The sequence below is a fragment of the Mobula hypostoma genome, chromosome 19 (assembly GCF_963921235.1).
Source record: "Mobula hypostoma chromosome 19, sMobHyp1.1, whole genome shotgun sequence".
In the NCBI taxonomy this organism is placed as follows: Eukaryota; Metazoa; Chordata; class Chondrichthyes; order Myliobatiformes; family Myliobatidae; genus Mobula; species Mobula hypostoma.
Window position 1 is genome coordinate 25,320,044 of NC_086115.1, and position 134,349 is coordinate 25,454,392.

Consider the following 134,349-nt stretch of genomic DNA (forward strand, 5'->3'; position numbering starts at 1 on the left):
CTAGAATCCATTCCTCTGACTTCAGTTTCTGCACCAGACAATTCATTCGTCGTCATTATTGTTATGTTTGTTTTTCAGTTTATAAGAAATATGTTTATAAGAAACTGTGTTTTCGAAATCCTTCGGGTTTTAGAAATAGTTTGTAATTTGGAGTTACTATGTAAGATGGTTTTAAGAATATTGTTTGCATTTAAACAAGTATCACTGAAAATAAATGAACTGTGTTTAAACTACTTCGTTAGCTGGAAGTATCTTCTCCTTGAGTGGGTATTGGCAGCTAAAACTGCTCACGGAGAATGAACCAGTCTTTGAAAATTGGATAGTTACAGTATAACCTTGTTTCAGTTAGACTATCTGTGGTTATCTATATGCGATAGGGCTTCGAAGTTAGCAAACCTAATACCATCACAATAGGTTTAGGTTGAGAGGGTAAAGATCTGGAAGATACCTGAGGGTGTCATGTTTTCTTGTTTCTCACAAACGACAAGGAGATGCAGAAAACTCGTCAAGATGTTTTAAATTTTAATTTGCAAATCAAAGCTGAGACAATCAGAAAGCTAGTAGCTGACTGCCCATCGAGGCTTGTCCACAGCATTTTTTATAGCAATTTCCTATCTTAGCTACATTATCATATCCAGTCGGCCTGTGATTACATATCATCAATATATCCGCTCTCGACTTTCCACTATTGTTTTACTCCCTAACTTAATTATGTCCTAGTTTACATTTTAGACCATATGTCCTCTCATCCCTAACCAGTTATTTCTTAATTAGTCTTGTGTTGACATACTGCCACATATTTTATCACCTTACTCGCCACCGTTGCCTTTCTACTTGGTTTCATTCTAGTTCTCTTCATGAATTAATAGTGATCAGGTCAAAAATCATGGCTACATAGTAAATACCTTCTATTGAGCTAGCAGCGGTTACATAGTAAATATAGAAAATACAATGTGTACATTTGAGTAAATACTGTTGAGTAAATACTGTATACATAGAAAATACAATGCATTTTCCAATAAGGGGCAACATTTTCTTGCAGAGGGTGGGGAGAAAATGGAACAAGCTGCAGAAAAAGTGTTTGAGACAGGTATAATAGTTTCATTTCCACAATCAACGCTGCTCTCACCCACACCTCTTACATTTAGCACACCCTATCCTCCCACTGCCACACCAGGAGTAGTGTACATTTTGTCTTCACCTACCACCCCATTAGTCTCCGTGTCCAGCACATAACTCCCCATAATTTCTGCATCTACAACAGGATCCCATGACCAAGCACATCTTTCCCTCCCCCCACCCCACTTTCTGCAGGGATCTCTCCCCACGCAACTCCCTTGTTCACTCGTCCCTTCCCTCTGATCTCCCTTCTGGTACTTATCCTTGCAAGTGGAACAAGTGCCGTACCTATCCCTACACCTCTTCTCTCACTACCATTCAGGGCCCAAATCGGTCCTTTCATGTGAGGTGACACTTCACCTGCAAGTCTGTTGGCGTCATCTACTATATCCGGTGCTCCTGATGTGATCTTCTGTATATCGGTGAGACCCAATGTAGATTGGGAGACTGCATCACCGAGCACCCACACTCTGTCTGCCAGGGAAAACTGGATCTCCTGGTAGCCACCAATTTCAATTCTATTTCCTATTCCCATTCCAACATGTCAGACTTTGGCCTCCTCTACTGTCGCGACGAGGCCACCTTATATTTCATCTGGGTATCCTCCAACCTGATGGCATGAACATCAATTTCTCGAACTTCTGGTAATTGCCCACCCCGCTTCACCATTCCCCATCCTTGTTCCCCTCTCTGACCTAATCTCCTTACCTTCCCATCATCTCTCTCTGGTTCTCCTCCTCCTTCCTTTTCCTCCATGGTCTTCTATCCTCTCCTATCAGATTCTCCCTTCTCCAGCTCTTTATCTCTTTCACGTATCAAATTCTTTACTTCACCCCCACCCCTGTCTCACCTATCACCAGCACCTTGTACTTCTTCCTCCTCCCCTCCACCTCCTTGCTCTGACTTCTCCTCGTTCTTTCCAGTCTTGATGAAGGCTCTCAGACCGAACATCAACTGCCTACTCTTTTCCATAGATGCTGCCTGGCCTGCTGAGTTTCTCCAGCATTTTGAGAGTGTAGCTTATCATTTAAGAAGCACTGTGGTAGATACATGGAGGGGCGCGGCTTTAAAGGATAATGATCAACTCAGAAACTTGGGGCTACCTGGGTAGGCATTGGGGCTGGCATGGACTGGTTGGGCCAAAGGGCCTGTACCCACACTGCAGTGCTCAATGACTCTATTTAATTAGATTTTCCACATCCATGTCCAGCTCAAGCCACAAGTGTTCTTGTTTACTATCACCACAAGGGAGCAATGATCACTTCATGTACTGTTGCATTTTGCTACCTTCCAGGAGTTGCCACTTGATATCTGGTCACAGGAGATGGAAGAGAAGGGCACAAAGAACAATACCAAGTGCTGGAAATACTAAGCTCATCAGGCAGCAACTCTGGACGAGGAACAGTTAACGCTGCTGGTCACTGACCCTTCATCAGATCTCTCTTCTCCTCTCCGGGGAGGAGATGAGAACACCAGACAGAGATGTTGAAATTACAGACCGATAGGTCTAGCTAGCTGGAGGGAGGAAGGAAAATGAGGAGTGGATGATGCATTGTGAGAGGGAAGATCAATGGCTTGGGATGTATTCCATTGGTGAAGAAGAGTGGAACTGTAATCGGTAGTCAGGAGTAGAGTGATTAGAAGAGACTGATATGTGTTTAGAGGAGAGAGGTATTTGGTCAGGTGAAGAGTGATCTGTAGTTGGTGGATGTAGTGAGTGGACGGTGTTCAGGGTCTGGGGGGTGATATTCAATGATGAGGGCAATATCCAGTGACTGAGAGTAATATTCAGGGGCTGGGAGTAAAATTCACTGACTGCGAGTAATATTAATTGATGGAGTAATATTCACTGTGGGAGTAATATTCAGGGGTAGGAAGCAATATTCAGTGACTGGGAGTAACATTCAAAGACTGGGATTGATTTTCACAGGCTGGGAGTAAGACACGGTAACTAGCATTACTATTCAGTGCCCATGCATAATATTCAGTAAATGAGAAGAATATTTAGGGACCAGGAGTAATATTCAGGGTCTGAGAGTAATATTCAGTGACTGAGAGTAATATGCAGTGGTCAGGAGTAATATTCAGTGACTACAAGCAATATTCTTGGACTGAGAGTTATACTCAGAGACTGTGAGCAAAATTCTGTGACTGGAAGCAGATTTCAGGGACCAAGAGTAAAATTCAGTAATTGGGAGTAATATTCCAGTCCGGGAGTAATATTCAGGTGCTCATTGACTGGAAGTTAAATTCAGTGACTAGGAATAATATTCAGGAGCTGGGAGTAAAATTCTAGGACTGGGAGTAATATTCAGAGGCTGGAGTGATAGTCAGAGGTTGGGAGTAAGATACAGTGACTAGGATTGACATTCAGTGTCCTTGAGTAATATTCTGTAACTGGGAGTAATATTCAGGGACCAGGCATTATATTCAGTGACTGGGAGTAATATTCATCTACTTTCAGTAATATTCAGGGACTAAGAGTAAGATTCAGTAGCTGGCAGTAATATTTAGGAGCTAGGAGTAATATTCAGTGACTAGAAGTAATATTCAGGGGCTGGGAGTAATATGAGGTGATTGGCAGTAATATTCTGACACTGGGAGCAATATTCAGTGACATAGAACAGTACAGCATAGTACAGACCCCTTGGCCCACAATGTTGTGCTGATCCTTAAACCCCGCCTTCCATATAACACCCCTCCTTAAATTCCTCCATATACCTGTCTAGTAGTCTCTTAAATTTCACTAGTGTATTTGCCTCCACCACTGACTCAGGCAGTGCATTCCACGCACCAACCACTCTCTGAGTAAAAAACCTTCCTCTAATATCCCCCTTGAACTTCCCACCCCTTACCTTAAAGCCATGTCCTCTTGTATTGAGCAGTGGTGCCTTGGGGAAGAGGCGCTGGCTATCCACTCTATCTATTCCTCTTAATATCTTGTATACCTCTATCATGTCTCCTCTCATCCTCCTTCTCTCCAGAGAGTAAAGCCCTATCTCCCTTAATCTCTGATCATAATGCATACTCTCTAAACCAGGTAGCATTCTGGTAAATCTCCTCTGTACCCTTTCCAATGCTTCCACATTCTTCCTGTAGTGAGACAACCAGAACTGGACACAGTACTACAAGTGTGGCCTAAGCAGAGTTTTATAGAGCTGTATCATTACCTCGTGAATCTTAAACTCTATCCCTCAACTTAAGAAAGCTAACACTCCATAAGCTACCCTATCCACCTGTGAGGCAATTTTCAGGGATCTGTGGACATGTGCCCCCAGATCCCTCTGCTCCTCCACACTACCAAGCATCCTGCCACTTACTTTGTACACTACCTTGGAATTTGTCCTTCCAAAGTGTACCACCTCACACTTCTCTGGGTTGAACTCCATCTGCCACTTCTCAGCCCACTTCTGCATCCTATCAATGTCTCTCTGCAATCTTCGACAATCCTCTTCACTATCTACAACACCACCAACCTTTGTGTCGTCTGCAAACTTGCCAACCCACCCTTCTACCCTCATATCCAGGTTGTTCATAAAAATCATGAAAAGTGGAGGTCCCAGAACCGATCCTTGTGGAACACCACTAGTCACAATCCTCCAATCCGAATGTACTCCATCCACCATGACCCTCTGCTTTCTGCAGGCAAGCCAATTATAAATCCACCTGGCCAGACTTCCCTGGATCCCATGCCTTCTGACTTTCTGAATAAGCCTACCGTGTGGATCCTTGTCTAATGCCTTACTAAAATCCACGTAGATCACATCCACTGCACTACCCTCATCTATATGCCTGGTCACTTCCTCAAAGAACTCTATCAGTCTTGTTAGACACGATCTGCTCTTCACAAAGCCAAGTTGACTGTCCCAGATCAGACCATGATTCTCTAAATGCCAGAGATCCTATCTCTAAGATTCTTTTCCAACAGCTTTCCCACCACAGACCTAAGGCTCACTGGTCTATAATTACCCGGACTATCCCAAACCCTTTTTTGAACAAGGGGACAACATTCTCCTCCCTCCAATCCTCTGGTACCATTCCCATGGACAACGAGGACAATAAAGATCCTAACCAGAGGCTCAGCAATCTCTTCCCTTGCCTTGCAGAGCAGCCTGGGAAATATTCCATCAGGCCCCGAGAATTTATCTGTCCTAATGTATTTTAACAACTCCAACACCTCCTCTCCCTTAATATCAACATGCTCCAGAACATCAACCTCATTCATATTGTCGTCACCATCATCAAGTTCCCTCTCATTGGTGAATACCGAAGAGAAGTATTCATTGAGGACCTCACTGACTTCCACAGCCTCCAGGCACATCTTCCCACCTTTATCTCTAATCGGTCCTACCTTCACTCCTGTCATCCTTTTTTTCTTCACATAATTGAAGAATGCCTTGGGGTTTTCCTTTACCCTACTTGCCAAGGCCTTCTCATGCCCCCTTCTTGCTCTTCTCAGCCCCTTCTTAAGCTCCTTTCTTGCTTCCCTATATTCCTCAATAGACCCATCTGATTCTTGCTTCCTAAACCTCATGTATACTGCCTTCTTCCACCTGACGAGATTCTCCACCTCACATGTCACCCATGGTTCCTTCACCCTACCATTCTTTATCTTCCTCACCAACACAAATTTTTCCCTCACATCCTGCAAGAGATCCCTAAACATCGACCACATGTCCATAGTATATTTCCCTGCTAAAACATTATCCCAATTCACACCCGCAAGTTCTAGCCTTATAGCCTCATAATTTGCCCTTCCCCAATTAAAAAATTTCCTGTCCTCTCTGATTCTATCCTTTTCCATGATAATGCTAAAGGCCAGGGAGCGGTGGTCACTGTCCCCAGATGCTCACCCACTGAGAGATCTGTGACCTGACCCAGTTCGTTACCTAATACTAGATCTAGTATGGCATTGCCCCTAGTCGGCCTGTCAACATACTGTGACAGAAATCGGTGACTACAAGTAATATTCTATGACAGGGTTACATTCAGTGACTACAAGTAATATTCTAGGACTGAGAGTTATATTCAGAGACTGTGAGTAATATTCTGTGACTGGGAGTATTATTCAGGGACCAGGAGTAATATTCAGAGGCTGGGAGTGATATTCAGTAATTGAGTGTAAAATGCACTGACAGGGAGTACTATTTAGTGGTTGGGAGTAACATTCAGTGATCAGGAGTAATATTCACTGAGAGTAATATTCAGTGATTGGGAGTAATACTCATTAACAGAATAATATTTGGGGATTTGGGAGTAATATTCAGGGACTGGGAGTAAAATTCAGAGACTAGGAGTAAAATTCAGGGGCCGGGGGATAACTGATTTCACACAGAGGTTGTGTGAATAAATTAGCCTGATTTTGAATTGTATTGAACTGCTTCATGACAGCAGCAACTTTGACTGAACCATTGGGTGCTGCCCACCATATTGAGATATATAAGCTGTCACATCTCTTTGCCATGATCCTGACAGGCCTAAAAAGACTTAAATTTCTCACTGTGTGGGTTTCAGAGCAGGGATGCAAAGGAATTAGGAAGAATAGAAGAGATTCAGCAACAAAAGTAGTTTAAATTTGTGACATGCTGCTCTGTTTTTATGATCCATCTTTGATCTCAGCAAAGACAGAGTACCGCATATAAAAAAAGATCTTTTATCAAATAACAACCACTCAATTTAAAAATACACCTGTGATGTCATAAAATGAGGTGATTATAATAACTATTTATCTTTTTGCATTTGAATAGCACTCTGGCGTATTTGAGTACGTGTTCATTGGCTGATCTCATCTTTCAATGAGAGTGACATGGATAATTAAATCATGCTGCTTACCAAAATGGTTATTGTAAAGGTTACATAGACTGATAGCACTGTTAAAGCATGTGCCACACACATCCTCAAACAACATACCGCATTTTACAAATTAAAGAGAGACTAAAATTTGGGATTATTGAATATTTTTTCATTTAGAAAAAAATGTGGTCAGTTTGGGAAATTTTGGGGAGTTTGGGAAGCGGTTGCTCTCTAAGTCGTTCCCTATTGCTTCTCAAACAGCTAATGTGCGGAGATCTCCAGCGCACTGGAACATGCTTGATCCAATGGGATGTGTGAGACAGATCACTGCCAAATCCACGACACTACTGTTTGCAGTCGGACTCTGCGTGGACCTGTAATTAGTGGAACAGACAAATAAACAAGCTAGAAAGGGCCAGCAGGGCGAGTCAAGGAAAGTGATACGGCAAAATCCGACACGCCTTGGCGAGTCCAGGGGTTGATACTGAAGTCGGTGAGCCCGGGAGTATTTTTGACCAATGTCAGTGAGCCTGGAGTTTGGACGCTTGGAGGCAGTCTGTCCTGGAGTTGAAGGCCTGTCTGGGTGTGTGAGTGGGTGGCTGGGTGGCCGGGAGGGGGGAAACATGTTTGTTTTAGTTTGTTGCTGCTGTTGAGTCGTTCTGCCGAATACTGTGTGTACACGCTATGTGAGCGTCAGAATGTGCGGCCGTGCTTGTGGCCTGCCCCCAGCACATCCTTAGGTCATGTTGATTGTTCATGCAAACAATGTGCTTCACTCTTTGTTTCAATGTCCACGTGAATCTGACCTGAGACTTTGTTGATGCCCTCACGGACTCTTGACTATAATTCTTGATGCCTCAGTAAAGCAGCCAGCATAATCAAAGACCCCACCCACCCTAGACATTCTCTCTTCTCCCCTCTTTCATTGGGCAGAAGATACAAAACCGGAAAGCAAATACCAGCAGTAAAAGTAAACACAATCAATTTCAGTAAAAGGAAGGCCAGCACTCTGCTGCCTCACAGACCACATGACTGCGCGATCAGCCTCCTCCTGGGTAACACCCCTCCCTGAGGTCATTTGTTCTCCCTCTCCCCTCCTGAGCCCCAAGCCATGAAAGACTACATTTCTGAAATGCTAAAGCACAGCTTCATTCAACCGTCCCAGTGTGTTGTTTGTATTATTTAAGCGGGCACCTGGTTAGCACTTATGGCAGGGTCCTAGTTTTGAGAATTTTCTGTCTCGTAGTGTTGCTTGGCCAAGCCACCAATGCTCTGTTGGAATTCTTATAAGTAAACTTCGATCACCATCCGTATAACAGAGTCTGTCTTTCCTCTGCACTTGGGTCCCAATATTGCCAGTGCACTTTGTGACAGGTGCCCAGCCAGACAACTCTGGCCTGGAGACTGTGTCTGCTATCTACCCAGGATCTGCCCCCACACACAAACTCCTGCAAGTCTCAGCCCAGTTCATTGGTCCCTTCAAGATCACCCATCGCATTAAACCAGTAACTTGCTATCTCCAGCTGCCGCCACCCCTCAGAATCACACGTACACTTCACGTATCCTGCCTCAAGGCCACAGTCCATGAACCACCCAACCCACCAAGCCTGCTCAATCTGGAACCTAGGATGGTGGAAGGTGACCCAGTGCACACCATTTACCGGTTGATGGATTCACGTCAGTGTGAACAGGGTGTGCTATACCTGGTCTAGTGGAAAGGGTCAGGCCTAGAGGAAAGGTCTTGAGTGTCGCCCAATCACATTTTGGATCTATCGCTCAAAGAGGCATTCCACCAAACCCATCCAGATCATTCTAGGCCAGTAGTCCCCAACAACCGGGCCAAGAGCATGTGCTACCAGGCCGTGTGGAAACGATATGATTTGGCCATATGAAACAATGTGAGTCAGCTGCACCTTTCCTCATTCTCTGTCACGCCTACTGTTGAACTTGAACACTTCCCCCCCCCACCCGGGCGGCCAGTCAACAAGAATATCGTCAATATTAAATCGGTCCGCGGTGCACAAAAGGTTGGGGACCCCTGTTCCAGGCCTTCAAGGGCTGGCCGAAGTGGTGGGGAGATCCTGTCAGGCCTGCACATGTAGGCTCCTCACGGTCTCCACACGGGTAACAGGAGTCTCCTGGCACTCATTTCCAACTCATCACCTGCAACCCATTTAAACCTCACTCACACTCCTTGTCCACTCATACTAACCAGCCAACCTCAACCATTTGCTCTTAGTCTTCAGTTACCTTGTGTTAAGTGTCGGTTCTCTCTTGGTTTGTGACCCTCGTGGCTTGTTATTTTGCAGTTTATTGTTAAAGTTATCACTCACTGCTAAGTTGTCTCCACTACTCTGACAACACACATCAAAGTTGCTGGTGAACGCAGCAGTGATCCGTGGCCTTTTATATATTGGCAAGACCCGACGCAGACTGGGAGACCGCTTTGCTGAACACCTACGCTCTGTCCGCCAGAGAAAGCAGGATCTCCCAGTGGCCACACATTTTAATTCCACATCCCATTCCCATTCTGACGTGTCTATCCACAGCCTCCTCTACTGTAAAGATGAAGCCACACTCAGGTTGAAGGAACAACACCTTATATTCTGTCTGGGTAGCCTCCAACCTGATGGCATGAACATCAACTTCTCTAACTTCCGCTAATGCCCCACCTCCCCCTTGTACCCCATCTGTTACTTATTTTTATGCACACATTCTTTCTCTCACTCTCCTTTTTCTCCCTCTGTCCCTCTGAATATACCTCTTGCCCATCCTCTGGGTTCACCCCCGCCCTCCTTGTCTTTCTTCCTGGACCTCCTGTCCCATGATCCTCTCGTATCCCTTTTGCCAATCACCTGTCCAGCTCTTGGCTCCATCCCTCCCCCTCCTGTCTTCTCCTATCATTTTGGATCTCCCCCTCCCCCTCCCACTTTCAAATCCCTTACTCACTCTTCCTTCAGTTAGTCCTGACGAAGGGTCTCAGCCTGAAACGTCGACTGCACCTCTTCCTAGAGATGCTGCCTGGCCTGCTGTGTTCACTAGCAACTTTGATGTGTGTTGCTTGAATTTCCAGCATCTGCAGAATTCCTGTTGTTCTCCGCTACTCTGATATGGGTTAAGCCTCCATCACATTCCCTGGCATTTTCATTGTGAGTTTTCACACAACACAACCAAGAACATGCTGCGGCCAGCCTACAAGTGTTGTCACACATTCCAATGCTGATCAACACAGTGTTGGGGTATATTCTGGAGTTCTGGTATACAGCAAATATCAATTTCAACAGCAACCAGTCTTCAGATCTGAATGTGGACTGTAGATTGAATTTAAAATGCAGCTCCAAACAATGGTCTTCCTGGAGCTGCAGACTGGGGTTGTTTGCAAACCAGGAAACACCCAATCACAAGACATATCTGCATATGCATGAATGCAGATAGAAAGAAAATGGTGGTTAACATTCAGTCTAGGGTGTTTGGAGTGTTGGTGTGAAGATTCAGGTGTTCAACATATACAACTTAAATGAAGCACTGTCTACCCAAAGTATTGAAGGAAATGATGTCATTGTAACTATTGAAACTGAATTGAGTTACCATTCACGTAAAGGGTATAAAAATGTGATGTGCTTTGACTTTAGAAGGCCTCTTCTTCCAAGAGTGTTCCCGGAGTGATGCCTGCTTGTTCTGTTCAATAAAGACTTTTATATCCACCAGCCTCAGTGTCTCTCCAGTGGTTTTGTTCACAGTCACAACACAGAGAACAGACCAAAAGCAACAACAGAAAAGCAAGCCCCATTCCTCCCTAACACCCACCCACACACATACTCAGTGGCTAAGGTAGGACCTTGACGATGTGACAGGTAAAAATCCAGGCAAGCAAAGAACAGGGACTATGACAATGAATGTATGGTGATTGATGCTGGGAAGCCTGTCTTCTGTGCCACAGCCCATGTCAGTCAGTAAGACACATCTATAGTGGGCTAAATAAGCTGCTGAATGGAGGTTGCAATGGGTTAACTGCACTTCTTGATCAGCTTTTGACGATGCTCATTGTTGAATTAAAGTTAAGCTTGGGTAAATTTGGTGTATGCTGAAAGACTCCACACTGGAGCAGTCTGCCGCATTTGAAACTGAAATGGCAAGGGTTGGAATCCTAATGGTAGCAGCTGATCAGGTCATAGAGCAATATGCACAGGAAGAAACTCACCAACTCCTTCTGTGTGGCATTTACGACTGCATTGATACTGCTTCATGCACCCATGCTGAGCTCATTAATTTCATCAACTTTATTTCCAACATCCACCCTGACGGTAAATTCACTTGGTCTATTTCTGACACCTCTCTGCCCTTTCTCGATCTTTCTGTCTCCATCTCTGGAGGCAAACTCTCTACCAACATCTTTTACAAACCTACTGACTCCCAAGGCTATGTTAACTATACCTCTTCTCAGCCTGTCTCCTGCAAAAAATGCTATACCCTTTTCTCAGTTCCTTTGTTTCTGCCACATCTGTTCCCAGGATGAGGCTTTCCTTTCCAGGACATCTAAGAATGGGTTTTCACTTCCTCCATCATTGATGCTACCTCACCCACATCTCCTCCATTTCTCAGACATCTATGGTCACCCCTTTTCCCTGCCACCTTAACAGAGATAGAGTTCCTCTTGTCCTTACCTCCACAACCTCTGCCATCTTCAATAGGATCCTACCACCAAGCACATCTTTACACCCCCCTATTCTCTGCTTTTCACAGAGATCACTCCCTCCATCATTCCCTTGTCCATTCATCCCTCTAAACTAATCTCTCACCTGGCACATATCCCTGCAAGTGGGAGAAATGCTATCCCTGACCATTCATCTCCTCCTGCACCTCCATTCAGGGCCCTAAAAATTCACTTCAGGTGAAGCAACACTTCACCTGCAGATCTGTTGGGGTTGTCTATCATCTCCAGTGCTCCCAGTGCATCCTCCATTGGTGAGATCCATGGTACATCTGTAGAAATTTACTAGACTCTTTGGTGATATATTAAATCTCAAACTCCTCATGTAATACAGCCACTGGTGTGTCTCCTACATAGTTGCATCGATACGTTGGGCCCAGGATAGATCTTCAGAGATGTTGACACTCAGGAACTTAAAGCTTCTCACACATTTCACTGCTGATCCCTCGATGACTGGTGTGTGTTCCCTCGATTTCCCCTTCCTGAAGTCAACAATCAATTCCTTGGTCTTACTGACGTTCAGTATGAAACTGTTGTTACGACGCCACTCAACCACCTGACCTCTCTCACTCCTGTGCGCCTCCTCCTCTCCCCCTGAGATTCTGCCAACAAACAGTTGTGTCATCAGCGAATTTAGAGATGGTGTCTCAGCTGTACCTTGTCACACAGGGATGAGTGTAGAGAGTAGAGCAGTAAACTGTACATATCTCCTTCAGGTATGCCTGTCAGCGTGATGGTTGTTGGCCCTCATGTAAATAGCTGAGGAAGGAATGGGTGTGAAAACCTGTCTGGCCCTCCCAATACTTTCGGTGCCGGTCTGAAAGCCCTGGCCTTGACAATATCCTACAGATATCTAATGGGCTGGTTCTACTTGGGTACGCCTAGGCACTTAAACACAAAGTCAAATGTGTTGTGTTTGTAATGGCCAACTCTCTGAAGCAACTGTTCTGCATGCAAATCAAATTGAGGGCATATTGAGGAGCAAGCCATTTGGCCCATTGAGTCAATGCCAGCCCTCAGAACATTCCCATCACCCCACTTCCCCATTTACTGTAATTGATTTGTGCCCATTCACTGCTGCTCGGTTGACTATGAACCTATAGCATTATGCAGAAATTGCTGAGCTGGTTTTTAAAGGAGGGGAGGTGTTTTGCTGGGAGACCGGGGTGGTAAGATTGAGAAATAGAGTGGAACTGTTATGGAAGACGAGTAGAAGCCTAGGGAAGATCAACCAATGATAATCTAGTGTGAACACAAAATACTCTGCAGATGCTGGGGTCAAAGCAACACTCACAACACGCTGGAGGAACTCAGCAGGTCAGGCAGCATCTGTGGAAAAGATCGGTCGACGTTTCAGGCCGGAACCCTTCGTCAGGACTGTAGAGGGAAGCAGCAGAGGCCCTAAAAAGAAGGTGGGGGGAGGGTGGGAAGGAGAAGGCTGGTAGGTTCCAGGTGAAAAATCAGTAAGGGGAAAGATAAAGGGGTGGGGGAGGGAAGGCAGGGAGGTGATAGGCAGGAAAGGTGAAGAAAGAGTAGGGGAAAACACAATGGGTAGTAGAAGGAGGCAGTTTTCTAGCATTCTCCTTCCCATCCTCCCCCCATCTTCTTTACAGGGCCTCTGCCGTTTCCCTCTACAGTCCTGATGAAGGGTTCCAGCCCGAAACGTCGACAGATCTTTTCTACGGATGCTGCCCGACCTGCTGAGTTCCTCCAGCGTGTTGTGAGTGATAATCTAGTGTGGCAAGCAGGCTTGAAGAGCAGAGTGTTTCACTCCTCCTCCTATTTTCTGATATTATTGTGTGATGACATCTCCAGTTTCATGATAAGCCTTGAGTTAAGTTGATGTTATGACAAAACCAGGTACAACTTGGCTTCTCTGACAGGTTTAAGCTTTCATCCTGCTGACGAGGATAAAGCCAGCCAAAAATATGTTTTGCAGTGATGCAAATACATCAGAACAAAGCTCATTTTAAAATGATTCCCTCACTGATAAATTAGCTTGACTGCATTATTCAGGACTTACAAGTATTACATGTAAAACAATTTTCAAGGATGTTACCAGGACTTGAGGACCTGTGTTATAGGGAAAGGTTGAAGAGGTTAGGTCATTATTCCCTGGAGTGTAGGAGAATGAGAGATTTTATAGAGGTACACAAAATTATGAGTGGCTTAGATAGAATAAATGCAAGCAGGCTTTTTCCACTGAAATTGGGTGAGACTAGAACTGGAGGTCATGGGTTAAGGGTGAAAGGTGAAATATTTAAGGGGAACCTGAGGGGAACTTCTTCTCTCGGAGGGTGGTAAGACTGTGGAATGAGCTGATGGCAGAAATGATGGATGGATATGGGTTTGATTTCAACATTTAAGAGAAGTTTGGATAAACACATGGATGGGAGCAGTGTGGAGGGCTATGGTCCAGGTGCAGGTTGATGGGACTAGATAGCACCATAGTTTGGCTTTGGGTTGATGGGCCAAATGGCCTGTGTGTGTTGTAGGGCTCTATCATTCTATGAAACTGAGCTGTTTGGCAATGGAAACACGATTGTAAAGTCCATTCTACAGGAAAGATCCCGCCAATGTATAGTTATTTAATTCGTTCTGCACACAGCCAGCGTGAGACCAAGATCTGACAGAAAGTTTTGGCAGAGTTTTGCTGCATGTATTTGGATTGGCCACATATGGAAATATTTTCCACACTAATACACTACAAGACCTTGATTAATTTTATTGATCACTTTCAAGTTCAAGTAAATTTACTTTGAATTTTGAAGCCACACATTAGTTTTAACTTTGTAAAAGAGTCCTAGTCATTCATTAGAGATACAAGGCAATTGCATTCATCTCTAGACTCTAAGCTTACTTTTCATTAATAATTACTACAAATTTATTATATTATTATAAATTACTGATGTATTTTGTGGTACAACAACTTCCCTGCTCTGTGCTGTACTCTCTTGGGCTATCTAAATCAGAGAGAAATAGTTACACTTATCTTTACATCTTCCATTTTTAATTAACTATTGGCTCAAACGTTGGGAAACAAATATGTAATTAAATAGAAGGATAAAAGGGGCCTGTTAATGCTGTGAAATGCAGGTCAGAACTGTGCTAAAAGCTGAAACTGGAAGGAGTAGGCCAGAATACTCAACAGCTCAGATCATGGATATGGGGGCTGAGGTGGGGAATTGGGGAGCTGCTGTTACAGGAGACAGATCTTACAGCAGAGCTGGCCAGTTTTGGTACAGATAGGAAAAGCGGGTTACTTGAAATTATTGAATTTGATATTGAATCCAGAAAGAAGGTGGGCTTATTCCTCAAGCCTTATTGTAACAGGGAGGAAGGGCACAGACCAATACGTCAAAGTAGGAGTGAGACGGAAAGTTGAAGCAACTGGCAACAGTAAGCTCAGGGTGGTCCCTACGGACAAAACACTGGTGCTCCAAAATGACAGCAGCCATGCAACTAGACCATTGCAATACAAGGATAAGGAATGCCTACCATTCCATGCCCAGACCGTATTTCAGTAAATCAGATCATTTGGCTGTCCTTCTCCTACCTGCATACAGGTAGAGGCTAAAGAGCAAGGCTCCAGAGATGAGGACATCAAAGAGATGGACATGGGAGGCAGAGGAGCAGCTAAAGGATTGCTTTGAGTTGGTGGTCTGCACGTTCAAGGACTCTTCCGTGGATCTGAGTGAACTTACCATGGTTGTCATAGACTTTATAAAAATAGTTGTAGATTAATCTTTCCCCACAAAATCGCTCATAGTCTTCTGCAACCAGAAGACCTGGATGAACCATGAGATCCACAAACTGCTGAGGGCCAGATCAGAAGATTCAAGTCTGGCAACCAAGAAGTTACAACAGATCCAGGTACGATCTCCAGAAAGCCATCTCACAGGCAAAGTGGCAATTCCAGACTAAACTTGAATCAACAAAGGATGCTCAACGGCTGTGACAGGGCTTGAATGCTTTCAGCTCATAGAAAGTGCAGTACTATGCAAAAGTTGTAGGCACATGTAAAATATATCCTGTAAAGTGAAGGTGCTGTCAAAAATAATGAAATGAAAAGTTTCTGAATATCAAAAAATACTATAAAGAGCAGTAAACAATAAAAAAAAAATTAAATCAAATCAATATTTGGTGTGGCCACTCTTTGTCTTTAAAACTGCATCAATTCTCTTAGGCAACTCACAAAAAAAATTGCTGGTGAACGCAGCAGGCCAGGCAGCATCTATAGGAAGAGGGACAGTTGACGTTTTGGGCTGAGACCCTTCGAAGGGTCTTGGCCCGAAGTGGCGACTGTACCTCTTCCTAGTGATGCTGCCTGGCCTGCTGCGTTCACCAGCAATTTTTATGTGTGTTGCTTGAAATTCCAGCATTTGCAGATTTCCTCGTGTTTCAATTCTCTTAGGTACACTTAGCAGTTTTATAAGAAAATCAGCTGGTAGGTTGTTCATAGCTTCTTGGAGAACTTACCACAGTTCTTCTGCAGTGTTCGGTTCTTTAACTTGTTTCTGTCTCTCCGGAAATCCCAAGCAGCCTCGATGATATTGCGATCAGGACTCTCTGGAGGCAGAACTCCTTAATTCTGACCAGATCATCAATTCCATGTGTAGAAATACAGCCTCAAACCTGCAGAGAACCTCCACCATGCTTCACTATTGGCTGCAGACACTCATCCATGTAGCGCTCTCCGGCTTTTCTACGGACAAGCTATCTCCTGCTTGAGCCAAAAATTTCAAACTTTTGACTCATCGGTCCAGAAGACTTACTACCATTGTTCAGCACCTCTGTCCTTGTGTTTCTGTGCGTAGGTGACTCTCTCAGCTTTGCTTCCACTTCAGAGGAATGGAGACCACTTCTGACAAGACCTCTCTAGACTACAGAGGGGTGTACTTGGGTTCCAACGGTTTTTGTGAATTCAGAGTTAATATTAATGCTGGACTTCTTCTGATTTAGAAGCGATATCAGTGTGATGTATCGTTCATCTTCTGCACTCAGTTCCTGTGGATGACAAGGTTTAGGACCACTCTAGTCCTCAGCCTTGCCATTTCTTTGTGCTTCTTCAGAAGAGCTTGGAAAGCACATCTTGAAACTCCACTCCACCGAGAAATTTGTGATTAGAAGAGACCTTGTTGATACAGGATGACCACCTTGTGTCTTGTTGCTATGCTCACTCTTGCCATGGCGTAAGAATTGATGATCTGAAGGTTAAATTGTCACATCTGCCACACCCTCACCTTTTATTTTGGTTGTCCTTCACACAGTTTGATTCCTTCTACACCTGTTTCTGTTTCAGTTATCAGTTTAGTTCATTCAATTCACTATGTCATTGATCATTAGCATCTTGTTTGTTATCTTTGTTTAATCATGCACTGGGCACTGTACCTACAAAGTAATCAAGTCTTTGTTTGGAAAGTGGCCTGTTACGTAATACGTTACTTTATTTAACAAAATACAAAAACTTCTCTGTAACACTTAATTTTTTGGAAAATGAATGCCTGAAAATCTAAAATTTGCTCCTTTCTACTGACACACTAAAGCAAGACTAAAAATAAACACCTAAAACAAAATTTATATAAAAATCTAGGAAGCCATCACAAACGCTCACAGCCACCGATGATCCTGTGACTTCAGTCTCTGAGCTCAGTGTAAGAGCATCTTTCAGGATTGTGAACCCACTATGAACATCCGGCCCAGATGGCGTATCTGGCCGAGTACTAGTGACCTGTGCTGATCAACTGGCTGGAGTGAGCATTGAGATCTTTAACCTCTCGCTTCAGCAGTCTGAGGCACCCACCTGCTTCACTTCGGCTTTAATTATACCTGTGCCTAAGGAGAATGTGGTAACCGGCCTCAGTATCGACCAGTAACATTTACGTCCGTTGTGATGAAGTTTTTTGAGAGGTTGTTGATGAAACATGTCAACTCCTGCCTGAGAAATGACTTGGATCTGCTTCAGTTTGCCTCCCATCACAATATCACTTCTTTGGATTTTCATTCAATCCTGGAACTTCTGGAGGCAAAGATGCATACACCAAGATACAGTTTATCAACTGCAGCTCGGCATTCAATGCTATCATCCTTTCAAAACTAATCAATAAGCTTCAAGCCCTTGGCCTCAATACCTCGATGTGCAGTTGGATCCTCTATTTCCTCACTTGCAGACCCCGTCATTTCAGATTGGCAACGACATCTCCTCCACAATCTCCATCAGCACAGATGAGCCACAAGGCTGCAAGCTTAGCCCCCTGCGCTACTCGCTTTACACATCTGACTGTGTGGCTAAGCACAGCTCAGTTTGCTGACGACAACAACTGGTGCAGGCTGAATCAAAGGTGATAATGAATCAGCATGTAGGAGGGAGATTGAAAATATGGCTGAGTGGTGCCACAACAACAGCCATAATATGTCAACAATGTCAACAAGACCAAGGAGCTGATTATTGACTTCAGGAGGAGTAAACCGAAGGTTCATGAGCCAGTCCTCATCAGGGGATCAGAGGTGGAGAGGTTCAGCAACATTAAATTCCTCGGTGTTATCATTTCAGAGAATCTGTCCTGGGCCTAGCATGTAAATGCAATTGCAAAGAAAGCAGAGCAATGTCTCTCTTTCCTTAGGAGTTTTTGAAGTTTCAGTATGACATATAAAACCTTGAAAAACTTGTCTATATATATGGTAGGGAGTACACTGCATCACAGCCTGGTATGGAAACACCAATGCCCTTGAATGGAAATCCTACAAAAAGTAGTGGATGCGTCCAAGTCCATCGCGGGTAAAGCCCTCCCCACCCTTCAGCACATCTACATGAAGCACTGTTGCAGAGAAGCAGCATCCACCATCAGGAACTCCCACCACCAAGGACGTGCTCTTTTCTCACTGCCACCATCAGGAAGAAGGTACAGAAGCTTCAGGACTCACACCACCAGGTTCAGGAACAGTTATTACCCCTCAACCATCAGGGTCCTGAACCAGAGCAGGGATGACAGTGGAACAACAATGGCAGGTATTTCTGGGAATACTGCAGAAGGTGCAGGATCAGTTCATTCCAAAGAGGAAGAACGATTCTTAGGGGAGTAAGGAGTGACCATGGCTGATAAGGGAAGTGATGGACAGTATAAAAATAAAAGAGAAGAAGTATAACATAGCAAAGATGAGTGGGAAGCCAGAGGATTGGGAAACTTTTAAAGAGCAACAGAAGATAACTAAAAAGGCAATACGGGGAGAAAAGATGAGGTACGAAGGTAAGCAAGCCAAGAATATAAAGGAGGATAGTAAAAGCTTCTTTAGGTATGTGAAGAGGAAAAAATTAATTAAGACCAAAGTTGGGCCCTTAAAGACAGAAACGGGTGGAATTATTATTGGGAACAAGGAAATGGCAGATGAGTTGAATGGGTACTTTGCATCTGTCTTCACTAGGGAAGACACAAACAATCTCCCAGATGTAATAGAGGCCAGAGGACCTAGGGTAACGGAGGAACTGAAGGAAATTCACATTAGGCAGAAAATGGTGTTGGATAGACTGATGGGACTGAAGGCTAATAAATCCCCAGGGCCTGATGGTCTGCGTCCCAGGGTACTTAAGGAGGTGGCTCCAGAAATTGTGGACGCATTGGTAATCATTTTCCAATGTTCTACTGATTCAGGATCAGTTGCTGTGGATTGGAGGGTAGCTAATGTTATCGAACTTTTTTAGAAAGGAGGGATAGAGAAAGCAAAGAATTATAGACCAGTTAGCCTGACATCAGTGGTGGGGAAGATGCTGGAGTCAATTATAAAAGGTGAAATAGCGGCACATTTGGATAGCAGTAATAGGATCGGTTCGAGTCAGCATGGATTTACGAAGGGGAAATCATGCTTGACTAATCTTCTGGAATTTTTTGAGGATGTAACTATGAAAATGGACAAGGGAGAGCCAGTGGATGTAGTGTACCTGGACTTTCAGAAAGCCTTTGATAAGGTTCCACATAGAAGATTAGTGGGAAAAATTAGAGCACATGGTATTGGGGGTAGGGTACTGACATGGATAGAAAATTGGTTGGTAGACCGGAAGCAAAGAGTAGGGATTAACGGGTCCCTTTCAGAATGGCAGGCAGTGACTAGTGGGGTACCACAAGGCTTGGTGCTGGGACTGCAGCTATTTACAATATACATTAATGATTTAGTTGAAGGGATTAAAAGTAACATTAGCAAATTTACAGTTAACACAAAGCTGGGTGGCAGTGTGAAATGTGAGGAGGATGTTATGAGAATGCAGGGTGACTTGGACAGGTTGGGTGAGTGGGCAGATGCATGGCAGATACAGTTTAATGTGGATAAATGTGAGGTTATCCACTTTGATGGCAAGAACAGGAAGACAGATTACTATCTGAATGGTGTCAAGTTAGGAAAAGGGGAAGTACAACGAGACCTTGGTGTCCTTGTTCATCAGTCGCTGAAAGTAAGCATGCAGGTACAGCAGGCAGTGAAGAAAGGTAATGGCATGTTGGCCTTCATAACAAGGGGAGTTGAGTATAGGAGCAAAGAGGTCCTTCTGCAGTTGTACAGAGCCCTGGTGAGACCACACCTGGAGTATTGTGTACAGTTTTGGTCTCCAATTTTGAGGAAGGACATTCTTGCTATTGAGGGAGTGCAGCGTAGGTTCACGAGGTTAATTCCCGGGATGGCGGGACTATCATATGTTGAAAGATTGGAGTGACTGGGCTTGGATACACTGGAATTTAGAAGGATGAGAGGGGATCTGATTGAAACATATAAGATTATTAAAGGGTTGGACATGCTAGAGGCAGGAAACACGTTCCTGATGTTGGGGGAGTCCAGAACCAGAGGCCACAGTTTAAGAATAAGGGGTAGGCCATTTAGAACGGAGTTGAGGAAAAACTTTTTCATCCGGAGAGTGGTGGATATATGGAATGCTCTGCCTCAGAAGGCAGTGGAGGCCAATTCTCTGGATGCTTTCAAGAAAGAGTTAGATAGAGCTCTTAAAGATAATGGAGTCAAGGGATATGGGGAGAAAGCAGGAATGGGGTACTGATTGTGGATAATCAGCCATGATCACAGTGAATGGCAGTGCTGGCTCAAAGGGCCGAATGGTCTACTCCTGCACCTATTGTCTATTGTCTATTGTCAGAGCAGATAACTTCACTCAGTTTCACTTGTCCCGTCACTAAACTGTTCCCACTATCTATGGACTCACTTTCAAAGACTCTTCATCTCATTTCAACACTTATTGCTTATTTATTTATTTACTTGCTTACTTGTTTGTTTGTTTGTTTGTTTACTATTTCTTGTTTTTTTTTGTATTTCCACAGTTTGTTGTCTTTTTCCACACTGGATCTCTGCCCTGTTGGTGTGATCTTTCATTGAATCTATTATGGTTATTGAATTTATTATGCTTGCAAGAAAATGAATCTCAGGGTTGTATAAGGTGACACAAATGCACTTTGATAATAAAATTTACTTTGAACTTTGAACTCTCTCCTTTATTTCAGAGTTATTCCACACTTCTGACCTGTATTTCTTGACTTTCATATCTAACCATCTGTTTACTCTCTCTCTCTCCCCTTTCTCTTCCATTCCCTCCTCGTTCCCCCACTCTCTCCCTCCCTCTCTCTTCCTCTCTCTCTCCCTCTGATCTTCCTCTCTTGTCCTCCCTCCCTCCCTCCCTCTCTCCCTCTCTCTCTAACTGTTCTCATTATCCTGTAACTCAGATGACTCTGTAAACAACACCTTGGTTACCCTGGCCTCATTCTACTACGCTTCTCATTCTATCAGAGATTTTCTATACGTCTGATCTATCCCTTCCCCACCCTCCTTGCAACTTAAAACTGATTTATGTTCACACTTTAATGTTCTGATGAAGGGTCTTTAACTGAAACATTCACTCCCTTTTGCTTCCACCAATGCTTCCTTTCCTGCTGAGTAGTCACATCCATTGCTATCATTATTTTAGATGCCCAGCATCTGCAGAGTTTTCATTTTTCATTACAGGGAAATGTTACAATGAGTACCTTGGTGCCACTGTGGTCCAGGTACCAAACTTTCCAGAAGCTGGCTTTAATAATCAGACACTGAGTTCGAATCCTACCGTATTACCTGAAGAATTTAAATTTAATCAATAAACTGGAATTTTAATATGTGAAACAGAAAATGCCAGAAGCACTCAGAATAAGGAGCTATAAATTGGTTTATGACTGTCAGATGTAACGAGGTACAGTGAAAAACTTTGTTTTGCTTGCCATCCATACAGATCATTTCATCATAAAGGAAAAAATGATAAAATGCTGAATAATGTGTTAAGGTTACAGAGAATATGCAGTAGACAAGCCAGGCAAGTACAATATGGAGACCAAGGTGTTGCCCGTGCAACAAACTCACCCTCTTTAAAAACACAAACACGAGGCAATCTGCAGATGCTGGAAATTCAAGCAACACACATAAAAAGTGCTGGTGAACGCAGCAGGCCAGGGCCAGGCAGCATCTATAGGAAGAGGTACAGTCGACGTTTCAGGCCGAGACCCTTCATTAGAGTTGCCAGTCAGCTTTGAAGTCAAAGTATGACAGCCTTAGGGACTCCAGCACCAGATTTTCCCTCAGGGTTTACTCCCAAAGCCTTCCCTGTGACTGGGTATAGCCACAAGGCAGCAGAAGTTTGAGATCAGAGTTTTCCTTCCCCTAGATGAGCTGCCAACCATGGCTGATGAGCCCCATCTGCCCAAAGTGACTAGTTTTAAGGTGCCAGTAACTCGTCTTTGCCCCTTCTCCTGTCAGTAGAGTCGGTTCCACCAGGCTTTGAAGCTAAACCACACGTGAGGTTGTCAGAGGCCAGCTGAGACAAACGCCATTGTGAGCATTTATTAGGTAGGGGAAGCTTATCCCCACTACCCCCTCCAAGGTGCAAGGCCATGCTGAGGTAGATTGTGAGGTCAAGAGAGCATCTTATTGCGCAAGGAAAAGTAAGGATCATAAGGAGTTACCGCTCAATAAAAGGTATTTTAACCTTCTTTCACATCAACCATCAAGCACCCATTCTTACACTAATCCTACCTAACCCACCGTATTCTCTCCCCATTCCTATCTATCCCACCTGCACCCAACCCCCATGCCAATTTCCACACACGAGAGGCAACTTAAAGAGTCCAATTAACCTCCAAACCTCATGGTTTTAGACCATGGGAGGAAAACAAATGCACCCAGAGGAAACTCACATGATCATGGGGAGAACGTGTAAACTCCACACAGACAGTGCCAGGGTCAGGACTGAAGCGGAGCAAGTGGAGCTGCGAGGCAACAACTGTACTAGATGCACCAACGTGCACCAGCGTGCAACAGCTGTACTAGATGCACCAGCGTGTACCAACGTCCACCAGCGTGCAACAGTTGTACTAGATGCACCAACGTGCACCAGCGTGCAACAGCGTGCAACAGCTGTACTAGATGCACCAGCGTGTACCAGCGTGCAACAGCTGTACGAGATGCACCAGCGTGTACCAGCGTGCAACAGCTGTACTAGATGCACCAACGTGCACCAGCGTGCAACAGCTGTACTAGATGCACCAGCGTGCACCAGCGTGCAACAGCTGTACTAGATGCACCAACGTGCACCAGCGTGCAACAGCTGTACTAGATTCACCAACGTGCACCAACGTGCACCAGCGTGCAACAGCTGTACTAGATGCATCAACGTGCACCAGCGTGCAACAGTTGTACTAGATGCACCAACGTGCACCAGCGTGCAACAGCGTGCAACAGCTGTACTAGATGCACCAGCGTGCAGCCCACATCAGCCTGTGTCAGGTTGGAAACAGATCATCAGAACAGTTCAGCAAGAAGGTCTCTGATTTCGAGTACTAACTCTGTTTCCCTTTCCAAGGGTGCTGCCTCACCAGAGCTTCTAACATTCCTGCTTTGTATAGGCTGACATTTCCAGCACTTGAACTTCTTATATTCATTTGAAATTATAATACAAACTATTCGTTCATAATAATGACCACAAAAACTACTGGTTTGTTGTAAAAGCCCTTGCAGTAATGTCTGGCACATGAACAGCATTCGTTACTTTGTTATCTAGTCTGGCCTGTGTAAGACTTCAGACACACCACTACGTCTTATTCCTTAACATCCTCTGAAATGGTCCAGCAAGCCTTTCCTTCAAGTGGAAGTAACTGTTAGCCTGTGAAGTGATATCCAAGTCTCTGCGAGTCTGCTGGGGAAACGGAAGACCCAATGTTTGCAGATCTGAATTGGAGGCTGGAAGCCAAAAGATGGCCTTCCTTAGGTCAGACGACTGTGTATGGGTGTGGGTGGATGAGAGGGAGGAACAGGCTTCGTTTTGCTGTTTGTTGCCTTGTCGCTTGTTATGTTCTGTGCTGTTCTGCCAAGCATGGTAGGAGTGCTATGTGGGCGCCCAGAATGTCTGGTGATGCTTGCCGGCTGCCCCCAGCACAAGCTAGGGTGGGCTGGTATTTCACTGTGTGTTTCGATATACACGCGATACATAAATCTGAATCTAAATCAGAACCTGATTAATAAATACGTAAATAATCAAACAATTAGGCATGAAAAGATGAAGGAATGTGGAACAGTCACGGTAAACATATGGAGCAGAAAACAGGGAAAGAAAAGTCTTACAGGCAGGTTAATATACCAGGGTGGAATGTCCACCTGCAAGTACAGTGGATTGCAGTGAATTGGGATTCATAGGGACCAGTACAATTTGGGCCAATTAAGCAGCTGCCCCAATTAGCCGGTTACATGGAAGTAGTTATAAAAAAGGCAAACTACCATTTAGCTGAGGACCAAATCATATATATTTAAATAAAAATACAGAACAAATAGGACTTCCGCCTACAGTCCCAGATGCCCAATGTTGCTTTCAGGTGCGTTATTCTCTGCTCACACTGCTGTCACAATTGAGATCTTTTTTCATTGTAAGGTGAACTCCAGACCCACAGATTATAGAAGTATGTTTACTGCTATACAGAACCCTGTGGTGAGCCTTCACATTGAGACTGCCTGGGTGGCTAGTAGCAGAGGCCATTACCAATACGAGGACCTGGGATCTCCCTGGGGTATTGGAGTCCATGAAGACCTTAGTGCTATGGTGGAGGCCTTACTGAATTGATAGCATGAGTGACCTGTCGAACGTTACACCCATCCAATTCCTTTTCCATTATTTTCAGTGTCTTTGCAACAACAAATGGTTTTCCACAAATCATGGAGACTATTGCCTCTTTTCAGGAAAGACAAATATGTGAAACACTGAATCTGGGTAGAGAGTGATGAAATGGAACTACTGTTCCAATGGTTTAACACAGAGTTGAATGGTAATTCCTATATTGTAATCATTTATGCTTCTAAGGTTTTCCGCCCAGACAGCAGTAATGAGAGATAAATGGAAATTGATTAGAGCACGGATGTAAATTTAATGTCTATCCTGTTGTTCGATGCTGCTCATCTGTATGTCAAAACAAATTACTTTACACTTCTGTTACTGGTCATTGACTGGCTAGGCTGAGAGAGAATGAAAATGGATTAGACTAGAAGAAAAAGAAGGAAAAATTACTTGCTTCCACAAAAAAAATCTTCTCCATTAGACTTACCATTTCATCCAAAAAATATTAATGCCCAAAGATTGAAGGCAAAATCAAAGGGAAATAAGTAAGTTGATATAAGGTCTTTTCCTCGACTCAAATGATAGCGGGCTTTGGTCCCACTACAATACTTCAGCATGAAATCCATTGGATATTCACGTATTGGTGAGGGAGTGTTGCAGTCTTAGAGGTTCCTCTTTCTAGGTGGAATGATTAATCCATCTGCTGCATCCGAATTATGGAAAAACCTCTCACAATTCTATATAAAAAATCTTCAAGATCTTTCAGATCTGGCCAATATTCAGAATCAGGCTTATTATCACTGACATATGTCTTGAAATTTGGTGTTTTGTGGCAGCGCTACAGATCAATACATAAAAAAGATTATGAATTACTATGATATATACTATATATTCAGTGGCCACTTTATTAGGTACACACATACACCTGCTCGTTAATACAAATATCTAATCAACCAATCATGTAGCAGAATGAAAGCATGGTCAAGAGTTTCAGTTGTTGTTCAGACCACACATCAGAATGGAGAAGAAATGTGATCTATGTGACCTTGACTGTGGAATGATTGTTTGTGCTGGATGGGGTGCTATGAATATCTCAGAAACTCTTGATCCCCTGGGCTTTTCAAACACATCCATTAGTCTTGTGAGACCATGGATCTGCGCCTGGAAAGTCTTCACTCTCCAGGGCACAGGCCTGGGCAAGGTTGTATGGAAGACCAGCAGTTGCCCATGCTGCAAGTCTCCCCTCTCCATGACACCAATGTTGTCCAAGGGAAGGGCATTAGGACCCATACAGCTTGGCACCAGTGTCGTCGCAGAACAATGTGTGATTAAGTGCCTTGCTCAAGGACACAACACGTCACCTCAGCTGGGGCTCGAATTCACGACCTTCAGGTCACTAGTCCAATGCCTTAACCACTTGGCCACATGCCCACTTCAAGCACAATAGTCTCTAGAATTTACAGAGAATTACTCAAAAAACAAAAAAATCATCCAGTGAGCAGCAATTCTGGAGAGAAAAAAATGCCTTGTTAATGAGAGAGGTCAGAGGAGAATGGGCAGTCTGTTTCAAGCTGACAGGAAGGAGACAGCAACTCAAGTAACCACACGTTACAACAGTGAAGTGCAGAATAGCATCACTGAATGCACAACACATCAAACTTTAAAGTGGATGGACGACAGCAGCAGAAGATCACATCGGTTTTCACTCCTGTACCTCATAAATTGGCCACTGAGTGTATGTCGTAAAGTTTGTTGTGTTGTGGCAGCAGTACATTGCAATACATTAAAAATACTATAAGCCACAATAAGAAATATATATATATGTAAGAGAACAAAACATAGTGAGGTATTGTTTGTGGGTTCATGGAGCATTCAGAAATCAGATGGCGGTGGCGGTGGGGGTGGGGGGGGAGAAGCTGTTCCAAAAGCATTGACTGTGTGTCTTCTGGCTCCTGCCTTTTCCCTGACGGTAGTAATGAGAAGAGGGCATTTTCTCGGTGATGGGGTTCCCTAATGATGAGTGCCTGATTTTTGAGACATCGCCTTTAGAAGAAGTCGTTGATGATGGGGAGGCTGGACCTCCTGATGGAGCTGATGAGTTTGCAACCGTCTGCCTCACTCAATCAACATCACAAAGGGATGATTTGGTTATTATCGCACTGCCATCTGTGGAACCTCTAGTGCTAAAATGGGCTGCTGGCTATTATAGATTTTAACTGCTTTTCAAATGTACAGAAAATTCATTGACTATAAAGTGACTTGGACACTGGGAAAGGAGCTATAAAGACTTTTGTTGCCTCACCATCTTTACAGGCTGAACAATTCTGAGTATTATGTTAAGTTCTATCAAAACTAAGAAAACACAAGAAAATTGTTGGAGAGCAAGCCACAACTTTTCTTATTAAGTTGAATCTTTTGCTTTCCTTAGTGTTGCAGAAACAATTTGGCATTTTAAATGAAGACAGATAATGTTTTTGTGAGGGAGCAATCTTTTAACTATTATGTGAAAAAGAATCATGCTTCTCCAATGAAAACCAAATCTTGCATTTCCCCCCGAGGCAATGCAGGTTGTCATTAGAATCCATTAATCAAACCATAGAGGGGGCCATTTATCACCTAAACACTAGTACAGCAATAATCAACATGAATGCACAAAACTTCAACTTCTTATTTGTTGACTTTAAAAATAATACTGTGTCATGACACTATAGTTAATAACAGAAGTGAAAATAACATTCTCTCCACAAGATATAAATATTCAGGCTCTTGTATGTCATCTTTTAAAAAGTTAGGCTCCGAGCTTTTTATTCCTGGTGGATTGTGATTACTTTTATTCCCAGCTGATTGTACTGGTTTTGTTTTTGCAATGTATGACAATGGCCAAATTGCAACTTTATTAAACTTATCAAGGATTAGAACTTTCAACAGATTTTTAAATCTACTCCATATTTGTATTTGTTTCCAAATACAATCATTTAACATATAAACTAAAACAACCCAACATCTTGCCATCATGCATCACTTCTGAAATAGGAGCAGTGCAGGTGATTGGAGATAGTGGCCTCACCACTTGTGATAGGAAAACTCTTCCAACTTTCCTCCCAGAGCCATCAAGATTCAAGTTTATTTATCACATGTACAGTACATCGAAACATACAGTGAAATACATCATTTGCATTAATAACCTAAACACCCGAGGGTGTGCTGGGGAAGCCCGCAAATGTCGCTACACATTCTGGCGCCAATCAAGGAGGCCACACTTGCCGGTCTGTGAGACCTTCAGGGTTAAATGTCCGGCATCTGGTTCTAGAACTGGTGAATCCAGATGTACACTTCTCATGAACAGAAATTGAAATGGGGTTCTGGTGTGTAATACAACTCACTATTAATCAAAACAGATACCATGCTATTATGGATGCTTGTTGGAGACCCTCCTTGGGCATTGGTAGGAGTCACAGCTGAGCTAGCAGATGAAACATCCTCCAGCCATCAGCGTTACTCTTCACAGGGAAAAGGTTGTGGCATATCAAGTTAGCATGAACCATGGGTTTAACATTAAACAATGTCCTCGTCACTTTAGTTTCTACCCTCCGAGTTTACAACCATCAGACATCAGCCCTCTACTCAAGTGTTCAACCTATAATCAATACCAAAGATTGAAGCCCAAAGGTCAATCAGAATTCTGGAGGTCAAGGCCTGATGGCCAAAGTTCTGCACACAGTATCTGCAAATCTCCAAGTCCGCTGGAGGCCAGAGGCTGGAGGCAACCTGTCCTGGAGTTGAAGGACTATGTGTGTATGCATGGAGGGTGGGAGGGAGGACTGGTGCTTGTTTTGCTGCTGTTGTGTTTTGTGTTGTTCAGCTAAACATTGTGGGCTTGCTGTGTTGGTGCCAGAATATGTGGCAACACTTGCAGGCTGCCCAGCAAAATCCTTGCTGTTCAGACTTGACACAAATGACACATTTCACTGCAAATCTCAATGTACCTGTGACAAATGAAACAAATCTGTATCTTTATAATGGCCTGGTAATCATCAATTTATCTATATTAAACTGTTAATTGGGTTTTGTGCTTATAGACCAGATGTTGTTCTAAAACCAAACCATCATTTTCTGATGCCCGTGAAAGGGAAGAGAGTCCGTGTGATGGAATTGGCTTTGCTAACTACAAAGTTCTGAATTCAAACAGAAACTTTAAGCCCTATCAGATATAAATAGTCACAAGAACTCTCACTAAAGGAAGATTATGCTGTAACCAGCCAATCTTCAAATAGTTCATTCTTCATGGCAGATTTCACTGCTAATACCCACTGTTTGAGTGGTGGGTCCCCTTTCCTACCAAGGAGAAGATACTTCCAGCTTACAAACTAGTTTAAGATACTGTTCATTTATTTACAGTGATAAGTTTAAATCCACACGTTCTTGAAACACATTTAAAACTCACAGGATTTCTGGCTTAACCATTTCCCAATTACAAACCATTCCTAAAACACAAAGCAGAAAGGATTTCACAAACATAAAGGATTAAGGATTTCCAAAACTTAGTTACTATTCCTATAAACTAAAACCTCATACCAAAGATCCAGGCAAACCATTTGCCCATCATAGAAAACAAAGCTGGAGAAATGGATTCTAGTTCTTCCATGTTTCCTGATGCTCCTTATCCCATTCCTAATAAGCCTGAACTCTTCTCTTCATTTATACCCTTTCCAGCCACTTGGGCAACTCCGCAAGCATGTGATATTTCTTCGGATATCCTTTTAACTCAAACGGCCTAAAAGCATTTTCTGGAGATATAGTTACCATTAATGCTGTAAAGCTAACTTTTAAGTACATAAATCTCTTCCAACTATAAATATATTAGTTATTGATATGCTAAATGATATGATCCATCTGGTTCTGCAAGCTACCTTGAGCTAAGCAACTTAAGAGTCAGCTTGTCTGTTTGAAACAATTAATTAAACAACCCATTGTCTTATACAATTGTCTTGAGCAATAATAAAGCAGGTGCAGTGACTCTTTACAGGCAGAGTGTCTTCAAAGTACAAAGCCTATTGGCAAAGTTAATCTATAAAGAATGCTTTTTAACTTCATGCTGTTTTCCATTTACATTTTAAGAATTGAAGACTGGCTTCCACTTATGACCAGAAGTTAAATAAGCTGTTAGTTGGAAGTTTACTTACATTTATTTTTAATCTTATAAGTGGCAGCTGCTTGTTTTTAAAAAGCAAGCTTAGCAAACATGAGATCTCCTGCCCAGGATAGTGACTATCGATCATATCCCTTCAGCAACTTCCAATTCTGTTGCACAGCTAGTATGTGGTAATGCATGCATATCAGCCTAATAACACCCAATCTCATCTGATCTTAGAAGCTAAGCAAGCTCTGGTCTGGTTACTACTTGGATGGGAGACTGTGTGGGAATAGCAGGTGCCATAGGGAGCAGTCTCCAGTGGAAGTCTCTTTAAGCAGGTGTCCTTCCCCTGTACATTGAGGATCTGGGGTGGAACATGTTGCATAGGGCAGTACATGCAACAGATTTCTGAGCCAGTTCACTGATTCCCTATCCACCTGTCCTTTATGGGGCCGAGATGAGTTAGTGTATTATGTTTATATGGAGTGTGAGAGGTTGCAGCTCCTGTTTGAGTATCTGAAGGGGCTGCTCCTCAGGTTTTTGCTGGCACTTCAGCCCCGCACTCCTAACATATGGTCACCAAGTGTGGGGCGTGGGGGGGGAGGAGCGGAGGGTGAGGGGAGGTTACACAGGGGATCTATTGATAGACTTACTCCTAGGCTGGGCCAAGATGGCCACTCATGAGTGCAAGCAATGAGCAGTAGAGGAGAATCCTAGCCAACTGCCTACCCCTCTTCCAGTGTTACGTTTGTGCCCAAGTGTCCTTAGAGAGGGTGCATGCAGTCACTATAGATACAGTGGGGGATTTCCAGGAATGGTAAGCCCTTTAGGAATTGAGTGTTTTGCAGACAGTGGTAACCAGTGGTATTTCAATTTTAAATTGTTAAGTCATTTAAATCACTGATGTTTGTATTTTGTATATTTTGTGAGTGAATAAACTTCTGTAGCTTTGTCAAAAAAAGCAGTTAGACTGCTGATAAAAGTGGGGCTCTGTGCAGGTCCTGACTCACAAATGTGGATCAGTTTAATACAAATTACTTTCTACGTATTGTAATTTTATGCATTTTATATATTTTATGTATAGTAATTGTTTTATGTATTGTATTGGACTGTACTGCTGCCACAAAAAAAAAACACATTTCATGACATATGTCAGTGATAAACCTGATTCTGATTCTGATGATAAGCACAATCCAGCGCTCCTGGTAAGTCCCACAGTGAGCTAAACTAAATAATCTTCAGCAACACACACAAATGCTGAAGGAACTCAGCAAGCCAGGCAGCACCTATGGAAATGAATAAACAGTTGACTTTTCAAGCTGAAACTCTTCTTCAGGACCCTCTTCCTCTTCCTCATGCTTGCACAAAATCAAAATCTGACTTGCAGTAAAAGAAGATGAGGACATTAAGCAACAGAAAAATAAAGCAACCAAATCAAATGCTCCTTCTAATACAAATAGCATCATAAATATGGATCCCAGAGGGACAATTCCTGTCCAATCCTATCCACTTGTAGCACCACAATGCTGACTGAATATCATGTGATGCTCAAAAGCTCATTTTGCAACACTTCTCAATCCTGAGTCAAGAGAAAATGACTAAATAGACAATTCAAAAAAACACAAGGCATAGAGTCATAGCTTTCCACAACATAGAAGCACTAGATACAAGCATGGACAGAAAATTGGCTGAATGTCAGAATACACAGAATGGGAATAAAAGGGGCCATTTCTGGTTGGCTACTGGTGGCCAAAGGTGTTCCCCAGGTTCACTGCTGGGACTGCTTCTTCTTACATTATATGTCAGTGATTTGGATAACAGAATTAATGGTTTTGTGGCCAAGTTTACAATGACACAAAGATAAGTGGAGGAACAGGTAGAGTTGAGGAAGTATAAAGTCTACAGAAGGACTGAGATGGATCAGAAGAATGGGCAAAGAAATGGCAGATAGAACACAGTGTAGTGAAGTATATGCTCATGCTCTTTGGTAGAAGGAATAAAGGCATAGACCATTTTCTAAATGAGGAGAAGGTTCAGATGCAAAAGGTCTTGGGAGTCCTCGTGCAGGATTTCCTAAAGGTTGACTTGTAGGTTGCATCAGCAGTAAGGAACGCAAAAGCAATGTCAGTATTCATTTCCAAAGGACCAGAACATAAAATCAAGGATGTATTGCCAGGGCTTTACCACCTTCAGGGTATCATCAGCAATTTTGGGTCCCATGTCAAAGAAAGGAAAGGCATTTGAGAGGCTCTGGAAAGGGCTTACAAAAATTATCAAGGAATGAAAGGAATATAAGGAGCATTTCATAAACATGAGAAAGTCTGAAGATGCTGGAAATCCAAAGCAACACACACAAAATGCTGGAGGAACTCATCAGTTCAGGTGGTATCTATGGAAGTGAATAAACAGTTGACATTTCAGGCCGACACCCTTCTTCAGGACTTCTTCTTAAGGAGCATTTGATGACTCTGAGCCTGTACTCACTGGAGTTGAGAAGATTGAGGGGTGTTCTCATTGGAACATACCAAACATTGAAAGGCCTAGATAGAGTGGAGGTGGAAAGGATGTTTCCAATTCATGGAATTCATTGCCACAAATGACTGTGGGGGCCAAGGTTGTCATGTTCTTATCTGCAAGGGCATCAAAGGTTACAGGGAGAAGGCAGAAGAATGGGGTTGAGGGGTAAAATAAATAAGCCATGAACGAATGACAGAACAGACGCAATGGGCAAAATGGCCTAATTCTGCTTCTCTGTCAAATGGTCTTATGGAACGCACTGCCAGGGGCAATGATGGAGGCAGGTGCACTGGGGATATTTAGAAACTCTTAGATATGTACATGGATGAACAAAAAATAGAGGGCTGTATGGGAGGCAAGGATTAGATTCATCTTGAAATAGCTCAGAAGATCATAGATCATCATAGGCTGAAAGGCCTATAATATGCTGAAGAGTTCTGTGTTCCAAGGTTGGTTATCCCAAACAAGAATTGCATCATGCTCCACCTACAAGCTGCTGGGCTGGTTTTCATAATATGGAATGGTATAGCACCAGTAAGGTTAGCAGGACACTCTGCTACAAAGGACGTACTGTAAATATTGCAACAGAGCATCATTGCATCACCTTGGATAACAATGGAAAGGAGCATGGGCATCATTTGCGCTGGCATATTACCTGAATTAAATGTGGGAAAGTGGTCATATTCAGTAACAGTGGCTGGACTGTATTGAGATTCACTTCCTACAAGGCAAAACCTGACATCATAAATGGCTGTGATGGTTCACTCCTCGATGAGCTGAATGGCTTCTATGCATGCTTTGAAAAAGCGAATAATCTACACTGTGTGTTTTCCTGCAGCATATGGTGACCCTGTGATCTCCATATCAGAGGCGGATTATCAGATTATCTTTCAAGAGGGAGAAGCCTCACAAGGCGTCAGACACCAACGGTAGGCCTGACACCAATGGTAGGGCACTGAAAACCTGTGCCGACCAACTGGTGGGAGTGTTAACGGACATGTTCAATCTCTCAGTGCTGCAGACGGAGGTTCCCACCTGCTTCAAGAGGGCAGCAAACATCAGGAAGAGCAGGGTGAGCTGCCTCAATGACTATCTCACAGTTTCACTCACATCTACTGTGATGAAGTGCTTTGGGAGCTTGATCGTGGTTGGAACTAACTCCTGCATTAGCAAGGACCTGGACCCACTGCAATATGCTTACCATCACAATACGTCAAAGCAGGTGCAATCATACTGGTTCTCTATTGGGCCTTGGACCACCTTGGCGACAGCAATAACTAAGTCAAGTTGATGTTTATTGATTACAGTTCAGTAACACCATTATCAACAGGCTTCAAAACTTGGTCCTCTGAACCTCCCTCTGCAGTTGAATCTTTGACATCCTCATTGAGAAACTACAGACAGTGTGAACTTAAAATAACTTCTCCTCACTGACAATCGGCACCAGCATGCCTTAAACATGCATGCTTAGCCTGCTGATCTACTCTTTCTGCAACCATGACTGTGTGGCTAGATACCATCTATAAATTCGTTGATGAGACAGCTGTTGGCAGAAGAATCTCCCATGGTGACAAGGAAGCATACAAGAGTGAGACAGATCAGCTGGTTGAGTGGTGTCACAATAACAAACTTGCATTCAATGTCAGTAAGACCAAAGAATTGACTGTAGACTTCAGAAATGGGAAGTCAAGGAAACAGATACCAGTCCTCATGGAGGGATGACCAGTGGATGAGCTGTGAGCAGCTTCAAGTTCCTGGGTGTCAATATCTCTGAAGATCTATCCTGGGCCTAATATTTTGATACAATTATGAAGAAGGCACATCAGTGGCCATATTTCATTTGGAGTTTGAGGTGATTTGGTATGTCACCAAAGACTTGAGCAAATCGCTACAGATGTACTGTGGAGAGAATTCTGACTGGTTGTTTCACTGACAGGTATAGAGGTGCTGATGCACAGGACTGGAGAAAGCTGCAGGTGGCTGTACACTCACTTACCTTCATCCTGGCACTAGCCTCCCCACCATCGAGGACATCTTCCGTGGGTGATGCCTCGAGAGGGCAGTACCATTAGAGACCTGCGACACCCAGGACATGCCCTCTTCTCATTACTACCATCAACGAAGAAGTGAAGGAGCCTGCTGATACACACTCAATGCTTCAAGGACAACTTCTTCCCTTCCGCCATCAGATTTCTGAATGGTCAATGAACCAAGAGCACCACCTCATTATTTTTGCTGTCTTTTTGCACTGCTTATTGAATTTTTTATATATATTTCTTATTGTAATTTATAGTTTATTCACGTATTACACTGATAATAAATCTGATTCTGACTCTGAGCATTTCAAAACTAAATTATCATAACAGGTTATTTAAGAAACAGAATATAAGATTCATATTAAAGGAGAAGGAAGTTGAGAATATGAGGGGTTTACAGAGGGAATGCCAGTGCTTAGGGTATAAGGCAGTGCACAGTCAGGGATGTGTAAAAAATCAGAAGTGAAGGGCAGATCTCAAAGAGTTTTGGGCTGGTCAAGGGGTAGTTAAGGGTAACAAAACCAGCATGGAAAGTGCCGAATAGGAGGATGAAATTTTTAAAACAATGAACTTTGTTCAAATTTATTTAATTTGATATTATTTTCCAAGTGCGTGTTCTATGAAACCAATAGAGACAAACACTTTGCTTTCATGTTATGCAAAATTCAGAAGAATAATCAAACCAAATGCTGAGGCAAATTGTGAAAGTGGCCACTCAACAGCTTCCTGCCTGAAAGCGTCTTCTCTTCTGTTGAAACCTCATCCTTTGCACCTGGAACCAAAATAATACACTCCATCCACTTGTGACGGGCTCTACAGACAAATCAGAGATGGCTGATGCAGAACTGAATGACAGCAAGTGCTTCGTGAGACAAAGTGGAATAACAAGAGGATGATCCTGTAATAAGAGAGTGGGATTAAAGGAGATCTTTCTCACCAGGCCAATGGGAATAAAGAACCACAGGTCTTTGTGGACTGAGTGGTCACATTTAGAAGAAAACACAATCAAACTTTTAGCTTTGAATTTTGTTCGCTGGTTTTCATCAATTAGTCCTTAATTTGTGTCAGAAAATATTTCACCTTCTATTCAATTTCCTAAACCAAGGGAAGGATTTCAAAGGTAGTGATTTTCAAATACTTTCTCACTAAAGGTAACAAGAGAGATTTTAATTTTACTATTAGTAAAATACGCAAGTTAATTTTGTTCCATAATGGTTTAAGGAAATTATCCTGCCATTTTCCTGCAAACTATGAGATGATCAAAATCAGATTTATTATCATGGACATGTCATGAAATTTGTCAATTCGGGGCAACAGTGCCATGCAAAATATGCAATAAATTACAATAAGAAATACATACTAAAATACTTAAATAAGTAATGCAAAAAGAAAGCAAAAATAGTGAGGTACTGTTCATGGGTTCTTTGTCTATTCAGAAATCAGATGGCAGAGGGGAAGAAGCTGTTCCTAAAACACTGAGTGTGTCTTTAGGTTCCCTGTACCAAGGTAAAACAATAACACTGCGCAGAATGAAGTGTTACCGTTATAGAAAAAAGTACTGTGCAGATAGACAATAAGGTGCAAGGTAGATTGTGGGGTCAAGAGTCCATATTTTGTACTAGGAAACCATTAAGTAGTCTTATAACAGAGAAGTAGAAGCTGTCGTTCAGTGTGAAGGGACATGCTTTCATGCTTTTGTATCTTCTTCCTGATGGGAGGGGAGAAAAGCATCTCATTTATGGGGAATTCTTTACTAAGGCAGAAAGAAATATAGACTGAGTCTGTAGAAGGGAGGCTGGTTTCCGTAACGTGCTGAACTGTATCCAAATCCCTTTGCAGTTTCTTACAGTCATGTGCAGAGCAGTTGTCATACCCAAGCTGTATTGCATCCAGACAGGATATATTTTATGCTGCATGGATATAAATTGGTAAGGATCAAAGGGAACATGGCAAATTTTTTTAGCTTCCTGAGGAAGTAGGGGCACTGGTGAATTTTCTTGGCTGTGGTGTCAATGTGATTGGGCCAGGACAGACTACTGGCGATGCTCACTCCTAGGAACTAGAAGCTCTCAACTCTCCCAACCTCAGTAAAGAAGCATCTTTCCCCGCCCTTAACCCCAATTTCCTGAAGTCAATAATCAGTTCTTTTGTGTTGGGCACATGGCCAAGTGGTTAAGGCATTCGTCTAGTGATCTAAAGGTCGCTAGTTCGAGCTTCAGCTGTGGCAGTGTGCTTGTGTTCTTGAGCAAGGCACTTAACCACACATTGCTGTAGTGTCTGTGTGAGGAGTGGCGCCCCACACAGACTTCCAATCTGCGCCTTGTAAGGCATGAAAATGCCCAACGCAGGCCTCTCGTGGTCTGAGTCAACATTCCCTCCCTCCCTTTGTTTTGCTGGCATTGAGGGAAAGATTGTTGTCAAGATGCCATGTCACTAAGCTCTCTATCTCTCTCCTTCCTGTCTTCTGGCTTATCAATATTTGAGATATGGCCCACTATGGTAGCATCATCTGCAAACCTGTAGATGATTTTTGAGTAGAATCTGGCCACACAGTCATGACTGCATAGGAAGTACGGTGGGAGGGGAGAGAGGAGGGACTGAGGACTCAGGCTTGTTGAGAATAATTATGGCAGAGGTGTAACTAACTGTCCTTACTGATTGGATCTGTAGATCAGGAAGTCAAGAATCCAGTTGCATAGGGAGGTGTTGAGTCCCAGGACCAAGGAGTTTGGCAACTCCTTGGTCTGCTTAGGATTATCGTTCTGGAGATGGAGCTGTAGGCACTCAACAAGTCTAACATCGTCTAGATGTTCTAGGGTTTAAGGCTAGGGAGATAGTAGCCATTGTGGACCTGATTTGATGGTAAGCAAATTGCAGTGGGTTGAGATTGGAGCTGATTTGTGCCATGACCAGCTTCTCAAAGCACTTCACGATGGTGGGTGTCAAAGTCACTGGGCACAGTCATTAAGGTGCATTACCTTGTTTTTGTTAGGTACTGAGATAACAGCTGTCTTCATAAAGCAGGTGGGACCCTCAGTTTGAAGCAAAGACAGGTTAAAATATCTGCTAGTAACTCCACCAGCTGAACTGTGCAGGATCAAAATACATGGCCGGGGACACATTCCAGGCCCAGGAATTTCCATGGGTTCACTCTCCAGAAGACTGTCCTTGCGTCCGTAACAGTGACTACTGTATGGGCTCTCATGCATTGGAGGCTGGCAGGGTGGGTGGTGACATTCCAACCCATTTCTGTTCAAAACCTGCACAGAATTTATTACGTTCAAAGTTCAAAGTAAATTTCTTATCAAGGTACATACTACCCTGAGATTCATTTTCAAACAGGCATTCACAGTAGAACAAAGAAAAATAAAATCAATGAAAATGAGAGGCATTGATTGTGTGGTTAGTCAGAGGCTTCTTCCCAGGGCTGAAATGGCTAGCACGAAAGGGCACAGTTTTAAGGTGCTTGGAAGAAGGTACAGAGGAGATCAGGGGTAAGTTTTTTACACAGAGAGGGTGAGTGCCTGGAATGAGCTGCCGGCGACAGGGGTGGAAGTGGAAACGATAGGATCTTTTAAGGGACTCCTGGATAGGTACATGGAGCTTAGAAAAATAGAGGGCTATGGGTAAGCCTAGGTAGTTCTAAGGTAAGGACATGTTCAGCACAGCTTTGTGGGCCGAAGGGCCTGAATTGTGCTGTAGATTTTCTATGTTTCTAAAATCTACAGAGAAAGGCTGACTAATAATCAATGTGCAAAATAGGAAAGATTTTGCAAATACGAAAAATAAACAAACAAACAAACACATGGAGAAATAAATAAATAATACTGAGAACATGAGCCATAGGGTCCTTGAAAGAGAGCCTGTAGGTTGTGGAATCAGTTCAGTGTTAAGGTGAGTGAACACTGGTCCTGCTTTTGAGCTTTCTACCTAGCTCCCTGAATCCTCACTTCAGGACCTCCTCGCTTTTCCTACCTATTCAATGGTGCCAATATGTACCAAGACTTCTGGCTGCTCACACTCTCCCTTTAGAACGTCGTGGGCCTGATCCGAGATGTCCCTGATTCTGGCATCAGGGAGGCATCATACCATCTGGGTGTCTCTATTGCATCCTCAGAACCACATGTCTACATCTCTAGCTCTAGAACCCCCATCACTATTGCAGTCCTCCTCTACCCATTTTCCTTCCAAGCCATAGCGCCAGACAGTGCCAGAGACCTGGTCACTGCGGCTCCATTCCCACCCCCAGAAGGTCATTTCCCCCTCAACAGTATCCAAAACAGTGTACTTATTATTGAGGGGAACGACCACAAGATCATCAGGGGCTGTGGGAGTTTGTGAAAGTGTTTCATGTTCTGTCAGTCAAAGTACGCATAAAAGGCATTGAGCTCATCTGGGAGTGAAACGTCGTTGTTATAGGTGTCACTCAGTTTTGCTTGACGTCCACCTTTGGCGGCATGTAAACTGCGGTTAGAATCATGACAAAGAACTCTCTTGGTAAGTAGAATGGGTTGGGGGCTGGAGTCGGCACATAATCATTAGATGTTCTAGTTCAGGAGAATAAGAGTGAGATAAGACCGCTATATCTAAGCACCACAATGAGTTTATCATGAAGAATCCCCACCACCTTATCTCTTGCCTCTTCCAAATGGATTTAGAACCCCTTGGGCTGGAACGCCATGTCTGGAGTGTCAGGAATGAACCATGTCTCAGTGAAACATAGTATGTGTCAATCCCTCATTTCCCTCAGATACAGCAATTTTACTCTTAGATCCTCTGTCATGGACAAGCACAGATGTAGGGTTCCAGTAAGTTTTTTTTCTGTTTGTACCTATCTAGGGTGCTGAGAATGGGTCCAGAGTTGGTGGCATGTTCCTTCTGTGAGACGTGGGAACTTTGGTAAACCTCCATACTCCATGACATCCACACCTACATGACGTTCATTGAGCTGCAGCTCCTTAGAGACTGTGCTGGAGCTGCAATTCGATGACTATCGGCTCATTTGGGAGAATATAGTCATACGGGGTGGAGTTAAGATGGTACCAACTGATCTCCTATTCAGTTTAAATTCCTCTAGTTAAGATCTCTTTTTCTCCTTTTGCAGGTGGTCGAGGTTCTATCGAATTCTTGATTTGCAAATGACACTCAAACTGCGACGTTTTTATGGCAGATGAGTTCACGCTCCTGGAGCTCGCTGGCCGAGCGTTTTCTGACATTCTCCAGGCGCAGTTTGGAAGATGGCACCTCTGGGGTGCAGCCCTGTGGATGACCGATTCCAGGCCAGTGTTGTCGACCGAGGCATTGCGGGAGATGGAACATCAGGATTTCGATGCAGTGGATGTATGGACGGAGGTCTCTGTAGTCGGGCAGCCACACTCACTCTCTCTATCTCTCGATGGAGGTAGAGTTTGCTGCTATTTCTCATCAGGAATCTCAGAATAAAAAGTGATGCAACGTAACAGACTCCCCTTTCGCTGTGAAATTGGGTGATATCTCTCTGTGCCTTGTTAGTGAGAGAGACTATGGTATGCTGAACTGTCGAGTAAACGATAGTTTTTGTTGATTACAGATCATGGTCTCCCTTTGGATGTTTTGCTCTTGCTTGGTGGGTGGAAGGCATTGAGGCTTTATGCTGAAATGGACAGGGGAGGGGGAAGGTTGATGTTTTGCTGTGGCTTGTGCAGGGGAGGGTGGAGAGGGGGCTTTGGGGTTCTAACATCTTTTCTGACGTTCATTCTTTTGGAGTTCTTCTGTTTTTTGTGGATGTCTGCGAAGACAAGTATTTCAGGCTGCATACTGTACACATTCTCTGATAATAACTGGAACACTTTGATAGACAGGAGCTACAGAAAAGCAGTCACCTCCAAGTTGCAGGAGGCAGGGACCTGGGTGACTGTCAGGAGAGGGAAAGGGCATGGGCAGCCGGTGCAGAGTACTGTGTAGCTGTTCCCCTCAAAAATAAGTGTACATACCAGTTCAGATAATGTTGGGAAGAATGACCTGGCAGGGAGATTCCACAGCAAGCAGGTCTCTGGCACTGGGTCTGGCTCTGTGGCTCATAAGGGAAGAGAGGAGAAGAAGCAGTCTGTAGTAATAAGAGATTCTTTGATTAGGGGCACAGAAAGGAGGATCTGTGGATGAGAATGAGGTTCCCAGATGTTTTGTTGCCATCCAGGTGCCAGGGTCCGGGATATCTCAGAGTGAGTACACAACGTTCTTAAGCCAGAAGGTCATGGTCCATGTTGGTACTAATAACATGGGTTGGATGGGTGATGAGGTCCTGCACAGTGAGGTGTTAAGCTGAAGGACAGGACCTTCAAGGTTGTGATCTCAGGGTTGCTACCGCCTGCTATGTGCCCGTAAGGTCAGAACTAGGAAGATCACACAGTTTAACATGTGGCTAAGGAGTTGGTGCAGGAGGGAAGGCTTCGGATATTTGGATCACTGGGCTCTTCCAGAGAAGGTGGAACCTGTACAGAGGGAACAGTAAACTGGAGGGGATTGATATTCGAGCAGGAAGGTTTGCTAGTGCGAGCGGGGAGTGGGGGGGGGGTGGGGGAAGGTTTAAACTAGAGTTGCAGAGTGCCGGAACACAAGCAAACACTTAAGAAGGAAATCAAGAGGGCTAAAGAAAGACACAAGGTTGCTCTAGCAGACAAGATGAAGGAGAATCCTAAAGGCTTCTACAGATTATGTTAACTGCAAAAGGATAGCAAGGGACAAAATTGGTCCTCTGAAAGATCAGAGTTGTAATCTATGCGTGGAGCTGAAAGGGATGGGGGAGATCTTAAAAGAATGTTTGTCTCTGTATTTACTCGGGAGACAGACACAGAGTTTATAGAAGTGAGGCAAAGCAGCAGTGAGTTCATGGACCTTACACAGATTACAGAGGAGGAGGAGTTGGCTGTCTTGAGGCAAATTAGGGTGGATAAATCCCCAGGGCATGACTAAGTGTTCTCTCAGACCCAGTGGGAAGCTAGTGCAGAAATTGCAGGGACACTAGCAGAGACATTTAAAACATCCTTAGCCACAGGTGATGTGCCAGAGAATTGGAGGATGCTAATGCTGTTCTGTTGTATCAAGAAAGGCTCTAAGAATAAGTTAGGAAATTATAGGCTGGTGAGCCTGACATCAATACTGGGAAAGTTATTGGAAGGTATTCTAAGGGACCAGATATATGAGTATTTGAATAGACAGGGACTGATTAAGGATAGTCAACATGTCTTTGTGAGTGGTAAGTCATGTCCAACCAATCTTATAGAGTTTTCAAGGAAGTTTCTGGAGAGTTAACTTCCTGCCTTGCAGTGGGTGTTGCCTTCATGGACTTCATTAAGGCCTTTGAGAAGGTCCTGTGTGGGAGTTTAGTCAAGAAGGTTCAGTTGTTTTTCTATAGAACCATAGAACACTACAGCACAGAAAACAGGCCATTCAGCCCTTCTAGTCTGTGCCAAAGCTTTATTCCGCTATTCCCATTGACCTGCACTCAGTCCATAACCCTCCAGACCTCTCCCATCCATGTATCTATCTAATTTATTCTTAAAACTTAAGAGTGAGCCCACATTTACCACATCAGATGGCAGCTCATTCCACACAGAGTGAAGAAGTTCCCCCTAATGTTCCCCCTAAACCTTTCCCCTTTCACCCTAAAGCCATGTCCTCTCGTATTTATCTCTCCTAATCTAAGTGGAAAGAGCCTACTTGCATTTACTCTGTCTATACCCCTCATAATTTTGTAAATCTCTATCAAATCTCCCCTCATTCTTTTATGCTCCAAGGAATGAAGTCCTAACCTGTTCAATCTTTCCCTGTAACTCAACTCCTGAAGACCTGGCAACATCCTAATAAATCTTCTCTGCACTCTTTCAATCTTACTGATATCCTTCCTATAGTTAGCTGACCAGAACTGCACATAATACTCCAAATTTGGCCTCACCAATGTCTTATACAACCTCACCATAACATCCCAACTCCTATAATCAATACTTTGATTTATGAATGCCAGGATGCCAAAAGCCTTCTTTACAACCCTGTCTACCTGTGACGCCACTTTCAGGAAATTATGTATCTGAACTCCCAGATCCCTTTGTTCCTCCGCACTCCTCAGTGCCCTACCATTTACTGTGTATGTCCTACCTTGATTTGTCCTTCCAAAATGCAACACCTCACACTTGTCTGCATTAAATTCTATCTACCATTTTCTGGCCCATTCTTCCAGTTGGGCCAGATCCCTTTGCAAGCTTTGAAAGCCTTCCTCGCTGTCTACAACACCTCCAATCTTACTGTCAAATTTTCAGTTAAAATGAGTTAGTCAATTGGATTAGACATTGACTTCACAGAAGAAGCCAGAGAGATGGTTGCCTTTTTGACTGGAGGCCCTGTGACTAGTGGTGTGGCATAGGGATCAGTGCTGTGTCCATTGTTGTTTGCAATCTATATGAACTATCCGGATGATAATGTAGTAAATTAGATCTGAAAATTTGCAGTTGACACCAAGATTGGGGCAGGGTGAGCAGTGAGGAAGGTTATCAGAACTTCTCACAGGATCTGGACCAGCTGGAAAAATGGGCTGAAAAAATGTCAGATAGAACTTAATGCAGGCAAGTATGAGGTGTTGCACTTTGAGAAGACAATCCAGGGTAGGACTTACACAGTGAACAGTAGGGCACTGAGAAGAGCGGTAGAATAGAGGGATCTCAGAATACACATCCATAGTTCCTGGTAAATGGCATCACAAGTAGAAAAAATCTCAAAGAGAGCCTTTGGCACATTGGCTTTCATAAATCTGAGTACTGAGTACAGGAGGTGGGTGCCATACTGAAGTTGTATAAGATGTTGGAGTATTGAGAGCTGCTCTGGTCCCTATGACTGCAATATTTTTGAGAGGTTTGGGTAAGTACAATACATGGTTGGGAGGGGTATGGAGAGCTATGGTCCAGGTGTGGGTTGATGGTAACCAGGCATGGACTACGTGTACTGAAGGGCCTGTTTCTATGCTGTTGTGCTCTATAACCTGGAGACTGGAAGGTAAGTGACTGCTGAAGGACAGACTTGGAAATCCTGGAGTGGATCTATCTAGGACCGTCACTCCACCCCACCCAGGGGTGGTTGGAGTTTCTAAGGGAGCGATAAAGATAAAGAAGGTTGTGGAGGCGCTCAGTAGCCAGAGGGGTAGCAGAGGAATTACAGGATTAATTTAAGAAATGAATTACTTATTATAAGCACTTAATCCTTAGTGTCTCATAATTGATTCCAATGACCATGTAATCATTAAATCTCTTGCTAACCACTGTTCTCTTTGACATTGTTTGAAGCACCTTATAGTTGTTGACAAGCAATGTGACACTTCCATATTTGGTGTATCATGAAAAATCTAGACCGAAAAAATCATGTTATTTCAGGCCTGGCCCGTGTATTATCGCCATTAAGTACAGTATTGGCTTGTACGATTCCTATACTCCAATCTGGCAGTGCCACAACTCCTGTGAATTATGGTGAGGCTTTCAATGGGTAAAGTTCAGAATCTGCCCTTTCGAATGGTCTTGACCGCATTTCTCTAGCCCACAGCCCAACTGAGATATCGCTAAACCATCTCATGTGCCTTCAGGCAGAGAATCCGGTTTTGCCTGAGCTATGATGATGTCATAACTTTTACCACTATTGATCACAGTGCTTGAGGTTGGAATTAAACAATAGGTGATTGACAGCAGTCATTAATCCATTATGAAAATAGAAGAAGCAGACCAAATGAAAAAGAGGTGCAGACAGTATAGTGTGAAACATCTGAAATATGGATTTGTACTAGCACCAACCAACCAACAGCAGCCAATACTTCTGTTGTGTGAAAAAGTATTTTCAAATGAGACAATGAAACCATCCAAGCTCATTGAAAATTTGAGAGAGTACACTCTGATAAGGGAAACAAGAACTTGCCTTATTTTCATTTTGTGAAAACTTTCAGAAACAGAAAACACTTCAAAATATATTTGCCTACACTTCTCAACAAAACAATGATAGTTTATCTGCTTCATACAACATTTCATTGCTCATTGTTAAATCTGGAAAGCCCCATACAATTGGAGAAGAACTGATTCTGCCAGCAGTAAGGGAGGTTCTGAGTACAGTTCTGTATAAATCACTAGACCAAATAATTAATTTCATTCCACTCAGTGACAATTCCGTTTAAAGACGAATAGGTGAAATGTCTAAGAATGTGGAAGACACGTTGTACAACCTACTTACGTCAACAGAATTTGCTCTGCAGATAGATGAGTCAACTCTGCCAGACAATGAATCTTTGCTTCTTGCTAATGTTGGCTTCATAAAAGATAAAAGCACGGATCAAGAGTTGTTATTTGCAAGGTGACTAGAAACAGTAATGAAGGAGGAGTCAATATTTTTGTTTTTTGAGCAATATTTCAAAGAGAAGAGCATTCTGCTCAAGAAGAGTCTTGCTTGTGTAACCTTCAGACTCGGTCAGCACGTGTTCGATCCTCGGAACCGTGCACTGGTCAGGGACGGTGCGCCTGTACAGAGTCCTATAGTCCACACACATCCGTACCTTTCCATTCCTCTTCCGGGCCACTACTGTTGGGGACGCATAGGGACTTCAGGACTCAGTGATGATCCCAGCTTCCTTCAACTTACACAAATGCTGCCATACGTCTTCCATGTCTGCAGGGGCCAGTCCCACGACCTCTCTCTAAATGGGGTGACCTCGGGCACCCGGTTAGTGTGACGAGTGCTCTTGGAACAACCCACATCAAACTTCTCAGTGGAAAAGATACCTTCCAGCTTCAACATCTTCTCTACCAACCTCCTTCTCCACACTGCAGGCACCGGTGAGTCCCCGAAGCTGAATGACTCCGCTGTCAACTTCCCCCACTTTTCCAATAGTTTCTCCCCGGCTTGTCTCACAGGGACACTGGACATTACCCCCATCACCGGGAACGGATGCGCCAGGGGCATCCCCCGCTTGAAGGTGACCTCCCTCTTCGTAGTGTTCCTGACAATCACTGCCATCCTGCTTGCCTGTACAACCGAGGGCTTCTGCAGCTCGGGCCTCACCAGAACCCCAACAGGAAATCCCGACTCCCCCTCGAGGTCTTCCGGAGCGTCCACTAAGAGGGCCTTCCCCTCAGGCACTCCAGGAAATTTGGGGGTCCCCATCATTCTTGCTACTTCCCCGGGCCGGACCACCAGTGGCTTCGACTGGATGAACCACACAGTCCCTTGTTTAAATCTGGTGTCCGGCCCAATGCAGCCACGCACTTCCTCAAAAGCAGCACTGAACACCAGGTGTACAGATAATGTCCCCAGAAAGCTCTTGCCAGCTTTCTCCTCGCAGGCCCCCATGAGTCTCCTCACAAGAGGGGTGTTGGTTCCCACCAGAATTGAAATGCCGCCCTTCTCAACCGGGTCCAGTCCCTCATGCCCCTGTCGAGAACAAAGCGCCCACATCAATGTTCCGGCTTCCCGGCCAGTACTTCAGGCTGAAATCATAGGCAGACAACACCACCAACCACCGATGGCCTGTGGAATCCAGTTTCGCCGAGGTCAGGATATAAGTTAGAAGGCTGTTGTCCATCCTCACCTCAGACTTGGCCCCATAGAGATAGTCACTCAGCTTATCCACCACTGCCCATTTTAACGTGAGAAACTCCAACTTGTGCGTGGGATTGTTTTTCTCAGAGGGCGACAGACTCCGGCTGATAAACACAACGGGTCTCAACCCGGTGCCCTGATCCTGATACAGGATGTCCCCCCAAGCCCTCTGGGCTGGCACCCGTATGCAGTACATACAGCAATCGGGGGTCCACAAAAGCCAGCACTGGTGCTTGGATCAACAGTTGCTTCGACGACTGAAAGGCCTCTTCACAGTTTACATCCCATCTCGGCCCAAAGGGCTCTGACGGATTAAGATACTTTCCACCCTCCTGTCCCCTTTTCCTCCTCCCTTTCTTTCCCAAGGAAGGGCAACCGCACAGAAGCTGATTCAACGGGTGACTCACTTTCCCGTAGCCTTTCACAAACCTCCGATAGTAACCACAGAACCCGAGGAACGAGCGCAGAATGTTCACAGTCTGGGGTCTTGGCTAAGTGGAAACCGCCTCTTTCTTAGCTGGATCTGTAGCTACTCCATCCCGTGAGACAAGCCAGGGAGAAACTTTTGGAGAAGGGGAGGGAAGTTGACAGTGGAGTCACTCAACTTCCGGGACTCACCGGTTCCTGCAGTGTGGAAAAGGAGATTGGTAAAGAAGATATTGAAGCTGGAAGGCGTCTTTTCCACCAATGAATTTGATGTGGGTTGTTCCAAGACCACTCGTCATGCTATTCGGGTGACCGAGGACACCCCATTTAGAGAGAGGTCGTGGCGACTGGCCCCTGCAGATGTGGAAGACTCGTGGCAGCATTTGTGTAAGTTGAAGGAAGCTGGAAACATCACTGAGTCCTGAAATCCCTATGCATCTTCAATAGTTGTGGCCCGGAAGGAGAATGGGAAGGTACAGATGTGTGTGGACTATAGGACTCTGAACAGGCGCACTGTCCCTGACCAGTACACGGTCCCGAGGATCGAACACGTGCTTGCCGAGCCTGAGGGTTACACTTGTGCAACAGATGGGGTACCATCAATGACAGGATGTCACCATAGAGTTGTTACTTTTTTGAAAAGAGCTGTACCTAACATATTTACCATTCACTGTGTAATTCACAGACAACATCTTGTTGCAAAAAAGCTAAATGATAGGTTGCACAATCATTAGATACTGATAACATAGGGGTAAATAAATCAAGTCCCATGTACTCATTTCTCAACTATTTTGAGAGCTTTGTATTGAGGATGTTGAACAGTCTGAATACTTGGTGTTGCACAAAGAAATCAGATGAGTCTCAAAACGAAACTGCCTGAGACGCTTTTATGCGCTTGTTGAAACTATGATAAAATTCTTTGAAAACTTGAATGCTTCATTCAGTAAGCAACTCAAGAATATTAGGCATGACATTGCTTATTTATCAGAAATATTTGTAAAGTGTAATCAAATCAATCTTCATTTGAAAGAAAATTATGTGAACTTTATCAGTCAAATCAGTTGTCTCCACGTTTCTGTCCAAGTTAATCCTATTGTACTGTCCATGTATAGTATTGGCCATCGTGACTTTTTCCAATTTCTGAGCTACTCTGAGTTGCAAGCAAAAGAAAGAAAAGCAGATGATGATCTTCAAGTATTATGTGCCCACCTGGGTGAGCTACATGAGAATTCGAAGGGTTCAAAGTACATTTATTATCAAAGTGTGTACAACCCTGAGATTTGTCTTCCCCACAGACAGCCATGAAACAAGGAAAACCAAGGAACCCGTTCAAAGAGAAACACCAATCACCCCACATGCAAGAATCAAATCGCGCAAATGGCAGCAAGAAAGAACGAGTGAAAACACAGAATATAAAAACACAAAATCGAAGGTGTCCACATTCAGTGCGGCTCAGTGTTCATTATCTGCAGCTTCCCTGATTCCAGTTGCCCAAAATAGCAAAGGAGCAACCAGGAACTACAAACCACAGACCCTGAACCTTGGTCCCATCCTATGACAGCATCGAGGGGAAAAGAGACCATTCAAATGCAGGTCCTCCCCTCAGGAGCAGGGAACGAGAGGAAGAGAGAAACCATCCCACGCAGACACCTTTCTCCGGCAGCAGTGAACGAGAGGCTGGTAGACGACACTGAATACCCATTCACCTTCCACACATGCGTTTGCCTTGATGTTTTCAATCTTCCTTGATGCTTTAATCGGCGAGATTGGCAAGAAACGGAATTGATCATGGGCTTGCAGTCCATCTCTAAGCTTCTTGGCCTCGGAGCCACTAGCCTCCCAAAATCTTCCCGGAGACAGCAAAGCGCCAGATCGCTCAATTGGCCCAAAGACACACCATCAAACTGTAGATCACAGGCTCTAACAGTACCAGAATCACATTTAAAAGAAGAAGAAGACAGAAAGAAGTGAAAGGCACAGTTCTGTGGACCACCTGGAGAACGTTACCTATGGTAGCATTGTTTGCTGGCATCATCTATTTCCACAAAGACATTTCAGAGAGATTTCAGGATCTTTTCTTGATCCAAATTCCAGATTGGGTAATAAATCCATTCCTGAACACTTGTAATGAGGAATTAACAGGGAGGATACAGGAATAAATGACCTCACTACAAAATGACTTTGAGCTGAAGCCGAGGTTTAAAAATTCCTATCAAGACTTTTGGTTCCAAAAAGAAATCTCTGACATTATCCTGCATTGTGGAAAAAGGTCAAGATGTTCTTTATTGTCTTTCAAACATCATACTTAATGGAGTGCAGTTTCAGCACAGTCACCCAACTTCTTTCAAAGCAACGAAACAGACTGCTACTTACTAAATGTGGGATATGAGCCTCCTTTTCAGTGATATTCAGGCTGACGTTGAGAAGCTGACGTCGCTGACCTCACTGATAGGTGAAAAAGCAGTGAAATACTGAATAGTTGGACTACTAACAAACGCTCTAAAATTGTTGATGAAAATTGTTTTTACTGTAATAAAGAAATAATTTTATTTATAGCTTGAGTAATTTTTCCAATTATTTGTCACTGCTTTGAATTTGCAGTTCATGTTTTCTTTCATTGTGCATCATAAATCAAAATGTTTAACAGTTTTTATGTAATGGCTGGAAAGGGAGTGCAGAAGAGGGTGTGCAAGGGATTTGGTCTGGGAGCCAAGAGGGCAACAATCCAGAAACGTTTGGGAATCACTGATCTAGACTAAGGAGATTTTTAAAGAGTTTGTTACATGTACATCAAAACTTAAGTGAAATGCATCATTTGTGTCAAATCAAATCAAGGAGTATTGTGCTGAGTAGCCCACAAGAGTCTCCACACTTCCAGTGCTGACATAGCATACCCACACTTTACTATCTGCAACCTGTACACCTTTTGGGCTGCGGGGGAAACCGGAGCACCCGGAGGAAACCCACGCAGTCACAGGGAGAACGTACAAACTCCTTACAGGCAATTGAACTCCCATTGGCGATTGCTGGAACTGTAAAGCGATGCACTAACCATTATGCTACCATGACTGGAAGGTGAATTATTTCTTCTGAACAGACCTGGAATTCACCGACTAGGGGAGCAGTTGAAGATAATTCATTTAAGGAACAGCCTTTGAGGTGGAAAACGAGGGTAATGCTAATAGACTTAGATGAGAAAACATGGAAAGAAGTTCAGATGGAGTGAGCCATCTTGGCCAAATGGCCTACTTCTATGCTGTATTGCTACCCTCATATCGCAATGATTGAAATTATCATGTTGTGCTAACAGTATGTTCCCAGAAAGTGATAACTTCAATCATTATGATGTCAAGGGTAATTTGTTGAGAATTCTCCCTTGCTCTCATGGGTTAAAAGGTCCGCACTCACTGTAGATTCGCTTGGGATCATCCCCCTTCTAATTTCTGGGAATAAGTGACATAAGACCATAAGATAGAGAAGCAGATTTAGACCATTCAGCTCATCCAGTCTGCTCCGCCATTTGATCGTGGCTGATTCATTTCCATCTCAATCTCATTCTCTTGACTTCTCTCTGTAACCTTTCAGGCCCTGACTAATCAAGGACCTACCAAACTCCGCCGTAAATACATCCAAATGACCTGGCCTCCACAATGGCCTGTAACAACGAATTCCACAGATACATCACTCTCTGGCTAAAGATATACCTCCTCTTTGCCATACTAAATGAACATCCCTCTATTTTGAGGTTGTGCCCTCTGGTCCTAGATTCCCTCGCTATAGAAAACATCCTCTCCACAGCCACTCTATCCAGGCCTTTCAACATTTGATAGATTTCAATGAGATCCCACCTTATTTATCTAAGTTCCAGCGAGTACAGGCCCAGCGCCATCAAGTGCTCCTCACATGATAAGCCTTTCATTCCCACACTTTACCTCCTGCCAATCAGCCAATACTTTATCCATGCTTGTATCTTTCCTATAATACCATGGGCTCTTATCTTGCTAAACAGCCTCATTTGCAGCACGTTGCCAAAGGCTTTCTGAAAATCCAAGGACACTAGATCCACAGAGTCTTCTTTGTCTATCCTGCTTGGTATTTCCTTGAAGCATTTCAACAGATCTGCCAGGCAAGATTTTACCGTAAGGAAACCATGCTGGCTTTGGCCTATTTTATAAAGTGCCTCCAAGAACCCTGACACTTCATCCTTAACAATCAACTCCAACATCTTCCCAACTACTGAGGTCAGGCTAACTGGCCTATAATTTCTTTCCTTCTGCCTCCCTCCCTTCTTAAAGAGTGGAGTGGCATCTTCCGGAACCAAGTCAAAGTTGACTGCTTCTTGAAAGATCATTATTACTGCTTCACAATCTCTTCTACCTTTTTCAGAACTCTCGGGTATAGCCTATCTGGTTCAGGGGATTTATCTATCTTTCGACCTTTCAGTTGCATGAGCAACTTCTTCCCAGTAATAGCAACTGCTCTCACTTCTGCCCACTGACACTCTCGAACTTTCGAGATGCTGCTACTGTCTTCCACAGCGAAACCTGATGTAAAATGCTCTTTCAGTTCATCTGCCACTTTATTGTTCCCCATTACTACCTCTCCAGTGTTGCTTTCTAGCAGGCTGATATCTATTCTCACCTCTCTTGTACACATTATAAATCTGAAATATCTTTTGGTATCCCTTTTGATAATATTGGCCAACTTACCTTCATATTTCATATTTTCCCCCTTATGGCTTTTCAGTTGCCTTCTGTTGGTTTTTAAAAGCTTTCAATTCCTCTAACTTCCTATTAATTTTTGCTCTGTTGTATGCCTTCACTTTGCTTTTATTTGTGCTTTGATTTCCCTTGTCAGCTATGGTCACATCATATACCTTTAGAATACTTATTCTTCTGGGATGTATCTATCCTGTGCCTTCTGAATTGCTCCCAGAAACTCCAGCCACTGCTGCTCTGCCATCATCTCTGCTAGTGTCTCCTTCTAATCAACTCTGGCCAGCTCCCTTCTCATGCCTCTGTAATTCCCTTTACTCCACTATAATACTGATACATTTAACTTTAGCTTCTCCCTCTCAAATTGCAGGGTGAATTCTATCATATTACAATCACTGCTTCTAAGGGTTCCTTTAACTTCAGCACCCTAATCAAATCTGGTTCATTACACAACACCCAATCCAGAACTGCTGATCCCCTCATGGGCTCAACCACAGGCTGCTCTGAAAAGCCATCTCGTAGGCATTATACAAATTCTCTGTCTCTTGGAATTCAATTATCAGCACCAACCTGATTTTCCCAATCTACCTGCATACTGAAATCGCCCATGACTATCATAATATTGCCCCTTTGACATGTATTTTCTATCTCTCATTGTAATTTGTAGCACATATCCTGGCTACTGTTCAGAGACCTGTATATAACTCCCATCCGGGTCTTCTTACCCTTGCAGTTCCTGAACTCTACCCAAGATGATTCTACATATTCCTATCGTATGTCACCTCTTTCTAAGGATTTGATAACATTTTTTACTAACAGAGCCATGCCACCCCTCCGCCTATCTGCTTGTCCTTTTGACACAATGTGTATTCTCTGGATGTTAAGCTCCCAACTATAATCTTCCTTCAGCCATAACTCAGTGATGCTTACAACATCATACCTGGCAATCTCTGTCTGCACAACAAGACTTTATTCCATATTCTGTGTGCATTCAAATATAACACCTTCAGTCCTGTATTCACCACCCATTTCAATTTTGTCCTTAAGTCACACTGCAACTCATCCCACTGACAAGTGCTCAAAATGTTCAAGTTTTAAATAGAATTTTATTTCTGTTATTTTGCACTACTCATTTTAACTTGACTGTTTAAAAGACATTTATATCGTTAATGTAACTCAGTTTTTTCCCTATATTTATTTATCATGTATTTCATTGTACTGCTGCTGTAAAGATAACAAATTTCACAGTGTATGCCAGTGATATTAAATCTGATTCTGATTCTGAGAATTCATTTAAGATGCTGCGGTAATGGAAATTCCAAGTTAATGTAAAACTTTAAGTGTCTGTCCTGGACAGTGCTGACAATCAGTCCTGTTACACAGGACAATAGGTGGAAGCCGCATCCCAGGAACTGATTACAAAATCTCAACTGACACATTAGTGCAGTGAGGAGGGACTGCAAAGATTCCATCAGAGATAATAGACAATAGACAATAGGTGCAGGAGTAGGCCAGTCAGCCCTTCGAGCCAGCTCCACCATTCACTGCGATCATGGCTGATCATCCATAATCAGTACCCTTTTCCTGCCTTCTCCCTATATCCCTTCACTCCACTATCTTTAAGAGCTCTATCTAACTCTTTCTTGAAAGAATCCAGAGAATTGGCCTCCACTGCCTTCTGAGGCAGAGCATTCCACAGATCCACAACCCTCTGTGTGAAAAAGACGTTGAACCAATGATACTGTAACATGGAAGGAGCGGTCCACCTCACAAACGTCCCACTCACCTCATCAGGTAATTTCTGCCCCACTTGTGGGGGAGTCAATGGTTCCCCACATTGGATCAGAATCAGAGTCAACTCTTTTATCATTGACACTTGTTGTGAAATTTGTTATTTTGCAACAGAAGCGCAGGGCAATACATAAAATATGCTATAAATTACAGTAAGAAATAGATACTTAAAAATTAATTAACTAGTGCAAAAAGAAAGCCAAAATAGTGAGGAACTGCTTATGGGTTCATGGACTGCTCATAAATCTGATTGCAGAAGGGAAGAAGCTGGTCTTAAAACATTGAGCATGCATCTTTGGGATTGTGTACTGCCTCCCTGACTGTAGTAATGAGAAGAGGGCATGTCCCAGATGGTGGGGGGTCCTTCATCATGGATGCTGCCTTTTAGAGGCATCACCTTTTGAAGATGTCCTCGATGCTGGGGAGGCTAGTGCCCACGATGGAGCTGGTTGAGTTTACAACCTTCTGCAGTTTTTACTGACCCTGCACAGTGGGCCCCCCCCCCCACATACCAGATAGCAATGCAACCAGTTAGAATGCTCTCCACGCTACATATGCACATTGGCTTCGTCAGAGAGCTCAGAACCCACAGAACCAGAGTGGAAGTAAGTTACTCCTAATCCTACCTGAGAAGATCAAATATGGCTGCAATACAACACAATTGTGCTTATCTTGCAATGGCATAGAAAGAATCCATTCAGACTGTCAGATGAATGCTGACTTCCTAAGAAGCAATCCCATTCGTGCCATTCCCCTTCTCCTTAATTCTCTGCACAACTTAACTGTGCGATCACTTGAATCAAGTATGATGTTATCCTAAGGAGAATGGCTGTACAGACATCAGGAAGCTGATACATGGAGAACCACCACACAGTCCTTGATAGATCAGAGTCAGGGTTCAGTGGCATAGAATGCAAAATGACTGGGGACCCCTCACTGTTGCGGCCCTCCTCTGCCTTCACTGCCATTGTGATATGCCATTAGCTTCTGCCAGGCCCATCGTTGAGGTCCTGGTTGGATCACTCTTTGTCTGGAAACCTTCCATTTGATCTGACCTCCACAGGTGACCCCACCAGGATCTGAGAGCCAGATGGCTGACTCTAGGCAGCATCGATCTTGGGAACTCAGGAACTCACAGGCCTCTCCACTATGATAAGTTGATGCTCCTCGGAGAAGCTGCACCCCTGCAATGCATTGTCTCTCAGAAGTGCCCACCAATCCCCCTTACATTCCCTTTTGCCAGTGACCTGTTCTAAAGGTGAATTTACAATAAACAATTGACCTTCCAACATATCTTTGGAGGACAGGAAGAAATCAGAGCACCCAGAAAAACATAGTCACAGAGAAAACTCCACACAGACAGCACCCAATATCACAATTAAAGACAGGCCCCTGGAGGTGTGACACAGTAGCACCTATAGCTGTGCAATTTCACTGCATTTCGTTGCATTATAATAGTGACTGTACTTTTCATTTATTCAGTGGATGAGATAGCCAGTGTTTCTCAGAACGGCTAGAGTTTTGTGCAATGGCAGCCTCAGTAAATACAACCTTCAAACACAGGGCCTCCACTAGGCATAGAATTCATGGAGATTCTCCACATTCTGTTAGATGAAATCCCTATGCATTTCAGTTTTAAATGACCAGCTCCTTATCTTGTAGTTATGCCCCTTTGTTCAAGACTCTCCCACATGCGGAAATGTCCCATAGCTATCCTGTCAAACCCCTTTAGGATCTTAAATGCTTGAATAAGGTTACCTCTCAGTCCCCAAAATTCCAAGGAATACATTTGCAAACAATCAACCCTCTCTTAATTTTGCAACCTTCTCATCCCAGGAATGAGCTCGAACCTCCCCTGTACTTCCTGCGAGAAGATGGTGTGGCCCAAATGGTGGAGATCTTTGATCTTAGGTGTTGCCTTCCTGAAGCAGTGCCACTCATAGATATTACTGATGGTGGGGTGGAACATGCCCATAACATATCTGCTTGTCCACTACTCTCTACAGGAAATTATATTGCTGTGCATTTGAATTGCCATATCAGAGCATGATGCAGCCAGTCAGAATACTTCCAACAATTGTAGACGTTTGGTACATGCAGGACCTCTTCAACCTGCGAAGAAAGTGAAGACACCTCTCCGCCTTCTTTCTGATTCCTTCTATGTGCTGGACCCAGGACAGGTTATGTAAATACCCAGAAAGTTAAAGCTGCTTCCTCCGCCATTGATGCACCAATGTAGACTGATACATGTTTAGCCATCTTCCCATTCCTGAAGCCAGCAATCAGTTGCTTAGTTTTACTGAAGAACCAAGAGATTTTTGTTGTTGCACCACTCCCCCAGCTATCCTAGTTCACGACTGTATCTGACTCATCACCATCTATGATTCATCCAACAACAGTGCCATTGCTGTCAAATTTGTCTATGGCTTTGGAGCTGGGTTTAGGCACACAGTCCTGTGTACAGAGGATACAGCAGGTTTCCTATTGTCCAGGTGGTTCAGAGAGGAGCGGCAGAGAAATTACATATGCTGCTGTCCTGTTATGGCAGAAGGTGAAATGAAGGAAACTCATCAGTTTTTTTTCATATAGTTTTTATGATAATCTTGCAGTTCACCATTTTATTACAGCCAACTTACATTTGTTTATTAATTTTTCAAATTCTCAGGGGATTTCAATTTGCCTTCTCAGATTTATATTTCAGACCTTTGCATTTTAGTCCAATAATATTACTATTACAAAAGATCTAATAATGTCCTAACACCTGAATTGACTGTGAGCAGAAAGATATGTAGAAAGGTAAAAGCAGTTCCTGGCATTGGCAGCAGAATCTTCTTGAGTCCACAATAACAGTCCTGAGCCTCTTCACTCATTGGAGCAAAGTATCCTGTAATTCTTGGCCAAAAGACGTAATAGGCACCCCAATAGAAAGAGATACGCTGCGAGCATATCAAAAATAAATCATTTTTCATGTGTCTCTTTTTTTTTTAATTCCCTCTTCCCCCCCACCACCCCACTGATGCTTTGAGATACTTCTCAACATTAGAAACACTATTAATGCAAGTTGTCATTTTTTATTTAAGAGTGGAAGGCAAATTATGTCACTTCAGAGCTGAAGTAAATTCTTAATTTTAAATTGATTTGGTGCCATTCATTTCTGCAAAATAGAAACTTCTCGGATATAAACATTGCCTCACCCTCTTGTTAATTATTCAATTTTGTTTATTGTCATACTTCCCAACGTGAGTGTAAGGGAACAAAATGATTGTTACTCAAGATCGATGCAGCATAAAAACAAAACAATAAGAAACAAAAAAAAACACAATAAGTAGAAATATAAAATAAATCCTATAAAATGCAATGTACAAGTAACAGTTATATACATAGACTGATTGTATATACATAAAATGACGTGAGGTGATATATCGCCTGGTAATGCTAGGCTACTAAGAACAAACCATATTCTGGAAGAATAAGAACTACAACTTTTATTTACAACAGCAAACAGCAACCACGTTTCTTACAGCCATGCTTTCTAGATCGTTAGTTGATCGCTGTGGGCGGCAGCACTGACCAAAAAAGTGTCCAACGTATCGGAAAATGTGCAACGACAGCAGTAAGAGTAATCATTTTTCACACTGTTACAGAAGTAGGAAGAAAATAAAACAAGCAAATGCAGTGCTTGAAAATGAACGTGATGAGTTTTATATAGATGTGGAAAACAAAGTAAGAATGACTGGACTATTCCATTGCAAGTGAGTCAAAACAATATTCTGTTTAAACTTGATACTGGAGCACAAGTAAATGTTCTTGCAGAATCTGAGTTTAATGCATTAAAGCCAAGACCAAAGTTACATAAAACAAATATAAAAGTGACTGGGTATTCAGGTGCAGACATTCCAGTTAAAGGAACACGTGTGGCAAAAGTATCACACAAAAATACTGTGCACACGCTCTCATTTGTGGTGGTGCCACAGAATGTGCAGTTAATACTGGGTTTATCTGCCTGTGAGAGACTGAATTTGGCGAAAAGGGTCTTAGTCCTGGATAGTGATCCAATTGAAGAAGTGAAAGCACGTGAAGGGAATTGAGAAGTTTTATTGATATGATGAAGTCTCAGCATAAAAAAGAGATTACACAGTTAATGAACGAATTATATGAAGAAAGGAAGATTCGTATTTCATTACAAATGGAAGTGGAAGGGATTAAGAAAGCTGCAGCACTTGAAGAAGTACAACCCAAATCATACATGGTCCAAACAGAAGCAGGAGCAGTGTTAAGAAGAAATCGCAAAGACCTCAAGAAAGAGCCGACATCAGAGTTTCAGTTAACTGATGCAGACCAAACAAAACATGAAAAAAACAACAAAACTCAAGACCTGTGTGAACCACTTAGAAGGTCTACTCATGTTCGTAAACCCCCAGGGAGACTAATAGAGACACATTAAGTTATGTAATTGTTCTGATAAATGTTGCTAATTGTTTTTCTTTTTAAGGAAAAGAAGATGTGGTGATATCACATGTCACATGCAAGAACGTGATTGGACAGAGTTCTGAGCATGCACAGAAATGAGAGAATGATCTAGAAACTTGTATGGTGAAAACGTGGTTGCTGTTTGCTGTTGTAAATAAAAGTTCTAATTCTATTTTTCCAGAATAGGGTTTGTTCTTAGTAACCCATGGTACGTATAAAGAACACAACGGTATGTAGTGGTGCTGAGATTGTTGGAGTGGGTTAATGAAGGAAAGTGCTAATCAGCCTGACAGCTTGGGGGAAGGAACTGTTTATGAGTCTAGCTGCTCTGGCATGTATTTTGTGTAGCCTTTTTCCTGATGTGAGTGGGACAAACAGTCCATGAGCAGGGTGGGTGGGGTCCTTCATGATATTGTTTTTATCTGGTCAAGATGGTGCCAGCGCACAACGCTACCTTAGGCGATGTCTTCCAGATAGTTCACAAAACTATTTCTTTCACTTCTTTTATGTCGCCTTTTTATTTTGAATGTGTTTCAGGTACTGTTAGAACCTGTAATACACAGCTTGAAGATCGATTGAGGGATCTGACACTTTGCTATTTCCGAGAAGATTCTAGGAGGCAAGTGACCTTGAGGCTTAGAAGCCTGGAGACGGGGCGTGAGCCCGTGATCGAATCCATTTCTTGCTGATCTCACTGATTAAAACGTCGAGGAAGATTGAACTATTGAGGTGAGTGCAGAAGGCAAGCAAGTATTCAGCGCCATCTACTAGACTTTCACTTGCTGCAGCTGGAGGAAGGTGTCTGCATGTGACAGACTCTTGCTCTTGCTCGCCCCTCCCGAGAGAAGACCCCTATGTTCAAATGGTCTCCCTCAATGCTCCTGGAGGAAGGTATTAAAGCTCTGGATCTGCGATTTATAGATTGGACTATAGTTCACTTGGACTCTTGTAGTTTTATGATTTCATATTCTGTGTTTACGCAATTCTTTCTTCTTGCTGTTTGCACAATTTGTTTGTTTTTTTGTGCGAGGGGTGGTTTGGGGTTCTTGTTGCCACTTGTGCAATTTGCATTTTGCACGTGGGGGGCTTAATGTTTTTCTTTCAACTCCATCCATGGATTCTCAGACAAATCTCAGAGTTGCATACTGCATACATACTTTGATAAAAAATATACCTTGAACCTTAAACCTTTTTCCAGCACCTATCTGTATATATGTTCTTGATGGCAGGTAGGCTGGTGCCGGTGATGCTTTCAACAATTTTACAACCACCCTTGTGATTTTGTTCCATTCATTTCTGTAGAATAGAAACTTGCTCATATAAAACTTCCCTGATGTAAACTTTATCTTTTCCTCTTGTTAAGACAGCTACATCCTTTTCCAAAAAGCTCTAAAAGTTTGGCTTCAGGCAGATCTATCAATCATCCAGTATGCATCAAAAATTACATTACACAGGGCCCGACACTCACTGTATATATTAAAAAATGACAGTAGCTATGAATTTTCTTCAAAATCGCTGATTTCTTCTCTCCAAATTAGCATAAAATAATATTATGTACACTTATCAAAGTGTGCAGGTTCAGATTCACATATTGCGGTAGAATTCGGAATCCAAGCAGCAATTATTTGAAATGCCAGCCTTGATTATTTTTTAATGAATGGACCAATAATAGACAGTTACTATCTCAATTGGCCAGGCCACCAGTACAGCTAATCTTGAGTGTATCCTTTTCTACTCAAAACCTGCTGGAGTAATAGAAATGTCCAATGGCTATGAATTCACTGAGGACATAGGCAGTTTTGAGGGCATGGTTGGCTTGAGTGATTTTCTTTTACTGTTAAAAAGTGAAGTTACGTTACTACAATTTGTGTTTAAGTCCATAACCTCTTACTGTTTCCATTGACACTACCCAGAAAACAGCACAACCAAATAGAGAGACAAGAGATTCTGGAGGTCTTGAGCAACACACACAAAATGCTGGAGGAACTCACCAGGTCAAGCAGTATCTAAGGAGGGAAATGAACAACTGATGTTTTTGGTCAAAACCTTTCACCAAGACCTATCTCCTTCATGCTTCTCACTTCATCTCCCTCCTCCACCCACTCATTCTTCCTCACCTGCCAACTTGCACTCAATCCCCTCTCCCCACCTTCTCATTCTGGTCTCTTCCCCCTTCCTTTCCAGTCCTGATGAAGAGTCTCAGCCCGAAATGTCAGCTCTCTATTCATCTCCACAGATGCTGCCTTACCCACTAAGTTCATCCTGGCATGTTGTGTGTGTTGCACAACCAGGTGGAAATTCTTCAGACCAGCATGAAAGTGTTGACGCTATTACAATGCAGAATTTAAAAATTGAACTACTTGCTTTCTGAATATTAAACATCACATTACTCATCAATTGCTATTTTAAAGTTCCAAGAATCTTCAGCTCTTTCCTGTGGAAATATTTTGCAACCTGACTTCTGAAAAACTTAGCTTTAAATTATAGGTCATTTCCCTTAATCACTGGCCACCCCTGAAGAAATAGTTTCCTTCTTTTCAACCTCTATCCATTGTGAAAACTCAAATCACATGATTTATTTAAGAGGTGTTTAAACACATGAACGGGGGAGAATCGAGGAAAACAGGCCACGTGCAGGCAGATGGAATTGGTTAGATATGCATTAGGGTTGGCACAGATAGGGTTGGTTCCAGGGTCTGGTTCTCTGCTGTACTACTTTATGTTTTACCTTCCAAATATCACTAAACAGCACCACAATTTTGTGTAATTTGTTTTTCTCCTCATTTAAATCATAGGGTCCAGAAATCATTTGGTATTTCAGCCCTGAATTTCCTCCAAGGTTAATATATAAAATATATATCTCCAAGCTATGGCACTTACAGGCGTGGTCTAATCAAGGTTTTGTACAGGAATAGCAAAACCTCTCTGCACTTACTCTCCAGCCCTTCAGACATAGAGGCCAGGACTCCATCAGCTTTTTTCTGCATGTGTTTCTTTGTTGGGTAATGCCGATAATTATAAAACAAATACTTAGATTAGAATAGATTAGATTCAACTTTATTGTCATTGTGCCGAGTACAGATACAAAGCCAAATGAAATGCAGTTAGCATCTAACCAGAAATGCAAAGAATAGTGTTATTTACAAATATTGTTACCTTAGCCAGTGTTAACAACAGCTATTGTACTTAATTTCAATTAAATTAGACAGAAATGTGTCACCAGATCTCAGGCAGCAGAGTTCACAACACTGCTTGCTCGATAACATCCATAATGCACGAGATAGAACATTACAGCACAGTACAGGCTCTTTGGTCCATTTACAGAGAGTTGTAATTTCCACCAAACCTCCTCACTCCCATCTGTGCACTGGGCACTTTCTCAGACTGGCTGATAAACCTCATACATTTTCTCCATCAGATTTTCCTATTTCATCACTATATCCACATCAGCCACCCCTCTCCACAGCCCTTCAAAGTTCAATGTAAGTTTACTATCTACATACATATCTGTCACAATATTCTACCCTGGGAGTCACTTTCTTGCAAGCATTCACTGTAGACAAATAAACACAATAGAATTGATTAGAAACTATACACAGATTGACAAGCAACCAATGTGCAAAAGAAGACAAACTGAGCAAATACAAAAATAATGATAACGTTAAGTTATAAATGTGCATTGTACAGTCCTTTAAAGTGAGTCTGTAGGTTGTGGAATTAGTTCAGTGTTGAGGTGAGTGAAGTTATCCATGCTGGTTCAGGAGCCTGTCTGCTCCTGAACCTGGTGGTGTGAGGCTAAGGCTCCTGCACCTCCTACCTGATGGCAGCAGTGAGAAGAGAGCATGGCCTGAATGGTGGTGGATCTTCATGCTAGATGCAATTTTCTTCCCTCTATGCACTGCCATTTTACATTTATACTCCACACCTCAGACCCACACTGACACAGTCACTGTCCTACAGTGTTTTCATATGTCCTGCTGCTACCCAGAAGATTTCCTCTTGCCTGGAGTCACTTTATCACTTTATCATCTCCTGGAGTCACCTTATGTTCATATACACCTGCACCTAACGTTACCTTATATGCATACAATCAGTCTAGGTATATAAGCTAACCTTATGAATATATAGTGATACTCAACAGTTACTTGTATATTGTGTTTTATTGGATTGGCTTTATATTTATATTTATTGTGTTTTTGATGTTGCATCAGATCCAGAGTAACAATCATTTAATTCTACTTTGTACTTATAGTTTGTTGCTTCAAAGTCCTGGGTTGAATAAATTCATTCTTTTCCCAGGGTCCTTCTTGCTTATTGACAAACTTTTATAGATGCCTGATGGTGGCATAGTGGCATCAGCGCTTGGACTGCGGGGCGGAAGTTCCGAGTTTGAACCCAGTCGGCTCCCCTGCACAATTTCCATCCGTGCGGGGTTAAGAACTGGTGATCTCTTTGAAAAAAAAACTCACCCGGCAGAAGGCAAAGGCAAACAACTGTGTCAAGCAGCGTGCGAGGAAGTCATCCGCTACCCGGAAAAATTCCGGATGCGACCTTTATTATAGATGAACAGTGGAGAGTATCCTGATTGGTTGCATCACCACCTGGTATGGAAGTACAATCGTCCACAAAAATTAGTGGGTACAGGTAGAACCGTAGATCCCAGTCCATCACAGGCAGAACCGTCCCACTATTGAGCAGATCTACAAGGAGTGCTGCCACATGAAAGCAGCATCCATTATCGAGGTCCCCACCATCCAAGCCATGCCCTCTTCTTACTGCTGCTATCAGGAAGGAGGTACAGGAGCCTTAGGTCCCAAACTACCAAGTTCAGGAAGTTATTGCCCTCCAGCCATCAAGCTCCCGATCTAGCGTGGATAACTTCACTCACCTCAACACTGAACGAATTCCACAATCTACAGACTCACTTTCAAGGACTTGACAACTTTTATTCCCAGTACTAGTTACCTAAATTTTTTGTTTTTGCACATTGGTTGTTCGTCAGTCTTTGCATGCAGTTTTTCATTGATTCTATTGTATTTCTTTGTTTTGCTGTGAATGCCTGCAGGAAAATGAATCTCAGGGTAGTATATGGTGATATATATGTAATTGGATGATAAATTTACTTCAAACTTTAAATATAACAGAACGTAGATGCTATGTTTGGCTCAATTCATGACTTACAGTTTACAAATTTTACCATTCATTTACAGAGCAAACTGGAAAGCCAGGTGGAGCTCGCGATTTGTTCTTCATGAGCGCTGACTCCCTGAGACCATTCTCTGATACCCTCCTTTCATTCTAGCTTCCAATATTTCACTGTAGATAGAAGAATACTGCTTGATTTTTGGAGCATCTGACTCCTGAGTCAATTATGAAGATAAATATCAGCAGCTGAGATACCCTACAACAGACTGAAACAATGGCATGCATTGAAACCTGTGGCATGTCAGTAAATTATTCTGAGAACCTTGCAATTGAAGATCATACTGTTTGGTTGGCTTTAATAATTAATATTAGGAGGACCAACAATGATTTTTAACAGCATTAAAATGTAGTGACGCACACAAAATGCTGGAGGAACTCAGCAGGCCAGACAGCGTCTGTGGAAAAAGGTACAGTCGACGTTTTGGGCTGAGACCCTTCATCAGGACCCTGGAACGTCGACTGTTCTCTGATTTCCATAGATGCTGCCCGGCCTGGTGAGTTCCACCAGCATTTTGTGTGTGTTGCTTATATTTCCAGCATCTGCAGATTTTCTCTTGTTTAAAATGTAGTGAAACAAGTTCACAAATTACAAGATTGAAGCAATTTTTAATTTTTAATTGGGGAAAGGCAAATTATGAGGCTATAAGGCTAGAACTTGCGAGTGTGAATTGGGATGATGTTTTTGCAGGGAAGTGTACTATGGACATGTGGTCGATGTTTAGAGATCTCTTGCGGGATGTAAGGGATAAATTTGTCCCAGTGAGGAAGATAAAGAATGGTAGGGTGAAGGAACCCTGGGTGACAAGTGAGGTGGAAAATCTAGTCAGGAGGAAGAAGGCAGCATACATGAGGTTTAGGAAGCAAGGATCAGCTGGGTCTATTGAGGAATATAGGGAAGCAAGAAAGGAGCTTAAGAAGGGGCTGAGAAGAGCAAGAAGGGGGCATGAGAAGGTCTTGGCGAGTAGGGTAAAGGAAAACCCCAAGGCATTCTTCATTTATGTGAAGAAAAAAAGGATGACAGGAGTGAAGGTAGGACCGATTAGAGATAAAGGTGGGAAGATGTGCCTGGAGGCTGTGGAAGTGAGCGAGGTTCTCAATGAATACTTCTCTTCGGTATTCACCAATGAGAGGGAACTTGATGATGGTGAGGACAATATGAGTGAGGTTGATGTTCTGGAGCATGCTGATATTAAGGGAGAGGAGGTGTTGGAGTTGTTAAAATGCATTAGGACAGATACGTCCCCGGGGCCTGACGGAATAGTCCCCAGGCTGCTCCACAAAGTGAGAGAAGAGATTGCTGAGCCTCTAGCAAGGATCTTTCTGTCCTCGTTGTCCACAGGAATGGTACCGGAGGATTGGAGGGAGGCGAATGTTGTTCCCTTGTTCAAAAAAGGTAGTAGGGATAGTCCGGGTAATTATAGACCAGTGAGCCTTACGTCTGTGGTGGGAAAGCTGTTGGAAAGATTCTTAGAGATGGGATCTATAGGCATTTAGAGAATCATGGTCTGATCAGGGACAGTCAGCATGGCTTTGTGAAGGGCAGATCATGTCTAACAAGCCTGATAGAGTTCTTTGAGGAGGTGACCAGGCATATAGATGAGGGTAGTGCAGTGGATGTGATCTATATGGATTTTAGTAAGGCATTTGACAAGGTTCCACGTGGTAGGCTTATTCAGAAAGTTAGAAGGCATGGGATCCAGGGAAGTTTGGCCAAGTGGATTCAGAATTGGCTTGCCTGCAGAAGGCAGAGGGTGGTGGTGGAGAGAGTACATTCAGATTGGAGGATTGTGACTAGTGATGTTCCACAAGGATCTGTTCTGGGACCTCTACTTTTCGTGATTTTTATTAACGACCTGGATGTGGGGTAGAAGGGTGGGTTGGCAAGTTTGCAGACGACACAAAGGTTGGTGGTGTTGTAGATAGTGTAGAGGATTGTCAAAGATTGCAGAGAGACATTGATAGGATGCAGAAGTGGGCTGAGAAGTGGCAGAAGGAGTTCAACCCAGAGAAGTGTGAGGTGGTACACTTTGGAAGGGCAAACTCCAAGGCAGAGTACAAAGTAAATGGCAGGATACTTGGTAGTGTGGAGGAGCAGAGGGATCTCAGGGTACATGTCCACAGATCCCTGAAAGTTGCCTCACAGGTGGATAGGGTAGTTAAGAAAGCTTATGGGGTATTAGCTTCCATAAGTCGAGGGATAGAGTTTAAGAGTCGCGATGTAATGATGCAGCTCTACAAAACTCTGGTTAGGCCACACTTGGAGTATTGTGTCCAGTTCTGGTCACCTCATTATAGGAAGGATGTGGAAGCATTGGAAAGGGTACAGAGGAGATTTACCAGGATGCTGCCTGGTTTAGAAAGTATGCATTATGATCAGAGATTAAGGGAGCTAGGGCTTTACTCTTTGGAGAGAAGGAGGATGAGAGGAGACATGATAGAGGTGTACAAGATAATAAGAGGAATAGATAGAGTAGATAGCCAGCACCTTTTCCCCTGGGCACCACTGCTCAATACAAGAGGACATGGCTTTAAGGTAAGGGGTGGGAAGTTCAAGGGGGACATTAGAGGAAGGTTTTTTACTCAGAGAGTGGTTGGTGCGTGGAATGCACTGCCTGAGTCAGTGGTGGAGGCAGATACACTAGTGAAGTTTAAGAGACTACTAGACAGGTATATGGAGAAATCTAAGGTGGGGGCTTATATGGGAGGCAGGGTTTGAGGGTCGGCACAACATTGTGGGCTGAAGGGCCTGTACTGTGCTGTACTATTCTATGTTCTATGTTCTAATTTGGAGAACAAAATACAGTAATACCTACAAGTAGCTATCTTGATGTTCTAGAAATGTGGACTCCACTTCTCTTTAGATCACAGCTGGTTCTAGTTTTGGTTCAATAATAGTTTTTAGGTCTAATGCATTAGAACTTCTGTTTGTCTATATTTAAATCCACTTGTACAGGATTCTGAAGACGTACATTTAATGTTTTAAGACCAGCGTCTTCCTCTCCACTATCGGATTTCTGAATAGTCCATGAACCAATTGACACTACCTTGTTATTTCTTGTCTGCATTATTTATTTACATTTTGTAATTTATAGTAATTTTTATGACTTGCACTCTACTGCTGCCACAAAACTATGGCATATGGCAGTCATGATCAGATTCTAAACACTTCCAGCAAATGGAAGCTACCACCCTTCCTTTCATGGCTACTGACTGTCTTTTAAGTAGCCGTGTGCATTTCCCATAGTGAGCTTTCCTCTGCATGGTCATGGAGCAGAGGTTCCAACCTTTTTTATGCCATGGACCTATATCATTAGGCAAGGAATCCTCGGAACTCAGGTTGGGAACCCCTGACATAGAGCAATGAAGTGCTGATACAGGCCCTTCCGCCCAACCCGTCCATGTTGACCACTGTACCCATTCAGCTGGTCCCAATTTCCTGCAATCAGCCATATCCTCTACACCCCAACCCTCCATATACCTGTCCAAATGCTTCTTAAGTGATATTATTGTACCTAACACGAGGAATTCTGCAGATGCTGGAACTTCAAGCAACACACATAAAAGTTGCTGGTGAACGCAGCAGGCCAGGCAGCATCTCTAGGAAGGGATACAGTCGACGTTTCAGGCTGAGATCCTTCGTCAGGACTAACTGAAAGAAGAGCTAGCAAGAAATTTGAAAGTGGGAGGGGGACCTTGGTTGTCTTAATGGACACTAACAATTAGGAAAGTTGGTAGGTTGACTGAAGCGAGATGCAAAGGTTCCAGTAGTTTATTTAGATAGGAAAACATACGTAAGATGGAAATGGTCAATAAGCTCCGTAGCCAATTGAAGCGAGAAGCTAAGTTAACTAGCTCCGATGAGCGGGCAGAGAACTGAAAAGTTGACACTGCCTCGGTCCAGATATCACCTGACCTGCTCAGTACTCCTTTGTGTTTTAATTGATTTAATTTTGTTCATTTTGCTGCGTATATCGGCTTTGCAATTAAGTGCCGACAGTTCAGCACCGTCATTCTCCCGGACGTCCAACGTGACTCCTCATGATTGCCTTGGTTCCAAATAGTCAAGGTTTGCAACGACATCGCCACAGTTGATTCACCCCTTTCTGTCTTGCATCAGGAGAGAGGGGTCGCTGAGTGCTTCCCACCCTCGGGCAGACCCCTCACAAAACGGCAGCAGCACCCGGAATACTCCAATCAGCCCTTCAACAAACAAGCAGGTGGAGCCCGAGGCTGAGTGACGAGCGGTGATTCGGCCAGCCCCGTCCACAGGTTGCACGCTCCGCCCTTGGTTACCCCGGAAACTGAGGGGCGGAGCCGCGAGATTCGAATGTTGGCCCGGGCCCGGGGTCGTTCCACGGCGCGAGGGATCGGCGGGATGGCGGCCGAGGCCGGGGTGAGTGGTGCTGAGCGCGGCCGTGACCGCTTGTTTAAACGCTTGAGCAGCCGGCACCGAACCCGGCGGCCCGGGCTCGGTTGGAGCAACCTGCGGGCGGCCGAGCGCCCCAGTCAAAGGCTTTCTTCCCAGAGTCGGATCCTTCCCACTTTGGACCGTTCCCGTCCTCACGTCGCGGACACCGAGACAATGGTCGTCTCCGGGCTCTTCGTTCTTTCTTTATCTGATTGTGCTTTTTGCTGTCACCCTTTGCCCGCCTCTCGGTGTGTGATCATGTCGCAGTGAATTCGAACTAGGATACACTGAAAAACCTTTCTTGCATACTGATCATACATATCAAATCATTCCACAGTGCACTGAGATTGGACAACCAACAACAATGCAGAATTAAGTGTACAGCTACAGAGAAAGTGTAGTGCAGGTAAACAATAAGGTGCATAAGGGTCTGTTCCTGAAAGGTGGACAGACCAAAAGGGGTTTTCTAGCTTGTTGCAAACACGGGCTAAGAGATAGGGTGGTGGATAGAACCTGTATGGGACTTGATTCTGGAAGGTTTGTGCAGAATTCATCATCAAAATAATCTGGTCTGGGTCAGAAGAGACAGGTTCTCCATATGAGAACTAACTGGGGGGTGAGGTACTGTGGGATGTGCTTGGGCTAGAGAGTATGAGTAGTGTAGGGAGTGTTCATTCACTGTGAGATTTCACTCCAGAGCCTGACTTGAGCCCAGCAGAAATTAACAATTTCTTATTTTATGTTGAGTGTCTTCTTTGCTGGGGTTGTTTTCAGTTTTGCATATTCAGGGCAGATTCTAATTTTATAAAAAGGAGAATGCTATTAGAATTGTCCAGTTGCTTTTGGTTTATCATTGCAATGTGTACTAAGATATAATAAAAAGCTTTTTGTGTGTTATTCAGGCAGTTCTTGCCACACAAGAACATTAAGGTAGTAAAAACAAAATAGGATGGAGAATATTAGTGTTGCAGCTACAGAGAAAGTACAGTGCAGGTAACAATGCAAGGGCCATGACAAGGTAGATTTGGAGATTGAGTTTATCTTTTGTCTAGCAACACACACAAAAAGTGCTGGTGAACGCAGCAGGCCAGGCAGCATCTATAGGAAGAGGTATAGTCAACGTTTCGGGCCGAGACCCTTTGTCAGGACTCTCACAGCTACCTGGACTATTCCTCTTCCCACCCTGCCTCTTACAAAAATGCCATCCCCTTCTCGCAATTCCTCCGTCTCCGCCACATCTGCTCTCAGGATGAGGCTTTTCATTCCAGGACGAAGGAGATGTCCTCCTTTTTTAAAGAAAGGGGCTTCCCTTCCTCCACCATCAACTCTGCTCTCAAACACATCACTCCCTTTTCACACACTAATGCTCTCACCCCATCCTCCTGCCACCCCACTAGGAATAGGGTTCCCCTTGTCCTCACCGACCACCCCACCAGCGTCCGGGTCCAACATATAATTCTCCATAACTTCTGCCACCTCCAACGGGATCCCATCACTAAACACATCTTTCCCTCTCCCCCTCCCCCAGTGGTAGGGATCGCTCCCTACGCGACTCCCTTGTCCATTCGTTCCCCCCTCCCCCCCAGTCCCTTCCCACCGATCTCCCTCCCGGCACTTATCCTTGTAAATGGAACAAGTGCTACACATGCCCTTACACTTCCTCCCTTACCACCATTCAGGGCCCCGGACAGTCCTTCCAGCTGAGGCGACACTTCATCTGTGAGTCAGCTGGGGTGATATACTGTGTCCGGTGCTCCCGATGTGGCCTTCTATATATTGGAGAGACCCAACGCAGGCTGGGAGACCGTTTCGCTGAACATCTATGCTCTGTCCGCCAGAGAATGCAGGATCTCCCAGTGGCCACACATTTTAATTCCACGTCCCATTCCCATTCTGATATGTCCATCCATGGCCTCCTCTACTGTCAAGATGAAGCCACGCTCAGGTTGGAGGAACAACACCTTATATTCCGTCTGGGTAGCCTCCAACCTGATGGCACGAACATTGACTTCTCTAACTTCCATTAATGCCCCACCTCCCCTTCGTACCCCATCTGTTATTTATTTATTATCATTAATTTTTTTTCTCTCTCTCGCTCTCCTTTTCCCCCCTCTGTCCCTCTCACTATACTCCTTACCCATCCTCTGGGCTTCCCCCCCTCACCCTTTCTTTCTCCCTAGGCCTCCCGTCCCATGATCCTCTCCCTTCTCCAGCCTGGTATCCCTTTCGCCAATCAACTTTCCAGCTCCCAGCTCCATCCCTCCCCCTCCTGTCTTCTCCTATCATTTTGGATCTCCCCCTCCCTCTCCCACTTCCAAATCTCTTACTATCTCTTCTTTCAGTTAGTCCTGAGGGAGGGTCTCGGCCTGAAACGTCGACTGTACCTCTTCCTATAGATGCTGCCTGGCCTGCTGCGTTCACCAGCAATTTTTATGTGTGTTGCTTGAAATTCCAGCATCTGCAGATTTCCTTGTGTTTTCATCTTTTGTCTGTTCAGGAGTCTGATAACAGCAGGATAGAAGCTCTCTTTGAGTTCAGTGGTACGTGCTTTAGCACCTTTGCACCTCTTGCCTGAAAGAAGGCAGGGAAGAGAGTGACCTAGGTGGGAGGGGTTCTTCATTATGTTGGGTGCTTCCCAAAGAAGCAGGAAATGTAGACAAAGTCATTAGAGATGAGACTGGTTCTGTAAAATGGGCAGTATTGCAGTCTTGGGCAAAACAATTGCTGTGATGCATCCAGGTAGAGCAGAGTACAAGCCCTGTGGCTCATGATGTGCTAACCTTCTGACCTACTCTAAGATTAATCTAACTCTTCCCTCCTACATAGCCCTCCATTCTTCTATCATCAGTGTGCTATCTAAGTGTTTCTTAAATGTCCCTAATGGGTGTCACAGTAGCATTGTGGTTAACACAACGCTCTACAGTTCCAGCAACCCGAGTTCAATTCCCGCAGCTGCCTGTAAGGAACTAGTACGTTCTCCCTGTGACTGCATGGGTTTCCTCTGGGTGCTCCGGTTTCCTCCCACAGTTAAAGGACGTACAGGTTTGTAGGTTAATTGGCCATTGTAAATAGTTCCATGATTGGGCTGAGACTAAATCGGGGGATTGCTAGGCAGCGCAGCTCGAAAGGCTGGAAGAGCCTATTCCGCGGTGTATGAAAATAAAGCGTCACCCTCTGCCACCAACCCTGGCAGGACATTCCACACACCCACTAACCTCTTGTGTTTAAAAATAACTTGCCACTGAATCCCCTCCCTCCCCCATACGTCCCTTCAATCACCGTAAAGTAGGATAAGATGCTTTCTACGTTGCATTTGTAAAAGTGGAGTGAGGGTGTGATTTAGGGCCTTCTGGTGAACTCCTTTGTCATTGTGAGAAGTTGTCCTAACAGCCAAGGTGACCCCACTGGCAAAGTCTGAAAGTTGTGTTTGCTGCATCTCATCACAGTGGTTGTTTTGAGGAAGTGCCTGAGTGATGTCAGGTGTTTTTTTGTGTGTGGCATGGGCTCTGGCAAATGCTGTTTGCTGTTCCTTCTCCTTGGCTAGCCAGAGCTTTCCACGTGTACAGTGAGGATACACAAGCTTGATGCCCCCTTGCCCCTTAGTTAGCAATGATAGTCCTGTTGTTGTTGGTCAGCAGGATCCTCTCCTAAATGTAAACTGAATCTTCCCTTACCTGCTGTAATAAACACTGAGCTTCTAACTACTGCTGGATTTCACCCCACCCACACACCCACCCCATTCTAGCCCATTCTCTCTATTGACCACAGGCCTCCATGGCCTCCCTTTGCATTATAACACCAAGCCAATTTATCCAGCTCGCTAGCTTACCCCGAATTCCATGTGATTTCAATTTCCAGACCAGTCTAAAGTCCGTGTTGCCAGTATCTACCACCCTGCTCTCTTGATCACCTCTTCAAAAAAAGATACTCAATTCATGAGGCATAATTTCCCACTCTCAAAGCTGTGCTGACTACCCCCAGTCAGTCCTTGCCTTTCAAATACAGATAAGTCCTGCCTATTCCTTTCAGTGATTACTCACCACTGATGTTAAGCCCACCAGCCTGCAGTGTGTTGTTATTGTAGCACTTCTGAAACAAAGGCACATTATTGGCCACTTTCCAGTGTGTTGGTACCTCAACCTTGACGAACATTGATACGGATATGTCTGCCAGGGTCCCAACAATTCTTTTCCTTGCTTCCCACAGCACCCCAGGGTGTACTTAGTCATGCTCTGGAGATCAATCCACCTTTATGTACCTCAGGACTGCCAACATGACCTTCTCAGTTATGGTGATATTTCAGGACCTCACTGTTCTTTTCCCTGAATTCCCTAGTTTCCATCAGCATTTGCAAATGATGGAGATATGCACCGAATGAAACACTTAGCTAAAGCGATGAATGTAGAACACTACAGCACGGTACAGGCCCTTTGGCCCACAAAGTCATGCTGATTTTTTTAAACCTAAATCTATTTATCTAATCCGCATAGTTCTCCATTCTTCTATCAATCTTGTGCCTATCTAAGAGTTCTTAAATACCTTTAATGTATCTGCCTCTACCATCACATGTGCAGGGCACTCCACACACCCACCACTCTGTGTCTAAACAAAAAAAACCTGACATCCCCTCAATACTTTCTTCCAATTGCCTTAAAATTATGCCTCCTGGTATTTGCATGGCAATATATAATTTTGGAAAGTACAACTAAATTATCTTGGGGCCATAATGATCCCAGTGGGCTTAAAGGAGGAGTTACATGGTGTGGAGAGGTTCTTGGCATGTGAATTAAACATTCTCCCATCGCATTCTTCAAGCATTTCCATTCTCAGGTGTGTCACATGCTGAGGTGTCTTGCCGCATGATTCGCAAAAGGCTAGAATGCAGTTGCAGCAAGTGATTGGGTAAGTTTTTATTGATTGGGAAATTGAGTATTTAAAAATAAGGAAGAGTGTGAAAGAAGGTACGGGAACCTCAAGGCCCACAATACCAGATTCAGGAACATTTGTTACTCCTCAACCTATCAGGCTCTTCAGCCAGAGGAGACGACTTCACTCGCCCCATCACTGAACTGTTCCCAAAGCTGATGAACTCGCCTTCAGGGATTCTTCATCTCATGTTCTGGTTACTTATTGCTTTATTATTATTATTATTATTATTTTCTCTTTCTTTTTGTGTTTGCACAGTTTATTTTTCACATTGGTTGTTGTCCATCCTGTTGGGTGCGGTCTTTTACTGATTCTATTGTGTTTCTTGTATTTACTGTGATTGCTCATAAGAAGATGAATCTCAGGTGTTTATATGTACTTTGCTGCATTTACTTTGAAGTTGTGCTTCACTTATTTTGACCTTTTATGAAATCTCATCTGAAGTACTGTGTGTGATGTTGATCACCTTATTTAAAGAAATACGTAAGTACAGAGAACTAGTACTTGCTACTGCAGGATTGTCAAATGCTAATATAAACATAATGTTCTGTTGTGTATGTGTCAACATGATATTCAATGTATTGGCACCATCTAGTGACGAACTGTTAATACTGCAGATATTCAATTTTGTTGAAAGTGGATCAAGCAAGTTGAGCATTTTTCATTTCTGTCTTTATGAGTTGGAAAGTTCCTATCACTTTTGTGAGAGACTGTTATAGTTCAGGTTTGTCATTCAACTGTACACATACCACTGTACAAAACAACATTCTAAACCAAGGTGCACAACACAGTGCATATAACTCACACACATAACACGTAGGGAAATATTACTACTAGTAACTTAAATAATAAAATGCATTTGCTTCATAAGTTTAAAAAAAAAGTAAACAACATAACGCCACTGGCATTTCATGTGTGGTGAGACGTGGGTGGCAGGGAGTTCAGTAGTTTTACAGCCTGGGGGAAGAAGCTGTTTCCCATCCTAACCATTCTTGTCCTAATGCTATAACCATATAACAATTACAGCATGGAAACAGGCCATCTCGCCCTTCTAGTCCGTGCCGAACTCTTACTCTCACCTCGTCCCACCAACCTGCACTCAGCCCATAATCCTCCATTCCTTTCCTGTCCATATAGCTGTCCAATTTAACTTTAAACGACAACATCGAACCTGCCTCAACCACCTCCGCTGGAAGCTCGTTCCACACAGCTACCACTCTCTGAGTAAAGAAGTTCCCCCTCGTGTTACGCCTAAACTTTTGCCCTTTAGCTCTCAACTCATGTCCTCTTGTTTGAATCTCCCCCATTCTCAATGGAAAAAGCCTATCCACGTCAACTCTATCAATCCCCCTCATAATTTTAAACACCTCTATCAAGTCCTCCCTCAACCTTCTATGCTCCAAAGAATAAAGACCTAACTTGTTCAACCTTTCTCTGTAACTTAGGAGGTGAAACCTTGGCAACATTTTAGTAAATCTCCTCTGTACTCTCTCAATTTTATTGACATCTCTCCTATAATTCGGTGACCAGAACTGTACACAATACTCCAAATTTGGCCTTACCACTGCCTTATATAATTTCAACATTACATCCCAACTTCTATACTCAATGCTCTGATTAATAAAGGCCAGCATACCAAAAGCTTTCTTCACCACCCTATCCACGTGAGATTCCACCTTCAGGGAACTATGCACCATTATTCCTAGATCCTTCTGTTCTACTGCATTCTTCAATGCCCTACCATTTACCATGTATGTCCTATTTTGATTAGTCCTACCAAAATGTAGCACCTCACATTTTTCAGCATTAAACTCCATCTGCCATCTTTTAGCCCACTCTTCTAACTGGCCTAAATCTCTGCAAGCTTTGAAAACCTACTTCACTATCCACAACGACACCTATCTTAGTATCATCTGCATACTTACTAATCCAATTTACCACCCCATCATCCAGATCATTAATACATATGACAAACAACATTGGACCCAGTACAGATCCCTGAGGCACACTGCTACACACCCTCCTCCAATCTGACACACAGTTATCCACCACTACCCTCTGGCGTCTCTCATCCAGCCACTGCTGAATCCATTTTACTACTGATATTAATGCCTAATGATGCTATAGTACCCTGCATGATAGTAGGGAGTCAGAGGTTGTTGATGGGATGGGAGGGATCATTGACCCTGCGTGTACAGTGCTCCTGATGAATATCTGGGTGGAAGAGAGACCCTGATGATCCTCTCAGCAGTCCTCCCAATCCTTTGTAGGGACTTGTGCTGAGATGCCTTGCAATTCCTGTACCAGATGCAACTGGCCAGAGCACTCTCGATGGTGCTGCTGTAAAAATTGGTTAGAACGGAGGGATGAGCGTGTCCTCACTCACCTCAGTCTCTTCAGGAAGTGGAGATGCTGCCGTACTTTCTTGACCACAGAGGTGGAGTTGAGGGAATCTATGTGCCCTCCCAGAAACCTGGTTCTCCTAACTCTCTCCCCAGATGAGCCATGACTGTTGGTACGGTGAAGAGTGGTCAGCCTGCATCTTCCCGAAGTCCACAATCATCTCCTTAGTCTTGTCCACATTGAGATTCAAGTTGTTGTTACTCCAGCTGCTCTGTTTCCTCTTTGTACATTGTCTCATCATCGTTGTTATTGAAGTTTCCACTTCAGGAGGAAAATAAAAGTACTGTGGATACTGGTATCTGCAAATAATAACATTAGAAAATGCCGAAAACACAATTAAGGTCAGGTGGCATCTGTGGAAAGAGGAAGTGAATTTCAGTGCTCTCTCCACTCTGCTTCAATGATCTCTCAGAGTCCCAGAAACCAATGACACGACACACCTGATTCTCATAACATTTAAGTATCTAAATGAGCACTTTGTGATGAAATGTTGGTAGATGGATACTAGGTGGCTGGAATGGACCAAGCAGGGTGAAGGGGTTGTTTCTGTGCTAAATGATTATAAAGTCTGTCTTCACCAACACACTCTTCAAACAGCCTATGTTCTTCTAACTGAAGTTATTTAGTACTGAGTTGGGGTCAGTTTTTATGCTGTTGCATCTGTTGGGAAACCCTGCATGAATTTCAAAGCGGAAAAGTGGCAGCCAGTTGCTTTAGACTAGATTTTATGGGAGGTTCCACTTTATTAAAATATTTAATTCATTTCAAGATCTCTTACGATAACAATTTACCATCTGAGGATGTCCATATGAGCATGTCAAGTTACTGGTATTAGTGGTAAAGGGCAAAACAATTATAGGTCTACAATGTAGTACTCGTGCTTGGCTAAAAAGGTTTAATTTTACTGTAAATCTGGTGCCTTTATTTGTGCATCAGTAATTCTGGCATCAGACATCTAGAAAATATGAAATAATCTTGCTCAATGTCAAGCTATTGTGCTGACAGTTATTCCTGGGTTCTGAGCTACACAAATAACAGTTTGATTGAATTTTTGTGCCAACGCTAAAAAGACTCTTGCATAGAAGTTAGCTTATTGTCTCCCAGGATAAATGCTATTGAAGAATTGATGAGCTATACAAATGAGTCTACATTTCTGCCGTCTGCTGGAATCTATATTTCCGTGGTCATGGTCTGAATCTTAGATAGGTACATGGATGATAGGAAAATGGAAGGCTATGTAGGAGACTTGATCTCAGAGTAGGTCAGCACAGCACCGTGGGCTAAAGAGCCTGTACTTTGCTGTAGTGTTTCATGTTCAAAACCCTTCTTACATTGTAACATGATCCATTCGAGTACATAAATAGTAGAATTTGTATGTGAAATTTAAATCCTAACACATTGTTCAAAAAAGAAGAGGTGTTCTCTCTTTATCCCAGCCAATACTTTCCTCTCAAATATCACAAGGATTGATAATCTAATTGATAGCAGTTTTCCTTGCTGCACCTGCTACTGTTGGCTCCCTAATAAGAAGAGGTAACTCGGGCCCTGAAGGCGTGATGCGATAGCTCCCCATTGAGTAAAGTGTTCCACACTCTAGCTAGTTTCATGCAGGGATACAGCTCCTGCGATCTTGACTCCTTCCTGCCATGCTTTTATTTTGGCCAGATGGCAACGTGGCCACATTTGTTTCAAGGTTGTGCACTGTACCTCAGTGTTCAGTTAGAGCGGCTACCCGAAGATTCCATCTTGATCTGAGTGAAGGGTGGTGGTCTGTGTGCAACTTGCATGTTCTCCCTATGAACTTGGGTTTTCTTCCACATCCCAAAAACTGGTTGGCCACTGTTAATTGCCCCATGTGTGTAGTTGTGTGACAGGAATGTAGCGAGAACAGAACAGGATTAGTGTGTGATGAATGTAAATAGGTGCTTGCTATAAGTGTGGACCAAATAGCCAAATTGCTCCATCTCTCTTGGCTCCACACATAGATTACCATTCTGATCTTCCAGAGGACCAATTTTGTCTGTTGCAATCCTTTTGCTTTAAACGTATCTGTAGAATCCCTTAGTATTCTCCGTCACCTTGACTGCTGGGGCAACCTCTTGCCTTGTTTTAGCCATCCTGATTTCTTTAAGTGTTCTGTTGCGTTTTTTATACTCCATAAGCACCTCATTTGGTGCTAACTCCTTGTACCTGCTACGCACCACTTTTTTTTCTTAACCAATATCTCTTGAAAACCAGGGATCCCTAAATCTGTTATCTTGACCTTTTATTCTGACTGGCACCTGCAAGATTTGTACTCTCAAAATGTCACCTTTGAAAGCCTCGCACTTACCAAGTACACCTTTGCTGGAAAACAGCCTGTCCCAATCCACACTTGCCAGATCCTTTCTGATACCGTTAAAATCGGCCTTTCTCTAATTTAGAATCTCAGCCTGCGGACCAGACCTATCTTTTTGCATATTTACTTTGAAACTAATGGCATTATGATCTCTAGGTGTAAAGTGTTCTCCTACACAAACTTCTGTCACCTGCCCTGCCTCATTCCCTAATGGCATACTCTCTCATTGAAACTTCTATGTACTGATTAAGAAAACTTTCCTAAACACATTTGATGAACTCCGTCCCATCTCATCCTTTTACGGTAAGGGAGTCCCAGTCAATACGTGGAAAGTTAAAATCACCCACCATAACAGCCTTTTTTTCTCTTGTATGCGATCTGTCTACAAATTTGTTCCTATATATTATAGCCCATTTAACATGGTCATACCTTTCTTATTCCTCAGTTCCATCCATAACACTTTACTAGTTGAGTTCTCTAGTCTGTCCTGACTGAACACTGCCATGACATTTTCCCTGACAGTAATGCCACTCCTCCTCCTTTAGTCCCTCCTGCTCTGTCGCATCTAAAGCAGCGGAACCCCAGAATATAGAGCTGCCAGTTCTGTCCTTCCTGTAACCAAGTCTCACTAATAGCTACTGTTGTAATGGGCCGATAAGGGGCCTCACATTCAGATGGCTACGTTTAGGACTATTGTTGAATTCGTGGAGGTTACGGAGGACTGGCTGGAGTATGAGGAAAGGTTAGGACACTTTTCCTGTGCTAATGGAATTACTGAGGAGGCTAAGAAGCACTCTATTCTCCTGAGTGTGTGTAGGGCAAAGACTTACAAGCTAATGAGGAATTTAGCCACACCGCAGAAACCGGGGAACATTCCATATGACGAACTGGTCAAGCTCGTGGGGAACCACTACAATCTGAAACCTGTGATAGTCCAACGGTGTAAGTTTCACTGGCGTTTCAGGAAGCCAAGTCAGTCTGTGGCCAATTTTGTAGCCGAGCTTTGGCAGCTGTCGGAGCATTGTGATTTCGGGGCGGTGTTGGATGACATGCTCTGTGATAGATTGGTATGCGGCATTAATAATGACAGCATACAATGCCAGAAAACCCCACCGTTGACTTTCAAGAAAGCCTTGGAGATTTCCCAAGGCATGGAGATGGCTGCTAATACTGTCAAGGATATCGTGAAAGAACATGGGCGGGGGGGGGAGGTCACAATCGGCAGCAGTGCACAAAGTCAGGAGGGAGACTGGTAAACAGGCAAAGCGGGTGGAATGTTTCCGGTGTGGAGGGACGCACTATGCAAATGATTGCAAATTCAAAGACACTGTCTGCCATGCTTGTAGCAAAAAGGGACATTTAGCTAAAAAGTGCAGAAGTTGAAAGGGTAAGATGAAGCCTGGGCAGGGGGAAGCTCGACAGGCTCAGGCAGCCACACACCATCTAGAAGAAGCAGATGAAGAGGCAGTGTGTGCCTACAACATGTTTGCAGTGGAAACAGATGAGGAACCACCTGAACCATATTATGTCACAGTCACTGTCAGGAAAAAGGACATTAAGTTTGAGATTGATTCAGGGGCTACTACATCGGTTATTAGTGAGGAGACCTACAGGAGGACATGGAGATCCAACCTGCCTCCCATTAGACGGTCAAAGCTCAAACTCAGGACCTATACGGGGCAGACCATACCTCATTTAGGAGTGTTATATGTGGACATTTAGCTGGGGGTCAGAAGGCTGAAGCCAGGCTAGTGATAGCTAAGGGCAGGGAGCCTAGTCTTTTGATTCGCAATTGGCTTCGCAAAATCTGGCTTAACTGGCATGAAATTAAGTATACACACACGACGGAGGACATTCTGCAGTGGTACAGTGACGTTTTCAGGGACGAGCTAGGAGCACTGAAGGGCGTGACAGTGAAACTCCATGTCGACCCTGAGGCTACAACATGTTTTTTAAACCCAGGTCGGTGCCCTATGCCATGAAAGGCAAAGTCAAGGAGGAGTGGAACGTTTACAGAGGCTGGGTATTATAGAGTCTGTCCAGTTTTCAAGGTGGGCAGCTCCCATTGTTCCAGTTTTGAAGGCAGACAAAACGGTAAGGATATGTGGGGATTATAAGTTTACGGTGAATCAGGTCTCTAGGTAGAGGAGTACCCATTGCCACGGGTGGATGACCTGTTTGCGACCCTGTCAGGGGGTAAGCTATTCACAAAGCTGGACATGAGTCACACCTACCAACAGCTGCTGCTCGACGAGGATTCAAAGGAGTACGTCACAATTAATACGCACAAGGGGTTATTCAAGTACAATCGCCTGGTGTTTGGAGTGGTGTCCGGCTCTGCCATTTTCCAAAGGACAATGGACACTTGACTGCAGGGCATTCCACATGTAGCAGTGTATCTTGATGATATTTTGATCACGGGGGCTATGGAGGTGGAGCATCTGGCTAATTTAGAACGGGTGCTGAAGAGGCTCTCAGAAGCAGGGCTGCGGTTGAAACGTGGAAAATGTGTGTTCCTGGCATCAAGTGTGACTTACCTGGGACACAAGATCACAGCTGAGGGGCTTTGTCCTGTGGAGGACAAAGTGAGAGCTATTAAGGAAGTCCCAAGCCCTAAGACCGTCACGAAACTTGGATCATTTTTAGGCATGGTGAATTATTATGGCAAGTTTCTTCCTGACCTCTCAAGGGTTTTGACCCCACTGTATAAGCTGCTTCACAATGACACTAAGTGGCAGTGGGGTGAAAAGCAGGAGAAAGCTTTCAAGGAAGTGAAAGAACTCCTCCACTCAGCCAAGCTGCTTGTTCACTATGACCCAGACAAGGAGATCACCCTTGCATGCGATGCCTCGCTCTACGGATTCAGGGCAGTTCTCTCACATGTAATGGAAGACCATTCAGAGAAGCCTATTGGTTTTGCTTCACATACCCTGACAGCTGCTGAGAAGGGATATCCACAGCTAGACAAAGAAGGTCTGGCCATTGTTTTTGCCGTCAAACGCTTTCATCAGTACCTTTATGGATGTGTATTTACAATTTATACGGACCATAAACCACTGATGAGCCTGTTCAGTGAGACTAGATGCATCCCACCGCTAGCCTCAGCCAGGATACAGCGTTGGGCTCTTACATTGTCAGCCTACCAGTATACTATAGTGTACAGAACGGGTGGGGATAATGCAAACACCGATGCGCTGAGTCGACTACCTTTACCTGAGACACCTGCTACTACATATGTGCCTCCAGAAACTGTGTTTTCATTGGATCGGCTGTCAGAGACACCTGTAAAGGCAACCTAGATCAAGCAGTGGACAGAGAGGGACCCAGTCCTGTCCCAAGTCAAGACTTTTCTTTTACAAGGTTGGCCCAGTGTCGTGTAAGGAGAGGTAAAGTCATGCACCCAATGTCAGACTAATCAGAATATGCCACCACCAGCTCCTTTGCACCCATGGGAGTGGCCAGACCACCCCTGGTCTAGGCAACATTTGGACTTTGCTGGCCTTTTTATGGGGCAGATGTTTCTTGTAATGGTAGATGCGCATTCTAAATGGATCGAAGCTCACATCATGAGCAACATCACAGCCCCCTCAACCATAGACAAACTCAGGCAAGTGTTTGCGGTCTACGGGTTGCCTGACACCCTGGTCGCTGATAATGGCCCAGCGTTCACCAGTGAGATGTTCAGTGAGTTCATGCAGCAGAATGGCATTCATCACATTCGGACGGCCCCTTTCCACCCAGCCTCCAATAGTTTGCCTGAGCGGGCTGTTCAGACAGTGAAGGAAGGCCTGTAGCGGATGACAAGGGACTCTCTTAGCATTCATCTTTCACGTTTCCTGTTTAAATACTGCCTCACGCCACAGACTACAACTGCCCACACTCCAGCAGAGATGCTGATGGGGCGTAGGCCCAAGTCAAGATTGGACCTGCTGCACCTGGACATGAAGGCAAAAGTGGAGAGAAAGCAGGAAAAGCAGAAGGAGGGACATGATCAACATGCGCGAGAGAGGCAGTTAAAACCAGATGACAATGCCTATGTGAGAAACAAAAAACCCTCACCAGTGGTGCCTGCTGGGTCACTGGGGGTAGTGCGCAGATCACAGCACGCTCATAAACCTCCTGACAGACTGAATCTTTGATGGAACAGTTTCTTTTTTGTTGTTAGATTGAATGTTGAATCTGTCATGTTTTCTGGCTGTTTTCCATTGGTAAACTGTTGCTGAGATACGAGTATAAATTTTCAGGAGTACGCAAGTTAATAACACCACTGTTTTTATTTCCTAGTTTTTACATTTGGGGAATGTTGGATTTTAAAGGGGGAGAAGTGTTGTAATGTGTGCATTATTAAAAGTAAGTTAATACTAATTAGGATAATGGGACGAGGATGCAGTTTAACTTCCATTCTTTTTACTTCCGGTGCTTTGTATATAGTGTTCCTGCCATGCCATACGGGTTCTGAAAGCCTCTGTATGTACATAATGGCTTTGACGTTTGACATAAAGTTGTTTCTTTGGGCATAAAGTTGTTTCTTTGGGCATGAAGTTGTTGAGTGTGCCTTTTCAAAGTAGAAGTTACCACAGCTACAATATCATAATTCCATGTGTTGACCCATGCCCTGAGCTCATCTGCCTTTCCTGTGTTACTACTTCCATTGAAATATACATAGTTCAAGACATTAGCCAGTCCATGCTCAATCTTTTTCTTTCTGACTTTGTCTGAGGTCTTAACAACACTTCTCTCCACAACCTCTCCACTATCTGTTCTGGCACTCTGATTCCCATTCCCCTGCAACTCTAGTTTAACCTCTCCCCACCCCCAGTGTAGCTATTACGTAACGTTTTCCTTTATCTGGACTGAGACTTTCAATGTCTGGGGGGAAAAAAACAGTTCACTTAGTCGTTGGCATTCCTGGGTGTCAACTTCTCTGAAGAGTTATCCGAAACCCAACATATTGATTCAGCTATGAAGAAGGCAATCCAGCAGCTATGTTTCAAGACTAGCAAATATCTACAGATGTGCCATGGAGAGCATTCATCACCATCTGGGATGGAGGGGCCAAAGCATAGTTTTGGAAAAAGCTGCAAAAGGTTGTATCCGTCAATAAGGACCCCCATCAACTGGAACATTCTGTCTTCTCATTACTGCCATTAGAGAGGAGGTGCAGAGTTCAAAGATGCACATACTTAATGTTTTAGGAATAACATCTTCCCCTCTACCATCAGACGTCTGAATGGACTATGAATCAACCCATGAACACCATCTCACTAATATTTGCTCTCTTTGCAATACTTATTTGATTTATTTTTATACTCCCCCCTCCCCCCTCTCCGTCCCTCTCCCCCTCTCCTCCTCTCCGTCCCTCTCTCCCCTCCTCCCCCCCGCCCCCCCTTATTGGTAACTCCTGTACTTAGTGTATCAGTGAATATATGTTTGTGGTCTTCTGCTGCTATAGCCAGTCCATCTCAAAGTTCAACATATTGTGTATGCTCTTCTGCATACTACTGTTGTAACATGTCGCTAGTTGAGTTGGTCTCCTTCCTGTCAGCTTGAACCTGTCTGGCTGTTCTCCTCTGATCTCTCTCACTAATACGGCATTTTCACCCATAGAATTGCAGCTCACTGGATTCTTTTTGCACCATTCTCCGTAAACTCTGGAGACCGTTGTGCCTGACAGTCCCAGTAGATGAGCAGGTTTCTGAGATACTCAAACCACCCCATATGGTACTAGCAATCATTTCACGGCCAAAGGCACTCCGATCATAATTCTTCCCCATTCTCATGTTTGTCCTGGCTACAGCTGAACATCTTGACCATGTCTGCATGCTTTAATGCTTTTGAGTTACTGCCACATGATTGGCGATTAGATGTTTACATTAACAAGCAGGTGTAAATAATAGAAGCCACAGTGTGTAATTTTATTATGATTTATGGTATATTATGTATTGCACTGTAATGCTGCTGCAAAACTACGAATTTCACGAAATATGTCAGTGATAATAAACTGGATTCTGATTCTAATCATCTAAGAAGTTCATATAGTCAGTGGAAATGTTGGTGAAAGGCTTTTAAAAGGAAAAACTAATGAAGTTCCCATTGCATGCCATAGTATTTGATCTGAACCGTTACTGATTTTTTTTTCTAATCCAAGCCTGTTCCTTTAGATTGTTGTTGTCAATGGAAATCCACACAAATTGTACTGACTTTTAAACTGTCAAAGGCAGTGACAGCTGCCAATAAATTTCAGGATTTTCAGGTTTTGTTTAAATAATATATTGCATTAGAGCAAAACATTGATGTTTGAAATATAATGTTTCGAGCTTGATGGTGTGGACTGAGCTTGAAAATTTACAAGTGCCTGCACAGTATACCGTACCTTCTGACACATTTATAGCAAGATGTGTGAAAATCTTTTCTGTGACTAAAGAAATGTGCTATGGATGATAGATGAGAGTGGGAAAACTCCAACACGGAATACCAATCACAATTTATTGATCAGCCTTTGCTCAGTGAGTACTTTTAGGGTAGGAAGATTGATAGTCTACCCTGATTCTCCACTGCAGTACTTAGTATGCTGGAATTTCGGAAGTGCCACCTTTAAGTCAAAATCTAAAACCTCGGCTCCCTCAGATAAACGTAAAAGGTCTGATCACCGATGATGTAGGTGGTGGTTGTTCCTCTCTGCGCCTTGTGGCATATCGGGAGGCAACTTTGCTGTTTCTTTAGCATTTTTCTGTTTTTTTTATGAGATTGAGTTGCTAGCTCAACAATCAACCTAGCACGGATGGAAAGCATGCAAGGAGCTGGCCGGATTTGAACCGGGCCCTCTCCCCTCAAAGTCCAGCGCGGATGCCACCACACCACTGGTCAGCTGATGATGTGGGTAATGATAGGTTAAGCAAGCTAGAGCTTTGCTCTTTGGAGCGGAGGATGAGAGGTGACTTAATAGAGCTGTATAAGATGATGAGGCGTAGATTAAGTGCATAGCCAGAAACTTTTTATCCCCCAGACAGAAATGGCCACTATGAAGGGGCATAATTTTATGGGGAATGGAGGGAAGTATGGGGGGGGGGTGGATATCGGAGATAGGTTTTATTTACATAGAGGGGGGTGGGTGCATGGAACACACTGCCAAGGTGGTGGTCCAGGAAGATTTGTAGAAGGCTTTCAAAAATGCAGAGACAATCCTGAGTGAGGTTTGGGCGACATCAGATGCACCTCTACTCTAGCAGTGTGTGCAAGACATTACTTCCTACCAGCAAACTCCAATTGCATGAATGGCAGCAATGCTTCACTACCAGATGAGCTCAACACCTATGCTCGCTTAGAAAGGGAGAATATAACTACGGCTGTGAAGATCCCTGCTGCACCTGGTGACCCTGTGATTTCTAACTTGGAGGCCAATGTTAGGCTGTCTTTAAGGAGCGTGAACCCTCAGAAGGCAGCAAGCCCTGATGGAGTACCTGGTAAGGGTCTGAAAACTTGTGCCAACCAACTGGTGGGAGTATTCAAGAACATTTTCAACCTCTCACTGTTACAGTCGGAAGTTCCACCTGCTTCAAAAAGACAAAAATTACACCAGTGCCCAAGAAAAGTAGTGTGAGCTGCCTTAATGACTACCGCCCAGAGGCGCTCACATCTATGGTGATGAAATGCTTTGAGAGGTTGGTCATGGCTAGAATGAACTCTTGCCTCAGCAAGGACCTGGACTCACTGCAATTTGCCTATCACCATAATAGGTCTACAGCAGACACAATTTTAATGGCTCTTCACATGGCCTTAGATCATCTGAACAGTACAATGCTGTTCGTTGACTGTAGCTCAGTGTTTAGCACCATCATTCCCACAGTTCTGATCAATAAGCTACAGAATCTGGGCCTCTGTATCTCCCTCTGAAATTGCATTTTCGACTTCCTAACTAGAAGACTACAATCTGTGCAGATTGGTGATAATATATCCTCCTTGCTAATGGTCAGCACCGGTGCACCTTGGGTGTGTGCTTAGCCCACTTCTCTACTCCCTCTATACCCGTGACTGTATGGCTAGGTATTGCTCCAATACAATCTATAAATTTGCTGATGATACAATCATTGTTGGTAGAATCTCAGATGGAGCTGAGAGGGTGTACAGGATATACCAGCTAGTTGAGTGGTATTGAAGCCACAACCTTGGACTCAATGTCAGTAAGACGAAGGAGCTGAATGTGGACTTCAGGAAGGATAAGATGAGGGAACACAAACTAATCCTCATAGAAAGATCAGAAGTGGAGAGAGTGAGCATTTTCAAGTTCCTGGGTGTCGGGATCTCTGAGGATCTAACTATGTCCCAACATATCAATGCAACTATAAAGAAGACAAGAAAGCAGCTATGTTTCATTAGGAGATTGAGGGGATTTGGTTTGTCAACTGAAACACTCAAAAATTTCTATAGATGTACCGTGGAGAGCATTCTGATTGGCTGCATCACTGTCTGGTATGGGGTGGCTGCTGCACAGAACTGAAAGAACCTGAAGAAAGTTGTAAGATTAGCTCAATCTTGGGTAGTAGCCTCCCTGGTATCCAAGACCTCTTCAAGGAGTGGTGCTTCAGAAAGGCAACGTCCATTATTAAGGACCTCCTTCACCCAGGGCATGCCCTCTTCTCATTGTTACCATCAGGAAAGAAGTAGAGAAGCCTTAAGGCACACACTCAGCCATTCAGGAACAGCTTCTTCCCCTCCGCAATACGGTTCCTAAATGAACATTGAATCCATGAACACTACCTCACTTCTTTTAATATATATAATTTCTGTTTTTGCACTTTTTAATATATTCAATATATACATATATAGTTACTGTAGTTGATTTACTTACTTTTTCTTTCTATATTATCAAGTATTGCATTGTACTGTTGCTGCTAACTTAACAAATTTCTCGACACATGCCGGTAATAATAAACCTGAGTCTGAGACGTATCAAGGACATTTAATAAACTCTTCAATAGCCACATAGATGGTAGAAAACTGGTGGGTTACATAGGAGGGAAGGATTAGATTAAAATTAGAGTATGTTAAAATGCTTGGCACAACCTTGTGGGGCAAAAGGTCTGTATTATGCTGTAATGTTCTATGTTAATATTTATTCCTCGCCTAACATTACAGTTCGGCTATTAACACCCTGCACTTTGTAGGAATTTCCTGCGTGTAATTTGGCTGCAATAATGCATCTGCCACAGTGTTTCAGTGTGTATAGAATTGGTTATAAAATGTTTGAGTTCTGAGTTTGGGAAAGGTGCTAAATAAATGCAAGTCTTTCTCATTCTGCCTATTTTCTTGTTACCTCCTTGTAGGTTTCCGATATTCAAGAAAAAATCGACTTTGAAAGTCGGATGCGGGAAGGGACTTGTAAGCTTCTTGCCGTGTCCACTCAGCGGGATCAGGTGCTACATGCTGCCAAAAATCTGCTGACGTGCAGCGCTCGCATCATCCGTTACAGGGCCGAGTTGCAGAAGCACTCAGAAGGCCAGATCCTGGCCAAGGTGTCAGGGAGGTATGTTGGAACTGAACATCTTTTAGATTTATTCTCCGTTTGCTGTTTGTTTCTTTATTTGACTTTTCTTCAAGCAAAGATTAGTTTTATTTGTTAAATGTGCATTGAAAAATATGGTGAAATGCGTCATTTGCAATAATGAACAACACAGTCCAAGGATGTGCTGGGGGCAGTCCATGAGTCGCCGTGCTTCTGGTGTCAACTTAACATGACTACAGCTTACTGACCCTAATCTGTCTGTCTTTGAAATCTGGGAGGAAACCAGAGCACAGGGAAACAAACCCATGTGGTGACTGAGAGAATGTACAAACTCCTTATAGAAAGCTGCAAAAATTGAACTGTGATCCAAGTGTTGCACGAGCCACTAATGTGCTCGAGCAACATTAATATGTCACCCTGTGCATTGATGTGCATTTACAGCTTTCACATGATTTCAGAAAAAGCCCAAATAACTGCCTTAAAACATGTTCAAGTTGTATTGCCCTAATGGATATTTTATGTAACAAATACTACTTTATTTTTGCTGAACTAGTATCTGTGTGAAAGCTTCCAACCTCGCCTCCATCCTGAATATTGTAGATAAAGGGTGCTATTTGAAGCCATGTATGTTTGAAAATGTATACTATTAAAAGCCAAGCAATATATCTGAAAAGTACAATCTGTTTGATGTTTCAGAAAAGGAATACTGCTTTCAGACAACTTTTTTTTTTAAATGAAATGTGCCTCAAGGGCTAACTTGCTTAATGCCAGTGAAACAAATATCCCTTTATTCTTGAAATATTGGAAAAAGGCCTTATGTAATTGCACTATTGTGACTTGTTGGGAATGGCACATCTCATAAAAGTTGTAAAGAAATGCATCTACAGTATGAAATGGTGCAGCACTGCAGCTTTGAGCTGTGTTTTAATAGCTCGCCCTTTCTAGTTAATATTCTTGAAGTTATGCTTAGTATTTAGGCCATAAGATATAGGAGTACATTTGGGCCATTCAGGCCATCTAGTCTGCTCCATGGTTCAATCATGATTTCTTTTTCTTTCCACAGGTCTTCAGACACTGAGACAAAAGAGCGTGTGCCATGTTCTGGAAAAGTTGCAATATCTGGTGCTTTTATTTATTCCACATCTTGATTTACTTTACTTCTCTGGTTACAAAGGTCTCTATATGAATGCCAGGGTCGTGCTTCATCCCATGCACTGCTCCCACGTGCCTTTGATGTTTGATACAGCACAGAACGGGCCCTTCTAGCCCTTCAAACTGCACCACCCCGCAAACCCGATTTCACCCTAACCTAATCATGGGACAATTTACAATGACCAGTTAACCTACCCAGTATGTCTTTGGAGTGTGGGAGGGAACACGGGGTGGACATACAGACCCCTTTACAGATGATGCTGGTATTGAACTCTTGACGCCACAGTAGCACAGTGGTTAGCACAATGCTATTATATGTCCTGAGGCAATGGTTTCAGTGTTGTCCTGGCTAACTGTCCAGCCTTATCTCCATAAGCAAGTTAATCTGAAACCCTGTATCCTGACTTGCAGAGCTGCCTTTACCGAGTAGCCCTGTATTCACTGATCTGTTTGCTCTTGGTTACCTCAATGCTTGCCTTTGTGCTCCAGCTTCTGCATAGGCTCACCCCTTCCTAATCTCAGGTCTGCAATCCTTGGACGTATTGGCCCTCATTCCATTTGGGCCTCTGTGCATTTCCCCATTCACTCCACTAATTCCTGCCCTGCAGTCAGTCATCCAGGTAACAAACACTTGAATTCTTTCTCTAAGCCTCTTAGCATCTGTCTTTAAGAATATTGTATAAACCTACCTTCGTCATCAAATCTCTGGTCAACTGACCCATTGTCCTCTCCTACAATGCAACTTGGTGCACAAGTGCAGTTTGAACTGTATGTTAATAGCTCGCCCTTTCCAGCTAGTGACAATGACTGTCTGATCTCTCTCCTCTGAACCAATTTGGGATATCTTTCATGTTAGAGATACAAGTACATCTTAATCATTTTGATATTTTCCCCACCTGATGTTTTTGGTAGTAATGTTGTTTGTACTTTTGTTTCTAAATATCCCAGTAATATTGTCAGGCACTGATCCCCGTTCACAGAGTGCTACAGGGAAAATGACCATCGGCATCGTAATGTGGCTTCCAGTTGCTCTACCCCATGAGGCCACCATTGACTGCTGTTACTGACGTATATAATTGATGCTTCCTATTGTACATTGACACTCTCCAACTACTGGTAGTGCACCAGTATCCCAGATTTTGTGAGATTCCTCGATCATGTAAAATTTGTCTAAAGTTGATCTACAGATTTCTTCATTTATTCCTTTGTGTTTTGTGATTATAAAGAGCCAATACATTCTTGCTGTTGTAGGTATCCGAATTCCATTAATGTGGAAAGACTCGGATCACTTTAACTACCGTGGCAGTAAGTAATTAAAACTATCATTTGTTTTTGACACTTATCTCTTCCTGATCTATTTTCTGGCACTAATCTCACCCTCTTGTATTGTAGGGAGCCAGCGCTTTGCTGTGTTCTGCCTCCTGAAGATTGAAGCTCAGATTTTTGACACAGAGATGGTCATCGTAGATAAGGCTCTCACTGACATCTGCTTTGAGGATTTGATGATTTTGTGAGTACTTTTAATATGTTTCTACTTCACTTATCTACAGTATGAGCCATAAACAAATTAAGGGAAATATGTAGTTTAATTTCTATTTTGTACATTTTCAAGAAGGAAAGATCTGCATTTGTATCCCACTTTTCACAATTTCAGGATAACTGAAAATCCAGCCAGGAAGCCATTAAGGGACTGTCACTGTTCATACGTAGAAAACACAGAGACCCATCTATGCATAGCAGGATCCCAGAAAAAGAAGTGGCAGAGTTGACCAGGTTATTTGTTTTAGGGGTTGTTTGAAGGGTGAATAAATGGTAGGTCACTGGGAGGATCTCTACTACTATTCCTCCATGAGTAGCATGATGGAATCTTCTATGCCTCCCAGTAAGATGGAGTTTAGCATGATTTGAGTATTCTTATTCCGTAGTGTGTTTTTTTTTAAGGAAAGAATCTCTTAAATTGTTGGAAGAGAAGGGGATAAGAGACGAGCATCAATTCTCATGCAATAAGTGCATAAAAACATGCCGGAAGTAACACTAGAAAGACCTAAAAAAAATAAAAGTGTCTTACACTTAGAGATACATCAGTTACAGGCCCTTCTGCCCAACAAACCCACACTGCCCAATTGGACTCATGTGACCAGTTAACCTACCAACCCATAAATATTTGGAATGTGGAAGCACCCAGAAGAAGCCCACGCAGTCACGGGGAGACTATACAAACTCCATACAGATAGCAGCAGGAATTGAACCCAGTCATGAGCACTGTAATAGCATCACGCTAATCTCCACTCTACAGTGACACCCAGGGCAACCACAGCACGGAACTCTTTGCTGAGTAAAAAGCATATAGTTTACAGAAAGAACTTTTTGGCCTCAACACTAAGTGGTACGTGTGGCGTAAATCTAATACTGTGCATCAGCCAGGTAATACCATCCCTACTGTAAAGTATGGTGGAGGTAGCATTGTGCTATGGGGATGCTTTTCAGGAACTGGAAATCTGGTCAGGATTGATGGGAAGATGAATGCTGCAAAATACAGAGATCTTGGATAAATTCCTGCTAGCCTTTGCGAGAAAGCTTAAACTAAGGAGTAAGTTTGTCTTTCAGCAGGACAACAACCCAAAGCACAGTGCCAGTTCAATCATGGAGTGGTTTCAAATAAAGAAAATTGGTGTTCTTGAGTGGCCCAGGCAGAGTCCTGACCTTAGCCCAATCAAACATCTCTGGCAAGACCTCAGGATTGCCGTCCACCAGAACTCCCCAACTAACCTAGCACAGGTTGAGCAATTTTGCAAGGAGGAAGGGGAAAACCTTGCTCCGTCACATTGTGCAAAGTTAATAGAGACTTATCCAAAAAGAATACTGGCTTGAATAGCTGCAAGAGGTGGTTCAACTAAGTACTGAGCACAGGGGAACAAATACTTTTGAACTGCTGACCTTTCAGTTGAACTTTTAGTTTTTCATGCTTTGCAGTTTTTCCTTTTTTTTTGGGCTCTACTGTGGGGGGAAGAAAACATGAGATTCACAAATAAAAATTCTCAGTTAAATTGATAAATCCCTGGATGTAATACTCATTTATGTGAACAAAAGGTTGGGCACTGAATACTTTTACAAGGCAAACAACAGGAAATCTGCAGATGCTGGAAATTCAAGCAACACACATCAAAGTTGCTGGTGAACGCAGCAGGCCAGGCAGCATCTCTAGGAAGAGGTACAGTCGACGTTTCAGGCCGAGACCCTTCGTCAGGACTAACTGAAGGAAGAGTTAGTAAGAGATTTGAAAGTGGAAGGGGGAGGGGGGGATCCAAAATGATAGGGACATTGACTTCTCTAGCTTCCGCTAATGCCCCACCTCCCCCTCTTACCTCATCTGTTATTTATTTTTATACACACATTCTTTCTCTCACTCTCTTTTTTCTCCCTCTGTCCCTCTGACTATACCCCTTGCCCATCCTCTGGTTTCCCCCCCCCCACCCCCCGTCTTTCTCCCCGGACCTCCTGTCCCATGATCCTCTCATATCCCCTTTGCCAATCACCTGTCCAGCTCTTGGTTCCATCCCTCCCCCTCCTGTCTTCTCCTATCATTTTGGATCCCACCCTCTCCCTCCCACTTTCAAATCTCTTACTAACTCTTCCTTCAGTTAGTCCTGACGAAGGGTCTCGGCCTCAAACATCGACTGTACGTCTTCCTAGAGATGCTGCCTGGCCTGCTGCGTTCACCAGCAACTTTGATGTGTGTTATTTTTACAAGGCACTATATTTAATAGTTCAGCACAGACTAGATGGGCCAAATGGCCTGTTTCTGTGTTCAATGGCTCTATCTATCAAACCAAAATATGAATTGAAATCTAATCACAAGATTAAGTTAGAAGTTGAAATGTAAACATTTAAAAAATAGTTTTATTTTAAATGTGGAATTTTTATATAATTTTCTGAGAACTGACCGTCCATAATTCCTTTTGAGAGTCATGAAGGTTGTTAAGAAGTATTTGTGTATACTTCCTACAAAATGTACAAAGTGTGAGTTTATTTTTGAGATTTATTTATTAAATAAGCAAGGGCTTCATAACTTTATTGATTTCACAGACTGTTAGTGAATATTGTTCCTTTGGAGGTACAGGGAGTCAGTGGCCACATCTAGATTCTGGTTTTAATTGTAATGTTTGTATACTATCCTGTTTCTTCCATTTTTGACAATGAGCACTGTTGCATCAGTAAGTACAGTATTACCATGTCATTAAAAGATGACAAATTATTAGGCAATGTGGAATTTAGGTTAGTTCCAGCAAGTTCTTCAAAGTGTTTGTAATAAGAGATGTTGTTCACGCAGAAGGAATACTGGAACAATAAAAACAAACTAGCAACCTCTGGAAATTTGTATCTTGAGGTGCATTTTTTTTTTGGAACCTAGTTTGGCAACAGACTGTGGTGACGTTGCTCACTAATTTTTGTAAATTAGTATATCTTTTCTCATTTTTGCTAATTTCTATGCAGCAATGATGTGAAGCCAGATTTTGAGTTGAAAGTGGAATTGTACAGCTGTTGCATGAATGAAGATCCTTCCATTGCCAACACTCCCAAGAGACTAGCCAGAAAACTAAGCAACTCTCTCACCAGGTCAACTGGAAAGAAGCTAATGACCACTGTGGAGAGTGGTGACCTTGATGCCCTCCTGCTGACCAACCCAGTCGCGGCGTAAGTCCTTTTCAAAACTCATTATGCTTTAACTACGCATTATTGGAGGGAAATAAACAGTTAATGTTTCTGGCCGAGACCACCTATTTCCCAATGGCCACCCATTTTAATTTTACTTCCCAATCTGACGTGACGGTCCATAGCCTGTTTTACTGCTGCAAAGATGCCACTCTCTGGAGCAACATTTGGGTAGCCTCCAACCTGATGGCATGACTATCAATTTCTCTAATTCTGGTAATTTCTCATCACTCTTCCCCCTTCTCTCTTTTTCCATTCCTGTTCTGGCTCCCCTCTTACCCTCTCTATTCTCCTCACTTGCCCATCATCTTCCTCTGATTACCATTCTTCCTTTCCTCCCATGGTCCACTGTCCTTTCTCATCAGATTCCTTCTTCAGCTTTTTACCTTTTCCACCCATCACCTTGCAGCTTCTCATTTTACCTCCGCTCTTCCCTACTCGCCCAACTTCCTCCTCACCTGGTTTCACCCATCACCTGTGAATTTGTACTCATTCCCCTCCCTCCTCCTTCTTATTCTGGCTCCTGCCCCTTCTTTTCTAGTCCTGTCGAATGGCCTGAAACACCAACTGTTTATTTCCCTCGCAATTTTTATGTATTGCTCAAGATTTACAACATTTGCAGAATCTCTTGTGTTTAACATTTAAAACTGAAGTATTTTAAAGCCCTTAAATAGGGAGAGGGACAGGTCAGTAATAATAATTTTTGGGAAATGTTAAGCAGGTCAGGTGTTTCCAGCATTTTCTGTTTCTGATTCATATTTCCAGCATCTTTATCAGAACTCTATCAAAATATTAAAAAAACAAGTTCTGAGGGTGATGGGGTGATGTTACATTTACGGGTGACTCTAATGATTAATGGATTACAGGAAAGTGAATGCATTGAGTCATTGAATGGTTGTTTTATTTTGACCCAGTATGTTAATGCACCAATAAGAGGGGAGGCCTGTCTAGATTTGATATTCTGTAATAATATGGATAGAATTTTTAGGTTCAGAAGTTGTTGAGCCTTTAGGAACAAGTGATCATAGCATTGTTAGTCTAAGTTTTTTGGCAGAGTATATCAGTAAAAACCAAGGCCATTAAATTGAGTTTCAGAAAAGCAAACTTTGTGCAGATGCGGCAAAGACCTCAGAAAGTAAACCGGGAGGGTCTGCTTGACGTTGAGGAACAATGGGGTGATTTAAAGAGGTAATACATGCAGTGCAGGAAACATTCATACCCAAGGTCAGGAGAAGTGATAAAAACAATAGATCAACTACATGGATGAATAAAGATATACATTAAAAATGATTGAAGAAAAGTCAACTATATAAAAAAACAGGAAAAATTGTCATGGTGTTTTCTGTAGAGCTTTAGTCAAAAGGGAAATTCAGATTGCCAAAAGGCAGGTTGAGAAGGTTATTGCTGAGATTGACACCAAGACGTATTTTCAATATTTTAGTGGTTTAAAAAAAAGTCGAGGAAGTTAAGTGTATTAGGAGTAATAGTGAGGTGTTTAAATTATGCAGTGAAAGACGTAGCGACATACAAGTTAAGAGTATCCGTTAAAGTATTTACCTGTGAAGATGTTAGCAATGTGCCAGTAAGTATAAAGAAAAATAAGGTTGTCTTAAGTGACTTGAAGATCTTAGAAACTGTTGTCCTGCTTTGGCTGAAAACGCAGGAAGTTAATAAATCTCTGGGGCCAGACAGCATATATCGAAGGGTACTTAAAGAGGTCTAATTATATACACAAACCTTTAATGTGTATTTTTCAAAAGTTATTGAAGACTGATGAAATCCCTAATGACTAGAAATGGGCTAATGTTGTCCTGATATACAAGAAGGGCAACTGCACTGACCCTGGTAAATATAGACCAGTAAGGTTAATGTGTATCGCAGGCAAGGTGATGGAAACAATAATAAAGAATGAGATGGAAAAGCAACTGCTAAGAACAGGCACGTTAGCAGAAAGCCAGCATGGGTTCAGAAAGGGGAAATTGTGTTTTACTGATATGCTGGAGTTCTATGAAGAGGCAACTAAAATTTATGATAACAGTAGAGTGGTTGATATCACTTACTTGGACTTTCAGAAAGCTTTTGACAAGGTACCCCACAAGAGATTAATAATCAAATTACAGAAGGTAGGGATTCAGGGTAAGGTGTGTGAATCAGTGCAGAATTGGCTCAAAAACAGAAAACAATGAGTTATAGTGAGAGACAAGAGGAAGTCTAAGCAACACACACAAAATGCTGGAGGAACTCAGCCAGGTAGTATCTATGGAAAAGAGTGCAGTCAACGTTCCAGGCTGAGACCCTTCAGCAGTACTGGAGGGGGAAAAAGATGAGTAGAGTTAAAAGGTGGGGAAGGGGAGACAGAAACGCAAGGTAACAGGTGAAACTGAAAGGGGGAGGAGTGAAGTAAAGAGCTGGGAAGTAGATTGATGAAAGCGATACAGGGCTGGAGAAGGGGGAATCTAATAGGGTTCCTGTATGTCTTCTGACGGACAGAAGACATATACTTTTGGGTTCATATGCTGTGTCCGTGCTGCCGGTGTGGCCTGCTGTATATCGGTGAGACCCAATGTAGATTGGGAGACTGCTTCGCTGAACACCTATACTCTGCCAGAAGAAGTGGGATCTGCCAGTGGCCACCCATTTTAATTCTACTTCCCATTCCCATTCCAATACGTCAATCCATGGCCTCTACTGTCATGATGGGAGCACACTCAGGCTGGAGGAACAACACCTTATATTCCATCTGGGTAGCCTCCAACCTGATGGCATGAACATCGATCTATTGAATTTCTGGTAATGGCCACCTCTCCTTCACCATTCCCCATCCCCTTTTCCCTCTTTCACCTGATCTCCCTGCCTGCCCATTGTCTCCCTCTGATGCTCCTCCCCACCTCTTTTCTTTCTTCCATGGCCTTCTGTCCGATGAGATTTCCCCCTTCTTCATCCTTGTATCTCTTTCATCAACCTACTTCTTAGATCCTTACTTCACCCCTTTCCCCTCCTGGTTTCACCTATCACCTGGTGTATCTCCCTCCCCTCCCCTCACCTTTTAAATCTACTGTTTTTTTTTTCTCTCCAGTCCTACTGAAGGGTCTCAGCCTGAAATGTTGACTGTACTCTTTTCCCAGAGTTTCACACTAGTGGTTGTTAAAAGTGGGGTTCCACAGGGATCGACTTTGGGCCTGCTGCTGTTTTTAATTTACATCATGCTTTGACTAAGCACATAACAAATAAACTAGTAAAGTTTGCCGATGATGCAAAAATAGGGGAATGGGCTGATAACATTCAGGCAGCAGAATCAATACAGAGTCAATCTAAACAAAATCCAGATATGGGCTGATAGCAGATGAAATTAGTATGAGTAAGTGTAAAGTATTTAATATAGGAAGTAGAAATATTAGATATAAATATATAATTGGAGTTTGGGCGGGGTGGGGGATGGTCTTGAGTTAGAAAGTGTATGAGAAGGATTTGGCCATCCTGGTAGACTCACCACTTTCAACATATAGACAATGTACAGAAGCAGTTAGGAAGGCTAATAGAATGTTGGACTATATAATGCACTCAGTGGAGTTCAAGTCAAGAAACGTTCTCCTAAGCTGTATAATGCGCTTGTGAGGCCACAGCTTGAATACTGTACACAATTTTAGCCTCCATATTGTGTGAGGAATGTGAAGGCATTGAAGAGACTCCAAAGAAGGGTGACAAGACTCATTCCAGGTCTGCAGGGTATGAGCTCTGAAGAAAGATTGAAAGAATTAAATCTTTTTAGCCCAAGTAGATATAGGAGAGGAGACATGAGAGAAGTATTCAAAATCATTAAAGGTGTAAGTAAAGTGGGTGCCAGCTGCTACTTCAAAATTAATTCATCAACGGCAGAGGACCATAGGTGGAGTCTGGTTAAGGGGAGACTTCAGACTAACATCAGCAAACACTTCTTTACACGGAGTTGTGGACGCATGGAACAAACTACCTGTGTGGTTGAGGTTAGTACCTTAGGGACTTACAAATCTAAACTCGATAGTTATTTCAACACACTTGTGTGAATAGGAATTTGACAAGCTATGTTGGGCTGAATGACCTGTTCTTGTCAAAAACTTTCTCATGTTTTAATCTGCAGTTTTTTGAACAGGACAGCTAATTTCTGCCACATATTCCTGATCCTTGCATCCTGTAAAAATCCCAGGATATGACTTGGAGCTTCAATGTAAGCAATAATGTCATCTCATCTTGCCACTGTTGCTTAGTTCTTTTCCATTGAGTTATTGGAATACAGCAGGAAAATGCACCAGGGGTTTTGGTGTCTGGGTGGACAAAGGCTGCATCTTTAAACAGGGACAGATTGCCACCATGGTTATAATGCCCCACAAGCAAAGACTACATCTGCAGCATGAGTGCTTTCAGGCTTGGCATGTGGTAATTAGTTTGGTGTTTGGGATTTTCAACCTCCTACCTCATTTGAGAGTTTGTTTTTTTTTAAACTAAGGTCCAGTGCAGATTAAATGGCAGAAAGCTGGAGTAACGTCAGGAAACTGAGACTACTGTGGTCATTGTGGACTTGTTGGGCCAAAGGGCCTGTATCCTTGCTCTATGATGCTAATCAATGACAACATCATTATTATTTCAGGTGACTAATGAGATGATAGAAAACTGTAAACCTGATGGAGGCCAAAAGAAAGACATGTGCTTGGGAGCATGCAAGAGTCCACCAAATCCATGGCTTCCAATGCTGGCCTTCAGTATTTGTCCCTTGTGCTTTGTTTGCAAAGTAACATTGTGCTCTTCCCCTCTAGCGGAGCCAAATACCATTTGCTTGCAGAAGCCACATTAAATCTTGATGATACTGAAACTGGCTTCCGAACTCATAGCCTCACTATTGTGGGAAATGGTGAGTAGATCTCTCCTTTTATTACAAGCCCTTTACTCTCAGTGTCTCCATGTGCCATCACTTACGCCTAAGGATGCAAGCATTTTGGGAGCTTTTGTCACATTTCCTGCCTTATATCAGTGCCTTTTTGACAGGTTTGAAATATCCTAAGTGGGCAAAAGGCACTGACATCAATGCAGGATGAAAATTTCATCTCCAATGGATTTCTTGGCATTCTCCTGACATTTTCATTATATGAATTAACACTGTGGATTGAGTGTTAACCAGTTTACCTTAATGAAGAAGTAAGGTATTAATGGGTGACAGGTCTCTGAGTTCAAGTTCCTGTCCCTACACACAGAATTAAAGTTTTTAATTTAATGAAATGGCCCTTATTTCATGTAGAGGAATATTAACCAATGAATATATCATGCAATAACATTATAGTTCTCTCTGGTCTTTCAATGAAAGACAGTTTACCATTTAATACGTCAAAGATTTTAGTTTCATAACAATCAAGAACTGAACAGGAGGCTAATAATCTAAAAGAGAACTTTGATCCATTGATATTTAATCACCTGAAGCTGCCTGAAACTATTTAAGGTTGAAATATTAAGTAGTTAAATTGAGATCAACTTAACTTGAGTTTTGGGGTCATGGGCAGGGTTAAATTCTACAGTAAAGTCTGTTTGTCTTGTGCAACCAGCACTGCCATTTGGGATGATTTTATGTAACATTTAAATAATATTGAGAGCAACTGTTAATAACTGGGACTAATATAATGCACAGATCACTGAAGAGTCACTGCTACTGGACTAGAGTATTGAGGATAACTAATGCTGAAAAAACAGAGCTGTTCTAATGATTTAGACCATTGGTTTATCTAGTGCTGGTAATGCAGTAACCAGTTTTAGTGTGAAAAAGATTTTAAACTCCAATCAGAAGCAAAGAGTTCAACTTAAGAGCAAATATCAAGAGGAAATTATTTGCACAAGCTTCTATGTTTCCCTTACTGGCACCTTTTAAATGATTTCTAGTCATGAAACTCAGGCTGGCATATAGAGTTGGTGGTAGTGCAACTCACTTTGCTATAGATGCATACAAGGTGTATACAATATTATCTATGTACAATAGATGTATACAAAATTATGAGTGATACAGATAGAGTAATTGCAAATGGACCTTTTCCACTGAGGTTGGGTGAGACTAGAACAAGAGGTCATGGGTTAATGGTGAAAGGTGAAATATTTAAGGCGAGCATGAGGGAAAACTTCACACAGAGGGTGGTGCAAGTGTGGAACAAGCTGCAAGTAGAAGTGGTCGATGAAAGTATGATTTAAAAGATGTTTGGATAAGTACATGGATGAGAGGGGTTCTGGAGCGCTATAGTCTTAAGTGCAGGTTGATGGGACTAGACAGAATAATAGTTCGGCATGGACTAGATGGGCCGAAGGGACTGTTTCTGTGCTATAGCATTCTGACTGTTTTAAATACATCCAGTTAAATAATTACTAGCCTCCTGTCTTTCTTCAGCTGTAACACTGGCTTCTGAAATGTTCCTGAAAGTATGTGTTGTTATGTTTTTATTGCCCTCCAGCTCCCCTTCAATGTTGCTGCAGGAGCTGTTCTGGGTACGTAGGATGAGCTTTGAGGTTATGTTTGTAAAATCATTAAACACACAATTCCAGTCTGCCCTTGAGTAATCAATTCAGCGACTATTTCTTCAATGTATTCAAGTTATCCATTCAATATGTCATCACTGCACAATTAACCTTCCATGTGTTACTGTCTAGAGGAGACTTCCTTCTGGCTGCCCTTGTATGGGCATGTATGTTGTCACCTAGTCGCTCAGCCCGAGTGCATGACAAAGGATATGATGGCTGGATACCTCAGTCTGCAGGTAAGGCTAACTCCATTCAATTGTGTATTTATTATTTCAATAATATTTGAGTAATATTGTAAATGTATTTGATTTCATCATTCCTGTTTATTTAAGTAATTCAATACAGGTTATATGTAAAAATACATGATTGCCAGCATCACAACGCTACCACGTGATAAGTTTGTTCCTCACTTAAAGTTAGACTTGTATTCTGGACTCTTCATGTTTTCTTTCCAATTAGTTTTATGTTTTGGAATTACAAAACATAACACATTCACATGACTATCTCATGTCTACGATATTTAGCCCATCCGATCTGTGCCTGCTCACAGACCAATTCCATTCTCCCACTAGTTATTCCTGTTCTTACAATCCCATCATCTCCTACTTGCATTCTACTCAGCTACACACTAGGAACAATTTACAGAGGACAGTTAGCTCACTAACACACATCTTTGGAATATGGGAACAAACTGGAGCAGCCAGAGGAACTCCACCTGGTCACAGGAAGAACTTTATACAGACAGCACAAGCAGTCGGGATTGAACCTGGGTTGCTGAAGCTGTGGGGCAGTAGCCACTGCCACTCATAATTCAAACCTGGCCATGTGTCACGTAAACTTTCAAATGTACCCCTTCATTCTGCTCCCACCAGCTGTATGATGTTATTGTTTCTTACACATAACCTTCAGTCCAGATAAGACCAGAGGAGCAGAATTAGGCCTTTCGGTCTGTTGAATTTACTCTGCCATTCCATCATCCATCTTGTTCTATTGCCCACTCTGTCCTCTTACCTCTTCTCACCTGCCTATTGCCTCCCTCTGATGCCCTTCCTCCTTCCCTTTCTCATGCAGTCTAAAGCTGATTTATTATCCCTCTCAACCCCATTCTCCTGCCTGCTCCCTGTAAACTTTGAAGCTAATTAAGAACCTATCAACCTCAAAATCAGAATCAGCTTTAAATATACCCATTGGCAGCCTCCACTGCCAGCTGTCACAACAAATTCCACAAATTCACTTCCCTCTGGCTAAAGAAATTCCTCCTCATCTCTGTCCTATTCTGGTTTACATCTTTGTCATTATATTGCATGTACCTTCGGATCATCCTAAACCACTTAGAAGCAAAGACATAAAGTTAAAATGTAATCACTGTTGTAATGTGGAGAACCATACGTTAGAATAGCATAGTGGTTAGGGCCATATTACAGCCCAGGGTTCAATTCCGGTGCCATCTGTAAGAAGCTTGTACTTTCTCCCTGTGTCTACATAGGTTTCCTCTGGGTGCTCTGGTTTCCTCCCACAGGCGAAAGACGTGCTGGTTAGAAAGTTAATTGGTCATTGTAAATTGTCCTGTGATTAAACTAGTGTAAAATAAGTGGGTTACTGGGTGGTGCAGCTCATTGAGCTAGAAGGGCTAATTCCATGCTGTCTCTCTGAAATTTAAAATATATGTAAAATCCATGAACATTTATAAACAACAGCATTAATAATTTTTTCTCTATTTCAATGATTATTTCATTCTGACAGCTCTCACTTTCACCTACCTCCATTCCACCCTAGGCTGTGTGCTGAAGCTGCTGTAATTGTAGTGTAGAATAGTTGCTAGTGCCACTTATACCCCAAATCAGTCTCACTTAGTCGCAGCACCCCAGTTTAAGACTCTCTAATTTTCTGGCCAGTCGCTGAAAAGTCCTGGGAAAAGAGGCTTTTCTATGCCGGCTGCTTTGTGTTGTGAAATTCTTAGAAATACAAAGCCAGGTGATAAAGGGGGAGGTTGATTTCTTTTTAAACTATTACTACTTGAGTATTAAATTGGTGCACTCGTGACAAGCTGTTTAATAAGCAACATGGGGCTGTGCCTGTTTTGACTTGTTGCTCTCACCACATGTATAATGAAAAATTGATGAGGCAATTTCAACTCTTTAAATAGACTAAAGAGAGATTAGACATTTAAAAGAAAAAGCTATCATCTCAGGTTCACATGAGCGGTTTGAATCTACACATTGAGCAAACCAGCATCAGAAAATAGAGGCTGATGAAGGGGGGAAAAAAACTATCTGCTCTGTGTACAGATGGTTGGATGTGATTACTGAGGGGTATTGCATACTGCTTCCATGCTATCACACGAAACACTTCTCCAGCCGTCCTAACAAAACAACTTCCATCTTAACTACCAATAGCTGAGCAAGACATCAAATCTCACAATGTATTTAAAACGTTAACTAATCCTGGATCTGGCAACTGGGTATTTCAACTGAAAATTATAAATTTTTTTTCAGTGTCTCTTCAGATGAGGCGTTCTAATATTTTTCATGTTGCCCTCTGACAAAGGTCATTTGGTCGATAGTGTCTGTCCCAGAGCCATCCCATAGATCTCATTCACCACTTATTTTATTGCAACCTGTTCTCTGTCACACATTTTTAAAATGAGTATTTATCCAATGTTTATTGAGGTAAATACAATAGTATAATTTAAGAAGCACTCAGATAGGTACATGGAAGAGTGGATATGAACTGAAAGCAGGAAATTGGGACTAGCTGGGTGAACATCGTGGGAACATCATTGGGCTGAAGGGTCTGTATCCATACTGTATTGCAATCTGATTCCACGACATATGCCTATTAGTTTTCTCCTGATTCTCCTCCCTACCTCCCACTTACCGCAGGGCTACTTTACAGTAATCAGCTTAACTTACGATGCAGCATACCTTTGGGATGTGGGAGTAAACCAGAGTGCTGGAGAAAATCCATGAAGTCCTAAGGGGAATGATAAAACTTAGATAGCATTGTTCAGGGTCAAACCGTGGGGTAGTCTATGCGCTGTGAGACATAGTACCACCCAATGCAGCACTGTGCTGCCTAAACAATCACTACTGAAATAAATGCTAATTTACTTCCATGGTGAAGGACTTCTGGTTTTGTCATAGTTGCACGTAAATCTGCAGTGAAAGACCACTGAGAAGGTTTGCATAGATATGGCGTGTCATCTAAAACTTCTATAGGTGTACAGTGGAGAGTATCCTAGCTGGTTTCATCACAGCCTGGTATGGAGACACCAGTATCCCGGAATGGAAAAGTCACAGAAAATGGTGGATACATCTCCGTCCAACACAGACAAAGCCCTCCACTTCATTGAGCATATTTATGTGGAACACTGTTACAAGAAAAAAGCCTCCATCATCACTGACCCCTACCATCCAAGCCATGCTCTCTTCTCACTAGCTCCATCAGGTAGGAGACAGAGGAGCTTTAGGTCCCACACTACCCGATTCAGGAACAGTTATTACCCTACAACCATCAGCTCCTGAACCGGCACGGATAATTTCATTCACCACAACACTGAACTGATTCCACTGTTCTACAGCTCATGTTCTCAGTATTATGTACTTTTTGTTTGTGCAATTATTCTCTTTGCACATTGATTGTTTGTCAGTCTTTATTTTATACATAGTTTTTCATAAGTTCCATTGTATTTCTTTATATTCCTGTAAATTCCTGCAGGAAAATTAATCTCTGGATAATATATGGTGACATTTATGTACTTTAATAAATTTACTTTGACCTTGACTTTTACTTTTGATTTTGCTTCATGTTCTTCACCTCCAGTTCTTTGTGGCTATTATCACTCTTTGCTCCTCCATCTACACATGCGCCCTCCCTCCCTCGCTGGTCTGCCTGTGTGCCCCGCCTTCCTCGCTGGTCTGCTCATCGCTTGCCAGCTCCTGACACACCCCTCCCTCTCACTCCATTATACTGACTAGCTCCTCTCTACTCCTTTAGTCAAGATGAAGGTTCTTGACCTGAAATGTTAACTGAGTTGCACTAGCAGTTCGTTTATAATTCCAGATTCCAGCATCAGCAGTCCTTTGTGTCTTCATTGAGATATCTTTGAGCTAGTGAATTTGTCCAGGTTCAGCGTATTTGCTCGGCTAAAGGGAATAAAACTGTAACAAATCATTTGTACTGCAAAAAGCAGAGGTTTCTCTCGCAGCATTTTATGTGGAAACTGCTTTTAGAATGGCAGCTCCTCCAATACCTAGTCACTGAACTAATTCATTTTCTGGCTTGATTTTATTGTAGATAAAAACAAATTTTTGAAGAGAAAGTCTCTAACCTTTTTATCGTCTATTTTACTAACCACAATGAAATGGATTTTAAGGACTACTACTCTCCCTCCCCCATTCTTGGTGTAGATAAAGTTAGTGTAAATAGCAATTTCAAGCAGCCTGAGAGTATAAAGTTACCCTACTTTGTGCCAGCCTCCAATATCCACTTCAACTAGCCGGGAATACTCATAATAAGGGACTTGTCAAAGTATTTGATGATGAGGAGCAATGCATTTTTGTATTGTTATTTTTTGCTCAACGTTGCTTGATGTATTTCAAGGTAACAGTTGCACATTTTATTAGAACATAAGCACTACAGTGCAGTACAGGCCCTTCAGCCCACGGTGTTGTGCCGACCTATTAACCTACTCTGAGATCATTCTAACCCTTCCCTCCAACACAACCCACTATTTTTCTATCATCCATGTGGCTAGCTAAGAGCTTCTTGAATGGTCCCAAAGTATCGGCCTCTGCCACCACCCCTGGCGGGCATTCCATGCACCCCCCCCCAACTGTTCGTGTTTTCTTAAAAAAAAGCACACTACCTCTGACCCTTACTTTCCTCCTGTCAGCTTAAAATTATGCCCCTTTATATTTCTGTATTTTTATATAAGCTGTTTCTGTCTGAGGAAAAAATCTGTCTATCTACCCAATCTATGCCTCTTATCTTGTACACCTCTATCAGATCATCTCTCATCTTCGTTTGCTCCAGAGAAAAAACTCCCTAGCTCGCTCAAGCTATCCTAGAAGACTGGTTCTCTAGGTAAATCTCCTCTTCACCCTCTCTAATGCTTGCATATTCTTTCATATCATTCTAAAATCCAGGAAATGCTCGTTTGCACCCTCTCTAAAGCTTGCATATCCTTCCAGAACTGGACACAGTGTAGTCTAACCGCACTTAGTTCCATTATAAAACTTAAATTGCTTTAAAGACCACCTGTATACTGCAGGAGTAGGGCCTCCAGTCCAATGTCACCGGACTGGTGGAAAAGTCATCCGAGGAGCGTTGTAATTGAGCTCGCTCCAGTATGCAGTCCAAGTAGAGTATAGATTGCCATCCCAGAATGCAGTTGTGGTTTTCAGCATTGTATAATAAAGCAATTTGGAGCCCCGTCTCTAAGGAAAGATGTGCTGGGATTAGAGAGGGTCTGGAAAATGATTCTGGGAATGAAAGAGTTAATGTATGAGGAGCTTTTGATGTCTCTGGGCCTGTACTTCAGACAGATGAAGGGAGATGTCATTGAAACCTCCTAAACTAGAGATCATAGGTTAAGGGCAAAAGGAAAAATATTTAAGGGGAACATGGTGGGGAACTTCACTGAGAGCGTATTGATGTGCTGCCAGCAGAGTGGTGGCTGCAGATTCAGTTTCAACATTGAAGAGACATTTGGATGAATACACAGATGGGAGGGGTATGGAGGCCTCTGTTCCAGGTGAAGGTAGATGGGTGTTGGCAGAATAATAGTTCAGCACAAACCAGATGGGCCAAACAGCCTGTTTCTGTGCAGTAGTGCTCTATGAATCTATTTGTAATAAGTGACACTTCTCATTAATTCTTGTGAATCACTTGCTGTGGAGGAATGTGAATGGATATGGTTGTTTAAGGACTGCACTTTATCTTACTACTTCCAGCAAAATATCGGAGGCCTCCCCAACTGGACAAGGTTGTACTGCATTCTGAGGAGAAGCTACCTGACCGCGTATTACTCTCCCGAAGAAATTGAAGCCCAAGTGGACCCTGCCCTAAGTATTGTCATTAATAAGGTGCAGTTTTGGCTAATTGGTTTCAGGAAAGCCTCTTGTTATATCTTGTCTCATGTTGTGTGATGCAAAAGAGTTATCACACATGTAATCAACAAACCTGAGCTGTTTTGGAAGCATGTAAATGGTAGGCGGAATTGTACTGGCCTGGGGTTTAAGTTGCACGTTTTAGTGGTGCTATGGTGCAGCTGGCCTGCTGCTATAGCCCTGCCCCACATAAAAGCTGTTGAGAGACTCTGGCAGGAGACAAAGCTGAAGATATAGCCTTGACTTCTGTCAAAGCTATGAGACCACAAGCCATAGGAGCAAATTAGCCCATTTAGCACATCGAGTCTGCTCCACCATTCCATCATGGTTAATTTATTATCCCTCTCAACCCCATTTTCCTGTTTTCTCCTCATAACCTTTGATAACCTTACTAATCATGAACCTATCAACCTCTGCATTATACATACTCAATGATTTTGACCTCCACAATCATCCATGGCAGTGAATTTCACAGAGTTTTATCAAGAACAATAATAGTTTACAAATGTCTCTGCCGTTAGTCTGTGTACAGAAAGCTGAGATTTACTGAAATTTCACAGTCTGAAAGCAATCACAACCCAATAGTTTTCACAGTATTTACTGTCTATATTATTGATCGGGATCAGGGAGCAAAAAACAAGGTTTCCAAGTTTGCTAATGATACATAGATAGGTGAAAGGGCATTGTGATCCTGCAACTGGATGTAGATTGAGCAATTGGACATAAACCCAACTAATGTGAGGAAATATGAGCTCATGTACTTTGATAAGAGGAATCAAAAGGCGGATTATTATCCAAATGAAAAGAGCCTGTACGTGAGTGAAGTACAGAGGGGACTTAGGTGTCCTAGTGCATGAATTACAAAAAGCTAGCGGGCAGTTCCAGCAAGCAGTTAAGAAGGCAGCTGGCATATTGGTCTTTATTGCAAAGGGATTGGAGTTTAGGGATGGCTTGTTGCAACTTACAGAGTACGCCTGCCTAAAAAAGGAACACAGTAGCATTGGAGGCAACGAAAGGAGATTCACCAGCCTAATTCCTGGGATGAGAGGCTGATCCCATCAACAGAGGGCAGGCCTTTCAGTCTTTATTCCTTGGAGTTTAGAAGAATAAGAGATAGTCTTATTCAAGCATGTAAGATCCTAAAGGGGCTTAGCAGGGTGGGTGTTGAAATGTTTTCACAAGTGGGGAAAGTCGCAAAGAAGAGGACATAGCTACAAAATAATGGAACAGACGTTTTAAACTGAGGTGTACATAAATTTCTTCAGTCAGAGACAATGAATCTTAGGAATTCTCTGCCCTAAAGATGGTGGGGCATATATTTAAGCTGCAGGTGGATAAATATATGAAAGAATGAGGAATTCAGGGTAATGGGTAGGGAAGAGAAGTGTCCTACTCCTGATGCTCTGTTCTTGGGTGATTCCAATCAATAGGTGACCAAACTTAGATTTTAGGAGTATCCCAGCAGCGGGAGATACTTGGGTGTGATTGGGCGCTGGCGGTGAAGATGGAGAGAGGAAAGGGGAGCCTAGGGTATTGGTGAAGAACTGCAGATGTCAGGGAACAGCAAAAAAATGAATGTTTCGGTGTGCCAGACAGAAGAGCGGCAAGTTCAAGGGTGTGAGAACAGGCCGTCATTCTTGACAGCCTACTCTGCCCACACCAAAATATACATCAGCTGCTTGATGGGAACGATGACAGGATTACTTTCAAACCAACTTTGTAAAATTACACATGAATTTGTTAACTTACTGGAAAGATCCTAGACAAGTCAATTGGGGAACTTCTTGTTAGGTCAACATATGTTGTCCAGCAGTAAATAATAGAAAATGAATTTGCATGCATATTATCTAAAAGATGTATACATTATCCTTGAAGTATTCAAATCAACCAAGGTCCTATCTTCAAACGTATTACCCAATCTGTATACAGCAAGTTGACAGATGCCAAATGAAGAAATGGAGGTCAGTTTGATTCTGGAGATACTACAGTTGTGTTCAGTGGAGATGCTGTGTAGGTCTACAAACTCAGACCTGAGTTTAATTCTTGCTGAAATTGGCAGGCTCCAGGACCTCTTCATTCTCCCACCAGTAAAAGGTGGGCTCTCGTTTCTGTCATGAAACTGTTGAGCATTTTGATGTGGGGAAACTATCCTGCACGTGAAACACTTGTTATCTTGCCCTTGTCTCACTTTATTCCTGTGCTGCTATATTGAAAGGATGAATTAACCACCTGCTGACTTGTGGGTATTTTCTAAACCTCTTCTCCACACACTGCTGTCCTCACCCCAACTCCCTTTCCGCCCCAATCTGTCTGTCTCACCCCACCCTACTCAAAATTGCTCCCCTACTCATCTCCCGGCCCAGCCCCTCCGCAATCTCTGTAACACTTTAACGTTAATTGTTAACGCATAGGAACGATGGAGACCTAACCTATTGTGATCAAAATCTGCAGGAAACTAGAATTCGGACCCTGGGGAAAGATTCACAGAGAAAGACACACAGCTTTTCCATTATCAACCCCTACAGTGGAGAGACATCCAGCCGGGTGTTTGCTGTCGACTCCGAAGGTGATCTACAGCAATGGATGGAGGCTTTCTGGCAGCACCTCTGTGATATGAGTAAGTTGGCTGCGTGTTGTGCCCAAAGCTGCTGGTTGTGGTTCCACTGTGTGTTCCTCATAAGAAACATCCATATGCTGACCCCTTGACTGTCTGGTGATGCACCTCCCTCATTTGGGCAGTCACCTAATAGTGGCGTTTCAATGCCATTCATTATCAGCCAACCTTGGTCTTGGTAGTTGTGCATTTAAACAAAAGTCAAGGGTTAATTTTGGACAATAGCTCGGGAAATGTAGTCCTGGCTTGCATTAGTACTCCATGGACCTCACTCGCAGACACCCGAGCATGTGGATGTGACTGAAACCCCATTCTGCTTCTGGTCTATGTCAATGGTTTATTATTTTGGGCTGTCAAGTTTGAGAATATGTGCAGTGTCCCAGCCTGCAATCATGCAGTCGCTTCCAATGCCATCTTTCCTGGTAGCATGATGGAGTTGTCAAACATATATCCCACTTATAACAATGCAGCAAAAAGTAGATAAGCTATGTTATGGAGTTAGTGCTGAAAATGTCCATGCACTCTAGAATGAATTCCTCTTGACACTGTTTTGAAATACGGTTTGGAACTACTTGAGGGGTGATCTGATGTCATTCTGACTGAGCTAGAGCATTATGCACTGAGCCATGATTCAATCTTGCCTGAATTTTGTGAAGTACTCTAATCCATCTAATATCGTTGTTCTCTGGGTGCTTCTCTTCATCGTGAAAGTGGAATCTGTATCTACCAAATATAATTTGTGCTTGGGTGATAACACAGTTCCAAAGACAAGCTTTCTAATTACTATACCTGGAGTTCAGTGACCTGTGATTCAATGATTAGTGGTGAATTTTTGCCTTTGCATCTCTCTTAATGAATTGTCACAGGAACTGTCTTTCTCTCCTTTTTGGTTGGGCAGTCCTGATTAGTAGTTTCTGCAGGTTACACATAAGCTTGCATTCCATCCTCTCTCACTGCTGCCAATACCACATCTCTGAACTGCAGAATAGCCATCTTCTGCACCATGTCAGTTGTGAAATATGACCATCGGTATCCAGGGTAGTGCCATTATTCATCCAGTTATCCAGTTCCATTTTCCTATCTACCAACACCTCTAGACATAGAGGGATAAACTCAAGATGCCTTAGAAGCAGTATTCTGGTGAATGGAGCAAGCTTATAAAGGAGACGGTGCAAGCAGTTAGTATTGATGCATGCAACATACATAACTAATTTTCAGAAATTAATATTTTGGGGCATTAATAATTTGGGACTGGTAATAACCAGTGCAGTATAGCATAGGAGCAGACCCTTTGGTTCACGATGCCTGTGCTGAACATGATGCCGAATTATACAAAATCTCTTCTGCTTGCTTGTGATCCATATCCCTCCAATCCCTACATTTTCCTACATCTAAAAAGCCGCTACTGTATCTGCTTCCACACACCATGGCAGCCTGTTCCATGCACCAGCCCACTCCATGTTTTAAAAAAAAAACATGCCTGCATATCTCTCTTAAACTTTCTCCCTCTCACCTTAAGTTCATGTCCTCTAGTCTAATGTCTAACTGACCTTTCAACACTCAAAAAAAATTCAGAACATCTATGTATCTCATACTTTTATAAACATATCAGCTCACCCGTCTGCTTCCACACCAGAAAAAAGAACCCAAATTGTCCAACCTGTCCTTGCAGCTCATAATATTTAATATAGGCAGCATCCTAGTATATATCCTTTCTATATCCTTTTCAAAGTTTCCACATCGTACTTGTAATGTTCCATGTGTGACTTAACCAAATGCTCTATATGGCTACAACACAGCTTCCTTACTCTTATGCCTAGGGCACCACTTGGCATCGTGATTAGCACAATGCTATTACAGCTTGAGTTGTTGGAGCTTGGAGTTCAATTCTGATGCCATCAGTAAGGAGTTTGAATGTCTTCTCCATGAACGCGTGAGTTTCCTCCAGGTGCTACAGTTTACTCCCAAGTTCCAAAGACCTACCAATTAGTAGGTTAATTGATCATTGTAAATTGTCCTGCAGTTAGGCCAGGGTTAAATGGTTGGGTTGCTAGGTAGTGTGGCTCATTGGGCCAGAAAGACCTGTTCCATATTGTATCTCTAATTATTTTTTTTTAAATGCTCAATGCGCAATGAAGGTGAGCATGCCATACATCTCCTTTAGGTTATAAGATATAGGTGTAGAATTATGTCATTCAGTCCATCAGGTCTGCTCCACCATTCAATCATTATCCCCCTCAATCCCATTCTCATTACTTTTGACACCCTTACTAATCAAGAACCTATCAACCACCACTTTAAATGTACCCAACGACTTGGCCTCCACAGCCACCTGTGGCAATGAGTTGCACAGATTCACCACCCTCTGGCTACAGAAATTCTTCCTCATCTCTGTTCTAAAGAATGTCCTTCTATTTTGAGGCTGTGCCCTCTGGTCATAGACTCTCTCACTATTGGAAACGTCCTCTCCACATCCACTCTGTCTAGACCATTCAATATTCAACATGTTTCAATTAGATCCCCTTCTATTCTGCTAAACTCCAGCAAATATAAACCCAGAGCCAACAAACAGTCCTCATATGTTAACCCTTTCAACCCTGATATCATTTTCATGAACAACTTCTGGACCCTCTCCAATGGTGCACATCCTTTCTTAGATAAGGACCACAGAATTGTTCGCAATACTCTGTGCGATCTGACCATTGCCTTTTGAAGCCTTAGCATTACACCCTTGCTTTCATATTCTAGTCCTCTTTAAAACGAATGCTAACATTGCATTTGTCTTCCTTGCCACTGACACAACTTGCAAGTTAACCTTTAGGGAATCCTGTATGAGGGTTCCCTAAAACTGTTTGCACTAATAATTTTTGAATTTTCTCCCCGTTTAGAAAATAGTACATACAAACGTTTGTACCTTCTACCAAAGTGCATGACCATACACTTCCCTGCTCTATATTCCACCTGCCACTTCTTTGTCCATTCTAATTTTTCTAAGTCCTTCTGCAGAACAGCAGAAGAACTAGAGAAAGCAAGTTTAAAATTTTGGTCCTTCATTGACCTGAAACAGTAACATGATTTTACTCTCTGCAGATCCTGCCTGACCTGCTATGTATTCCCAGCATTTTCTGTTTTTATTTCAGATTTCCCACAGTTTTTTTTTTCTTTGCTCTTATAGCCTGTGTTAGTAGCAGCAACATCCTGATTCCCAGCATTACCAAAGCATTTGGAAGTAAGTCAGCTTCAGATTCCTATGTACATCAATACATAGTGAAATGTGTCATTTGCATTAACAACCAACACACCTAATAGTGTGCTGGGGGCAGCCTGCAAGTGTAGCCACGCATTCCTGTGCTAGCTCAGCGTGTCCACAAAACTTGGCAGAACAACACAGAACACAACAAGCAATTAACTGACAACAGCAAAAGAAGCCCCTTTCCTCTCTCCCACCCATCCACATACACAGACAGTCCTCCAACTCCAGGATGGGTCTCCTGGTGTGGCCATTGGGCCACAACTTCTGTACTTGTGATTGGCCTTCAGGCTTTGAGCTTCGGTATCGACAGCCCCTCTCCCCGCCAATGAAGGGGCCCAAACTCCAAGTGTGCTGACTAGCCAGCCGCTGTACCTCCTGCTTGTATAAATGTGCAAATAACCTGGATTAGCTTGACAATCACGGATATCCTTCATCCCCATGTCCACATTGCTGGCCTTCAAGCCTGAGGTGAGGTCTGGAGTCTGGATTTACTTTGTATCTACATCACTGGCCTTTCAAATGCAGAGCAGAAAGCCTTGATTTCAGATGTCCTTTGTCACCCATCACTGGTCTTCAAACACGGAGCAGAGCCCAAACCTCTAATTCCTCCATATCCTTATCCCTGACACCTAACTCTCCTCTCCGTCCCAAAAGCTTTGCTAGGAACTTTTTTAAAAAAACAACTAATTCTGAGGCGCAATCTCAATGGAGACCACAGCTCTGATAGATAAAGATATGAGGAACGATGAGAAAATATGACTGAGGCCCTGATTGGTCATAATCTAATAGAGAGAGAGAGAGCACGAGCGAGGTCAAAAGACTGAATTGTATCTTCTTCCAGTATCCCTCTTTGAGGCCAGGCTAACTTTATGAGCAATTCTTTGTTTTCATTACAACAAAAGCTTGGTAATGGCCCAACGAATGTTATTCAGTTTGCAGATTTCTGCAGGAAGCCTTTTCGTAACAATCTTTTTTTTTAATGCTTGAGAATAATTCATGGTTCCTGCTTGCTGAAAGTAATTCCTTGCTTGATAAGTGCTTTAGTATTGGAAGTTCCCCAGATTTCCCAAAAAAAGAGAGTCTGTTTAATTCTCTTTTCTCTTAAGTATGCTGTATGTAATGGCTGTGTTTTAACTTCCAGGCCAGTGGAAGCATTGTTGCAAAGAGCTTATGAAAATTGAGATTATGTCACCACGGAAACCACCTTTATTCCTCACAAAACAAGCAACTTCAGTCTACGATGATATGAGTAAGTGGCCCTTGCCTTTCTAAATGTGGCCTTGTTATAAAAGGATCATTGTTTGAAATTCAAATAGTTCCCGTGTATAAAGCAAAAATGCTACTCCATGCATAATTTGGAACAGCATGACTTAACTAGCAATGATGGAATCCAGTGAAGTGAATTTTAATATGGGTCAGATTACTAAAATCTACAACTACAAACTCCTGAGAAGTGACAGTGTTTTCAGTACAGTTCTTAGTTTTGAATGTAGTTCTCAGTTTTATTATTTTCTGTGTTTAACTGTTTTGCATTTCACTTTATTGCCTGTTATTCAAAAATAAATCGTGCTGGAGTGAAAATCGTAATTCTTTGCAACCTTGTTCTTTACCCCATTGTTTTCGAATTAAGTCTGCTTTTTTTGTCCCAGCCTAAGCAAACCATGGATTTGATATTTGGCACAGTTGTCCTTTATTTTAAGACCCTGTTTCTCTTAAATGTCAAATCTAACGCACTATGTTTGTAAGGGTCGGATATCATATGCCACAGAATTTCAACAGGCAAAAAGTAGACTGGCAGCTTTTTATTGATTTTTATTTTTGTGCTATTTAGGAATTTAATCACTGATTTTTATCCCTGCCAATCCTATCTGCTTCTGATTAGTAAACAGAGGGTTTTAATTTAAGAACACAATTACAAATTGTCAGTTAACTTACAAATGTGATTTTTTTTTTGGGCAGAAATTTTGCAACCCCATTTAATGTATGGGTTTTTCTGACTTTGTGGCGCATTGCATTCAAAAGAAAGCTCCCCTTTCTTGTCTTTCTCTGTCCCTGCCCCCCATCGCAGTCTCATAAGCATCCTTTACGCCTATTTGCTTTTTATGAGCTTTCAATCTTCTAATAATACATAGGCTGAGTAAAATGTTGGCCTATTTAAACAACTTTCTTCATGTGAATGGAGAAATTCTTCAGTCGATCAATGTAGCATTATGTTGCTGTACGTTATGGCATTAGAGTGAATAATCGTTGGCTTGGTAGAAAGGTAGATATTAAGCAGCTCTTCAGAGCAGAGAAAGAGTGGCAGTGATTTAGGGAAGATCTTCCAGCGCCTATGGTTTTGGCAACTGTAGGCCTGGTTGCCAAAAATGGAGCAATAAATATTAAGCTGGAATAGAAACACGTATTTGATTATCACATGGTCACCATGCACAATGTTTATCTAGGGGCCCCTGAAGGAACCTACATTCTGTTCTCCACATTAGCTATTGAGTAGATTAACCCTAGTCTTGAACTTGTATGACTCCAACTCATTGGATGATATAGTGATACAAATAGACACGGATTTGCCTGTAGGTTTGTCTATGTATATTTTATATGAAAATGTTTTTTATATAGATCATTTTACAGTATAACCAATACCTGCAAGTAATTCCTGAAGTATTAAGTAAAACCATTTCTATTAATAATGTATTTTTGAATTAAAGTATGTTTTTGCCCAATGGCAGTAATTCATTGTTTCAAACACTAGATGGTGCTTTATTCCTTTATTTATCGCCACATGCCTTTTAAGAAGTCCAGATGAGCAGTGATGTGTTAGTGTTTGCAAACATCTTCAAAACCACAATTGATGTTATTAATAGAACGTTTTGTACTGGTATTTCCCACATATATAATGCCTATATAAAAGGCTATTGAGCACTTTGATGATTTATCCAGCAACTTGGAAGGCTGCGAGGAAAAACTATTCGCATAAATCACAGCATAATGAATAATCCACATCTTCCTGCAGCTGTTACCATATATGGTCTGATTCCCACTACGGGAGTTTTATGTTGCGCAGTAGCTAATCATAATTCCCAGCATTGTGAGTGAGTCACAATGTGTCTGCACTCTAAATCAGGTAAACTGCTGCACAGAGAGGAAATGAAACATCAAAAACATTTCTTGCAGCTTATTGTGACCACATACTCGATGAAAGCTGCCTCGCACAGTTAATACAATTTCTCCCATTCTTGGTAATTTCTGAATCATTCTTGAAATCAGAAATTTAAATATTATAAATCTCCCAGGTGCTTAAAAGTCGACATCTGCAGGATGTGAATGGGCTGGGGGAGGGTGCGTGAATAGTAAATATATTAACTACTTATCTAAACCTGATGTTGTTTGTAGACGAACAGAAAAATTTGAAGTGGTTATGGTAAAAAAAAACTGGTTAACTTATCGGACTACAGATCCAGTGATTTGAATATCATCATGGTGTCTGGGAAGTTAAATTTCAAATAATTAAATAAATCTGGAATAAAATGCCTGTGCTTTTAATGGTGACCATGAAATACCAGATTGTTGTTTAAAACCCACCTGGTTCACTTGTGTCCGAGGGAGAGGGACCATCTTCTGTGTTTTCAGACCCGCCAATTCATTTAACTCTTAAACTGGCCTTTGAAGTGACCGATCCAGCCACTCCATTTGGCATAGGCAATACATTCAGCAACATACACATTCATGACTAAATAGATTTTTAAACTCAAGAACACAAGAAAATAAGAGCAGAAGTGAGGTGATTCGGCCCTCAAGCCTGCCCCTCCCCTCTACATTGTGATCCAGGATGACCTGCCCCAGATCCCCATAGCTCATAAATCCCCAATCCTTCGATTATCTACCTCCTTTTTAAATACCCCAGATTTTAATCTTCACAGTAGAGAATTCTGAGATTTACTATCACCTGTGAGCAGAAATTCCTTTGTGCCTCAATGTTAAATGAGGCTGAAGGACAGCTTTGCCCCTTGTTAAAAGACCATCGAACAGTTCCCTAGTGTAATGAAATGGACTCCTGACCTTGTGATCTACTTTGTTCTGGCCTTGCACCTTATCGCCATTCCATTCCATACTTTCTCTGTAACTGTAACACTTAAATATGCATTTAGTTATTGATTTTCCCTCATTGCACTGGTGTGATGAAATGATTTGTATGGTTGGTGCGCAGAGAAATGTTTTTCACTGTCCCTTGGTGTACGTGCCAATCATCATCATCATTATGTGCCACGTCATATGATGTGGGTGATCATGGTCAATGACCATGATTGTTCTTGGCAAGATTTTCTACAGAAGTGGTCTGCCATTGACTTCTTCTGGATAGTGTCCAGCCAGTGGTGATCCCAGCCATTATCAATACTCCAGAAATAGTCTGCTTGGTGTCAGTAGTCGCATCACTAGGACTTGTTGATGTGCGCCAGCTGCTCATACCAACATCCACCACCCACTCCCATAGTTTCACATGACCCTGATCAGAGGGGCTAAGCAGGTGCTACACCTTACCCGAAGGTGACCCGCAAACTAGCGGAGGGATGGAGCGCCCTGCACCTCCTTTGGTGCAGATATATCTCCACCCTGCCACATAGATATGTGACAATAATAACCTAATTTACCAATTTTTATTGCTGACTTAATTACAGATACATAGAACAATACAGCACAGGAACAGGCCCTTCAGCCCACAGTGTGATGCCGTGTTGACGCATACTGTAATCACTTCTGTCTTCACATGATTCATATCTTTTCTTGCTTACGCATTGCCTACCTAGGAACCTCTTTCCCCGTGCCACCATCACCCCGTGCCGAAGAAGTCTTCAATGTCCTGCCTGAACAACTACCATCCCGTTGCACTCACATCCATCGTCATGAAGTGTTTCGAGAGGCTCGTCATGAGGTACATCAAGACCCTGCTGCCCCCCTCACTAGACCTCCTGCAGTTCACGTATCGTCCCAACCGCTCAACAGACGACGCCATCGCCACCACCCTCCACCTGGACAAAAAGACACATACGTTCAAATGCTGTTCATAGATGTCAGTTCAGCATTCAACACAATCATTCCTCAGCACCTGATTGGAAAGCTGAAACTGCTGGGCCTGAACACCTCCCTCTGCAACTGGATCCTAGACTTCCTGACCGGGAGACCTCAGTCAGTCTGGATCAGGAGCAGCATCTCCAACACCATCACACTGAGTGGGGGAGGCCCCCCAGGGCTGTGTGCTCAGTCCACTGCTGTTCCCTCTGCAGACCCATGACTGTGCTGCAACACACAGCTCAAATCACATCATCAAGTTCACCGATGACATGACCATGGTGGGTCTCATCAGCAAGAACGATGAGTCAGCATACAGAGAGGAGGTGCATCGGCTAACAGACTGGTGCAGAGCCAGCAACCTGTCTCTGAATGTGAACAAAACAAGAGATCGTTGTTAACCTCAGGAGAGCACAGAGCGACCACTCTCCGCTGAACATTGAGATCGTTAAGACCACCAAATTTCTTGGTGTTCACCTGGCGGAGAATCTCACCTGGTCCCTCAACACCAGCTCCATGGCCAAGAAAGCACAGCAGCATCTCTACTTTCTGTGAAGGCTGAGAAAAGTCCATCTCCCACACCACCATCCTCACCACATTCTACAGAGGATGTATCGAGAGCATCCTGAGCAGCTGCATCACGGCCTGGTTCAGAAATTGCACCATCTCGGATCGCAAGACCCTGCAGCGGATAGTGAGGTCAGCTGAGATGATCATCGGGGTCTCTCTTCCCACCATTACAGACATTTACACCACATGCTGCACCTGTAAAGCCAATAGCATTGTGAAGGACCTCATGCACCCCTCATACAAACTCTTCTCCCTCCTGCCATCTAGCAAAAGGTACCGAAGCATTCCGGCTCTCACGACCAGACTGTGCAACAGTTTCTTCCCCCAAGCCATCAGACTCCTTAATACCCAGAGTCTAGAATGACATCTACATCATTTATTATTATATTGTAATTTGTCCTCTACTGCGCCTATTGTCTTGTTTAGTATTTATTGTACTGCCCTGCACTGTTCTGTGCACTTTAGGTAGTCCTGTGTAGGTCTGTAGTCTAGTGTAGTCTTTGCGTTGTCTCACTTAGTCTAGTGTAGTTTTGTGTTATTTCATGTAGCTCCATGGGCCTGGAGGAACATTGTTTCATTTTTACTGTGTATTGTACCAGCAGTTTATGGTCAAATGACAATAAAAAGCGACTTGACTTGATCAATATCCCTGGAAGTGTATTCCAGGCATCCACCACTCTCTGTATAAAAAAAACAACTACACACACTTGTCCTTTGAACTTTCTTTCACCTTAACTGCATGACCTTTAGTACTGGATATTCCAACTTTGGAGGAAAAAGATGCTGACTGTCTGTCAATGCCCCTCAATTTTATCAGCCACTATCAGGTCTCCTTTCTGCATATCCTGCTCCAAAGGAATTGACCAACCTCTCCTTGTAGCTCATACCCTCCAATTCAGGCAGCATCCTGATACCCTCTTCTCCACCCACTTGTAATGATGTCCCCTCGTTGAAGACTCTTCTATTATTGGAGACAACTTAGCCGCCCACAAATGTCACAGCACCATTTTGATTCCATTGTATTTCTTTGTATCTGCTGCGAATGCCTGAATGGAAATGAATCTCGGGATAGTATATGGTGACACATACGCACTTTGATAATTTACTTTGAACTAGTCACTCTGTTGTGCCTCAGTCAAATTCCTTCTTGACTTGTTCTTTACCTCTTCCCTTTTCGCTCTATTTCCCCCTGACCTCTGCTCCTCTCCAACTCTTCTCCACTCTTGCTGGAAAAATCATCATTGTTGGAAATGAGATGCAAGTGAATCAGCCCTTCATCTCACCACCCAATTCTCATGTTTTACAGACATCGAGTCTCCAGTGAAGGATGAGAGTCTAGTGGATATTATCCGGAACAGAATCCAGGAGACGGACGGAGAGTTCCTACTGGGTCAGCAGGAAGAGTCCAATCCACCACGGTGGGCAGCTCTCTTTGATGGCACTCACGATATTGTCTTTCAGAAGAGCAGCCCAGCTCCAGAGGGGCCAAGACTCCCTACCCCAAAGTCTCCGGGGAGAGCCAAGAAGCGGCCGGCCCCTGCTCCACCAGCGGGGAAGCTGCCCTACCGGCCGGGAAAATCTGACCCGGATCAGGAGCAGAAAGAGAACACCCCTTTATCTTCTGGCAGGAGATCCAAGCTGCAGCGTGCTCCTCCTGTGCCTGAGCCACGCAGTAAGGTCCCAAGCAAAGGCACCACCCAGGCAATGTCCAAACCTCCTCTGCCAGCCAGGCCAGTACTCTAACACTGATGGAAAAGCTCCATCAGGTTCCAGTTCAACCATAGAGCCTGGACGTTATCTGAAGGGCAGGGTGTTTTTGAGATGGACTCACAACATGCAGAAACTATGGGCAATGTTAACTGTTCTTCAATCTGAACACCATTTATTGTGGATTTCCCAAATGCACCTAAACATTTAGCATTAATATATCAAAGAGACCAGTCATTAGCCTGAATTATTCCTTTATTCTTGATTATTTTTTGTCAGAATTCCATGTCCTGTATTTTCAAGACTGTCCTATATTTTCAAAACCTGTCTGAGCAATCTATACAGAGCCCAGCAGATTTTGCATAACTCACAACTGAAATAATTCTACTTAAGGAAATTTTTCTGCCTTTTTTTTCCCCCAATCTCTAAATAATAATAAAAAAAAAGTTTTGTTGCAGTGGAAATTGGAATAGCAGAAAAAAAGAACATTTCAAATACAGGCCTTCCTCAGGTTATGAATGTCTGACTTTTGCACACCCCTACATATGAGCAATATTATATTCAAAAGTCTGAGGTACATACATGCAATTGTTCCTAAAAGTGAGAGAGCTGGTTTCCTTTCTCTGTCTAACTATTAGTAATTGTTCTCTCTTATCAGTCTTAATGTTTTAGATACCATTCATTACAATACCATCTCAAGTGATCTTTATGTATTTCCCAACGTAGACAAACTTGACTTATGGGCGTCTATAAAACTAGAACCCATTCGTTGCCTGGACATGATTTATCTATCGATATGTCTGTGCTGACTGTGAAGCATGTGGTTTAGAACAGATTTTCACTCAGTTGTACTTTATCCAATTTGAACAATTTTTAACCAGCTCCTAGAAATCCCGATTCCCCGCCGCCGGGTGAGTTCTGTATTTCATTGCGGACATTTTTTTATATACAAACGTAGAAAGAAATGAGTCATTCCGTTGCTGCGGGAATGATTTTACAGCTATCATGAATGGAAAAGTCAAATGAGGATTGTACAAAATGAACCACTTCCATGTGAATACTTCTTTTATTTCCAATCTTCGGAGAAGGACTTGTGTTTATAAGATGTCTTTTTTGCCTCAGATCATATTATTGGTAGTCCGTGTCCCAATACTGCAGCCATTTTGGACATGTTACCACACACAGCAACGATGTTAAGGAATATGTACTGAATATGTCCACTACTAAAAGGAATTCCCCTTGACGCTGTTTTGAAGAACAGTTTGGAGCTGCTTGAGGGTTGATCCTATATCATTCTGACTGAGCAAGAGCATTATGCACCGAGCCAGTATTGTATCTGACCTGCATTGGTGGAGTACTCTAATCCATCTAATTTTTTTGAAGGTGGAATCTGTAACTACCAAAGCTAATGTATATTTCAAGATTCAAGTTTATTTATCACACGTGCATGGAAATACATTGTTTGTGTTAGCAAACAGCACACCTGGAGTGTGCTGAGAGCTGCCCACATGTGTCGCCACTCATTCCAGCACCAGCATAGCATGCTCACCATGCTCGGCAGAACAACACAGGACACAACAAAAACAGAATATAACAAGCAATTAAACAATAACAGCAAAACAAGCCCCGTAACTCCTTCTCAATCACAGAAGTACACCGTTCTGTAACAGCAAGACAGTCTATCTTCGGCCTCCAGCATCCGGTGGTCTTGGATTTGGACTCGGACATAGACGTTGAGCTTTTGACTAGCTCATCAGACCTGCAGGTTTGCAGACCTGGCTCTCCAGCCAGAGTTCCAAAGACATGCTCTCCAGTTACCTAGAGTTCAATGATTTTGTGACGATTTCAAAACGCTTCTGTGCGTCGTTTAAGGTGTTGGAAGGGTTCCAGGGCTGCTTCCTTTAGTGAGACAAGGTAGGGACAAGCATTCCAGCTGCCTGGGCAGTTGTCCTCCCACCATCAGACTACAGTCTGACCGGTACCAATTCTCCTTTGCACAGACATTAACGGCGGCTGATGCCAAGCATTTGGACATTTTGGAATTAAACTATTTGGGATTTGTGCTGGAAGAAGATTGGCCATGGTCTTATTGAATGAGAGGTGGAATGGTATATGTATGATTTGTCGTATTATTTGACTTGCTCCTATGCCAGTCAAATTGAGGAAGCGTATCTGGATTTTTTTTCTTGGCAGTTTGGCAGAAACTCAGCTATCCCTCCCTAACCCAGAAGTACAGTGGGTCTATGATTCCTTAAGTGACTAAGTTGTCTTTTAAACTCCTGGTTTGTTACATGCCATCATGCATGCAGAAGCATCCAGAGCAACATACACAACATGCTGGAGGAAATCAGCAGGTCAAGCAGCATCTATGGAGGAAAATAAATAGTTAAAATTACAGGCTATGATCCTTCATCAGAACTCCAGCTTTCTGTTAAAGTTGTATTTAAATCGGTAATTTTTTAATATATCTTTTGAAGATTCTAACAATAGTTGGTACTTACTATTTTTGGAGTAAATAGTTGAAAGCATTTTTGTATTTTGATGTGATATGGGATCTAGGAAATAGGCTACTATTTTAAATTGGAATGCGAATTCATATTGTAAGCCAGATTTAACTATAAATATGCAGCTACTGGTGTCTGCTCTTTGACTCTACATTTATAAACCCCTTGCCTGCAAAAGTTGTTAAAACTATGAATTGATAATTGTGCGGTGAAGGAAATGGAGAAGCTGGCAGTGTGTTTCCTTAACCAGAGGGAAGAGCTGACAAATAAACAGCACAATGAATCATGGAGGGTTAATTAAATGTCATCAGGTGCAGGAAGAGAATAAGAAGAGGGAAAGTTTAGGGAGGAAAAACAAAGCAAATTTGCATTTTAATTTTTAAGAATGGAACATTTTCAAAATCCCCAACACAAAATCAAAACTTAATAGAAAGAGGCTAGTAATGGATAATTTGTAATACAGGAGGGTGGCTGACAGTAATTAATAAATATTACGTTGCTAAAAGATCATTTTAGTTTCATTTGACGTAGATCATTGATGAGACAGGAAGATGCTGTTTTTACAGAGCTAGTGTCAGAGCAGACAGAAACATTGGGTGTTGGCATTTAACCACACATCACTGCTTGCCTGGAGGTGCTGTGGCATTTACATTTGATTAATGATGAACATCATTAGCTTCGTTGTTATTTTGACAAAGTAGCCAATAGTGTTGAAAAGTATATGAACTGTGAGAGTACATGTTATGGTTAAATGACTAGCAGAAAATGTAGCTGTCAGGAAATTGAGATTAAATTAAATCTGATTCAACAGTTTTTTGATCTGTAAGAGTTTCCTACTGTATCTTAAAATTGTTACATGCGATGAATTAACACTTAATGTTTCTGATTTTCTTTTTTCTAAAATTAAATTTCATCCATAATCAGGACTGTGGTTATTCATCTTTAAACCTTTTCTTTTAAATTGTTCTTCATGTTGTTCCTGTGTTGAAGAAAATAATTTGTCAGCCTCATATCTTGCAATAGCCTTCAGGAAAATAGCTGTGATTAATTCCTCACCAGCTGGTAAAGTTACCCAGACATTACAGAATCAGAGTTGGGGAAAATAGAAACATTTTGCACTAGGGTCTGTTAGGAGTGCCTGTTGCAACGAAAAGTATATTGCTGAGGTGGAATAGAGTGAACTGCGTTGAATGCAGTTGATCCAACCTCTGTGGGTCAAATGGAAAAGCACCAACTTCCCACACATTCATGGAAATATTGAAGTGGAGGGAAGCAGATTTCACTTTAAACAAAAGCATTGCTTCCAGGTACTTCATTCTGCTCTGAAATAATTCAAGCGCATGGGGGGGGGGGGAGGAGAAATGTTTCAATCCAGCACAAAATTAAGTGTAATCTGGCAACAAGCAGTTGCATTTGAAATGGCAAAACATTTTACAATGTATATCAAGGTTTTGGTCACAGGTACATGGGTAGTGTATTTCCTTAACCAAAACATTTCTCCTGTTCAAATCAGTAAGTAGGCCAAGGAATTTACTTGGGGAAGGTGATCTACACTATAGATTTTGGTTCCACAACAGAAGTTATTATAAACACACACCCTTAATAGTACACCCTGGAGTAATAGTTACAGAGTTATAGAGCAGTACAACACAAAAATGGACCCATTGGCCCATCTAGTCCATGCCGAACTATTACTCTGCATTAATCCACATCACCTAATATATACATGTAAAGTTGCTGTGATATAACACAAGCTGTTAGTAGCAAGCTCCCATACACTGTTTCCCTTAAGGCACTGTGGAGGATTATATGAGAAAGTTAACATTTAGTAATATCATTACTGCTATCTTTATTTTTTAAATATCTGCTGTTCTGCAAGGATAATATAAATTCTTGCCCGAGTCAGCAACCCCATGAACTTGGGTATGATGTGTATTTGAAATCTGCAAAGGATTTCTCAATGTATCATATTTGGAAAACAGACGAGAATGATTAGGATACTTCCTCTGCCTTTAGGCACTGGGTATTAATGATAAATGGCTCCAGAACAGTCTTTATTTGCGTTCTAATACACTTTCCCAAACTTGAGTTGCACAGTTGTGTCAGTCCCACCAATTGATAGTATGGTTTGTGAACTTTCAATGAAATAATATTTTTGAGTTCAATTACATATCTGTCCAAACTTCCAAGAAAAAGAGAGTATTAATCATAGCAATGTAATAACTTTTTAAAGGCATAACTTGTGAAAGGCTCTGCTGTAACATAATGACTGAACCATATGGAACTTTGTAGACTTTTGCAGGATTGATTTAGCTCATAAAACTTTAGTGCTTCCTTCTCTAAGCGGTCTGCCATGTGCTATTATTAAATTTGAGGGTGCATTTTGAACAAGCATCACACTTAAATTATTGGAAATTTCAGATGAACCAGGATGAATGTAAAATAGAAAATAATAAAAGGTTTTGGGTAAGATTGAGTAGATGAGGAGAAGCTTTGTAGATTATTAATGGTGGCGCAGGTCTCCTAAGTGGAATTATCTGTTTCTGTACCATACATTTAGTGAAATTTGTATAAGATTTTAAAATGCCTTTGCCTCTGAACCTGACAATTCAAGAGTCCTTCTGCTCTTTCTTTTTCCAGATTCCATAATTTCCAAGTTCTACAAAACTGCTGCCCATGTCCCATTCACCCATTGCTTTATCCATCCTGACTGGTTTTGGCTCCTAGTTAAGTGATGTCTTCATCTCCACATTCTCACCCTTGTACCCATATACCTTCATGGTCTTCTCAATTTACACTCTATGATCTCTCCAATGTCATAACACTCTAGTACTTGAGCTCTGCTAGTTCTGTCCTCTTTTTCTCTCTAAATGTTAATTATTCCACTCTCACTTCCTGCATAGCCAAGATCACATTGTACCACTCTGTTGCTGTTATCACTACTTGTTCCACTAGGCATCCTTAGGATTGACTGAGCCCTTCTAAAGTGCACAATGTATTTAAACCAGAGACGTGTTCTCCAGTATTTAACTGCTGTGATGCTCAATACCAAGATACAAAAGCCTGAAAGTATGTACCACGAGGCTCAAGAACTCCTTCTACCCTGCTTTCAAATGGATCTCATCATAGTCTACCTCATTACGGCCTTGGACCTCACGGTTCGTACTCTTTGTCATGTGTACATCGAAACAAAGTGAAATGCATTGTTTAACAGCCAACACAGCTGAGGGTGTGCTGGAGGATGGCCTGCAAGTGTTACCACACTTTCCACAGCCAACGTAGCATGCCCTACAATGATCAGTAGAATAACACAGAACACAACAAATTACAACCATATTGCTTCACACAAAATACTCTGCAGATGCTGGGGTCAAAGCAACACACACAACACGCTGGAGGAACTCAGCTGGTCGGGCAGCATCCGTGGAAACGAACGGTCAATGTTTCGGGATGAGACCCTTCGTCAGGACTGAAGAGGGAGGGGACAGGGGCCCTATAAAGAAGGTGCGGGGAGGGTGGGAAGGAACAGACGGGTAGGTGCCAGGTGAAAAACCAGTAAGGAGAAAGATCAAGGAGTGGGGGAGGGGACAGGCAGGAAAGGTGAAGAAGGAATAGGGGAAAGCACAATGGGTAGTAGAAGGAGGTGGAACCAAGAGGGAGGTGATAGGCAGCTGGAGGAGGGGGCAGAGTGAAATTGGGAGGGGGAAGGAATTACCGCAAGTTGGAGAATTCAATGTTCATGCCCAGGGGCTGGAGACTACCCAGACGGTATATGAGGTGTTGCTCCTCCAACCTGAGTTTGGCCTCATTGCTTGCCTGCTCTGCACTTTCTCTATGACTGTAACAGGTCCACCATCACTGCTGACCTGCTTTCTCCGTAGACAGTAGGTTCTCAATGACTGTGAATGACCTTGGCCTAGGAACGTTCAGTTCAGCCACAACCAAGCTCGACTACGTCACCCTGTTTGCTCCGAATTGTTGCATGTGAGAGGTCACTCACAAAGCAATTTTTTTTTTTGGTTTCACGGAGGAACAGATTACACCTTGAGCAGGGGTATTTGCCAATGCTGTTGGAATCTTGCAAGTAGAGAAGTCATTGACTAGCATTGCCATTGGTAACCTGGACCATTCATTAATAGAAAACATTTCCACCTCCCAGATGCACAGCTTGTTCTGAATCATAAGACATAGCAGCAGAATTAGGCCATTCAGTCCATCAAGTCTGCTCTGCCATTCCATCATGGCTGCTTTATTATAAGCTCAACACCAATCTCCTGCCTACTCCCCATAACATTTGATGACCTGACTGATCAAGAATCTGTGAGCTTCCATTTTAAATACACCCTTTGACTTGGCTTCCACAGATGTCTGTGTTAATGAATTCCTCAGATTCGCCACCCCTCTGACTAAAGAAATTACTCTTGAATTCTCACATATATGGCTTTTGTGCTGACAACATTTGCACTGTAGGCATCTTCAACAGTTCTTCAGGCTGTCCCTACTCTCAGCTTTTGCTACTCTTCACAACGAAGGAACACATGCCAGTCCTCATGGGGGATGGGGGGGGTGGTCAGAGGTGGGGAGAGTGGGCGGCTGTGGGTTCCTGGGTGGCGGGATCTCTAGTGATCTAGCCTGGTCCCAACATATTGATGTAGTTATAAAGAAGGCAGGACAGCGGCTGTACTTTATTGGGAGTTTGAAGAGATTTGGCATGTCAACAAATACTTGTTTATTTATTATCGTTTTATTTTATTTATTATTTTTTTCTGTGCTAGATTATGTATTGCATTGAACTACTGCTGCTAAGTTAACAAATTTCACGTCACATGCCAAATCTCCTCAAACTCCCAATAAAGTACAGCCGCTGTCCTGCTTTCTTTATAACTACATCGATGTTTTGGGACCAGGCTAGATCACCAGAGATCCCAACACCCAGGAACCCGAGGCCGCCCACTCTCCCCACCTCTAACCACCCCTATAAGGACTGGCATATGTTCCTTCGTCCACACACAACAAACCTGGCCAGAGGTGGCTTTGATTGTCATCTTCAAGTGCAGGAATTCCTCACTCGATCCAGCAATACACTAAAACATTTTATGCTTTCAAAGAGTTGTAGTAAGGCCTTTGACAAATGGATTAGAGACTCATTGATTAGGATGGTGTAGTCAATGCAAGTGACTCTGCAAAGCACCACAGGAGGGATGATTGTCATCTGGCCTGTCCCACTTAATTATTGGTGCACTAGTGTTGGTTGGAACACGGAGGTTACTTTGGAAGATCATGATCTCTCCAGCCTAATTCAGGACATGTATGGAAATGAGTTCAAAGAAAATTTATTGTTGAAGAACATATATGTTACCATATACCTTGAGATTCATTTTCTTGTACGCACTTACAAGAAAAAAATTAATTCAATTGAATTTACAATAAAAACTATCCAAGGCCAGGCTAAGATTAATAAACAACCAATGTGCAAAAGATGACAAATAAGAAAAATACTGAAAATATGAGTTGTAAAGAAAGTGAGTCTCTAGGTTGTGGAATCATTTCAGAGTTGAGGTGAGAGAAGTTATCCTTGTTGGTTCAGGAGCTTATTGATTGTAGGGTAACAACTGTTCCTGAACCTGGTGGTTCGTGACCCAAGGCTTCTGTACCTTCTGCCTAATGGCTGTAGTGAGACGAGAGCATGATCTAGAAGATGGGGGTTCCTGATGATGGATGCTGCTTTCTTGTGGCAGTGCTTCATGTAGATGTGCTCAATGGTGGGGCGGGCTTTGCCTGTGGTGGACTGGGCTGTGTCCACTCCTTTTTAAAGGCCTTTCTGTTCATGGTCATTGGTATTAGGCCGTGATGCAACCAGTCAGGATGCTCTCCACTATAGAGGTTTGTCAAAGTTTTAGTTGACATGCTGAATCCACGTAAACTTCTATGAAAGTAAAGGCACTGCTATGTCTTTGTTGTGCTGGCACTTACATGCTGGTTTCAGGACAGTTTAAAGTTACTGACCATCTATCTCCTCCTCCAATCCCCTATTGAGGACTGGCTGTTGGACCTCTGGCTTCTTCCTCCTGTAGTCAATAATCAGCTCTTTAGTTTTGCTGACGTTGAGGGAGAGGCTGTCATTGTGGCACCATTCAATCAGATTTTCAATCTCCCTCCTTCATGCCTATTCATCGCCACCTTTGATTTGGCCAACAACAGGTGTGTTGTCAGCAAACTTAAATATGGCATAGGGGCTGTACTTAGCCCGACAGTTCAAAGTATAAAATAAGTAGAGCCTGGGGCTAAGCACAAAGACTTGTGGTGCCCTTGTGATGCTGGTGATTGTGGAGGCGATGTTGTAGGTCTTTGGACTCATGGACCTCATACTTTGGGTCTCCAGGCTGTTCTTGCTTGGGCACCTGCTGCTGATCCATTCCCAATGTCCACCTCCAGATGATGAACTCTGTGTTTTTGCCTGGCCCCTGCTGCATGGTGGACCAGCAAAGGAATCCATGGTCTTTTCCTGTGTGGCTCTCGTATCAGAACTGCCCTGCTGTAGAGCAAGATAATAAACCTGATTCTGATTCTGAATCTCATGGCACAAAGGACCTCTCTGGTGACACGTATCTCATTCTCCAGGACTGGCAAGGCCCTTTGATTGGATGTGGGAGTGCTCTCCAACTATTAGGTAGTCTCATCTTCCCTCTGGCAGCTACAATGTGTGACTTCACTGTGTGGATACATGGAGAGAGTCCCTTTAAGGACCACCGCCCTTCTCACATCTAGTCAGTGAACAGATTCAGATTTATTCATCACATATACATTGAACCAAACAGTGAAGTGTATCATTTGCATTAACAACAATACAATCTAGGGAAGCGCTGAAGGCAGCCAGCAAGTGTCACTACTCTATTTGGTGGCAACATAGCATGCTTGTGTTGCTCAGCAGAACAACACAGAGTAGAACACAACAGGCAACAAAGCAACAGCAAAGTAAGTCCCTTCCCTCTCCCACCCAGCCACACATCTACAAGCCTCTAGCTCCAGAACAGGCCTCCAGCTACCAGTCTCTAGGCTTCGGCCCGCAGGCTTTGACTTCCAGACTTCTCATCGATCTTCGGGCTCCGATATGCAGTATCAACGCCTGGAGGTGACCCCTAATTCCAGATGAACACCAGGCACGATCTCTGGGCACGCCAAATGACTGGCATTCGCGCCTCCTGCTTGAACAGACTTCGAGCGTGGAGCAAAGACCTGGACTGCAGACGCCCGTTGTTACCTGTCCACATCACTGGCCTTCGAATGTGAATTGCGGAGCTCAAAACAAAGGCCTGACCACTGACTCTTCTACATCCCTGTCCCTAAACACTAATCTGACCTCTAACTTCCCAACATCACTGTTCCCAAACCCTAGCCTGACTTCTAATTTGCCTCACTAGGCCCAAAACTATCCCTACGAACTTAACAAAACAGCTATGCTCTCAATGGCAACCGCAGCTTGGCACCAAGAAACTGTACTGGGAGCCGCACAGGTACAATTTTGCTGCATGATTCTGGGATTAACCTACAATAGCTCTGTTTCAGATGCTTAGTACACCAAAAAACGTGAAATCAACTTTTTAATCTGCTGCATCCCAGCCAATATTTAGACCATAAGACATGAGGAGGAGAATTAGGCCATTCAACCCATGGAGTTTGCTCCGCCATTCCATCATGGCTGATTTATTTTTCCTCTCAACTCCATTCTCCTGCCTTCTCCCCGTAACCTATGATGCCCTGACTAACCAAGAACCTATCAGCCTCTGCTTTAAATTTACCAAATGACTTCGCCTCCACAGCCGTTCGTGACAATGAATTTCACAGAGTCACCACCTTCTGGCTAAAAAAATCCCTCCTCATCTCTGTTCTAAATGGACTTACCTCTTTTCTGAGGCAGTGCCCACCCATTATAGAAAACATTCTCCCCACATTCACTCTATCTAGGCCTTTCAATATTCGATAGGTTTCAATGAGATTCTCCCCCGCCCAAAGTCCAATGAGTACAGGCCCAGAGCTATCAAATGCTCCTCAGACATTAACCCTTTCATTTCTGTAATCATTTTCATGCACCTCCTCTGTATTCTTTCCGACACCAGCACATCTTTACATAGATAAGGGGCTCAAAACTGCTCAATACTCCAAGTGTGGTCTGATAATGCCTTATAAAGCATTAGTGTCACATCCTTGTTCTTATATGCTAGTCTTCTCAAAGTGAATGGTAACATTGCATTTGCTTTCCTTATCACCAACTCAACCTGCAAGTTGACCTTTAGGGAATCCAGCAATGGGGCTCCCAAGTCACTTTGTACCTCTAACTTTTGAATTTTCTCCCCATTTAGAAAACAGTCTGCCTTTATTTTTTCTGCACTTCCCTACACTATAATCCATCTTCCACTTTGCCCATTCTCCCAGTCTGTCTAAGTCCTTCTACAGACCCCCTGCTTTCTCAACACTACCTGCCCCTCCACCTAGCTTTATATCAATTGAAAACCTGGCCATAAAGCCATCAATTCCATCAAATTGTTGACATATAACATCAAAAGAAGGGGTCCCAAAATGAACCCCTGCGGGAACAGCACTAAGCACTGTCAGCCAACCAGCAAAGGCTCCCTTTATTCCAACTCTTTGCCTTCTGCCAGTCAGCCAATCCTCTATCCACGGCAGTAGCTTTCCTGCAATACCATGGTCTTAAATCTTGTTAAGCAGCCTCATGTTGGCATATTGTCAAACGCTGTCTGAAAGTCCACTGATTCACTTTTATCTAACCTGCCTGATATTTCCAAAAAGGATTCCAACAGATTTTATGGCAAGGTTTCATCTTGAGAAAACCACGCTGGCTTTGACCTACTTTATCATGCTCCTCCAAATACCCCAAAACCTCATCCTGAATAGTGGATTTTCCAGTGTTTGAGGAAACATTCCAGAATCTAGTGATTCTTGAAAGATTATTACTAATGCCTCCACAATCTCTTCAGCTACCTCTTTCAGAATCCTGGGGTGAAGTCCAGCTTGTCCAGGTGACTTATCTACCTTTAGAACTTTCACCTTCCCAAGCACTTTCTCCTTAGTAATAATGACTACACTCACTTCTCCCCTCTGACGCTCTCGATTTTCTGGCATACTGCTAGTGTCATCCACAGTGAAGACTGATACAAAATACTTATTAAGTTCATCCGCCATTTCTCTATGCCCCATTACTATCTCTCCAGCATCATTTTCCAGTGGTCTAATATCCACTCTCACCTCTCTATATATCTGAAAATCTTTGGTATCTTCTTTGATATTATTGACTAGATTACCTTCATATTTCATCTTTTCTCACCTTACGGGTTTTTTAATTGCTTTCTGTTGGTCTTGAAAAGCTTCCCAACCGTCTAACTTCCCACTGGTTTTGCAATATTATTTGCTATATTTTGCACTCTCTTTTGCTTTTATGCTGTCTTTGACTTTACCTGCCAGCCATGGTTGCCTCATTCTCCCTTTAGAATACTTCACCTTTGGAATGCATCTATCCTGCGCCTCTGAATTGCCCCCAGAAACTCCAGCCATTGATATTCTGCCATCATCCTTGCTCATTTTCCCTTCCAATCAGCTTTGGCAAGCTCCTTTCTCATGTCTCTGTAATTCTCTTTACTCTATTGTAATAATCTGACTTTATCTTCTCCCTCTCAAACTGCAGGGTGAATTATATCATATTGTCATCAGTTTCCTAAGAGTTCCTTTACCTTCAGCTCCCTAATCAAATCTGGTCCATTACACAACGCCCGATCCAGAATTGCTTTCCTCCTAGTGGGTTCAAATGCAAGCTGCTCTAAAAAGCCATCTTGTAGACATTCAGACTTCTACAAATTCCCTCTCTTGGGATCTAGCATCAACTTGATTTTTACAACCTACCTGCATATTTAAAAAAAACACTGACTAGTGTAACATTGCCCGTTTTACATGCATTTTCTATTTCCCACAGAAATTTATATCCCACATCCTGGCTACTGTTTGGGGTCTGTGTATAACTCCCATCAAGGTCCTTTTATTCTTGCAGTTTCTTAACCCTACCCACAAGGATTCTACGTTTTCCAATCCTACTAGTATGTCAGCTCTTTCTAAGGATTTGATTTTAATTTTACCAACAGAAGTTTTATTTTTAACCCCTTTGCCTAACTGCCTGTCTTTTGGACACAAGTTGTATCCTTGGATGTTAAGCTCCCAGCTATGACTCAGTAATGCCTACAACGTCATACCTGCCAATCTCTAACTTGTTCCATATACTGCGTGTATTCAAATATAATGCGCACCCTTTTTGATTTTGCCCCCATGTTACACTTCAACTGATTCCACTGACTGCAGTCTTCCCCTATCATTTACTGTCCTTCCTCTGTCTCTCTACGCACTGCATCCACTCCAGCCTCAGCCCAATCACTCCAATTCCCATTCCCCTGCCAAATTACTTTAAATTCTCCCCAGAACCTGTGGTTCACATGTTGTTGTTGTTCTTTTTTGCGCCTTTTGACACATTGGGCGCCATTTTTGCCATTTCCATAGCACTTAACTGTTTTTTACGAGGCTGAGTTGCTCGTTTGATGCTCAACCCAGCAAGGATAGAAAGCATGCAAGGAACCAGTCGTATTCGGGGCCATTCTCCTTGAAGTCCTGTGCTGATCCCACACACCACCGGCTAGCTTTGGTTGACATGTTACCTGAACTATTTAAACAGGTCATACCTTCCCAGAAGAGAATCCAATAATCCAGAAATCTGAGACCTTGCCCCACGCATCAGTTCTGCAGCCATTCAGTCATTTGTGTTATCATCTTGTCCCTGATCCTCAGCCTCATCTCTAGCACCCTATACTCACTGTGCAGGACCTCCTCCACTTTCTACCTATGTCATTGGTGCTAATGGGCACCGTGACCTCTGGCTGCTCACCCTCTCTCTTGAGAATTTTCTGAAGCCGCTCTGAGATATGCTGGACCGTAGTGCCTGGGAGGCAACACATTATCCTGGCTTCTCTTTAGCAACCACAGACTCTACTGTCTGTCCCCCTAACTACTGGTCCCCAGCACTGTCCCTTTGCCTGACTTTATCCTTCCCTGCTGGGCCTCAGAGCCGATTACAGTGCCACTGGTCTGGCTGCCGCTGCTGTGCCCTGATAGGTCTTTCTCCTCTCAGCAGTATCCAAAGGGGTAAACTTGTTGCTGAGGAGACTAGCCACATGGGAACCCTGCACCAACTGTTTCCTCCCTATCTACTAACTGCAGCCTGCACTCTGGGTGTGACCATCTCAATAAAAGTCTCATACATGAAATTTTCTGCCTCCCTCCCGGATGGTGTTGAGTACACCAGCTGAGATCCATCTCCAGTTCCTTGACCTTGTCAGTTAGGAACTGAAGTTTGGTGGACTTCCTGTAGATGTAGTCATCAGGAAGTCAGTCAAGTACCCTGAAATCCCACATGTCATAGGAGGAGCACACCACTGCCTGAACTACCACCCTGATTACACATGTTATACCTCTAACTTCTCAAACTTAAATTCTAGCTTCTGCCCATTCTCGTTGAAGCCTCTTTATCCAAAGCCTGGCCACTCTAACTTCAACAATGGCTGCTCCATTTAAACCTCACTTCTTTTTATTGGCCCTTGCTAAGTTATAATTAACCCAAGCAATCTGCCACTCCGCAGACAAATCCCAGCAGGCGCCGCTTGCTTCTTAACACTGGCATTTGAAGTCCACAAGGAACTATCTCCAACTCACTCCGCGATCTCTCACTCCAAGATTATTTATCCATTCAATAAATTGCACCAACAAGATTATCTATCTCGTGATTCCCACATTGTTGTTTGTGAGCTCACACTGTGCTCAGATCGCCAACCTCATTTTCTATGTGCAATTTCTATATTCAATAACCACTGGTTAAAAGTACATTTCCCAAGGAGCAAAGTTAACAATCAGACTCTTTCCCACTCCCATAGTCACTGAGATATTTCTGAGAACTTTATTTAGACCCATCATCTTATATAGGAAATCGCTAAATTATTGCTGTCGATAGTCACTTCCTTTAGGCATTATTTAACAATCGTGCTAATGGAATCACTTTCTTGGACCGCGACCTTTCCAAGATAATGTTTTTCTCTCATTTAGTTATGGTTCAAAAAATAAGAATGAGAAGTAGTTTTGAAACCTTGCTTTCCAACTGAGGAAGCAATTGAATGTACCGACAGAGAGATCACTAAACCTACGTTAGACAGCAGAAGTGATTTCATCCAGTTCCAAACACATAACAACTTTCCCACAATTTTTATTCTTTCTGAAACCTCAAGACACCAACTTAGTATTTAAACTTGTATTTAATTTGAGACCAGAAAATTCATTTCCTCAGAGAAAGAGGTACCCCTCAATCAGAATATCATCACTCTGGGCAGAACAAGTGACAGACTCACCATAACTGGAGAGTTCACTCAAGATAACCTAAGGTGCACGTGAACCTGAAGTCTACAGAGCAGCAAACTCACTCTAAACCCAGAGTTTACTCAATCATGGCAAAACTGACGCTGAACGCAGATTCTACTCGAGAACGGCACAATTCACTCTATAAACTGTTTTCTCTCCATCTAAATTAGCAATTCGCGTCATGCTCTCACAGCACCAGTGACCAGGGTTCAATTCCCGCTGCTGACACTGTGGAGTTCGTGCGCTTCCCTCCGGGTGCTCCGGTTTCCAAGGATACGCGGGTTGGTGGGTTAATCGGCAACGTGGCATCTCAAAATAAAAATAAATGAATTGTTCCTTAAAACCTACCTCTTTGGCCAAGCCTTCAAACTCCTGCCTTTCTTGGTTCACTGTCAGTCTTTCTTTGATCACCCTCCTGGGGGCATTTTACGACACTAAATGGTCTACAAAAACATACATTGTTCCTTTGTTTGTAAGGGTCGTTGCTCTATTTTTAATTTATGTTGGTTTTGGATCTCTTAATCATGCTGGTTTATTGTAGAAATGTTATTTGACTAAGTGTTCTGACCTCGAACCCATGCCACCCCCATTACTTCATCTTTCACAGAGAAGTTTAGTCTGCATAGGTAAACCTGTGATTCTTAACCCATTGATGCAGCTGAACTAATGTCCATCGTTTAAGATTTGAGGGAGATTTTAAATAGAATGTACCAAATTGGATAAATACTATAAAAGGAGCATTTAATGAGCTAGCATGCTTATTGTAACACTTTATATAGTTCAGCAACATCTGTTTCATATAGTTAATACCATCTCAGTCCTCTGCGGTTGCTGCCATATGCCAGGGAAATGTGCGTACCATGTACTTTCATTCTCCCAAACTAGTTTCACTGCTCTGATACATTCTGAATATCGAATGTCATTTGGATGGACAACTAACAACTGGCCGTTAACATAATTGATGCTATTTTACTGAAGGAGGTTACAGTTTTGATCCATTCTGAGGCAATCTCTGGTGGGGAGGGGGAGTGGTAGAGGGGGAAGCTGTAAGTCCACCGGTCTGAGCTGGCTAATGAGACCAAACTGGGAGAACCACGTCGCCCCCCCCCCACAAGAATCTGCCACAGGTGAGGTGGAAGGCCTGTGACAGGGAGAGTGTGATAGGTAGTTTAGGAGGCAGTTCACCTCCCACTCTACCAACTCTACCAGGTTCAGGAACAGCTATCAGGCTCCTGAACCAGTGTGGATAATATCAATCACCTCAACACTGAACTGATTCCCTAACCTATGGACTCACTTTAGGGGCTCTACAACTCTTGTTCTCAGTATTATGTTTTCTTCTTATTTGCATGATTTATCTTCTTTTGCACATTAGCTGTTTGTCAGTCTTGATAATTTTCGTAAGTTCTGTTGTAGGGTATTTCCTGGAAATGTCTGTAAGAAAATGAATCTCAGGGTAG

General features: G+C 42.9%; 1 protein-coding gene across 3 annotated transcripts; it reads left to right on the top strand.

Moving 5' to 3' along the window:
• Positions 1-66,744: 66,744 nt before the first annotated feature.
• LOC134358702 (rhotekin-2-like) lies at positions 66,745-121,341 on the top strand. 3 transcript variants are annotated; one of them, XM_063071159.1, is made up of 12 exons: positions 66,745-67,028; positions 86,034-86,233; positions 87,276-87,334; positions 88,616-88,669; positions 88,757-88,874; positions 91,859-92,059; positions 96,868-96,962; positions 98,735-98,841; positions 104,560-104,691; positions 107,167-107,332; positions 111,724-111,831; positions 117,523-121,341. In XM_063071159.1, the coding sequence occupies exons 1-12, from the start codon at positions 66,963-66,965 to the stop codon at positions 117,957-117,959; spliced, it is 1,743 nt and encodes a 580-aa protein (XP_062927229.1). In that variant the 5' UTR covers positions 66,745-66,962; the 3' UTR covers positions 117,960-121,341. The 3 variants fall into 3 exon arrangements, with proteins under 3 accessions (XP_062927229.1, XP_062927230.1, XP_062927231.1); XM_063071160.1 differs by lacking the exon at positions 104,560-104,691; XM_063071161.1 differs by lacking the exons at positions 91,859-92,059; positions 96,868-96,962; positions 98,735-98,841; ... (2 more) ...; positions 111,724-111,831; positions 117,523-121,341 and having other exon boundaries at positions 88,757-88,878.
• Positions 121,342-134,349: the final 13,008 nt, after the last annotated feature.

Excerpts from the sequence above, each read along its gene's own strand:
- LOC134358702 (XM_063071159.1), top strand. The coding sequence starts at position 66,963 with ATGTTGGCCCGGGCCCGGGGTCGTTCCACGGCGCGAGGGATCGGCGGG. Across the intron at positions 88,670-88,756 it reads TCACTTTAACTACCGTGGCA|GGAGCCAGCGCTTTGCTGTG; the intron begins GTAAGTAATTAA and ends CTTGTATTGTAG. Across the intron at positions 88,875-91,858 it reads TTTGAGGATTTGATGATTTT|CAATGATGTGAAGCCAGATT; the intron begins GTGAGTACTTTT and ends ATTTCTATGCAG.